This window comes from Xiphophorus hellerii, chromosome 22, assembly GCF_003331165.1.
Source record: "Xiphophorus hellerii strain 12219 chromosome 22, Xiphophorus_hellerii-4.1, whole genome shotgun sequence".
NCBI classification, from domain to species: Eukaryota; Metazoa; Chordata; class Actinopteri; order Cyprinodontiformes; family Poeciliidae; genus Xiphophorus; species Xiphophorus hellerii.
The window spans coordinates 5,998,767-6,142,945 of NC_045693.1; the positions used below are offsets into that span (position 1 = coordinate 5,998,767).

A 144,179-nucleotide genomic window follows, 5' to 3' on the forward strand; every position below is an offset into this window, starting at 1 on the left:
TGAGTAATTTCTTAGATGGCTACCTTTTACTTTTACTTGGTGAAGTATTGCTACTCTTACTGGACACCATTTAATCTTAAAGTTTTAGACATGATTTTAGGTTTAATGACCTACCTGCGGTGAGGTTGGTGTCGTTGCCTTACAGCAGTTTGTGAATGAATTAAACTTGTTTTGTTTTATGGGGCTAAAGAAGCACATGCTGACCATTTTTATCACAGCTTAAAACGGTTAACATTAGCAGATGACGAAAAGACCAAAACGTAAACTCTGCTAAAATGAGCCCTAAAAACAAACGAGTTGCTCTTTTACCAGAGAGTTTTGGAATCAGTGTTGTATAAACAGTTAAATCTATGTGTGTGTTTGGGTGTGTTTGTGTGTGTTGGTGGGTGTGTGTGCGTGTGGGAACAATGCGGTCATTTATGGAGTGATCACACAGTCCTCACCAACAGCCTTCAACACATTAACCATGTGACTGTTAACATGTAACCGAGCGGTGAATCATTGCGTGCTAAGCTCATGTTCTCGCCCTTTGACTGCATGATTTTAACTTGAAATACTGAAAATCTAAATGTGATCTGGCTGAAAACGAAGAGATGCTAAAGTTTTCACATGCATCAAACCGCTACACGTTCTGTTTGGTTTAAACCACAGACATTGAAAGTATTTTATCTGCATTTTGGGTGATAAATGAGCAGAAAAAGCACAATTGTGAGTGCAGCGGCGAGCACTGAATCTTTAAATGCTTCAAATGAACCACATTTGTTTACCACTCATAAATATTTACTTCTTTTTTTTTTTTTTAAGTTTGTGCTTTATGTTTACTTTTTATAGTCAACTTGTGCTGGCTTGAAATTTCTCCTTGGAGGAACATAGTTATTTGAAATGATACGAGTCAACTAGGACTGAATCGATTAATCATGATTAATCGATCCTTGAAATAAATGTCAACTAATATGCATGCAAAAAATACATTTTGGTCTAGTTTCTAGTGTAAATATCTTATTTTTGTCTCATTTCAAGTTTTTCTATCTTACAAGTAACTTTACAGCAAGATATAGGAGCTTGTTTTAAGTCAGTAATTTTTTAATATTGATGAAAAATTATTTGCTCCAATGGCAGATTATTTTACTTATATAAAATAATCTGTCAGTGGAACCAGAACTTTTACATGATTATGAAAGATATTTTTAATATCTTAATATACACCACAAGAACACAAAATCTTACCAAGTATTTAATCTAGTTTTAGTGCAAATGTCACATTTCAAGACAAAACTAATTTACAAGTAACCTTTCAGTAAGATATAGGAGCTTGTTTAAGGAAAGTACTAGTTCCACTGACAGATTATTTCCTATAATAGTCAATAATCTGCCAGTGGAACTAATACTTTTTCATCAATATTAAGGAATTATTTACTTAAAATAATCTACTTTATCTTGCTGTAAGGTTACTTGTAGGTTAGTTTTGTTTTATTTCAAGAGTACAAAGATATTTGCTCTAAAAACTAGAGCAAAAATACTTGGTAAGATTTTGTGTTTTTGCAGTGTACATGACATTTAAAATTAGAATCAGACCAATAAAAAAATAAACTATTTTGAGTACAGGAATGTGAACTTTATGAAAAGTATGTTTAGTAGCTGCGTAAAAGTACTTTTAATCTGACAAACAAGACTCACATTCTAATTTCTGTACATGAGTAGAGTCAGTCCTGACCTTTGACCTGATTCCAGTGACCTTTGCCCCACTGAGCCTGTGATGTCACCTCGGTTCAGAAAAGGCTGAGCTGGGAATAAAAAGTCAGCACCAGGATCCCGAGTCCAGCAGAATAATTACATGAATGAGGGAGGGAATCAGGAAATAGCTTTTTGGTTTGGGAAACTGAGGAGTTGGATGGAGCGCTGCCATGTGCTAAATGAAAACAGGATTCAGAGAAAAAAGAAAAAAAACGGGGGCCAGGGTGAAGCACAGAGTGTGAGAGAACACAGACGAGGCCAAAACGTGTGTTTCATAACGGGGAGGGGTCGGCAGGTTAGCTGGGGTCAACTGGGGGGGGCGTCTCGGTCCCCACCCAGCTTCCTCCTCCTCCTCCTCTTCTTCTTCTTCCTCGCAGGTTTCATTCGGATCTTCCCAATCACGGTTTTTATTGCAGGAAATTTCTGCCACACCGCATCGCGTGAGCTGGAGGAGCGCTCCATTCTTAGCCCGGGCGCCGCTGAGTGCCAGGGGTACGTGGAGCCTGGCAGCGCGAAGGTTACGCAGCGAGAGGAGGGGTGCACTGCAGAAACACTAAATCTGACCAAGGACTGCTGGTCCAGCTCCCACTGCTGATGTCCTAGAGGACCTGAAATAAGACTAAACTAACTTACAACTAGCACTGACACGATTAATCACCTTAATCGTGATTAATCGATTATTAAAATAATCGTAGACTAATTTAGTAATCGATTAGTCGCTAACTCAAGAAAAAACTACATATTCAGAGCAGGATTTAGGCCTGAAATATATCTAAATTTTAGCCAAAAGCTTCGCGAGTGCAATAGCTTTAGCTTCACCCAGTTCAGATCTACTAGAGGAAGGATTGAAGAGAGGCTTTTGCATCAGGGTTAGATAAAAATTAATTCCTTGGGCGAAAAACGTGTCTGTGTTGTTTGTTAGCCCTCAGATTTCTATACAGACTGAAGAGTCTGATGTCATGTCACAAAAACAGTAAAAGAGCAGAAAAGATTTTCTGAATCTGAGTCTAAAGAAATATTAAAGACTGGAGCTGAAACAATTAATCGTGATTAATCGATTAGGGAAATAATTGTAGACTAATTTAGGAATCGATTAATAATTAACTGAAGTATACAGACTCAAAAAAAGGCAATTTGCTGAGAAAGGTAACATAATTAAGCCATAATTAAGCTAAAACTGTACTATATGTATATTTTACTCTTAAATATGTAAATATGTTTAGGCAAAATTGATCAAGATGTAGTTTCAGCCTCACCTGGATCAGATTATCTAAAGGAAATTCTGTTTTATGCAATAAAATGTTTATTTTCTTATTTAAAGTGGCTATTTGCATTTAACCACTAATATAATGGTGGTTAAATGAAAAATCAGAATGTGCCTTTTTTATCCAATTAATCGATGAATCGTCAGAATAATCGATAAAATAATTGATTACTAAATGCAGCTCTACTTGCATGTAGCTTTTTAGGAAGATATAGGACCTTGTTTTAAGTAAATACTTCCTTAATATTGATGATAAAGTACTAGTTCCTCTAACAGATCATTTCATTTATAACAAGACATTTTTCCCATGTTATAAGTGAAATAATCTGCCGATGGAACTAGAACTTTTTCATGAATGTTAAGGATTTTTTTTATTCTAGTATCTTGTGCAAATATCTTACTTGAAGTAAGACAAGATTAAATTACAAGCAACTTTACAGCAAAAATACTGGAGCTTGTTTTAAGCTAATTATCACAAGTTACTCTTGCGGTTGGGAAAAAAATGTTTTCTTCTGTATTCAAGAATTGTTGACTTAAAACAAGCTTCTATATTTTACTGAAAAGTTACTTGTAATTAGTTTAGTCTTAATTCAAGCGTACTAAGATATTTGCACTAGAATCCAGACCCAAAGCTCTTGGTCAGACTGTTTTTGCAGTGCTGCCAGGCAGCTCTGATCCAAACGGCCACGCCTTTTTCTCTGCTAACGGAGTGAATTCAGAGGAAGAAGGTAGAAAAGAACCAGCAGCTCTGCTTAAACCCTCGCACCAACACCCAAACTTTACGCCCCCTCCTCCTCGCTCCAGGCTGGGCTTTCATCTGAAAAAGAGGCGGGCGGTTTTGGGGCTTGTGGTTTTTATTGAAATAATATTTACTGTACTCTGCTGCTTCTCTGGCTCTGTTCTCCCTTAACAACGGGCATTATTTTTAGCCTCTGTGTCGAGTTCGGTCATTTCCTGCTGCAAAAAAGACTCGACCACAAGCAGACTCGAACACTGAGAGGCTTTCTGCTCTGCCTACCAAACTCACCATGTCCTCCGTACGAGCCGCCCCCTGTCTCTACACAAAAATGTAAATACAGTGCTCACTTTTTTCAGAACCTACACAATCTAGATGAAGGAATCTATGTGGTTGAATAACATACCACAGTGTTTAAAAGAAACGCTGGACTTGAGACTACACAGATTCCTCAACACACACAGGAACAGAGGTGGGTAGTAACTGGTTACGGTACATTTACTCAGCTACAATTACTTTAGTAACTTTTTTTGGGGGGGGGGAAATACTTTTTGTAGGATTTGTACTTTTCATTTTGCTTGAATAACTTTAATATAAAATATTTCTACTCTTACTCTTAAATTTCCCTATTTTCTACCTACTGAATAAAAAAGAGACATGTTTTAACTAAAAATCCACCAAGTATTTTTTTTTTCTTGTTTCTACTGCAAATATCTTAGTACACTTGAAATTAGACAAACTTACTTATAAGTAACTTTCCAGAAAGATATAGGAGCTTGTTTTAAGTCAACAATTCCTTAATATTGATGAAAAAGTTCTAGTTCCACTGGCAGATTGTTTAACTTATTTCAAAATCGTTACCTAGCAACGCCAGCCAAGCTCAACCCGTCGCCTAGTAACCCAGTTCTAGTTCTACTGGCAGATTATTTCACTTATAACATGGGGGGGACGATTTAAGAGGAATAATCTGCCAATGGAGCTACTACTTCTCAGCAATATTAAGAAATTATTTACTTAAACTTAAATCACTGTAGGATTAATTCATTTTGTGGGAAATGTCTTCTTAGAAGTGAAATAATCTGGAACTGGTGCTGTTCTAATAAAAAAATAAGGAAGTATTGATTTAAAACTAGCTCCCATATTTTGCTGAAAAGTTACTTTTAAGTTAGTTTTGTCTCACTTTGGTTTCTTTAAGATATTTGCACTAGAAAATAAATCAAAAACACTTGATAAGATTTGGTGTTTTTGCAGTTGAAAAATACTCGTTTGAAAATGTCCTATTAGAAATTAAATAACCTGCTAGTGGAGCTACTTTTTAAAATTAATATTAAGGAATTACTGATTTAAAACAACCTCCTATATCTTGTTGAAAACATACTTTTCTGTTAGTTTTGTCTTATTTCAAGTGTGCTAAGATATTTGCACTAGAATCTAGACCAAAATACTCAAAACACTTTTTGATCTAGATTTGGTGTTTTAGCAGTGTATATTAATTTATTGAAAAATATTGTTGAAAAAGTACCAGTTTCACTTAAACTTGTCACTTGTCATTTAGTTTTGTCCTCTTTCAAGTGTACCGAGATGTTAAGATTTAATATTGTTTCACATATCACATGGGAAAATGGCTTGTTATAAGTTAAATAATCTGCTAGTGGACCTACTACTTTTTAAAATCAATACTCAAAAAATATTGACTTACAACTAGCCTCTATATCTCGCTGCAGTTAGTTTTGTCTTATTTCAAGTGAACTAAGTTATTCACACAAAAAGAAATAGACAGAAAAGATTTTGTGTTTGGTCATTTTCATTCCAGTTCACAATTACTAACTATTTGCATTGATCTGTTGTGTAAAACCCCAATAAAACACATTGAGTTCTGTGGAAAGATACTTTTCCCACAATGCTCAGCACTCCAACCCCGTTCGGGTTGCGTGGTCGAGTCACGCAGGGATCATGAGAGTCATAGTTAGGAAACCAAGGTGTGGAGAGAGATGTAGAAAGACGATAATTATACCTTTGCTGCGCTCCCTCCCTCCTCCAGGTCGTGCCTCTGTAACAGTGGATAATCTTCCAGCTATCATGTCTAGGAGCCCCTTGGAGGACCACAGGAAGCCGGTGGAGCCAACAAAATGCTGTCGAGGGGGAAAGTGGACACCGCCAAGGGGAGTCTGGAGGAGGACAGCTCTCAGAAATCCGCCTCGCCAGACAGTCAAATGTCACAGACTGCAGTCAGGGCAAGCTTCCACACGCCACCATGATCCCAATCACTCAACAACGCAGCTTAAATTAAAGTGGAACACGCTTTGCATTTTGCTGCTTCACTTTTATCGCCTTTGCATGTGCAGCACCAGGAGACAACCCGTCCAGCTCCAGGCTGTCTGTGTTGGCTTCGTATCTTTAGCTGGGGAAGATTAGATTCCCAGGGTGCGGGATAATATCGCCTTCTAGATGCGTTGAATTTCATCAGAAAAGAACACAGAGTACCATGCAGGGTGGAGCTGCCGAGTCATAATGGTTCCCACTTCATCCAGCAGGCCAGCCCAAAACTCTGCAGGACAGGCAGGAAGATTTGATTCAGGTAGTAATTCACCTGAGCAGCAGGTGTTTTACAACCTGTTCAAAGCAAAGTAAGCAAGCAGTACGACAAAAAACGTCCAAATAATACTTTTAATGGTTGAAAAGGATGAGAAAACAGGACAGAGGCACAATACTAACTAACTTTAGACTAAAAAATCCAGATTTTCTTTAAAAGCATTATTTTGTTGTTTTTGCTAGGTCTGCTTTGTATAACATCTATCTATCCATTGTAAAAAGTACATTTCCGCCAAAACAAACGAATAAATTTTGAGATTACAAAGAAACAAAAAAGAAAACAAGCATTTTATTGACTATATATAATATCGCAGTAAATCTGAACCAGATTGAGAAGTTCTGTTTAAAACCAGTTTACCGACAAAAGCATTTTAATGCAAAGTTTCTATATTTTTAAGGGCTGCAACAAACGATTATTTTAGTTTTCAATTATTCTGACGATTAATTGATTAATCGTATAAAAAAATTTGCACGTTTTACAGATTTATCATTTAACTATTTAAGCATTTTTATACAATGTGAGAAATACATTGAAATATGCAAATAGCAAATAATTAAATTACTTTTTAAAATAATAAAATAAACATTTTATTGCATAAAATATATTGCAGTATTCCTTTAGTAAATCTGAACTGGATGTAGCTGAAACTATAAAACTTGATGAGCTTTGGCTAAAACCTGTTTTAATTTTAAATGAAAAAGTTATACCTTTTTAAGTGTTGCAACAAACAATCACTAGTTATTATTTTATTGAATATTCATGATTAATCACATTAAAAAATTGGCACATTCTACAGGTTTATCATTTAACCACTGAAGCTTTTTATACAATTTTGGAAATACATTAAAATATGCAAACAACAAATTATTTAATTCATTTTTTAAATGAGAAAATAAGCATTTTATTGCTCAAAATGCAATGACGCAGTAAGTTTTAGTAAATTTGAACCAGATTCAGCTAGAGGAGTTCTGGCTAAAACCTATTTGTAGACAAAAGTTTTATTCATCTTAAATGCAAGATGTATATAAATATTGTACAGTATTTTGTGAATTACTTCTCTCAGTATGTTGTTCTTTCAGCAAATGGCCTTTTTCTGAGTCTGTATATTCCAGTTAATGATTAATTGATTACTAAATTAGTTGACTGTTATTTCAGTAATCAATTAATCACAATTAATCGAATTAATCATGATTAATCCCTAGTTTTTTATATTTCTCTGGGCTCAGATTCAGTGACATTTTTCTGCTCTTTTACTGTTTTTGTAATATGACAACATGGACTCTTCAGTCTGTATAAATATCTGATGGCCAACTAACAACACAGACACGATTTTAGCTAATCTACAGATTTTTTTTAATTAAGCCTTTAAGCCTTTTTTTTATAAAACAATGAAAGATGAAAATAAGCAAATAATTCAAATTATTTTTAAGTAAAAAAAATCTATTTTTTAATTGCCTTAAATGCAATAGCATAGCATTCCTTTAGTGAATTTGAACCAGGTGAAGTTAAAACTGCTGCTCAAGGAGTTTTGGTTTACAGACAAATATGTTTTTAATCTTAAATACAAAATGTTTATATTTTTTGAACAGTTTTGGCTTAACTGCTGCTCTCAATATGTTGCCATGTTGTTGCACGGCCCTTTTTGGACTCTTTATTGACCCTTTGCAACTACGTCACTTAATCATTAGAGGCGCCATGACGGAGATAGAAAGTGAGGGACGAGAGAATTGAACAGGGCAACTGAAAATGTTTCCAAAGTTATTTTTTGCCAGTTTATTTATGGCTTCTACTTGTTTGAGTCCAACTAATTGATCTGTGAACGTAACACACCTGGTTGGGTTCATAGACGGCGGTATTTACAGACGGTGGAAATAGCTAGTTTAGAAACCCGCCTGTACCTCCTGATCAAATTACCGACTTTGACTGGATTCAAAGCAAATGGCCTTTTTCTGAGTCAGTTAACGATTAATCGATTACACATAAATCATGTAGTGAATTCACACCACATGATTTATGTCACCATGTCATAAACGCCATTTCCCTTTACACCGGAGCAGAATTAAAATCGTACAAAAGAGGAGATGCTAACCACTTTTTTTCATGCATACTAGGCTACGGTGTGGCATTGTCTCCATGGTTACCAATCATTGGACACACCTTCTCCATAATGCGATATTTAATATCTTTCTAATCATACTTACTTATAAAGTATATGAATGTTCATCTTCAAACCTTGTAAAACATGTTCGCTGCAAATCCGCCATTCCACCGACGGGTCATTATGATTGACGGCTGATATCTATCACCACGGACCGTTCCTCATTAAAAGTTGTAAAATAAATTGACAAGTTTGGTTTGCATCCTTGTCAGTCTGTGCAGCCGACCGCGCAGCACCTGTGACCATTTTTAAAGTGAAATCAACTAAATAAAAGAGATATTAGGTTACAGATGTCTGTTTTTGACAGCAGCGCACTGGTTGTTTTGACGTCCATTATGGCGGAGTGGGCGGCGTTCTGAAGACCGTGACGTCACGTGCAAAGGAGTCAACGCTCCAGTTAAAAATGAATTGATTACTAAATTAGCTGACAATTATTTCAATAATCAATTAATTGTAATTTAGCAGCTTAATCGTGATTAATCTGATTAATTGTTTCAGCTCTAGTCTTTGACATTCCTTCAGTTCTTTTTTCTGTTCTTTTTCTATTTTTGTAACATGACATCTTGGGCTCTTCACATAAAGATCTGACAAAAATCCAACAAACAACAAAGACACGTTTCCTCCCGCCCCCAAAGAAATTCATTTTGATCTAATGCTGATGCCAAAAGCTTCTCTTCACCCCACATGCTGGGTGTTTCTCTCACGGCTGGGCCAGCTTACTGGCTGGACGGGGCGCGGAGGGTGAGCTGGTGGGGGGAGTTGGGTTACATTCCTTCCATTGGGGCTGTCTGTCTGCCAACCAGGTCACTCCCAGTTCAGTCCCGGGAAAATGGGAGGGAAGAATTTCCTCTGTGTCCATACTGGGCCCAGCCGGAGCCACTCAAAGGCAGAGGCCTGTGTGCACCGGGGCACGTGTGCATGCACAACCCCTGAAACTGAGCCCCCAGGATAATATGACTTGCATGTTATTTCCTTACACTAACAGGCGTTGGGTTCTGTTCAGTGTTAATGTGTGTACACATGCTCACTGAGTCACATTTTTCATATTTTACCAGTTTCTGCATCGCAGGTTAGGGTAATATGACAGGAAGTAGATCAGTGAGACACATCTGATGCTAAATTGTCATGACGTCTGAACATGTGTCACTGCATGTTTACTCCTCTTTCCTGTTTACTGTAATTTTTTTTATATAGTATCAGACGGTCTTATTAAAAATCTCAATTCCAATGAAGTTGGAACGTTGTGTAAAACATAAATAGAAACAGAAAACAATCATTTACAATACAAGCTTTTTCAACCAATATTCAATTGAATGTTTAAACAAAGAACTTAAATGTAGTTTTACAAATATTCACTCATTTAGAAACTCATGCGGCGCATCCCAGAAAAGTTGGGACACAAGCAGCAAAATCCAGATAAGTGAACATTTGCACAAAACCCCAATGAAGTTAATCATTTTGAGTATTAAATATCTTGTCATTGTAGGGAATTCAATTGAATATAAGTGGAAAAACATTAGCCAATGATCATAATCTGTTTTTATTTATGTTTTACACAATGATTCAACTTTATTGGAATTGGGGTTGTATATTCACACGCTACACGTTTTGGATTTTAATGTGTAAAGACGGAAAGCATTGATGATTTTCTTCCTTTATGTATAATTCAAACCTTCAAAAGTTTGATTTATTTGTGCTTTTTGCAGCTTTAATTCCCACAGAAGTCTAAACAGAACCATAGTTGTGCCGTTTTCTTGGGCTTTTTGTTGTCTGAGGGGTTTGGGGGATTGTGGTCGAGTCATTGTCTGGGACAGGAAACATGTGAGCAGAATATAAGACGCGTAGCGAGCTTGGCAGCAGCGTGCACACAATTACTCACAGTCCGGGCAGGACGGGGCTCTTTGACGACACACACACTGGAATTGGCCCTCACAGGCTGTCACAAGGAATCAAATTAGATGTTCTCCCGCAAAGAACCAGAAAACAAGGCAGGGACTTTCTCAAGACGTTTGTTCAGTCTCAAGGGTCATTTGTCGTTTCAACCAGAGAATTAATATGTAACAGGCGTTCCTGCGGGCTCGCTACCTCAATAGGTCATTCAGTCGCTGAGTATTGTCTGTTTCACTTCCCTGGCGAGGATTCTGGTCGGAGGGAGAGCTGCAATCTGCTGTCTGACACGTTTCCTGTCTACGTTTCGAGCCTGATTTCTGCTCAAAGTGAGTCACACGGACCTCTGGAGTTGGACAAGAAACCAAAGAGGCAGCAAGAGTTTAGATACAACTAGGACTGCAACTAACGACTATTTTAGTGATCGATTATTCGATTATTCTGACGATTAATCATATTTTTAAAATGGTACGGTCAACAGCTTTTTCATTAAACCAAATAAGCCTTTTATACAATATTAAAAATACACTAAAAGATGCAAATAAACTAGCAATTGTTTTAGTAACTGAATAATCTATCGTTATTCAGACGATTGAGCAATTATCGTATTTTAAAACTGGAACATTCAACAGATTTTTCATTTAACCATATAAACCTTTTTCAAGCCTAAGTCAACCAAGGCTGCAACTTCTTTTAGTGATCGAATAATCTATCAATTATTCTGACGATTAATTGATTAATTGTATTTTTAAAATGACACATTCAACAGATTTTTTTATGAAACCACTTAAGCTTTTTTTTATATGATATTAAAAATACACGTTAAAGATGTAAATAAACTGATTGTTTTAGTAATCAATTGATTTATCAATTATTCTTACAATTAATCGATTAATTGTTTAAAAGGCACATCCAGCATATTGCTCATTCAACCACTTAAGTCATTTCTATAAAATATAATAAATACATTAAAATATGCAGATAAACAAATAATTCCATTCCCTTTTTAAATAAATTAAAAAAAATATGCATCTTATTGACTAAAATGCAAAAATATCACATTCCTTTAGTAAATTTGAAAGATGTGAAGTTGAGTGATTTTGGTTAAACATATGTACAGACAAAGATGTTTTTATCTTAAATGCAAAATGTATATATATATATTGTACACTTTTGGCTTAATTGCTGCTCTAAATATGTTGGGGGGGTTTAGGAAGAGGCATTTTTTGAGTAGATATTGATTAATGAATTGCTACACTGTCAAAATACAAAATCTTATCAAGTAATTTTGAATTTGGTTTGTCAAACATTGTATCTTAGTGCACTTGAAATAAGGCAAAACTAACTCAAAAGTAACTTTTCAACAAGAGGTAGGAGCTTGTTTGAAGTAAGTAATGCCTTAATATTGATGAAAGAATGCTTGTTCCACTGGAAGACTGTTTCACACATATTACGACATTTGGAACACGTTTTTCATCAATATTAAGAAATTATTTTCTTAAAACAAGCCTTTACATCTTGCTGAAATGTTACTTGTAAGTTAGTTTTGTCTTTTTTAAGTGTACTAACATATTTGCTCTAGCACCTAGGCCAAAAATACTTGATAAGATTTTTTGTTAATTAGTTGACGATTATTTCAATAATTGATTAATCGCAATTAATCCGATTAATCGTTTCATCCCTAATCATAACATGAAAACTACTGCCTGTATTTACTCAAGTTATCTTTGCTATTCAGATTGTTTGATACAGAAACATTCAGGTGACTAGAAAGCAAAAGCAAAAACAATTTAAAGGGCCGCACACATGGAGAAGTTTGTGCTGCCAGTGCATTACATAGTGAAATGCTTCATGCTGAGCAGCAGCTGCCGCTCTGCAGCCCTGTCATGACTCTTCACACTCACCGCCTCACATCCTCTTCCAAAATAATGGATGGAACACATTTCCTAGATGTGCCTTTTCATTTGGTTGCCACAAGTTGACCAAACAGTGCCACCTGGTGGTCACACAGTGTGTCTTCTTCTTTCAAATGTAAGAATCAGACAGACCTTAAGCCAAATGTTTAAAATGGTTGAAGTTTCTAAAAAACTTCAAAAAGATGACCATTTACTCATTATGATGTCATTATGTTGACGTTATGAATTTAAACCCAGTGATTTAATTCATCTGCAGTAGTTTGAGTCACTGTAAAAAATAAGTCTTCATCAGGTTACAAAATAAGTCAATTTTACCCACAAGTGTAGAAAAACCTGACAGATCCAACACTATAGACATCCACACTGCAAAAACACAACATCGTATCAGGTTTTTTAAAATGTAGTTGCTAATGAACTAGTGCAGCTGAAATAAGACAAAGCTAAGTTACAAGTAACTTTTCACCAAAATGGAGCTTGATTTAAGTCAATATTATTATTTTCTTTAAAGTACAAGTTTCACTTGCAAGACATTTTTCACACATTATAAATGAAGTAATAAGTAAAACTAGAACTTTTTCATTGCTATTAAGGAATTAATTACTTAAAACAAGCCCCTATGTCTCCTGAAAAGTTACTTGTAAGTTAGTTTTGTCTTTTTTAAAGTGCACTAAGATATTTGAACTACACTATACTATAAACTATTGTAAAAATACTTGGTAAGATTTTGTGTTTTTGCAGTGCAGTGACAATTTTGACTGGTTCCTGTATATTTGGTTGCCCTCAAAATGACAGAAGGATAGAAAATACAATAAAGCTTGTTTATGCAAACAAGAAGTCTCACTCTGACATAAATAGTGTGTTTCTGTTTGGTTAAACATTCTATGATTTTTATTCCGAAGTGTTACTTCAGAGTAATGTTGCTCAAGTGGAAAAGTAAAGTAAAACTACACCCAGAATAATGTATTTTTTCACAAAAAGTAACTATTAAGTAACTGTAACTGGTTACTTTCATTCCAGTGATGCTGGTTTCCAGTTCCTATTGGCTTCCAGAGACCGAGTGAAGGAAGCGAGATGGGCGTGACGCAGGACTTTAATTTTGACTGAGCGTCTCTGCTGGGATGCAGAGCTGCAGCGATGGCCCACATAAAGGCTGCAGGTGCAACACCACGGAGCCACCAAGACTTTGCAGAACTTTACTCTGACATGGCTACAGTGAGCTCGAGCGCAGGTTGGTCAAAAAAGCAAATAAATGTGCTACTAACAACAACTGGTTTGACCCTAAGTGTAAAAGTTCTGGTTCACTGTGACCATTTTATTGAAATAACTAGTTAGTTTGAAAGTGTTCAGCTAAATTAGAGTGTAAACCGTTAGTTCCGACTGATTTATTTGTAGAAATGATCAATGTTTTCAGCTATTTTAGGTCGTAATTCTATCAGTTTTTGGTTAGGACATTGAATTGCAGTTATTTTAAGAGAAATACTGACACTTTTTTCCAGAAATGCACTCTCATTTTGGTGTTACCAGTAGTTTTCTACTGCACTCCAATTGAAAACTAAACATTAAGTCTAAGTTGTATGATATTCTAAGCTTTTATGCGTGAAAGAATATTTTATTTCCAATAAGTCGTCTGCTATTTTTGGGTGGCGGAAGCTTATTTTGGAATACAAGGCTGACATCTTTGGATGCATATGGAAACTCTTGTCCACCATCTTGTCTTCAGCATTTATTAACTCTTAGACTTTCTTCTTCTTTTGTGTTGGGTTATGTTCTTAAAAATGAAAATTTGTGAATATATTTTGAAAATGCAACCTAAATGTTAGACTAAACAACAGAAGCAGCGTTGTGAACGGACTCCTCACTCCCCCATTTCCACAGATTGGCCCCTTCATCAGTGATTGTTGACATAATCTTGGTCAAATCCTCCAGTTTCTGGTATCTTTTTCTCACGAGCTTGTCTTTAGGCGGCCAAATCTCCGCGGCTCTCAGGTTGCCGAGTCACTCTAATCCCTCCTTTTTGGTGATTTGCACTAATACAAATGAAGGTTTTTTTTTGTTCTTTATTCACCAAGGAAGTCAAGAAATAGGAGCTGGAGAATTGTCTCCAGTAAAAATGAAGGTCTTTTCCAGGCAAAGCCTCAGTCTCTTTTGCTTCTGAAAGCAGATATAGGTGAGCCCGGGAGGAAAGCAGCGACGTCAGAGACCTCCATGGCCGCCGCCATCAGCAGGGGGGGCAAAGCCTACCCGTCTCCTGCCAGGAGGCGCCACCGCACCACCTTCAGCCACAAGCAGCTGGAACAGCTGGAGCTGGCTTTTCAGCAGAACCAGTACCCGGATATCTACTGCAGGGAGGAGCTGGCGCGCGTCACCAAACTCAACGAGGCTCGCGTACAGGTGGGACAAAGGCAGAGCCTGAATTTATTTGACAAATTCATCTCTGAGTTTAGGTGCAGCATTGTTTGGTCCACAGGAATTTGCACCATTTCTTTAGCAATCGATTTTATCAATTGGAAAATGTTTCATATGTGTTTTCATTACAAATGTCTGGAAATCTTTGTCTGGTGCCTGCTAATGTCAAAAAACACAATTTCGCAATTACAATGTTTCCACTAAATAAGAAAGGAAATTAAAATCACATATTAATAAGGTTGCTCATGTGATAAGTCATTAAAAATCATGGCAGCTATGGGCATAATCAGACACATTACATATAATAATTCAGCCATCATTCAGGCGTCGGGAGCAACAAACTCCTTATACTTGGGAGCGGCTACGAATTTGGCATTTTGGGGAAATTGTAGTACACAATTTTTTTTAATCATTATTATTAACTGTTAAATGCTGTGATCTGTCTGGAAACAAAAACAAACCATCATCCTCTTACTACTTCCTGTGGTCGTTTGTCGTTTTCGCCAGTAGTAACATCCGACTGTTGAACACGTGACTTGTGTGACATGACGTGTCATTTCAAAATTGCCGTGTTTCCATTAAGCTAATTTATTTTCGTAATTTAAGTTTGCGCAAGTAGATGGTTAATGAAAGCGCAGCTACTGTTGTCTTGTCTCGGCAGGTGTGGTTCCAGAACAGAAGAGCCAAACAGCGCAAACATGAGCGGGCTTCCCAGAAAGTCTTTCCGGTGGGTGTGATGACGGGCCACAGGACGCTGATGGCCGGCATGCCTCGACAGTACTACCCACAGCCGTTGGCCCACATCCCCCACCTGTCCTCCATGCTGCCGCCCGGGCCGTACTCCCGCCACCAAACCCAAGTCAGCCGCTGTCCGTGTCCCGGCAGCCCGCCACAGCCAGCGCCTCAGCGGCAGCACGATGACTGGTACGGCTCGCTGAGAACCAACCTCCCGTCACCCATGTTCCCCCTGGGCTCCATGCAGCCTCTGGACACGGCCTCCCCCTGGAGCTAGAAAGGGAAGGGGAGATCTACGGAGCTACATTGGGGCCATAAAGATTGTTAAAAAAAAAAAAAAGAAAGATTATTTTTAAACTTAAAATAAAAAGTTCTGAAACTTTGCAGCTGAAAGTTTCAAAATTGGGGGGCAGGGAGGGATGTCATAATTAATTTTTTTTTTTTTTTTTTGGTTTAATTTTTTCCCTCAGTTCCCTCAATATTTTTTTTCAGTTTCAAAATAATTGTTAAGTTCAAAAGCAAAAAAAAATAAATAAATGAATTAACTAAAAAATTATTTTGGTACTGAAAAATTATTTGAAACTTTTTTTAAAAACAAAATTTTAACTGAAAAATCTTTTTAAAACTGAAAAAAGTATGTGAAACAAAGAATGTTCAAAAATATTTTTCAAATTCAAAGTTCTTTCCAGTTTCAGATCTTGTTATTCACTCAAAAAAGATTTTCCATTTCAAATAATTTTTGCTTAAGTTTTGAAAATAATTTCAGTTTGGAAAAATAAATTGAAAGGAAAAAATAATTGGCAACTGAAATTTTTTTTTCGAAACTGTAAAAAAAAATATTTCAAAACTGAAAAACAGTTTTAAAATTGAAACAACTGTTACTAAACAAATGTTTTCAAGTTTCAAAATAATTTTTCAATTTCAAATGGTTTTTTTTTCTTTTGGATAAAGTTTATGGCCCCAATTTTGCCCCATCGTAGCCCACCTGTTGTACATGTCAATTCTTCCTAAATAAAGCCAGTATAAAAGCAATAAATACATCCTTATTTGAAAGCAAGATTTTCTGATTCATAAGTTCTAAATGTCTGGGGAAGCCACTGCCCTCTAGTGATCATTTTGAGATCTGCGTGATCTAAATTGTGGACGTTTTTCATTTTTATTTAATTTTCTGTTATTGAGGATTTGTCGGAGTTTCAGCGTTCGCCATGTGACAGTAAATCTGACATTCCTCTGTGCAGAAGAAACATTTTTTGCAGGCAAAGAAACAGATTTTTTACTTTAAAAAAAACCTGTTTGCACAATCATTGATATCCTACTAACAAGTACATAAATAATTTAATTTCAACATTTTTTGCTTATCGTGCAGCAGACTTAAGGTAAGAAGATTGATTTTGTTACATTTATCCCAAAATAAATGTAACAAATCTTTGTTTTCACTGATCCCTGTAAGCCAATTACACATTAGAGCTAGAATTTAAAATCAAATTATAAAACGTACTCCCTTAAACATTTTTTTTATTATCCTCCTCACTAAAAGTTTTTCTTTAGTAGATAAAATTGCAATTAAATAGCAACAAGCACAGCTGAAATTATGTGCAATTTGGAGGTGTGTGCGCACTTGTTTTCCGTAGGAAGTTCAAAGAGCCCTAAAAATTCAAATAAAAATCACACAAAAAAACCAAGCAGATCAGAGAATAAATTTGATTTCATGAGTTTCCCAGAACCAAACATAATTTACCTTAATAGTAACTGAGAGAACAGTTTTGTTTTCACATTCCAGAGTTATATTTCCAAACCTTTTCCCAACCTTTACATCATTTCTCTCCACAATCAGAACCCATTGAAGAATCAACACTGGTTGGTAAAATCAAAGAAAAGAAAATAGAGTTCATCCATATGAAGCAAACGCTGATGGACTGAACAAACCTGACCTGATGCGTTTGAACAGAGCATTTTAAAAAAAGGCAGCTAACATCTGAAGGAATCGTGTTGCATTCAAGTGCTTTCCTGAAAGTCCAGCTTGCAGAAGAGTCTGCCAGTGTGCTTCCAGTCTAGCTTATTCAGTGTCGCAGAATCTGATGCAGCTCTGCTATACATTCCTATTGCGACTGATTAAGAGCCTGCGTCCTCCGGCCGACCAGAAGGGGGCGCAGCTAACTTGCTCAGCATTTGTTGGTGTGGGAACGTCATTTTTGCCCAATTATCTTCACAAGGAATCATTTGGTCCTAAATGCAGAGACTCAAACAGCTGGTGTGTTGAATTTAATTTAAAATAGTGCGTATGAGTTTGAAATGAACTGGGCCGTTGGGTCAGTTCAACCAAACTACTTCATTGGTTTGTTTACTGCAGTACAGTGGCTGGCTGGCGTACTTTGGTAGAAAACACGTAGCATAGAGGCCGCTAAAGTCAGAATAAAAAAATAATTTGGTTAAACTGACCCTTTGAAAATGGCACAATCTACAAAAACAGGGTACAAAGGCTACTGTTTTGTAATTCGGTGGAATTACATTCCATCTGGTATGAAAGAACTGTCACAAGCTTTGTAAATTACAAAGATGATTTCCGTGAAAGACGGAGCAGCTTGCCGCCTCTCCCCTCATTCAGGATTCTCCTTCAGGATTGAAAACGAAGAAACAGCGAGGCGATCTACTCCAGCGATTTGGCGAACTCTGCGTAGTCGATGTACCCGTCGTTGTTTTTGTCGTCGTCCCTCAGGACGTCGTCGATTAGCGCGATGAGCTCCTCCTCCTTCATTGGCTGGCTGTTCTCCCCTCTCTCCTGCGATTCAGAACAGGAAAAAAACAGGAAAAATGTATTTCATTTTTTAATATCAGGACAGAAAAGTTTAGTGCTCTATACAGATTTCTAAAATTGTTTAAATATTGCATAATATTGGAGAAATTTCAGGCCACTTTCCTTTAAAGAACTGATCGAGCTTCAGTCGTCGGACAGAAGGGCTCAGATCTGACGTTATGACTACGGGGTCAAACTCCTAACTGATCAATCTACTGATTATTAATCAGATTTTTAAAAATTGGCACGTTCTAAACATTTGTTATTGAACCACTTAAGCCTTTTTAATGCAATATTACAATATTATGAATAGAAGATGCCAATAAACAAATAATTTAATTCCTATTTTAAATAAGAAAATAAACATTTTATTGCCTAAAAGTATAATACCACAGCATTCCCTTAATAAATATGAACCAGAGGAAGTTAAAACGATGCCACTTGAAAAGTTTTGGTAAAAAACTTGTTAAGTATTCAGATCCAGACAAAGGTGTTTTTTTATATTAAATGTATAAATATCTTGTTCTAAGTTCAATAATCTGCCAGTGGAACTAGAACTTTTTAACAAATATAATGTTTATATCTCACAGAAATGTTGCCTGTATGGTAAGTTGGTTTTGTCTTATTTCAAGTCTACTAAGATATTTGGACTAGAAACTAGACCAAAATTTCTAGGTAAGATTTTGTGTTTTGTAAAATTGGGAATCAATAAAAAACTCAATTACAAAACAAAACAAAACATGTTTTTCTAAATATTTTAATTAAGACGTAATAATGCACACTGCAACTTTAATACAAGATGCCAATAAACAAATTGGCATCTTTTTGTATTAACTGCATAAATCATTTATCAACATCATCTACACAGTTTACTGCTAATCACACAAATGTATAAAATTGTAGTAGCTTTGTTTTGTTCAGCCCCTAATTTATTTATGCGCCTACCTCTTTGTGTACATGTGTAATAGCAGTGGCCAACTCCAGGCCGTCCAGCAGGTTGTTCCCATCGTAGTCGTGCATCTTAAAATAATGCAGCTGAAGCTCCTGGGGCGTCATGTCTTTCTCAGGTTTGTCGATGACCCCCTCCAAGTGCTCCATGATGTGGCTGAGAGCAGAGGGAAGAGAGAAATCTGAAATTGGCCCATCATCCAGTGAGCTGGGCGATGTGTCTGGACTTCAGAGGTGTTGCTCACTCTTTGTCTTGCACCATGTTTCTGTCAAGGCGAGTTATCTGAGCTGAGCCTCCCACTACAGGAGGAGGCTGCTGCTGGTGTGGAGACAACTGAGAGTGAGCACACAGAAAAGAGCAGGACAGGAAGAGGATCAGACCCCCCCACTGTGCACGACGCCTCATCCTGCAAGGGAGATAAATGCATATTCCTCTGTAAATCCATGTAACTAAAACCGCTTCTCTCCTGTTGACAAAAACACAGGCTAAGATTAGAAATAACTGTTCATCATAAGGATAAACATAAACAAAAACGGACTTCAGCTCTGTCCCGTTTACATGTGGTTACAGTAAAATGCCCAACGGAAGGGTAAACAAACATTACCGTTAGCTAACACGCACATTTGCTAGCCAAATTACTTATTTCCAGACAAAACATCCCGCTAAACAAAATTAGCATCTACTCAGCCACAGTGAATACAAACAGCCAACTCAAATCCTCACTTTCAAGTAATCGGTGTGGCTGCTGCAAACCGCTAAGGTGTTGTTTCCTCGCTTTTCTGTTAGCGAGCGCTGGGAACTATAATGGACCAAGCAGCTTCCCGTACCGCCTTATGGACACGACAGCTCATTTTTGATTGGTCAACAACGATCGACGATAACGTAACGGGCACTTTACGTCCTCCAACGGTCAACTCTTGCAACGTTTCAAACTGCAAAAAGTTAAATGTACTAGTAAATATTTAACCTAAGAGGTTTAGCAATTTAATAAATCAAGTAAAACCACAATAACTCGGGACTGCCCTGATACCAAGTGATATTATGTTTTGTTTTAACTAAAAGCATCTGAATTGCTAAATAACCGTCTGAAAGACACGTTAACGTCTCCGCCATATTGGGAGGGGAAGCTGTTACTACTGAAATTATTCAGAGTGCAGTTAAAGCTTTTTTTAAAAGCTCAGAGTTAACACTTCACAATAAAGATTTTGAAGTAGAAATGTTTTATCTTCGCGTTTGTCTTTGTTCAACAACGTTTTAGCTTCATTGTTAAGCTAACAAGCAAACAAAAAACTTAGGATATAAACTATGATGCTCTTTCTGTGTCTGATAAGAAAACTATTTTAAAAATTGTAAATAGTTTTAGCAAATAGTGAAAAAGATTAGTTTTGAAAACAGATTCTCCCTCTCATGCCCCCAAATTGCATCATCCTCTATTGTATTTTTATTGTGCAATGTTTTGCTTGGGAAACCTCTGGGGATGCTGTGGCATGAAAATTAGGGTCAATATTCTAAGACCCTGTGTTGTAATATTACAACATCTCAGTTTCAAGCTTAAAAAATTAACAAATGTTGACTTTTCTTGTTTTTTTACCCAAACTTAGACATTTAGTCCTAATATTAATCTAATAGATTAGACTTAAGGACCAGCCCAAGCACTGCTGCCAGTTACATAGATATACCCAAATGAGAGTAACTGATACCCTCAGTTAGTTAGTGAAGTTCACTCACTAACTTCACTAACTTAACTAACTTAGTGAAGTTAGTGAGTGACTTCACTAAGTTAGTGAGTGAACATGTTTAGTGCATTAATATAAAAAAAAAACTCTTGGCACATTTGACAAGCCTTAGTTGTAGTTTAGCTTCTCTTGTGACCTTTCTTGTTACATTGTGGGTTTTGCTGTTGAGTTGGAATTTTGTTGTTGTTGTTGTGATTTTTGAGGTTTCATTGTGGATTTTCCTGATACATTATGCTACACGCGGTTGAGTTGTGCTTTTTGTTGTTGCATTGTAGCATTTGTTGTTGTGTTGGGGCTTTTACATACTGTTGACCATTCTGGGTCACCGTAAAAGCTTACTTAGTTGTTTCCTCAAAGTAAAGCAGTTCATTTTGACTGGTTATATTTTCTCTCTAATTAACTAGAATAACTTACCAGAAATGACCAAAAAGCCCTATTCCTAATTAAAGTGATTAAATCTCCAGTTTGTGCAGCAGGTGCCTAAAAGACACTTCACTACATCAGTAAAGCCTACAAACCACGTGCCACGTTTAGTGAAACATCTTTGCCGGACAGAAAACTTTGAGGGCGCAGTGACGCTCTCCAGTCAGCAGGGGGCGCAAGCCCGCCGCTGAGTGCCCAGACCCAGATTAATCGTGCTGCGGTTGGACGCCCGCTGAGGAGACGGACAGGCGCTTTTCATGTCGCGCAAATGTCAACTTTCCCAAGAGAAAATGACGCTGCCAAATCTCTCTTCAAGATGCTTGAGGTTTCTCTTAATGTCACACAGTAGCTGACTTAGACTCTGTAGTGATTTACAATTCTCCCTTGTGTTTACTCCCTTTGTGTTGTGGTTCATTTTATGCAAACTAGATTCAGAAATTTCCCTTCCATTTACCCACAGAGTTCTCCCCTCTATTATTAGTTTTTAATAGTGCCGGCAGTATTAACTGGGCTGCACTTTCTAGTGCTTCATAAAGTCCATGTCATGGAGCAAAGACTAACAGATGTAGTCGCTTGTATCTGAGCTAAGGGAGGTAAGCTGGTGTCAGCCTGCCAGTGAGGCAGAACCCAGATCAGAGAGCCAGACAAACATTTAACGTTTTTTACCCTCATCCATAAGCAATATTAATGTACAAACATGGCATTATATTACAGACTACATGTTCTGCTGTTTGTGTCCAGCCACAGTTTTGCTTTGCTGTTTCTTAAGCCCTGCCTGATCCAGTTAAAGTGTTAACGGGAAAAAGATTAGAGACTTGGCTCTTATTCGCCTTCACACTGCTACAAATCAAGTTCTCCCAGGCAGGGCCGGCCCAGAGTTTAATGATTTGCTAACCCGCCCTTATTCATTTCTGCTATGTTTTGCATTAAAGATCACATGTTTTAAGAGTTAGGCAGCAATGAATCCCTTAAACAGTCATCTGAGCCAGCTTGCACTATTTATTAAAAAAGAAAAGTTACAGTTTGGGTTACTCAGCTGCTCCAGTGTATAGTGTTTCCATGCAGTAGGAAAGGAGGAGCCAATATTGTGAAAAACTGAAAAGTTCAACTACTTTTTGAGATTTATTTATGAAGAGGTACTTATTTGACCCAAATAAAAGAAATTGTGACACTATAGTAGCATTAAATTATGGCTGTAGAAAAATAAAGTTCAATTCATAGATTCAACTTTCAATAAAAAACAAAAAAAATCAGGCTTAAAAAGTAAATAATAATAATAACAACAACAACAACAACAACAATAATAATAATAATAATAATGGCTAATAAATTTGGAATAATAAAATGAGAAAATATTAAATATATAATAATCATCATAATAAAACTGTTACTATATTAATAAAACACATGCAAAGCTTATGACTCTATCAACATAATTATCAGACAAATCTACCTATATGTTTACAGGAAGCCTGTAAATTACTTTAATTTATTATTTATATTATAGATTTTATTGTCATTTAACTGCACATAAACAACATGCATATCGAGCAAAGGCTACAAAAATAATAAATAAATAAATTCATTAAAACAAATAATAAATAAATGAATAAATAATTAATACAAATAATAAATAAAAATGGGAAAAGTTAAAAATAAATGAATGCAAAATTAAGGGCTTCCTTAATTAAAATTTTAAATAATAAATAAATATAAAGAATTTTATCTGCTATTTTTAGAGGCAAATTTAAAAGTTGCCTCAAATTCATGGAACTTTACTTAAAAAAAATTAAATAAAGCTCAAAAATCTGAGTTTAAGTTGGCCTGGTTTTCAAGTAACAATCCTCAAACTTAAATCGATTTTGCTTTATTATTCCATCATATGCCTTGCTCACCTTTCTCCACTTCACGTTTTTCCTTCCACTAAACTTTCCACCAAGAAAACTACAACTTCTTTTAGCAATAATCGTGTTTTATCCTCCTTGTGGAGTGTAATAATATCTATTTTTTATTGTTTTAATGCAATTTCTCTGAAGTTTAAGACGTAAACTTTAAAATTAAAAAGATTAAAGAAAAAAGAAATCTGCAGTATTTCAATCTGAGTTTCACTTTTTAAATTGATTTGCTAAAATAAATAAAACTCCTATCAATATTTTTAACACATTGAAGTGGATTTTGTCTTTGTTTCAACAAGTTTACGTTAAAAGTTTATAAATAAACCATAATAATCTGGATTTAGTTTGTTGTTTCCCGCGCCCGGACACCTCACCCCACCCAACCCTGCGCACTCAAACATCTCCTGGTTAGTCCGCAGTTACTCCCATCGTGTCCGGGGACTACGGCCACCACCACCGGGACAGAGCGGCCATGGCGTCCCGGCACTCCTTCACCCAGGTCCGGCTGGAAGCGGAGCTGGAGCGCTACCGGGCCGAGTGCCAGTGGGGCAAAATCCTGGCGCTGGTGGAGCAGATGCGCGCTGCGCGGATCCATGAGGACGGTGAGTGACCGCGGGTCGCACCTGGAGGCTGGGAAGCCGCTGCACGCAAGTCCCGTCACTTCCTGGTTGCTCTATTAACAGAAATACGATCAGTTCACTGTTAAATATTAGAGAAAAACAACCTGGTTCTCACCCGTATTTAAATTTGAATTTATTGGAGCAGATTTTAGATAAAACAGACACTGATATCTCCTAATTGAAGCAGAAAGTTTTTTAGAAATTAACTAATTTTGAAAGAAAAATTAAGGATTTCCTTCTGTTTGAGTTGATATGTATTATTTTGCAGTGAGCATACTATCAACTGTTGGACCTTGGACTCCAAACAAGATTAGTCGAAGGTCTCCTAAACAGATCTCCTCCTCAAATAACAGCTAAAACCGGTGAAAATCGTGCATCACAACTTGCCCTTTAAAGAAAACTTCTCCCTGGAAGTTTACAGTAAACACAAGAAGAGTCTGTGTCACATATAAGCAAAAAACTCTGTCGCTCACTTTAATGTTAAACCAGATTTATCCACCAGCCTGCTAATTTTCCACCTTTACACTCGAGATCATTCCACAAAAGAAAAGCAAACACACTTTTCTTTCTGCACCTCATAAAGCAAGGCTGAGGCATTTCACTAATGCACCTGCCTATGCAGAGTAAATATGGGTTCGAGTGTCCTGACTACAGGCGTCTGTTGCTGTGCATACAACGGACTGATGGTTCACTCAGGTGTTAAATTAATGTGCTATTACTGTGCGCTTGCATGGTTTTCATTCGCTGAACCAGCAGCGAGTGTGCAAGGTGCACCAGGAGGAGTTGGCTTCAGATAGAGGAACTTCATGGTAGTTAAGGTGGTCATATATTAAACCTTCGCCCAACTCTGACAGCAATAAAAAGCAGCCATGTTGTTTCTGCTAGGTTTGGCGTCATTGTGTACTGTGGCTTTAAAAGGTTATGTTGAATTTTTATGATCTAAAGTCCAGAGAAAATATTGGAATGACTTTAAATTTGATTTTGGCAATATATTACTTTTAGGAGGAGGAAAAACTAAACATTGCTGAAGAACGATGATTAAATCCTTTAATGTCCAACCCTGCCCAAAGTAGTAATAGTAAAGTTTTAGTTTCGATTTATTAAGTGGTTTATCCAGTCTTGAAAAGGAGGTCAAGAAAACTGCAGTAATGTAAGTGTGTAGTAGTTGGTAGATCTAACAAACCAGCACCCTACAGGGGGGTTTAAAAGTTCAATCTGTTGGTAATTTTCCACTGTGGTAAATTAGAAATAAGTGTAATTCAGGTTTAACAGCAGCAACAGATATAAAGGTTCACACAATAAGTTCTTACAGCTGCAGTATGTAATTTTTATTTTTTTTAAATAAATAATTTTTTTTATATTTTTATTGAAATGTATTTATTTATCATGAGACAGATACTGTGTGAAAAAATTAAGCTCATCTGCCTTCTCCCAGTGCTAATGAGAAACAAACAAACCAGTCAAAGTCGGGAGGCGGGTCTTAGCGCTGTCAATCACCGTCCGTCTCCCAGTTTCTCCTCTACTTGCTCTTGCATACCATGTTGTGAATGCTCAGGCTAGTTAGCATGGTCACCGTTTATGGCAGATAAACGGTTTTCCTGTAACAGTAAATTTTTTTCTCTGTCATTAGCACATTTAGCAGCAAGAACATGTGAAAGATTGACAGCGATAAGCCCCGCCTCCTCACTCTGATTGGTTGTTTTTGGTCAGGAGCGATTAATAATAATAGCAGCTCAGAGAGGAGGTAGAGTTCAATCTTTTCACAGATTATCTGTCTCATAAACTGTCTTGACATGTTTTAACAAATATAAAAAACAAATTTATTTTAAAATTACATACTCCAGCTTTAAAGTGTTAATAACAATATATAAAAAATAAGATGAACAATAAGAATAATAATCATGATAATAGTATACTGTGATAAGACTGTAGCAGAAAATAATGTTCAGTTATAAGAAATAGTCATGTCAGATTTACGATCCAAAGGATGTGCAACTGAGTCGCTCACTTTTCCAAAAACATACATAATGTGAAATGAAAGGGAAGTTTAAATACGGCAACAAAATCTGCAGATAAATGTTCTTTCAACCAAATAAAAAAAATATTGTGCTTCAATAATTATTGGTGAAAGAAAAAATTTGGTTGCCTGATAAACTTTATGCTCACAAACAACAGCATTGGTCTGGCTGTTAACTTCCTGTGCAAGCTGTCAGTTGTACCCGTGACATAAACTGTGTCGTCTTCCTATGCAATTCTGCCTGATTCACATTTCCTTTCAGTGCTTGGTCTGGGCTTTCTCCCATTGATGGGGATTTCTCCAGTAGACCTTTAACTGGGCTAATCAACCAACAGAAGGAGGAGTTGTGAATATTGACATTGATTTTCTGCTCTGTTTAAGAATTAAAGTCTGCCTATGGTTGTAGTTTCAGTAATGGCCATTCCGTCTGTGTTGGCCATGTTTCCAAATATCGAGCAATTATACAAACTTCACATTTTGCTAATTTTTACATTTCCACTTGAGTCTCAACTGCTTCTAAAAACAGACCAAGCTCTTGAAGAAAACACCTAACCATTTTTTGGCAATAAGTTCATGTTTTTTGGTGTCTGGAAAAAGAATCATTTAAAAAACAAAATCTTGATTGTTAAATTTTAATGCGCTGTTACCTAGCAACCCCAGGTGTGCCCAGCTCATTGGGCAGGAATACTGGGACAAAAACACAGATTTGTGACACATTTATGCACAAACATGTTTTACTGAAGCTCAGATTGTAACAGACAAGAGGATGAAACATTTACTAGAAGATTTTTTAGTTAAAAATGACGCTATGCAGCTGGTTCTTCTCTTTGGTTTTTATAAAAATGGAAATGGTTAGCCAGTGCCATGATGTCAGCTTTTTACTACATTATATATTGAACCTAATATTTTAGGTTGTTTTGTTTTTGTCTGTAACTAATAAAACTGACTGAGAAACCTCAGAAGCACACATGCTACTCATAGGCAAAATCAGACTAAGGCCGGAAAAAAAGTTATTTTTCTATGCTTTTCTAGATCAAATGTTATTTTTTTGCAGGATTTTTATTAAAAGCTTGAACAACATCAAAATATGTGGCTTAAATATAAAGAAAACTCATATTTTATGCTAAAATTAGCCAATCAAGCCATTTGGAAATTGGAATTTGAGAAGAAAACATGATAAATACAAACAAAAGGTAGAAAACTAACATATGGTAGCCTGTAGCAACAAATTGAAGAGTAAATCACCATTTGGTTCAGTAAATGGGTGAACTCTGTGTTTCTAGCTGTGGTTTTAGAGGAAAACACGTCCTGGTGTTTATCCCCTACCTTCTCCTCAGAGATAGGTTTCTCCTTGGCTGTGCTGATAAACGAACCAGCAAAAATGTCAAGTGTATCTGAGCATAAACACGGCTCAAAGAGCTGGCATCAGAACACACCCGGGCTGAGGGAGCTAAACAGGAAATCTTTACTGGAGTGTGTGTTCGTGTGTGTTTACACAGACAGGGGTTGGATCAGAGAATGGTTGTTTTTGCCTCCTTGTAAACCTTAATATCATGAGTTAGATTAGTTTTTACTGTATGTGCAGAATTCAAATGGAAGCTGTACTGAAGAGAAAACACTAGGACTGAAACGATTAATCGGATTTAATCGGATTAATAGTGATTAATCGGTTATTGAAGTAATCGTAAACTAATTTAGAAATCGATCAATCTTATATAGAATCAAAAAACGCCATCTGCTAAAAGAACAACACACTCAGAGCAGTAATTAAGCCAAAATTGCACAAAAAACATATTTTACATTTAAGATCAAATTAAAAAAACACCTTTGAAAGTTTGTTCTACCCAAAACTCAAATGGCACATTTTTTAGCTTTTGAAGAAAATCTCTTATTAAGCAACTCTTGCAGTCCAATTATTAATTTACAAAGCTAAAAAATAATCAACAGATTATTCCTTAACTTTGGTGTCAAGTCAAGTCTGAGCTTTTGACATGTTGATGTTAGAAATTTGTTTTTGTTGTAGCTGCACCCTTTGCTATAAATTAGAAAGAAATGCTGTTATTGCACTTTAGCCAATAAATTGCTTATTTGTTTATTTAAAAAACTAATAAATTTAGTTACTTCTTTGCTGCTTTTAATCTATTTATAACATTGCTAAAAAGGCTTAAATGAAATGAAAAATCAGCAGCAATCGATTAAACAGATTAATCAATTGTTAAATAATCATTGGTTCCAGTCCTAGAAACCACGTTTCAGGAATGCTTCTTCTGCGCTTTGAGTTCTGGTTTTGATAAACTGAGAGAAGGTTTTCTTTGGCTACAGAAATGGATGACCTCTGACCCCCAGTTCATGCTTTTGACTTTCTTCAATCCCACGCTGCAGATGATTACGGCACGCTGCTGATGGCCGAGGCGCTGCTGGAGGAGTGCCTGCTGGAAAATATTCATCTTTTACGCAGCTCCACACCTTTAGCGGACAAGACTCAGGGCAGACTCTGCAAGGCCAAAGGTTACCTGAACACCATCCTGAGCCGAGGCCGCCTCACAGTGAGTCTAATCTTCAGGTCTTTTCAAATCATTTGGAAATAACTACCAGGAAATATTTTGACAGAGAATCAAAACCTTTTGTCATGCCATCGTTGGTGTGATCGTGTATTTCTGGTTTTCCTGCAGCCCAGATACTTGAATGAGGCTCTGCTGCTGATGGCCAAAGTGCACTACGTCCAAGGCCGGTTCCGGGACGCCCAGGGAATGTGTGCCAGGGTGGGTTTGGAGGAGCTGACCCAGGACGACCAACCCGTCTACCACTTTCGCCTACTGGCTGAGGCCTTCGTCATTAAAGGTACCTCACAATTAACTGGTTTGTTGCTCAGAGCTTTCATGAAACAAGCATCTCTTCAACAGGCTTTGCTTCAAAATCCCGTTGAGGTTGCAGGTTTCCCTGTTGCTTGAGCTCTTTTTTCTGCCAACATTTTTTCTTCTACTAAACCAGGTCTGCAACCTTTACAAACTAAAGAGCCATTTAGTTTGTGTTTTCACACCTGATATTCCAGTAGATTTGGTTCGATTTGGGACTAAAATTGCAACGTTTGTTACATTTTGTTACTGGTGCAGTTCTCTTTCACACTGCAATGTGTAAAACAAACCAAACTAAGTGGAAAAACCCGTTCCCCTCCTCGCCTGTGGGGGGTGCTGCACCAAGAACCACTGAAGGAAACAACATAAAAAACCTCAGAAGATACTGGGCGCAACGTTCTTCTTCACAAAATGTAAACAAAAATTGAGTAGTGTCAGATTTTAGCGGTTGTAGGATTTCTCTTTTGTATTTGGTAAAATACCACGAGTCATTTCTCCATTTGTTTTAGTTGTATTTACCCAGAATGCCCCACACTGACAAATCCTGTCTGTAAATATGCTCCATCCAGAACTCCTCAAATGGCATCGATTTAGCTTCACTGGTTCAAATCTGTAAAATACAAATATACATATTAGCCGTAAGCCATAATCATTAAATCTAATAGAACATAATGCTGGAAATATATGATTTTGTGTAATTATTCTATATGAAATTGCAGTAAGAATGAAGGACGCCTGTGAGTGTCACCTCATTTTTATACTGTAGCGTTCATCAGTCACCTTTCAAGCCAACCTATCTATAAAAGAACAAGCAAACCAAACTTCAGGCTCCTTTCCTGGTAGTTATGGGAGGAGTAAAACCAAATTGACCTTGTATGTGGATCTAAGATGCATGGCGAGTATTTTACGAGGCAGATGGGACACGGCTGGAAACCATCAGCTTGATCGGGTAGATAGTCGGGTCAAGGAACGCTCTGTGTTTTTCCAAGATCTGAGTCCTAACTTGAGCTTGTCACTGTTAAAGAAATCCTATTTTTCTTGCTTTAACGTCGCATCAGAGAGTGAAATGTGACAGTTTTGGGGTAAAGTTGTAAAGTATTTTGGCGTTTTGTCAGGGAGATTCGTCGCTACACTCCGATCGCCATAGATCAGATTCACAGAACACAACACCCGGACTCGGTGTAATCTCGTTTCACTCATCATCATTATGTCGTTACCACCCCCCTCTCCGTTTCCTGATAGTCGGACATGACCTCATGCTCATGAAACATTAAGGAATATTACACCAATAACTGTCAGATTTAGATTTCCTCTGCTTGTTTTGATTCCCCCTGAATTATATTTACCGTTGGCTCTTTCTCAGGCCTCTCTGTGGGATATGAAACTAGCTGCTGTGGGAATCAAGTCAGACATGGATGATGTCTGACAGTTGGCAGCTGTCTGCTTATTTGATTTGGCTTGGCGTCGAGCCCAAGGTTGCTCAGCGCCTCTGGCTTCTTCCCGTCTTGGAAAGTTCTTGAACTCTTTGAATATTTGTAATAATCAGTCCAGTTTGGGCATCTGGTCTTCCAGGGACGTCAGTTTCCTCTCTGTTTGTGTATCCACTGTGTGGAGGTCTGCAAACACATGCACAGAAGAAATAATGAACGTCTAAAGGTAAATTAGCATGCTAATAAAAGCCTGTTGTGTTTAAGACTGAAACGATTAATCAAATTAATCATGATTAATCGATTATTTAAGAAATCGATTACTTCAATAAAAATGCCATTTAGTGAAAGTATGACACAGTTTAAGCAGTAATTAAGCCAAAACTACAAAAAATAGATAAATTTTGCATTTAAGATAAAGCACATTTGTCAGGAGTTTACAGATATACTCTATCTTGGGCTGCCATTAAATATATCTTGTATTAATTAGTATCGTGTACTTTACAGTGATTTTGTTGTCATGTAAGCACATGTTTGTAGCTGTGGTTTTCTGTGGTTTTCCTCTTTCTGCAGCTATAGAAGCAGACTTCTTGGGTGCTAATCTTGTCTTCTCTTTATCCTTCTTTATTTTTCTTTTATTATCTCCCTCTTCCCTTATTTTAACTTTTTGACCCACCTCTTTCTCTATTACGCTGGAATAGTTTTTTTGTCCATCAAATGAAGCACCTGAAAGCCATATTACTGCACCTGTGAAAGTAAATCCTTAAGGGTTCTCCCTTGGCACTCAGACAATAATGCTGATTGCTACACTGCCAAAAAGAAATATGCTAAAAATAATAACAATAAAATAAAAAACACAGATGATTACTGATGATTAACTACTGCATTGGAAGGGACCTTCCTTCTTAAATCCTATCAGAATAGCAAGGGTGTACTTAGTTTTTCACTCTCAGCTTTTGAATTCGCCTTTGTATACCTGAGGTTACATTTAAGTACATTTTGTACTTTCTGTTTTCTATGTCCATCAGTCCTTGCTTTGACTTGTGAGTTGAGGAAATAAAAATAGAGGCAAATTTATTTTCTCGTTGATGCATCCAAACAACAGAAATAGAGGAAAACAGGAAGGAGTATGGAGTCAAAATTCAAATGTTCCAAAAGCTAAAACCCAAACAATCAGGAAAACAGAACAGAACATGCATAATGCACATGCATGTTTCCGTTAATTAGTGAGAGGATTTAACTTTTTGTCCATAAAAGTGTAAAAAGAGAACAAAACGAAGAGCATACGTTGGGTTTATGTTAGGGAAGAAGACAATTAATTGTCGATTAATACATTAGATCAAAATTAGCTCCAATCGATTAACTAATAACGTCCGTTAGGTTAGACCTTCTTTTAGTGTTGTAGTTTGGCTGCCGTCCAGCAGAGGGCGCCGCTGGTTATTCTTAAGCGGAGCTGTTGATCAAAGACGACGGCTAATATTTTAAAGAAGTTTTTTTTTTCTTTTTAAGAAGAACGGGTATTTTGTGAAGAATATAGTAAATAAAACATCTGATCCATACTCCAATCTGGAAGGTTGCGGTAATTCACCTTCAGTTGTTTGCCAATCATCATAAAAATAGAAGAAGACAAGATGGCGGCTACCCCATAACGGGAACGAGAAACTGCCCAGAGTATGGTGTGAGATGAAAAATGCTGTTTGTGTGATTCTTTTTTGAAATATAAACACTCAAGTTAATTTATAAAGTGAACAGTGCTTCATTCAGCCGAGCTGCATGACGGAGCAGCACCAACTTATTCAAATATGACTGATGTGCAAGGACGAGGTTGTAGTGATGGAGGCAGATGATCAACTTTCGAAGAGAAAAATACGTTTCCAACTTTAGATTTTCCTAAAAATGATACATTTCTTTACATTCGACTTCCTCTAACTGTTTGATCAACCATGTTTCAGGTCTTTCTCTGGACCACCAGACGCTGTCTGCCGTGTCTCGTATCCGTCTTTCGGAGAGAGAGGAGGAAAGTCTGTCCTGCTTCCTGAAGGCGTGTGACGCAGCTCTGTCCTTCCTGCAGGAGCTCGATAAGGTGAACCTTCACAAATGCACGGTTCGCATGATGTGCTGGCATGTTTACTAAAGAGTTTATGTTTTCAGATGGTAAGCACTCCACACGCCAAAATGGGCAAAGGCAGCCTCTTTTCTGCAGCTGGTGACGTTGACCTGGGCTACTTCCTGCAGGCAGCCATGCAGAGCGCTTACCTCTGTCTCCTGCAGAGGGGGTGAGTGCAGCAGAAATCAATAAAATTTTACACTATCTGAAAAAGTTTTCACAAGTATAACATTTTCTTTTTCTAGTTTTACAGATGGAAGTTTGCAGTCTCACTTTTTTAAAAATGAGGGACTTTCTGCTAGGGCTGATTCAGATTAATGGTTTCAGATTAATTGTATCAATCTTGATGAATCAATCAATTAAATAATGGTCAACTAATTAAGTAATTGATTAAGTAACTTGGGAATCAGGAACCTTCTCTTTCAGAGGCTTTACGACTTCTGGTCACTTTAATTGGAGAAATTTTCTTTTCTTCAGACTTTTCGCTTAGACACTTAACATATTATACAACATCCATCCACCCATCCATCCATTTTCTTCCACTTTATCCGGGGCCGGGTCGTGGGGGTAGCAGCTTCAGAAGGGAGGCCCAGACTTTGCTCTCCACAGCCACTTGTTCCAGCTCCTCCCGGGGGAATCCCAAGGCGTTCCCAGGCCAGCCGAGAAACATAGTCCCTCCAGCGTGGCCTCGGTCTTCCCCTTCCCTGGGTCTTCCCCGGGGCCTCCTATATTATACAGCCTCTCCTTGGGCTGCCACCTTATCGTGGTGGAGGGGTTTGAGTGTCCCAATGATCCTAGGAGCTATGCTGTCTAGGGCTTTATGCCCCTGGTAGGGTCACCCAAGGCAGACAGGTCTTAGGTGAGGGACCACACAAAGTGCAGCCTGAAGACCCCGATGAGAAACAACTTTGGACTTCGTGTTCCCTCGCCCGGACACGGGACACCGGGGCCCCACTCTGGAGCCAGCCTTGGAGGGGGGGCATGATGGCGAGCGCCTGGTGGCCGGGCTTTTTCCCATGGAGCCCGGCCGGGCTCAGCCCGAAGAGGAAACATGGGCCCCCCCTCCCATGGGCCGACCACCTATGAGAGGGGCCAAAGGGGTCGGGTTCAGTGTGTGATAGGTGGCGGCCGAGGGAGGGGCCCCTGGCGGATCCGAGGTCAGATCCTCTGACCTCAACTGAGGCAAATTGATATTATACAACATTGGAAATATATTAAAATATGCAAGTAAACTAGTAATTCAGTTCCCTTTTAAATACGTAAACAAACATTTTATTGCCTGAAATGCAATGACATAATTTCTTCAATGTATGTCAGATCAGCATGTGAAAATCTCAACCGTAATCTGGTAATAATTTCCTGGGTGTACATATTTGTAGACAAACTGTTTTTTTTTAATGCAAATTGTACATATTTTTTGTACTGTACTGGCTTAATTTTTGCTATGAATATGTTGTTTCTTCAGCAAATTGCCTTTTTTGAGTGTGTATACTCGATTACTAAATTAGTTGATGATTATTTCAATAATTGATTCATCACGGTTAATCATTTCAGCCCTACTTGTGAATTAAACCTGGCTATTGAACCTTTTTTATCATTTAATTTTAGCATTCAGAATAGTAGTTTAAAGGAGTGTATGTTGTATTGTTGCACAAACCTGAGTTTTGTTTGTTTTTGTACAGGAAATATGTTAGAAAGAAGTTGAAAAAGTATTTATCATGATATTTATTTAATTTCAAAAACATATTTAATTTAAAAAATATTAACAAGGATTTCTAAACCTTTGGAAGATACTTTTATGTGCAGTTTCATGAATTATTAATGTAAAGTTGCAGCAAATTTGTAAAAATCTGTTTGCTCTTTCAATATGTGTTGAGGTTAAACTTGTAGAAAGAAAATAATGCAACTCTAGTTTTGAACCGGTAGGTGTCAGTGTTGCATTAAATTAAAAAAAATCTATCAGCTCTCTCTAATGAAGGCCTGGTGTTTAGGATCGACTGTCAATAGTTTTAATTTGATTCTCCATGTGTTAATGGAAAATGATTTCCTGCTGTTTTATGTTACCTGAAAACCATTATGTGTTCATTTATTTTTAGTCAATCTTTAAAACCAAAGTATAAGCCCAATGTGTGTGTGTTAGTCATCTTGCGCAGGGCGCCCACCAGCTGCGTAGGGTGCTCAGGGTGGTGGAGTCGCGAGGGTCTCAGAGCTTCAGGAAGGTGAGGAACGCAACAAATGCCTCATGCTAGAATCATTACGATGAAAAAAGTTTAAAACAAGAATCTGGTGTGATTTCTGCAGGGCTGGCCGGTAAATCAATAACGACAGAAACATGATCAATAACAATAGATAATACTAACTAGTAGGATAGAATATTTACTGCACTACAGTCAAGAATTGCACAGCATTCTGGGAGATGGAGGCAGCTAATAACCAGATAAGCAAGATTCACTGCAAAAACACAAAATCTTACCAATCATTTTGGTCTAGTTTCTACTGCAAATATCTTAGTACACTTTAAGTAAGACAAAGTAACTTAAAAGTAACTTTTCAGCAAGATATAGAGTCTTGTTTTCAGTAAATAATTTCTTAATATTGATGAAAAAGTACTTTTTCTTATTAGTAGATAAATTAACTTATAAAATGAGAAAAATGTCTTGTCATAAGCAAAATAATCTGCCAGTGGAACAAGCACTTTTTTATCAATATTAAGGAATTATTTGCTTAAAACAAGACTAAAAAAGTTACTTTTATAGTTAGTTTTGTCTTATTTCAACTTTTACTTGGTAAGATTTTGTGTTTTTGCAGTGTTGGTGCCATCAACTAACTCACATTTTGGTTAGTTAAATAGCTAAAATAACCTTGCTGGGTACCAAGCAGTTTCAAGTCCTCCCCCGCACCCAACTTTGGTTACCTAGCAACAGCTTGCTAACTAACTGGCACAGCAGCAGTTTAAGGTTTTGCCACCCTGCCTCAACGGCTTAAAAATACAAAACACAATAGCGAGAATTAAAAACTGTGGATAAATTTATCTAACACATTTAAAACAAACCAAAAAACTAATCAATAACTATCAAAATCGGCTGATATGAAATGCTTATATTGTGATAAGTTTGCCAGCAGTATCGCCCAGCCCTAGATTTCTAACTGAATTTGTTGGAGCATTAAAAACGTGTTTGTTTTTTGCATGCCAGTGTGCAGCCATGAAGCTAGCGCAGGTGCTGCTGAGCTCTGTGAGCGAGGACAGCTACTGGCCCCCACTGGGCCCCCCGCCCGCAGTCTGGCTCCAGAGAGAGGGAGCCGCCGCCTCCAAAGACGCCATGTACCCCACCTTCAAACCGCCTCAACGCTACGCCACAGACTGGTACGCCTCCCCTTCATTTCCCAGGAGTCTCAGTCTGACCTCAGGACCTACAGAGGGCTCAGTATCTGGGTTTAATACTTCACTGATGCAAGGTTATTACAGTTAACTAAGATTAAAACAAAAAAAATTAAAGTGAGAAAACATTTCTGATAACTGAAAATAAAATTGTAATTAATAGGGGAAAACTAACTTACTGGAACTATGCTGTGGATTTATAAAACTAACTAAAACTTACTGAAGTTTTGGGTGTAATATTCTTAGTTTTCTTGTTTTTCAATCTATTTATTAGCAAGTTTAACTGATCTGAAATAGATTTTTTTATTTCCCTACACAAGCAGTTTACGTCAGCCAAAAATACTTGGTAAGATTTTGTGTTTTTGCAGTGCTGGATCAAAACAGACATTCTTTCCCATCTTAAAAGCACAATCTTGTTATCCGATTCGCACATCAGACTCATTGTCTGCTTCATTTCTGCGTTTCGCTCGTTGGAGGGATCCTGCAAACATTGCTCAGGCCCCCACGAGCCATACTTAGTCACCGCCACATGACTAATCCTGCCCACACTATCATAAGTGAGGATCTAAATCCATGTCTGAGATTAGCAGGCGTGGAGGAGCCGAATTCCCCCCGGAGGAACAGCCGTGTGTCAGCGTTGATGATTGCTTTTTATCTTCACGTAGTTGTTTCATAAAAGGTTGTGATGTTGTCTACGGGATTGTGTCCTTCAGTAGGACATGAGTGTGTGTGTGTGACATCTGAGATGATGCTGTGCAGGGATACATACGCGGTGGTCCGTATTGTGTTGCAGCCCCACAGGTGAAACAGAAACCAGACACTGTCGGTAATCCGCAGTCGCTCCGTCTTTGTTTGTGTTTGTGTGAGCAATAAACTTCCTGTTTTGGAGCTTTTCCTGTTTTTTTTTTTCTTGGCAGCTGCTTCTGTCCACAGGACGTGGTGGAGGAGGCTGTGTTGCTGCTGCTCATCACAGAATCAATGGTGAGACACACACACACACACACACACACACTCCTATCCTTCACTGCATGGTCCAGCTACAGCAGCAGGACAACATCCAACAGTCTCTTATAGTCTGATTTCTGTGTTTTTGTCTCAACAGACGAGCGGGGAAGCAGTAATCAGCCGACTGCCGGACCAGGTCGAGGCTCGCCAGACCAGCCTGCAGGATGCCACCTCCGTCTATGACCTGCTGTCCATCGGCATGGCCAGGAGGGGGCAGTACGCCATGCTCTCTGAGGTGTGGGAATAAAGGCATACTCTGGAGGTCAGAGGTTTCTGTTTTCAGACCCTTCTGCTTCTTCATAATCCTACCGCAGGGAAATTCTCAGATTAGGTTTTGGTTAAGTTTCTGTTAATAAAATAATGGATAATTTGCATTTTCAGTGCAGCAGTGACAAATATATGAGATCTGTTTGGCTGCAAGTTCTGATATCAAACTGGATGATACATATTCTCTTTGTTTTACACTGTAAAAACACAAAACATGACCAAGAAGTTTTGTCTAGTTTCTTGTGAAAATATCTTAGAAAATTTGAAATGAGACAATAACTTGCAAGTAACTTTTCATTAAGATACAGGAGTTTGTTTGAAGTCAATATTTCCTTAATATTTATTATTAAAAAGTGCTAGTTACACTAGCAGATTTTGTTTCACTTGTAAAATGGGTGAAAAAGTTAGCTACTGGAACTAGTATTTTTTTCATCAATAGTAAAGAATTACTGATTTAAAACAAGCTCCTGTGTTCATGATAGTTTACTTGTAAGTTAGTTTTGCCTTATTTAAAGCGTACTAACATATTTTCACTAGAAGCTAAACCAAAATATGTAGTCAGATTTTGTGTTTTTGCAGTGTAGGAAGCTCAAACCTAAAATAGCTGAAGTTTTGACACCAACTTACATTACATCCCACATAGTACCTGCAAAGTACAGCAAAGAATGTTGAACTACAGGAAATTTATTGCATGAAATTATGAGTTCTTGAAGTAAATTTTGAAAAAATGTGCATAAAATAGCCTTCATTGGTTTAAGTTTTACAGAGCAAAACAGGAAGAAATGCCATGTAACTATCAATGCCGGTTGCTGAAAGTTGCATGAAACAAAAAGACGTTTTTTCCAACCTGTTCTTTAAAAATGAGAGCAAAATCCAGGCTCTGTTGTTTCATGCGTTTGCCTCTGGCAAGGCTGATTGATGGAAGCATTGATCGTTTATTTCTGACAACATCTTTTCCAGGAGCCGCGTTTCTGCAAACACTTTTCCAGAAAAACAAAACACACTGACAGAGATACAATGGAAGCATCAAGCAACAAAAAAAGAGATCAGTTGAGTCCAAATTTCAATCCCCTGACACAAACAGTCACCTCAGACCAAACCAAATTGTTTAGGACACACGTGTCAAATTCAAGGCCCGTGGGCCAAATCCGGCCCACTGTAGCTTTTTATGTGGCCCTCTAGATTCAAGAGTAAACATTAAATGTGCTTAAATATGTTTTCAATCAAATCAATGCAGTTTTTATCTGCCAACTTATATCAATCAGTCCCTCCAGATTCTTGAGAATTATCATGGAAATTCACACAGAACCAACAAATCCTCGCATTTTTTCTGCTAATAGTTGGGAGTTTATTGCAGAATTACCTCAAAAATTGTTAAAAACTTTCTTTCTTGTGCTAAACAGCTGCCTTAGCTTTAATTGATGTCAGATTATAGTCCATGATCTATACAGCGAGTAATAAAAAGCCCCATTTACCATCGTAAATGTGCAAATATTTCCAAATTAGTACCACAAACATTTTGAGTTTTATTACAAAAAAATTACAAAAAGAATCATGAAATCCTGGAGGGACTGAAAAGATGTTCAGTAATATTTATTTTAAGAATTTATATTTTTAAAGTTTGTGAAATAATCTTATCAATACATTCTGGCACAACCGGCCCTTTAAGAGCATTCATGATCTGGATTTGACCCAAAACGAAAATGAGTTTGACGCCGTTGGCTTAGGAGGTTCAACAACAGCAGCAACTCTGGAGCCAAATAGGCAAATTATCAACCCAGGAAGAATTTCTAACTGTACATTTCACAAAATAAAAGAAATTACTTCCACATTCTTTAACTTCCCCCTCAAATCAGCAGCTGGACTTGGACACAGTTTGGTATTCCAACGCAAAAATGATCCCGAACTGACATAAAAACTGGTTTTAGAAGGGATCAAGCAGGCTAATATTGAGCTTTTAAAATGGTTTTACGCTGAACCCAACTGAAAATGAATGGACTGTAATTAAAAGTTTAAGAAAAACAAACGCTTCACAGATTCTCTGCCAATCCTGACCAGAGCAGTGGCAAAATATCCACCCAGAAGAATTGCAATTGAATTAAAAAAATACTTTCTTCATCCCAAATGGAGTTCAAATGTCAAATAATCCAAGTATTTTTGTCTCCTTTCTAGTACAAACATTTTGGTTCACTTGAAATAATACAAAACTTATGATATAGGAGCTTGTTTTATGTTTATAATACTTAGATATTAGTTCCATTGGGAGATTATTTCACTTATAATACGGGGGAAAGTCTTAAGTGAAATAATCTGCCAGGGGAACCAGAACTTTTTCATTAATATTAAGGAATTATTGACTCTAAATAAGCCTATGTTTCTTGCTGAAAAGTTACTTGTAAGTTAGTTTAGTCTTATTTAGATATTTGCACTAGAAGCTAGACCGTTTTGTGATTTTTGCAGTGTGAAAGCCTGGATCAGGACGAGCATGTACCCCACACTGTAAATGGATACCAGAGTTAGGTGGGAGAGGGGGGGAGGGCTCATGTCTTTTCCATTTAGAGCATAATATTTAATCATAACATCAGGCGGACCTCATTTCCTGCTTGACTGACAACCTCTGACTGAGCGAAACCCCACACATGTCAATCACATCATTGTGCAGTGAAGCAGCACCGAGTGGGCGCTGAGCGCTGACTGACAAGCACTTTCAAGCTAATTTACTTCAGGAAGGACATGACGTAGTCAAAACCTCTTAAAGGAATGTTCTCTGATCAGAGGTGGGATGCAGAAAAGTACAAATACTTTGTTACTGTAGTTAAATACATTTCTAATGCATTTGTTCTAAACTTATAGGTGAACTATTATACTTCCTTGAACAGGTTAGGATGAACTATGGGTGATAGAAAATATGTTCATTACATTTTTTGCACAAAATCATTCTTAGATAAAGAGATTTTAGTCTAGTCAGCTGTTTTAGGGCTCTGTCACTTTAAATCCAAATAAGCTGCTGAACTCAACATTTACACTTACAGGTGAAAATGGCTGCAAACAGACGCACAATTATACAAGCATACCATCTTTGAAAAGCAGAAGTGGAGCCCCCTGCACAACCAACAATAATGCAGCAGGTGGTTTCTAAATGATAAGTCGGCAACAAAACACTTGTCTTTTCCAGCAGCCATTGTTCAGCACATATGTACATTCTGGACACCCCTGTTGAAGGCATCAGGAAATACATTCAACAAATTTACTTTAAGAAATCATAATTTCACACAATAAATTACCTCTAGTTAAACTTTCTTCTGTATGCTTTGAAGGTACTGTGTGTGATGTAATGTAAATTGGTGTCAAAACTTCCAACTGTTTTAGGTTTGTACTTCCTACACTGCAAAAACACAAAGTCTGACAAAGTATTTTGTGTTTAGCTTTTAGTGCGAATATGTTAGTACACTTTAAATAAGACAAAAATAATTTACAAGTAACTTTTCATCAGTATATAGAGCTTGATTTAAGTCAATAATTCCTTAATATTGATTTTAAAAAGTGACAGTAAAATATTTCTTTCACTTTCATTACGTGAAGTATTTTTAAGAGTATGTACTTATTTACTTTTACTCAAGTAATAATGTTAATGTGGGACTTTTACTTTAGCTAAATCAGTTTAATTTATCTCCATAGTGCCAATTTACAACAAATTCAGCAAATTGTGTTACGATACAGTACAATATGCTCAGTCAGCTATTCAAAGTAGTTAAAAAAGTTTCTATGAAAGGAAAAGAGTAAATTTTTAACTGTTTATTTGTACTTTTAAAGTTCCTGAGCATTCTGCAGCCTGTCTGTGTGTTTGCTCGCAGTGTCTGGAGCGAGCCATGAAGTTTTCATACGACGAGTTCCACCTTTGGCACCAGCTGGGCCTGTCACTCATGGCGGCCGGAAAGGTGAGCTCATTTCTCCTTATGCATCAACATCCACGTCCCGCACGTGCAGCGAATAGCTTAGTGGACATTTTACACTGCATGCACTGCAAAAACACAAAATCTTACCAATTATTTATTTGGTCCAGTTTCTACTGAAAACATTTTAGTAAACTTGAAATAAGACAAACTAACTTAGAAGAATCAAGATATAGGAGTTTGTTTTAAGGAAATAACTCTTAATATTGATGAAAAAGTATTAGTTTTACTGGCAGATTATTTCTCTAATGACATTGGAAAATGTCTATTTATATGTGAAATAATCTCAGTGAAACTAGTACTAAAAAGTATTAGTTTTTAATAACTAATTAAAAAAGCTTAAAACAAGTTGAGCTCATATATCTTGCCCAGCAGGTTAATGCTAGGCGATTTTAACTATTTAAATAACCAAAATGTGAGTTAGTTGATGCCACAAACACTGCAAAAACACAAAATCTTATTTTTGGTAAAGTTTCTAGAGCATTTATCTTACTACACTTGAAATAAGACAAAACTAACTTTTTAGTTAGAAATAGAGGCTTTTAAGTAAATAATTCCTTAATAATGATGAAAAAGTGCAAGTTCTAATGGATTATTTGACTTATAACAAGACATTTTTCTGTCTGGCAATAGAACTAGAACTTTTAATGTACTTTTAAGTTAGTTTTGCGTTATTTCAAGTGTAGCAAGATATTTGCACTCGAAACTAGACCAGAAATACCTGGTAAGATTTTGTGTTTTTGCAGTGTGAATTCAATCTGAAACATTGCAATGCTGTTAGTAGAATAACTCCAGTTTCCTCCCCTCATGTCTCTCTCTGTGTGTGTGTGTGTTTGTGTGTTTTTGTGCAGCAGAAAAATTGATCCTTGCTGTGCGATAAAGCGACACCTCTGATCAATGGGGATCTCTAGAAATAGTCTGCCCCCTAAAAGGAGAGGGGGGCCGCCTCGGTGTTGTCAGATCCGCTTTTATCCCGGGCTTGCCCTGCTGTGTGTGTGTGTGTGTGTGTGTGTTTGGTCCATTAATGATCGACCTACATGTATTAAGTGACTGTGTGTCTAAAAGGGTCTGTTAGGGCTGTGTAAGCACAGTTGATGTGTGTTTAATGCTCACAGTTTGTCATCGTTCTGGCGTGTGTGTTTCACAGTGGGTCGCCGCTGTGTCTGTGTTGAAAGAATGTGCCAGGATGAGACCAGACGATCCCTCGCTGCCCCTGCTGGCCGCTAAGATCTGCATCGGGCAACTGCACTGGGTGAATGCATCCCAACACCTGCATGTTAACACATAAACCTGAAATGAAATGCGTTCAGAAAGCACTCAGATTCACTGCAAAACACAAAAGTGAAGCCTGGTGGCCTGCCAGGCTTATAATATACTGGGGGAAACCCCGCTTTGCTACAAATGATCAAGCTATCACTAAAGAAATGTTGTTATTGCATTTTAGGCAACAAAATGTTGATTCTTTTTTTCATTTGAAAAGGGAATTGAATTGTTTATTTGCATTTTATTTGATATATTTATAATATTACATTAAAAGGCTTAAAATGTTAAATAAAAAATCTGCAAGAATGTGACCATTTTTGTATCCCATTAATCTTTGAGAATGTGTTCTTGTTTATCGCAATAATTTCTGGGACAATTTATCGTCCGGCATAATTTATCGTATCATCATACGTCACAGTGAAGGCTCACACAAAATTCATCTGAAGTACCGAAATTGACTCTCGGGTCGAAATAATTCGGTGCAGCTTTGTGTGATGCGTTGTGTGATTGGTCAGAAGTTTTCTGCCATGTTTTATCATTCATCCAGAGCAGAAAAGTTGATATGTTGGGTTAGCGTCCTCTCTTTTCTCCCTAAAAGAACCTTATCCATAAATAAAGAGTGGAATCAATGGATGCAGAGACAAAATGAGTCGGGAAGAGAAAGTGAGGCCAGATTAGAACAGAGGAACCGACAGGCGAATGGAGACAGCGCATCTGTTAGTGGCTGGAGATCATGGCAGGCCAGAGACACTAAGGAGCTTACAGTTTTAATCACAATGGGACACTATGGCCATAGTGCAGAGCGGCATTACAGAAATGGGCCACCGCTCTCCACCGTCAGCTCCACCGGACAGTCTGGGCTGTAATCTGTCCAGCGACGTTATGCTCCTTAAGCCAGCCCACGTGAAGCTTTCTGAACATCGCTGAGGTTTCTCTACAACTCCATGAGATATCTGCAGCAGGACTGATGACTGCAGGACTGCAAGCAAAGCTGCTTTTCTAAATTCCTGAAGAGCAGCGCTGCAGATCTTCACATCAGTCAAGAGAGAATAAACAACAACGGCGTAATCCTCCTAAGATGTTCCCGGACAGGCTGTGCAGTAAAATGCGGGATTCAGAGAAACGCAGACGAAAAAGGATGAAGGGGAGCACGTCATTAGCGTTAGCGTTACCCCCTTAGACCCACCGTCCCCACCTGCCTGTCCGCCAACAGTCGCAGCTCTCAAAGCATATGGCACACTTTCTCCCTCGCCTGCAGTCTGCTCCTGCTGCTGCCTGTGTGTGGGCGAGTGTGTGTGTGTGTGTGTCCTTCAACAAACTCTGCGCTGTCCTTCATCTGAATCTGTTCAGACTGTCCCCACACTAAACTCCCAGCAGCCCCAGCCCATCAATACTTCATTCCCTGCTGCAGCACCATTTGCTGCACAGCGGAGGAACTTTATTTGTGTCGCACCTTTCGCACCCAAGGTGATTCCAAGCAATTTAAACTGTGTTGCATGAATGGAATTGCATACATCACTAGGCCTGTCATGGTAGGAAATTTACCTGGAAGCCAAATTATAACAGAAGTTATTGCGATTAGTATCCAATAAATCAACTAATCTGATGATAAATTAAAGAGAAATCAATAATTTACATTTGCATGATTGTTTTTCTCTCTTTCTACCAAAAACTGGATGACAAAAAACTTCAGCCTGGTGTTTTGTCTCAACTAGCAAGAGCAATTTTATTTACAGAGACTTCATAATTCATTTTATTTGTTGTTTCTATTGCCTTGTTTATTTATTTTGGATATAATCTTCCAGTTCCACTGTTAAATGTTCATTAGAATTAAAGTTTATTGATCTTTGAGGATGAAAATGGTCTGAAAACAATGTTATCATTTATCGACAGGCATAATTGGTAACTGAGGAAATGACAACTTGGAGCAAAGCTAATATACAAAGAAACTTTACTGTCCATCTATGTGGAAATAAAACGCTTTCATCCAATCACAAAACTTGAGAAAACCGTGATCATTTCAAAAATAAATCAACAGATCAGCCATACGATTTATTGATGTCAGACCTGAGCTTTTCACATGTTCTTAGGATATTGTAGCTGCAGGTGCATCCTTTGCTACAAATGGTCAAGCGTTAAAAAAAGAATGCTTTTGTTGCATTTTAGGCAATAAAATATTGATTTTCTTATTTAAAAAGGAATCTGAATTATTCATTTGCATTTTATGTGGCAATATTTGTATCCGACTCATTGTCAGAATAATCGATTAATCGAATGCAGAATAATTAAAAATGTATCGAAGGCTAAATGTGTCTGTGTGTTCATGTGAAGTTCAAGGAGGCGGAGAATCTGTCGAAGCGCGTGGCATCGATGGGAGAGGAGGCGAGGGAGTTCCTCCCCAGGGCGTACCTGGCTCTGGGACTCAGCTTCAGCCTTCAGGCCTCTGAAGGTAAAGTCTCACCTCGTCCTCAGTCTGTCCACATGAGTGTGAATCTGTACGGATGTATATCTGGATTTGGAGATTTTAACCTTTTGTGTGACTCGCTAACCTTGATTTGTTTTTGGTTTTCGTCTTCAGCCACTCTGTCAGCTGATCGGAATGAGCTCAACAAAAAAGCCCTTCAGGCATTAAACAAGTATGTGTTACTTGTTTCCATGTCCGTTTATTTATTTGTCACTATTCCTGTCATAATAAGCAATAAATCAATTAATCGCAATAAATTAAAACAAGCTCAATATGGTTCATTAAAACTGGATGATTTCAGGAGCTGACGTTTAGGAGTTTGTAGAACATAAAAACTATGCCTTTCCTCCACAGAGCCAATTCATTAGACCCCCAGGACGCTCAGATTTCCATGTACCTGGCTCTCCAGCTGGCCCTCGTACGCCAGGTACAAGCAAGCCTTTAAGCAACGTCACATTGCTGCGTTTTCATAACAAATGTGTGCAAAACTTTGTCAACTTTCCATTAATGTCGAAAAAAACACAATTTTGGAATTGTGAAGTTTCCATTAAATAAGAAACAGAATTAAAATGACGTGAAAAAGTTTGTTCCTCAATAAGTCATTAAAAATATTCAGCGCCATCATCCTCCTTCCACTTCCTGTTGTCTTCTTCAACGTTTCTGCCAGTAGTAACATCTGCTTGTTGATCATGTGATGCAGAAAAACTTTCTATTGCAGTTTTGCAACTTCGACGTGGCCAAAAACCAAGCGGCAAAACTTTTTATCAACAAACTAGAGTTTGTTTTTTAAATTGTCATGATTCCATTAAGCAAATTTATTTTCGAAATGTCAAATTGAGCAACTATACAGTGGAGACACAGCTAACAGCTGCGTTTCTGTTGACCACAAAACTGCGCTAAGTGAAAGTTTCAATACAAAGTTTTTGCCGCTAAGATGAGGTGGTTTTTCAACCGTATCAAAATTGGATATTTTGCAAAACTGTAAAGGAAATCCTTTTTTTGTTATCACACGTCGCATGATCAACAAGTGGATGTTACAACTGGTGCAAACCATGAAGAAGAAAGGAAGTGTCAGGAGGACGATGGTTTCTTTTCATTTCTTTTTTGCTGCCATGATTTTTAATGACTTACTGTGTGAACAAGCTTATCCACATGTAACTTTAATTAGGCCCGAGCAGCAAAGCGCTGCGAAGGCCTATTGTATCTGTACTGTTTCTTATTACGATTCTGCCCCCCCAAAGAGGCGCCTTTTTGGGGGCTTTATCATATTCAAAAACTCACCAAACTTGGCGGTCGCGACTAGAAAATTTAAAAATTTTGAATTTTAAGGTTGTCGCAAAAATCGCAAAAAAAATTGCTCAACGGCGGCAACTAGCAATTTTCTGTTGACACAATGGTATGAACGTACTTCATCGTAGAGACATGAAATTTGGTAAACTTGTAGAGCTCACCAAAAGACTCAGAACTTACATTTAATGTTATAAGCCAACTATCACAGGAAGTCGGCCATTTTGTATTGAATGTCCATTTTGGACATCGATTTTGACGTTTACAGCCTTCGTATTTGATCGAACTCCTCCTAGGGATTTTGATTGATCGGCTTGAAACTTGCTCAGTCTGATCATAAGGCATGTTTGATTTAAAGTTATCAAATTGGTGAGTTTTGGAGCATGTTGAAGGGGGGTTAGCAGGGGTCAAAGTTCACCTACTCGCCATGAAACACGAAACTCTTATATTTCCTATACAAAAACACATAGAGGGACCAAACGTTCAGTGATTGATCGTCATCAGGTGTCCTAAAATACCCTGTGCTGAAATGATGACATCACTTAAGCCACGCCCCCTGAGAACAGGAAGTGTCATGTTTTACTGTGAACGGTCGCTATCTTAGCCCTTTGATCTAATCAACATGAAACTGTGTCCAGAGACAGAAGACATGTTGGTGTGTTGAGTATTCCAACCCCGACCGGCTTTGACATAGCAGGTGGGCGTGGCGGCGTGGCGAAGTGACCTGTAATGCCGTTGCCATACGTTTGGCTCTGAATTCCACAATTTCGGGCCCAGCTGCTCCAAACTCACTAGGATGGATCCTTATCCACCCACCGACAGGAATTCATAACAAAATTTGGTGGGCGTGGCCTAATTTCTCTATAGGGCCCCCTAGAGTATTTTAAATGAACAGCCCCAAGCCATGCTTTAACCTAGAATTACGAAACTTGGTACACATGTGTATCTTGTCAGGACGCACAAAAAAGTCTCTTAGAGCCATGCTCTAAACCCAACAGGAAGTCGGCCATTTTGGATTGAAGTTCAGATTTGGACCGTGATTTTGACGTTTACAGCCTTCGTATTTGATCGAACTCCTCCTAGGGATTTCGATTGATTGGCTTCAAACTCGGTCAGTCTGATCATAAGGCATGTCTGATTTAAAGTTATCAAAACGGTGGCTGTATGAGCTTGCTGAAAGGGGATTACCAGGGGTCAAAGTTCACCTACTCGCCATGAAACACGAAACTCTTATATATCCTGCACAGAAACTCACAGAGACACCAAACTTTGAGTTATTGATCATCATTAGGTGTCCTAAAATACCCTGTGGTGAAATTATGACATCGCTTAGGCCACGCCCCCTGAGAACAGGAAGTGTCATGTTTTACTGTGAACGGTCGCTATCTTAGCCCTTTGACCTAATCAACATGAAACTGTGTCCAGAGACAGAAGACATGTTGGTGTGTTGTGGATTCAAGCCCTGACCGGCTGCGATGAAGCAGCTGGGTGTGGCGGCATGGCGAAGTGACCTGTAACGCCGATGCCATACGTTTGCTTCTAGATTCCACATGTTTCGACCGAGCTGCACCAAACTTGGCCTGACTCATCCTGGTGTGATGCCTGACAATGCTATGTCATCATATTATGACGTCATCTAAGCCCCGCCCCCTCAGAATGAATTAGAGATCTTCTGTGTAATTACATAATAAACAGTCCATGTTCGTCATTTGTAGGGCAATGCTGCCCTCTGCTGCCCACTGAAATAGTTTCATTATGTCAGTAATTCGACACCAGAGGGCAGCATTGCCCTACGGAATGACAGAGTTCAATTTTGTAATACACAGGAAAAAATGAAAAATTTGTAATTCTAACACAAAAACTCACAGAGACACCAAACGTTCAGTGATTGATCATCATCGGGTGTCCAATAATATCCAATGGTCAAATGATGACATCACTTAGGCCACGCCCCCTGACAACAGGAAGTCTCATATTTTACTGTTAACTGTCTATAGCTTCTGCACCAAACTTGGCCTGAGTGATGCTGGTGGGATGCCAGTCGATCGTACATCATCATATTATGACGTCATCTAAGCCCCGCCCCCTCACAACAGGAAGTGCTATTTTTTTCCTTGTAAACTTTCATCTATGGCTCTCTTGACCTAATCAAGGTGATTCTGTGTTGGATGACAGACAGGAAGTTGGTCTCGCTTGCTTTAAAGTGCCAAGAGTTTTCAATGGCGGCAACGCCGTTCGTATACGTTTGCCTCTACTTTCCACATATTTTGACCGAGCTGCATCAAACTTGGCCTGAGTGATCCTGGTGGGATGCCCGTCGATCCTACGTCATCATATTATGACGTCATCAAAGCCCCGCCCCCTCAGAACAGGAAGTGCTGTTTTTTTCCTTGGAATGCTCTGTTTATGGCTCTTTTGACCTAATCAAGATGATTCGGATGATGAGCTCTGTCAATGCTCGCTGCTGGCTGAACCGTGTGGGCGTGGCCAAATGGCGAATATCAGTCCCTCGCCATATGCATACGTTTGGCTCTAATTCACACATAGATCATCCGATTGGCGCCAAACTGGATATGTATGACCTTTGTTCACCTCTAAAGAGCCCAACGGGTTTGAAATGTAATTTGACTCCACTGCGCCCCCTAAGTTGATACATCGGCTTTATCTCCTCGATGCATCGACCGATCTGCACCAGATTTTGTGACAGTCGTCGGGGAGCGCTGCCGAACGCATTCACGCGTGTCGCCCGGTGGACGGGCGGGGAAAATGCGCGACAGCTTCTGCGGCGGCGAGCGGGCGGCGGTGCTGGAATCTGCGGCAGAGCTTCTGCGGTGGGGAGCGGGCTGCGGCTCTGGAAACCGCGCGAGAGCTTCTGCGGTGGCTGGAACCCCCGCGGTGGCCAATAGGCCGGAGCGGCGCTTGCTGCGAGGGCCGCCCGAGGCTGCTTGCAGCTTTAATTTAATTTCTATTTTAAGGAAAACACTGCAATTGCAAGGTTTTGCTTTTTCAACATTAGCAAAACATCGACAAAGATTTGCGTACATTTGTAACAAACGTAGCTACAGCGTGTTGAAGTTTTACCTGAAAACCGTTTTGCCTTTCCAGGTGTCTGCAGCCATGGAGCCGCTACAAACGGCTTTGTCTCTGCGCGCCGACGACCTGCTTTCCCTCCACCTGCTGACCCTGCTGCTGAGTTCCCAGAAACATCACCGCCACGCCCTGGACACCCTCAGCCTGGCCCTCAGCCAGCATCCCGACAACTTCAAGTAAAGCAAACACCTGCACCCACCCAATCACACATCAAACAGAAAGAAGTATTATTGGAAAACCGTAGAGAATAAATTTATTTTTGTTGTTTTTGCGAGTGTTTGTGATGGAAAGCAGCTCCAGAGCGCGGCGCAGGGAGGGCCTGTCCTGACAGAGCGCTCTCTGTAGGGATTGGGTGTCTTGGCTGCACTATGGTGGAAACCAGGCGCACAAACACAGGCGCCGTCTCGACGCCTTATTTAGACGTGCCAGAGTGGGAAGCCTGCATTGCAGCACCGATGCCCCTCATGCACCCTCACCCTTTCACCGCTGCAGTTCTGACAACAATCCTACTTCAGAGGGACGTGTCGCCTTGCATTGCAGGCATCGATTATTTTAGTAATACTGACGATTAATCAGATATAAAAAGGCCACATTCTGCAGATTGTTCATTTAATCACTCAAGTCTTTTTCATGCAATATTAGAAATAATACAAATAAGCAATTCAGTTCCTTTTTAATACAAGAAAATCACAAATTTTTGTTTAAAGTCCAATAACGTAGCATCCTTTAGCATATGGTTGATCATTTGTAGCAAATGATTCATCTGCAGGTGAATAAGTACTTCTGACATCAACATGTGAAAACTAAGGCCTTACTGCTCAACTTTACATCAATACAGTTTACGGCTGAGCTGCTGATTTATTTTTTTATTAATTGATTAATAGCTAGATAACAAAAGGTGACTTAATAGAGCATATTTTTACAGAATTTGAACTAGGTGAAGCTAAAACTGCAACTTGAGGAGATAAAACATTTTGATTTAATTACTGCTGAGTGTGTTATTCTTTTCAGCAAACTGCCTTTTTATGAATTTATATTCCAGTTAACAATTAATCGGTTACTAAATTAGTTGATGATTAATCGATTCCTCATGATTAGTCATTTCAGGCTAATAAGATTTTAAAAGATTTTGTGTAAAAATAAAATAAGAATGAATTCTAATCCTTATCCTAGCAAAAGGTGCCTTTAAAAATATATATTTATTGAATTTGAACCAGGTGAAGCTAAAAACTGCCACCGGAGGAGTTTTGTACAGATTTGGTTTAATTACTGTTTTAAGTATGTAAGAGCAGCAAACTGCCTTTTTATGAATCTTTATACTCCAGTTAACAATTAATCGGTTACTAAATTAGTTGATGATTAATCGATTCATCACAATTAATCATTTCATACTAATTAAAGTCTAAAAAGGTTTTGTGTAAAAGTAAAATAAGGTTGAAATCTGACGAGATCCAGTGATTATTTTACATTTACCAGTTTAAACACAGATATTCTGTGGTAAATGTTCCTCACAACAGAAACTTCAGAGAGCTAGCCATGATTTTGTTTTGCTGTGAGCTACTTTTGTCATATTCTGATGTATTTTCTGTCGCGATCATTTCTTAATTGTTTATTTGCTGTTATTTTTGTCATGTTAGTTTATTTTTTGTGTTTATTACTAAGCCACTAGAGGAGTTCTGGGTAGAACATCTTTATATTGTAGTTAACGATTAATCGATCACTAAATTAGATGATTATTTGAATAATCGATTAATCCGATTAATCGTTTCAGCCGTACATGCATCTACCCTGTGTATATGTTAGTTTATTGCAACATTTGCAACTATAACTGATTCAATAAGTAAAATAATGACAAAATTTGAAGGCGTTTCTCAGTAAATGTTGTAAATTTTGCAGCGATATTACAGTATCTGTCTCTCTGGTGTATCATGGAGCTGCAATAACACAAGGAATGTGCTCATTACCTGATGAGGATGGACGTGTGCAATAAAACCTGCCAAGGCCGATCCTTTCACACTAATATGGCAGCATGTTGCATCAGTCCTCTGATGCGCTTTCAGAGCGCTGAAAAGCATTTCGTATCACGGCCATTTGGGGTCAGTGTTGTCCTCCGCGGCCCCGGCACAAACAGATGGGTGACTGTCAAACATGCAAGTCGGAGAGAGATTGGTGGAGGGAGCAGAAAAACAAAAAAAAATTGATGAAATAACGAAGGACATCAGAGCCTGACAGGAAGCGTCGGAGAGGAAGGGAGTGGGTGGGCGCTTTTATAACCGCACAGGCCGATCCTTTTCGCTGCATGTGCAGTCGGATGATGAAGTCTGTTCCCAGTCTGCCTGGATGCACAGTCACACACTCGGAGACGCGCACACACATTTTACACCTCCTTGGTGGAGACACTTGACTGCTTTGACCCATTTAAGAACTCTTTGCCGGGCTCGGCCAATCACGTCGCTCGCTGCGCCAGGAATCCCCCATTGCCCCGGTAACCGTGAGGTCGCGCCGGTAGAGCAGGCGGTGGTTGTCGCGTCAACCCGTTGTTACGGTTCTGCAAAAAAAAAAAAAAAAAAGGATGTTGAGTCAGAGGGAAGCAGGGAGAGTGAGATAACTGAGTCTGACTTGAAATGTTTTGTTTCTTGACTTGCTTCACTTATAAGGTTATAAATTTATATAAATAAATTAAAAAACATGAAATTTAGAATAAAAATCATAAAGAAAACAAGATATGTCTTTTCTTTTCTGCTGCATCAGGGTTTGACACCGTAAACTCATCAGATCACATTCATCAAACTCAAAGCCCGGGGGCTAAACGTGGCCCATCATAGCTGATCCTCTGGCCCTAAATTAGGTCAATCAGTCCCTCCAGTTTTCTGTGGTTCTGTGGAAATTCGCATTAAAGTCGACAGATCCCAGCATTTTTTCATGCTCGTGCATAATTGTAAGTTTATTGCAAAAATTGTGAAAAACATCCGGTTTAAGTGATGCTAACTCTCTCCTGTAGGAGGCAGTATTTCTTACTTTTACGACCTTCTGCCTCAGCCTTATTTCATGTCTTATTTGTGATCAATATGGCGTCACGTCATACTTACATGCAAATATCTGAAAATCACTGAATTTGATTGCAAAACAAATCCCCAAAACAATCGTAAAATTCTGGAGGGATTTTACGATGTGAAACATGTTCAATATTATTTAATTTTAAGAAGTATTTATTAAATGCAGAGACAGCCATATTAATATTTAGTGTGTTTATTAACGAGTTTTATCAGTATAATCATGATCTTGATTTGGCCCGAGACGAATGTGAGTTTGACACCCCTACATTAGACGCACCAACTCAACTGCTTAATGCAAATCGCCAGTCAGCTCAATGCATTTATACAATTAGATGTGTGAAGGACAATTTGTTGAAGTTCAAACTCAGCATCAGTGTAGAGAAGAGAGAAAATTTACTTTAATTTCCAGAGAAGGATTGAAGTGAGAAGAGTTTATCAAAATGGCCGCTACGTTCTCACACAAGGGATATTCAATCAAATACGATTTATTTTATGTTTTTTTCATTGCAGTCTGAACAACCCATTTCCAATTTTTTTAACTTCCCCAAAAATTCAGAATTGTGTCATGAATCCAATAGTTTTCAAAGCGTCTGTAGTCTAAACATTGTCGTCGCATTTCATCCGACTTTTGCATCATCAATCTGAGGCATGGTCATAATTCTGCACCAGAAGAAGCCAGACGCTGCAAATCCTGACATAAACAATATCTGAAAGTTATAATAATGAATCAGTATGCCATAAAATGACCGTTTCTATTACTTGTGCTTTCTTTTGTTAGCTTCCTCCTTCTTATGATCTTGTGACGATACCGTTGGCTGAACAAATTTAAAATCAGTCAATAGGCGGCGGCCATTACTTCCGAAACAGTCCGTCAACGTTCTTCCTCTGGTCGTTGTAAGGTTGTATAATTGTGGTTGTATTATGCCCTAATTTAGAAAAAAAAGTCTAATTTCAGCAAAAAATCTTAATTTAGGACAAGACCTGCTGTGTGAAAACGTAGCCATAGTTGCAAAGAAGTTGGAGATTTCCAACCAAACTCCACCTCAAAGCGCAAACTAACTTCTTTTTTTAAGCATGTTTAATATTTAATTAATTTTGTCCAATAAATGATGATTGAAAATCTCATTCATTTACCAACTTGGAAGTGGAGCATGATTATATTATGTTAGAGCCAACTTTAGCAGGTTTTTATCTTGAGACCGTTCCTCCTAAAAATTGGTCAAAAGGAAAATAAATGCCTATTCATGAATAATTTTAGTAATTCTTACTAACCTAAACCAAGAGAACTTTGGTCTGATTTAACCCCAGACAGTAAGAAAAAAAAAACTTGTCTTTTTATTCAGTCTATGTAAATATTCCTGAAGATTCCCACAAATATTTAACAGAATGTTTGGTTTCTTCATGTGTACTTAGTCGAATCATGCAATGTATGTTACTGGAGGTAGACCAGCACGACGTGCACATTACTATAAAGTAGATGGAGATAAGACATTTAAATTTTTGACAATGTGGCTCTAACATGGTTGTTCCCTTGTAAATAAGTAACATCTGGTGTAGAAAACTATTTGTTTTTCTCCCGATTGTTTTTATTTTCATAAATCAGTGACACGGTTAGTGCTATAATACCTGTTCATTGCTTAATCTCAGTGTAAATGCATCTGTTATGTAAATACCAAGGATCACAGCAGACAGGTCAGGGAGAAATATATTAAGGAGAAGTAATACTCACCCTGAACACACTGAAACATGGTGGTGATACCATCATGCTGTGGGAATGGTTTTCTTCAGCACAGACAGAAAACACGATCAGAGTTGATGGGAAAAAGGAGTGGGGCCCAAATTCCAACATCTGTTACATTTTCAGCTGCTGTGCTTTCACGCCACATTGTATCAAATGATCCACAAGAACTGAAAAACCTGTTCCCCTCCTCGCCTGTGGTGGCGCTGCGCCAAGAACCACTGAACTTAGCGACACAAAAACTTCTGAAGACACCGAGGGCAACTTCCTTCTTCATAAAAAGTAAACAAAATTGGAGTGCCGTCTTTTCTCTTTTTTTGCAGTTGTAGGATTTCTCTTTTGTCTTTGGTAAAAAAAAAAACTATGAACCATTTCACTCGCTAGGGTTAGACTAGCGCGTTTGTCTTGGTTGTAATTTCCCAAAATGCCATGCATTGTAGTCCACTTCCTGCTTTTGTAGCGGTTTCCTGATAATCTGTGAAAATATATCTCCTCCTTCTTCTCCCAGTGCTAACAATAAACAACCAATCAGATGCAAGAGGCAGGTCTTAGCACTTTCAGTCACAATCTCTTGTTGCTGCTCTTCCCCTCTGTCCTCGCTCTTTACTCTCTGCTACCGCTGCAGCTTTTCCCTGTCAGCAGATCCTATTGTGAATGCTAATGATAGTTTAAAAGGTTTTCCTGTAACAGTAAGATATTTCTCCACCATTATCCCATGCTACATGGGGTTGATTGACAGCGCTAAGACCCGCCTCCTGACTCTGATTGGCTGTTGTTGGTCAGGAGCGGGGCATTTCTTCAGACGGTAATAATACCTCAGAGAGGAAGTGGAGGAGATTTGTCTCATATCTGTTATGACATGGAGTCAGTTTGATCATATATGTAAAAACAATATTTATGTTTTATAAAAATTGCATACAGCAGCTTTAAAGTCCTATAGAGAATCAATGTCAGGCCTTGAAACTGATCTTCTCAGACAGTTGTGCCTAAATAAAAAAAACAGTGCACTGTTTAAATTAGAATGATGAAACACGGAGCATCTATTCAGTAAAGCATTTTTGATTTTATACTCAAACCTCACCGCTGCGGCCCGCTGAGCCGAGGCCCGGCTGCAGAGCTCAAAGTCGGAATACAAGACTCCCGACAGAGACGGAGGGAGACGATGAAAGGAGGTGTTTTCTCAGCAGGAGGCCCATAGAATATCATCAGCTCTGGATGTGTGAGAGATCAAAGCTAGCTCTGACTGGTGTGTGTTTCATATGTGCATGCTTGCACTTGTGTGGGTGCGAGTACGCGAACATTTGTCCAATCTTGCACATGCATGTTGTGTGTGTGTGTGTGTGTTTTTGTATTGAGGGCGTGCACATGGATGTGTGTGACTCTTGTTAGCCACTGGCTCTCTGCACCACAGCGAACTGTCAGCTCGCTGTAGCATACCAAATTTCTGCTTCCTCGTTTTCTCCCACATCCTCAACCCCCGGCTTCTGCCTTCTTCTGTATCCGCTGCGTCCAATTGCTCTCCGTTTTTTTTTCTCACCCTCCTTGCACACACTTTATCTTTCTTTCTCTCTCTTAATTTCTTCCTTCTCTTTGAAATTATTATCACAAAGTAAACAAGCATTCATTTAAGTGAGTGTCACAGTTTATACTAAAGATCCAGCATTCATTTTAGGCGTTGCATGGCTTACTGTACGTCAGGTTGCAAACTGAAAGCATATCTGCACAGGCTGGTGTGTGTGTGTGTGTGTTATATATGCACGTGTGCGTTCATATGCGTGTGCATATATTTACGCTTGTCGTACATCTGCAGTTTTATGTTCACGGCTCATGTGCTTCCAGAGACTACGCTCTCTGACCTGTGGGAGTGCGGAATGAGTAATATAGTAGATGTACTACTTTTTTTTTTCCAGGAGGGAACATCATTAGCTATTTTTATGTGTGGAGTTTACGCTGGCACTCACCACTCTCAGCACTCCGACGCAGAGCGTTTACTCAGAGCTGCCTGCACTTCTCTGCACACGACCGGCTCCGTCCCAGGAGGCAGGAAAATGACAGGCTGTGTAATCCGCTGTGTAGTTTCAAGTGTTGTAATCTTGGTGAAATCTATCTTTTCTGACGCTGCCTGAGAAAACACAGATTGTACTGAGGTACAGAAGAGCAAGGTGGAATCGTTTCTACCCTATTATCAGTCATTTCATAGAAAATAGGGGATTTCCTGAATAAATCCATCTGTTGTTTATTTCAGCTTATTCTTGCAGGGTCTCAGGTTGCCAGTTCACCTCAGGGCAACAGAGAGACGCAACAAGCATGCACACACACTCACACACCTAAGGACAATATGTAGAAAGCAATTAACCCAACAGTCATGTGAAAGAGAGAGAACAAACAGACTGGGATTCAAACCCACAATCTTCTTGCTGCAAGGCAGCAGTGCTGCAAACTGTGCTGCCCATTATGTTTATTTCAAACATATTTTAGTTCAAAATGTTTGTATATCAGACCTTCCTGCTAAATATAGCAAAATATTTAGTTTGTCGCTAATTATTTAATTAGCAAGCATTTGGTTAGCTAGCTAAACATTTTATTTTTAGCTATGTATTTTGTTAGCAAGCTAGCAAATTTTGCTAGTGGCTACACATTTAATTGGCAAGCTGAATGTTTAGCTTGTAGCTAAATATTTAGCTAGCAAGCAAGCATTTGTTTGGCAAGCTAAATATTTAGTATGTAGTTATCAATTTTGTTAGCAAGTTAAATATGGCTTGTGGCTAAACATTTAATAAGAAAGCTAAATGTTTAGATTGAGCTCAAGACTGACATTTATGAATGAGTAACATGGTGAAAATAAAACTTTACCACATGCTAAACTCTTTTTATTTTTATGACAGGCTAAATAACCCAAATAATTGAGAAATCCATTGAGAAAGAACAGTTTAGTTCAGATACATCATTAAATACTCAAGCATAAGCTATACTCCTGGTAATTTCTTTGTACCTACTAATACTAATCTAAGCTTAGAAGGATTTCTCATGTCGTACACCGAGGCGACAAAGACAGAATCGGTTTTATTGGGAAATGTGGCTGCATCCGTAGCTCCTGTCACCTGGATGAGCTGCCGCCATGCTGCTAAAAGCTCCGCCACACCGAGACACCCACCATCACACAGACGCTCGCTCCGGTGAACTCCTGCTGGCAGCCGTATCCTTAACACAGCTTCCCTCTGCACCACTTGTCATCTGTGTGCCAGTAAATCCAGCCTCCTTCCTCCCACACACACACTCTGTACACCTATTCTGCACAGAAATCCCTCCATCTTTTAATCCCGTTTTTATTTTGTCTTTTCACCAGTTGGAACCAAAACCAGTTTCTCCATCATTGATCCCCATCTTTCTGTCTTATTGGTGATTGATGTCCATGACAGACTGCATCCTCTGGCAATTACCCACACACACTCAGAGAAGTTCACATCAGAGACTCCCACATCACTTAACCAATTGTCTTCAGCTAAAAGGGCAAAGCGGAAACACTCTGCTGCTTTTCAACACACACACACGCACCCACACACACACACACACACGTCAAAAACCCTTTTAGAGCTCATTGCTGACCAGCTTTCTCTTCCATTTTGGCTTCATTGATCCAGATATCGGCAATAATTCACGAGCTCTTTATGTGGCCGGAGTTTTTCTACACCGTTTCATGAGATAACAATCCTCATTTCTTGGAAACCCATCTGCGTCGCCCTCTGGTTCTTGGTTGTTTTGAAATCATTTTATTGTTTCATTTGCCAACAATAGTAAAAACAGCCACTGCTGCTGGTACAACACCTTGTAAAAGTAATCACACCCTTTAAACGTTTTCACATTTCGTCAAAATCACAAAGCTGCAGTGTGTGACTTTTATTTTCAAAAAATGTTTTGCGGATATTTGTTAAAATTGTCACTATGTCATGATGTGTTTAAAAAAAACAACATATTTTTTTAAAATAAATTTAAAATTTCCTGCTGTTTGTATTTTCCTTTGAACTTTGACCTCTTTGCAAAGAAAAATATATTTGTATAGGTCTGTTTTATTTATGTATTTTTTTTGCAACCACATTTTGAAGCAATGTTTGATTTTCATTATTACTAATTATTTAACTTATAACAAGTCAAAACTGTCTGATAAGTGAAATAATCTGCTAATGGAAAAAGTAATTATTTTCTACTTGTAATGAATTATTTACGTAAAACAAGCCTCTATATCTTTCTGAAAAGTTACTTGTAAGTTAGTTTTGTTTCATTTCAAGCATCTAGAGAAACTTGATCAAAATACTTGGTAAGATTTTGTGTTTCTGCAGTGTGAGGGGCACAATGAATCCTAAAAGCACAAGTTTGAATTCAAACAAAGCGACTAATCGAGATGTTTGTTGCGGTTTAGTTTGCTGCTGACGAAGGTGAAGCTTGAAGAGGCCATGTTGGGACCCGCTGCAGCCCTGCAGACCTGCGAGGAGATGCTGCAGCGCTGGCAGATCCAGTATGACGTCAGTCGCTCCAGGTAAACCTGCAGATCTGAGCCTCTGCTGCTTTGCTTATCACACGACACTCGGGTGTTTTAGTGCAAAGAGGAAAGCGACGCGTCGCTACCAGATCGCTGCAGAGTCTCCAGCAGCAGTTTGGACCCAGACATAATGGCTGCTGTCACTGCTGCCTTGATCCAGCTTGTTTAGTTTAATTGAATTATAACTTTAATTGTTGTTCCTGAGGATTTCCCACTCTGCGCTGATATTAGAGCATCAGTGTTACTTTACTGCCCACTCTGTGATTCACTTGCTATGATGATGAATCATTTTTCAGAGGTGTCACTTTCTATCTATTTATTATTTGAAGACATTAATAGTTCAACACGCGTGCAGTACGTAATGTTATATAATATTTAAAGCATAACTGTTAAAATTTTTGTCACTCTTTGTTGAATGTTTGGCTACAATTAGCAACTGGTTGTTTTTAAATTTTACATGATGGATCTCCTTTTAATTCAGATTTGTTCGTTACATTTGACAGTGAGACGGATGACAGCAGCAGCATACCGATGGCTGAGAGGTCAGAGGTCAGCCCTGTTGTCAGGAAGGTATCCGTCCACCTCAACCTCCCGGACTTCCAGGACGCCTCCACAGGTTTGCTTTCTTCATTCAAAACCTGATTTAAAATGCTGGATTTAACACATCCGTTTCCTTTAGTTTCCACTTTTAGCCCGTTTTAGATTAAAACTCAGTTTGTGTTTAGATAAAAGTGATTAATCCGACCTCTGACCCGCGTTTCTGTCGGGATCAAACAGGAAATCCGTCAAAATCATTTTCAATCTAACTTTATGAACGAGAACCAAAAGTTAAATCTTTAGAGGTTATTTTAGATCTGTCAACACTGTTTATTATTTCACATATTTCACTTATTATATAGAGATATTGGGAAACAAATCTTACAAAAGAAAGATGTGATCATATTTATCATCCAGTTTTTGGTAGAAAGAGAGAAACGATAAATCAAGCAAATGGAAATTATTGAATTTGTTTTCATTTATCATGTGATTAATTGATTTATTGCTTATTGTGACAGGCCTATTTGTTCTACCTTAAAACAAACCTGCATTTGAAGTTGGATGGAGAGTTGAAAAAATGTTCTTCTATAAATCAATTAAAAACCCTTTATAATAAAAAAAAAGTCTTATTAATGAGTCTGGGTTAATAATGAGGAGAATAATATATTTACAACTTATGTTGTTAATTTAATTTATTTGTTCATGAAAGATTGGAAGATTTTTTTCTTCTTCCTGTTCCCTTTTCACTCATGTAGAGAAAAAGTTGTAAAATAATGTTTGTGAATTACAGCTGCAGTTTGTAACTGTTAGAAAAAAAAAATGTTTTTACATATTTGTTGAAACTGTCAGTATGACAGTTTGAGACAGATAATCTGTGAAAAAAATGTATCTCCTCTGCCTTCTCCTAGTGCTAACTATAAACAACCAATCAGAGTCAGGAGGAGGGTATTAGTGCTGTCAATCACCCCTCTGTGTGGCGCTACTCACCCTCATTGCTCTCTGTTACGCTGCAGCTAGCATAGCTCGTTGAGAATGCTTAGGCTAGTTGGCATAGCCACTGATGACAGCAGATAAACGGTTTTCTTGTAACTATAAGTTGTTTCTTCCCCATTAGCAGATTTAGCAGCGAGTACATGCGATTGATTGACAGTGCTAAACCCCTCCTGACTCTGATTGGTTGTTTTTGGTTGGAAGCGATCCATTTCTTCAGGTGGCAATAAAAGCTCAGAGAGGAGGTGGAGGATTTTTAATTTTTTCACAAATTATCTCCCTTATAACAAACTGTCACAACATGGTGACAAATATGTAAAAAATATATTTGTAAAAGTTGAATACTGCAGTTTTAATGATTAAATTTGTGAAGTTTGAGTGGATAAAATGACATTTTGTTAAAGAACCAATCTAACTGTCCTTCAGTACTATCAGTGGATCAGTTAGTCTGTGTTATTTTCCTCATAAACGATCGTTTAAAGCTTCCTCTCCCTCCTCTTCTAGGATCCCTCAGCCCTCCATCGGTGGCGGTGTCCCGTCTGGAGGCGGCGCTGTCGGAGGTATCGGACCTGAGCTCCACCCGGCGCCAGGGCCCCACTTACATCTGGGCCACTCTGGAGCGCATCTGGCTGCAGGCTGGTAGGACTTCACAGCACATGACCTGGAGCGACGGTTTTAGGCCCCTTCGCTCTGGGATTTCCTGGAAAATTAGATTTTCAAATTTCCCTGAACGAAATGCGCCATCCCACCCAGACACCATTCAGAAAACACGTGAGCCCAACCCTGGTGATGTCCAAACTTTTTATAAGTGGGTCAAAATCCACGAGTCAACAGTATTCACATTCTGAAAAATAAGTAGAAAATTTAAATAAGTAAAAATAGAAAGATTAAAATAAAATTAAGCAATTAAAGTTGTCTGATTTGTTGTTTTTTTGTAGAAATGATTTGAAACTTTAGAGGGATTTTTATACATTTTCTCTATTAAAATAATTTTTATGTAGTTTTCAAATTCTTTTGAACAAATTTATTGTACAAGAAAAAGATTTGAGTTTTTTTTTTAAACATTTGCTATATTTATCCAAGTATAATAACTTAAATACAAGCACCAAAGTCAGCTTTTCAGTGGAGGTCTATAAATTAAAAGTTTGAAACTTTTCCCAGATTGATGTAATTTTACAATTGCTCCTCTGGATAGTGAACTTCAGACCTGGGTAGTAACTAGTTACATTTACTTGAGTAACTTGTTTTATTGTATCAAAGCAATACAAACAAAATTTGGGTCACTCTTTTTTTAAGTTTAATAAATTATTCGTGCAGCTTTAGGTTCTGTTGCTCAGTAGACGTCAGTTGATCAAATTAAATGTGTAACTGTTCAAAGATAATTCATATTTCCTATTCCATTTCTAATCTAAAAAAAAAGTCTCCATGTGCATCGACCACCTGTTCTAGTGGGCCACATGCAAATGGCCCCGTGGGCCGCTCTTTGGACACACCTGTTTTAAACAGTGGTCCATTGGAAAATGGCTTTTTTATGGAATTGCTTTCTGAATTAAGCAGATAAATGTGTGCAGAGACTTTCTGTGGTGAAAAAACCATCAGATGCAAAACTAAATGATTCTAGTACTCCTATTAAATCATAAGATCATTTATATCATTACCATGTTGCATAATGTTGAACATAAACTAAATTACGCCCAGTTCTGGGTGCAGGATTTCTCCTGCTCTAGACGTTCTCTGGCTTTTCTCAAAAAACAAACAAGTCGTCTGAGTGAATTTTTGATGCTGCAGTGAGCACAGCAACAAAAAAAAAAGTGTGCTCACGTTGCATCAAGTGCATAAACAATGTCCTACTCCCCTGAGAGGCTGAAATTAAATTGAGCATATAAACAGGTCAGTAAGTTGTGTAAGACTCTGAGGCTGCACAGCTTTCAGTGCTACGGCTGCACAGTTTGCTTTTCATCTGCCTGAAAAGAGAAACTCTGAATGGTTTCAGACAGAAAGAAGGTTTTCTAGGCCCCAACACAAAGGCATCTTCAATTTCTGGTGTAATCTGTGTTGGGAATACATGAATATATCAAAATATAATCCAATAGAGAGAATTTTATGAGTAGGAAGCATTTGGAGGTTCACCAGAATAGCCAACAAAGGTAAACATACAGTAGTTGTACTCCAACATATTTTTACTCAAATAAAAGTAAAAATAAGCCATCCAAGAAATTACTCAAAAGTCTACTCAACTACTGAGTAACTGATCAAATTATCAATCATTTAATATTTAAAAATTATATCAGACGAGCCAAAATAAAATATAAAGTGGAATTTTTTGTATTTTAAGGACCAGAATGACAATAATTTATAAAAGTAACAAAAAATGATCAAAATCAAGTAAAAAAAATGTTTCCAAATCGGTTTCTATCAATAAAAAAAAAAACTTATGAAACTTTAACAAAAACTTCAGGTGTGTGTCTGAGTCTGGAGAATTTTTAGTTAAAACATGTTTGTTTTTCATTCAGTGGGTAGAAAATCCAGAAATTTTACTCAAAAGTAGAAATACTTTATAATATTACTCAAGTAATAGTAGAAGTACTTCATAATAAAATTACTCAAAAATCAAACGTACAAATACTTCTAAAATACTTTTTTTTCCAAAAAAGTTACTCAAGTAATGTAGTTACTACCCAACTCTGGTTACACCGAAGATTCTTTTCATCACGTCGTCCGACGATTTTAAAATCAGATCAAAATGGTCTCCATACGAGACACTAGGAAGAAAAATGCTTATGCAAGCACTGATCTGGTAGCTTTTTTTAATTTGAAGAGCTCAGGTGAGGAGCAGGAAAATACCTTACGTAACCGGATCCAAATCATCCCGACATTATGCACCGGAACCCCGAGGCCAGGAGCAGACGTCCCACAGTGGTAGCATGCATTAAGTGTTTCCCATCTGTGCATCTGTGAGGCACAGGTAAACAAACAGAGCATCCTCTACCACACACACACACACACACACACACACACACACACCCACCCACACCCACACACACACCCGCACACCCACACACACACACACACACACACGGCAGACGGCGCTGTCAGTGTTTACTCCACTCAGCTTCCACGTCAGGGTTTCTCTGGGTGTGGGCCGATGTCCAGTCTCCACCGCCTGGCAGCCCATGGCCCGGCCGGTTATCTGGGGGGCCGGTTATCTGGGGGGCCGGTCGTCTGGGGGGCCACCTCGTCGGGCCGCCTCGTCGGGCCCTCATGGGCGAGGGAAGAGCATGTGGTTGGTTTCCTGAGTGTTGTGTGTCTGGGGTTTGTTTGAGGGCAGGGAGGCCCTCAATATGTGATGGCCATATTTAGGCAGCGGCTTTGCTGCGCTGCACTCGGCCTCCGGTTCCGTCCTGAACCAGGCGGTTTGGGTCGAGTTTCTGGGAGCTGCAGGTTTTATTCTCTGATCTGTTTCATCGACTCTAAAGAAACAAAAACGGACAAATTTTCTCCTGGATTTTCTTCTTCTGTTCTTTCCCTCCGTCATCAACTAACAGCAGGAACCGCCAGATCCATCCATCCATCCATCCATCCGTCCATCCATCCATCTGTCCATCCATCCATCCATCTGTCCATCCATCCATCTGTCCATCCATCCATCCATCTATCCGTCCATCTGTCCATCCATCAATCTGTCCATCCATCCATCCATCTATTCATCCATCCGTCCATGTGTCCGTCCATCCATCCATCCATCCATCCATCCATCCATCCATCCATCCATCCATCCATCTGTCCATCCATCTATCCATCCATCCATTCATCCTATTTCTTCTTTCCAGTATTTTTTAGCATCTGTCATTATGTCATGAATTTAAACTGAACTTTTGTTTGACTATTTAAAGTTTGTCTTAGAAAGAATGGAATCTCTCTTAATCCTCCTCCTCCTCCTCCTCCTCCTCCTCATCTCTCTATCCTCTCTCCGTTTTGTTCTGACTCCCGTCCCTCCTCTCTCTCTTCCTGTAGGGGAGCTGTTCATGGCGGACGGCCGCCTCAAGGAGGCCCAGTTCTGCATCGCGGAGGCCAGCTCTCTGTCCCCCAACTCCCACTCGGTTCTCCTGCAGCGGGGCCGCCTGGCCGAGCTCAGGGGCCAACTGGACGAAGCCAAGGCGCTGTACGACGAGGCCCTGGCCATCCATCCCACTGGAGAGCGCTTACTGGTGCAAATGGTGAGTGACTGGAGAGGATTTCAGAGGCTTTGAAACCGAATTAAAACTTACATAACGCTGCTCTGTTCTGTGTCTTGTGCATAAACACAGTATTGAGTGAACATGAAGAGTTACTGAAGCAATGCATAAATACTCTAATAGATTGAGTGTTTTATTCAAGCCTATTAAATTAACTCTGACATGTTGTGCTAACAGTGTAAGCAGAGGTGGGTAGAAATTATACTCAGTAGCACAACTTCAACATATTTTTACTCGAGTAAAAGTAAAAAGTAGCTATGCAAGAAATTACTCAATTGAGTTATCAAATTATCAATGATTTAATATTTAGAAATTACATAATCAGATGGGCCAAAATATAAAGTTAAGTGGAAATGTTGGTAATTTAAGGACCAAAATGACAATAATTCATACAAGTAACAAAAGATATCAGGCAAAAGAGAAATTTTCCAAATCAGTTTAAAAACTTATAAAACTTTAACAGAAACTGCAGGTTTGTGTCTGGTGGGTTTTTGGTTAAAACATGTTTGTTTTTCATTCAGTGGGTAGAAAATGCAGAAATTTAACTCAAGTAAAAGTAGAGATATTTAATAATAAAATTACTCAAGTAAAAGTAAAAAGTACAGCATAGTAAAAATATGCTGACTTAATAATCAATAATCTTGAAAATATTATTACTTGGTGCAGTTTAGTGATACAAATCACACTTCTTTGTGTGACTTTTGTCTTAAAGAAACACATTTCAACACTACAAAAACTCACAATCTTACCAGGTATTTTTCTGCAGCTTAGTGTAAATATCTTACTACACTTAAATTAAGACAAAAGTAACTTATCAGCAAGATATAGGAGCTTATTTTAAATGAATATTCCTTGATATGGATGATACAGTTCTGGTATCATTTACTTAGAACATGAAGAAAATATTTTGTTACAAATAAATTTATCTGCCAATGAAACTTTTTCATCCATATTAAGGAATTATTTACTTAAAAGGACTATATTTTCCTAAAAGGTTACTTGTAAGTTAGTTTTGCCTTATTTCAAGTGTATTAAGATGTTTGCACTAGAAACTGAACTAATATTAGTTGGTAAAATGTTGTGTTTTTGCAGCAAACTTTTTTCAAGAGCAGAATTTGTGTTTGTGGAGCCGTACCGAAAGTTACCGAAAAAGAAGTAATAAATAATTCTTATCACCACTTTTATAATAATAAAACATGAACTAAACTCCACTAATTGTAACCCACCAATGAAAGATGATGCTTGAAGTCAGTCCGTTTCCCTCCTTTATTTCATCCCAGCTCCTATTTTCTCTCGTTCTCCACTTCCTCCCACTCAGTCTGTCTTCCAGATGATCCACTGGATTACCCACAGCTACAGTGACCTCTGAACTTCCTCTGTTGTCATGGTGAAGAGGTCTTAGACAGGGATATCCCTAACAACAAAGAAAACGCCTGTCACAGACATCCACTGTTTCCGCTTTGGTTTCCATGGTTACAGTAGATGTGCTGCTGCTTGATATTTTGACTCCAGCTCTTGCCATCTTGTGACCACATAAGGCTAATGGGTTTTGCTCCTACTGTGCTCTTTTGGATGGATTTGTGTGTGTGTAGGGGTGCGCAGGCGTGGGTGTGTGGGTGTGTGTGTGTGTGTGGGTGTGTGCAGTCCCAGAGGTGGACGAAGGTTCGCGTCTCTTCCTTATTTGGCCTGTGGGAGAACCAATCCCAGCGGGTGAAAAGTTGAAGCAAAGCCAGCTGGCCGAGTCCCGCTCTGCGTCTCTTACAGGACAGATGTGCTCTCAGCGTGACGTTGCTGCATGTGTGTGTGTGTTGTGTTTGTTTGTGCGTGCCAGCATTCCTCCACGGATTTGATGAATATGTGGACTTCTTGTACCTTTTTTTTTCTTCTTTTTTTTTTGAGCAAACTAAATGTGTGCAATTGAATTTGGGCAAAAATTCAGAATGAAAACACCAAAAGTTGAGGGAAAGAGCAACATTAGAGAGAGGAACACTGCAAAAACATGAAATCTTACCAAGTATTAATTCCTCAATGTTGATGAAAAAGTTCTAGTTTCATTGGCAGAATATTTAACTTTTAATAAGACATTTTCCCATGTTATAAGTTAATTTATCTGCCAACACAACCAGAACTTTTTTTAATCAACATTTAGAAGAAACAAGCCTTTAGGTTAGTTTATCTTATTTTAAGTTTACTAAGATATCTGACCTAGAAACTTGACAAAAAATTGAGGGAAAGGAACACTGCAAAAGCACAAAATCTTACCAAGTATTTTTGTCCAGTTTTGAGTGCAAAAATATTAAATTAAGTCAATTTAAATTAAGACGAAACTAACTTATCAGCAGGATATAGGAGCTTGTTTTAAGTAAATAATTCCTTAATATTGATAAAAAAGTTCTAGTTTCATTGGCAGATTATTTCACTTATAACATGGGAAATGTCTTGTTATAAGTACATTTATCTGACAATAGATATTTTTTTTCAACAATATTAAGGAATTATTTATTTAAAAGAAGCTCCTATATGTTGCTTAAAAGATACTTTTAAGTTAGTTTTGTCTTAATTAAAGTATACTTATATATTTGCTAGAAATAGAGTAAAATTACTTGGTAAGATTTGGTGTTTTTGCGATGAAAACACAGTGTGGCTCATTTTATTTGAAGCCTGCCCTTAGAATACAACCTCCAGTCTCTGCTCCTCGACGGCAGAGCCACTTATTTTTATTCTGGTTCTGCTGTGGACACATTGTGTGCCAGTGGCCCATTTATTCTGCTCCGCCTTAAGGGGAATTCTGATGATATTCTTGGTTGGTATTTTTACTCTTGAGCTATTATTCTGCAAAAGTACATACTGTACTGGGACTGACTGCTTTCAAGCTTTTTTATTGACTTGGCAACAAATAAAAGATGCACTCCCTCAGGGAAATGACAGTAAGGTTCTCTTATTTTCATTTAGTGGTTCTGATTTTAATTGTGAAATTTGTTGTATCTGTGAAACAGGAAAATAACTGCCTTTGGCGTTTTATACTGGCCCTTTAAAAGGTTTCTTTTTTTCTTTCACCCATTTTCACTTGAACAAACCTTTACAGTTACACTGGTACTTTTCTTACCATGTACACTTTAGGTATTGGGTCTCTTGACCGTTTTTAACTCATATTGGTCAGCTTAAAAGTTTAAGGTTTCATTCACACCAGCTTTAATCAAATTCTACTTTGTTTGCCTAAAAATTCAAACTCTTGTCAGCCTAAAAACCTCGGTCTCAGTTCAGTTAAAGTGAACTCTGGAACGGTTTCGAATGCATATGTGAACGCCCAGCGGTCCATAGCAGGAAGTGCACTATAGCGCAGGGCATTCTGGGTAAATACAACCAAAACACGTTTGTTTTTTGGTTGTGGTACAACACTGACTACATGGGTAAAATGTCTTATTATAAGTGAAAAAATCTGCCTGTGGAAATTGTCTTATTTAAAGTGTACTAAGATATTTGAACTACAAAACAGATCAGATTTTGTGTTTTTGCAGTGCAACTCTGTGATTTTACTTTCATTCACGACTGAGTTGCTGCTATAATAACTTCCACTTTATTAAAATACGACAAACATCCAACTGTTCTTTGATGCAGACGCAATCTGCCAGACTAGGAACTGATTTCATCAGATCACCTGTGATGAGTGATACTTTTAGCAATTTGTACGAAGAGTTACATGAAAAAATGTGTTTACTTTTTTATCGGAAATTTGATTTTAATCTCAGAATTCAGACGTTTTTTCTTGGGTTTTTTTTCTCAGAATTCCAACTTTTTTCCTAAAATTGTTACTCATTTCTGACAATACCAACTTTTTTCTTTGAATTCTATCTTTTCCTCAAAATTCTATCTTCTGAGACCAAAAGTTGGAAATCTGACAAAAATAAATCTTTTTTTTTTTCTAATCCCCCTCTCGTAAATGTGTTACATATTATAAAAGGAGAATAAATACTAACGTTTAAAATTGATTTCAGTAATTAACTGCGATCTGCGCCTGTGGTCTCTGGTACCGAACACGTTGGACTGGATCCGATCCTGAACCCCAGCCCTGCTCCCAGTGGGGCATGAATCCAACCCGTTCCCTGCGTCTTCCACGTTTCGTCCCTTTCCCGTCTGTAGTGGAGCCGGCTGTGAGTCAGTCGGACTCTCGGCCGCGCACGCTTCCTCTTCTACTCCTCTCCGGCAGACGCATATTCGCACGCGGCCTCGCATATGCACGAACGCTCTCAGGACGAGGACTTGTGCTCATTGAATTAATCGCGTTCCAATTATCAAATGCTCACCCATCGCTCCCCGTCTCTCTCTCTCTCTGGCTGTGTGGGTGGGGGCGGTTGTCAGCTGATTAGATAATGCAAATACATTATTTATAACACTTTGGTCGTTCTCACCGCTTTATGGGATTGCCTAGCAACCAGGGAAATATATTCTACTGAGCAAAACCTCTGATAACCATGAATAGATGGAGGGAGGGAAGAAGGCAGAGGAGGACGGAAAACTGGAAGGGGGGACAAACTGGGAAACAACTGGGAGTCGACTGGTGCCTCTGTTGCTATGTTTGGCTTCTCTGCGTTAAATTATTTCTTATTTTTTTGTCAATTTTCATCTCCTGCTTCTTTTAGCTCTTCCGTCTTCCTTTCTTGCATTCATCCTTTTAACCCCCCTTCATTCTCTCTCTTCTTTCCTATCTCTGCGGGTGAGAGTCTTCCTGAGCCAGGTTGATTCTTAGAGATGGCATTAAACAGGTAACCATAGGTTTATGGGCCTTTTTTTGTTGCATTAATCAATCTTAGATAATGAGATTTTAGTCTCTTCAGTCCAGACTATGAGCTGTTTTAGGGCCTCTTGTCTCTTTAAATCCAAATAATCTGCTGCTGGCCACGCCCCTCAACTCAACGTACACTGACATGTGAAAATGGCTGCAAACAGATCTTTGAAAAGCAGAAGTGGAGGCTCCTGTGCAACTAAAAATAATGCACCAAGTGGTTTCTGGATGGTAAGTCAACAACAAAACATACAATGGTAAAACCAGCTGAACAAGCATGCTGGAGCTCAGCTTGGGTTGGTAGGTGACCGGCTGGGCTTCCCTATGGTTGCTAGGTAACGAGCCAGTGTTGCTAGGTGAGGGGTAGCGCCTGCTGGTTTGTGATTTAATAAATGGGAAGTTTTTGAAACGGCTCATTTTCCAGACAGCAATAAACATCAACTTATTTCCAAAAAAAAAAAAACGGTAGAGACCCAAATGGAAGTAAAAAAAATGTGCAAGATGTGAATTTTGCATTAAAATGTTCCCTTTAATTTCTCCTTTAATTTTATTGAACTATGAAAACCTAAGTAGGGCATTGGTGGAAAAAAATCCTAATTTTGATAAGTCAATAAAATTGAAAACAAAAGAAAAATAGTGGAGGTATGATGCTGTGGGCCTATGTGAAGTCTTTGAAATATCAGGACATCTTAAATAAAAGCTGATTAAATCTGCCAAGAAACTAAAAGTGGGACATTAATGTGCTTTTTAATTCAAAACATTTATCAAATAAACAAATTATTCACTAGACAGAAAATCAGTTCCTAAATTTTAGTTATGCTGCTGCTTTTTAAGTTGTCTTGTTGTAATCCATAAATAACATCTTTTTTTATAATCCATAAATCTGCAATGTGTAGAAGGATAATTTAAGGCTTTAATGCATCCTTACTTATTTGACAGTTAATTTATCTGAGTAAAAGTGATTAAATTAATCTGGTTGCTGTAAATAAACCCCTAACTTGGTGTTTTAGTTGTTGCACTGAATCACATAAACAGCATCAGCTGATGCCATACTTCCCTAATCTGGATGCTATAATCAGGTTTCTGCTGGGACGTTTGAAGGTTTCTTCTTTTTTAGGGAGGGGAATCTCTTTGATCCTTCTCTCGCTAAACACCCTTAATTAGATGTTTTGGACTGTTTGAAGTTCCTCTGGAGTTTATCTAATTTTGGCTTGAATGCACCACTGCCCACAACACGAGATAAAAACTGCAGACCCACACCGACGAGGGTCAGTTGAGGTAAAACACGAGGCAGATGGTGGGACTGAGCAAAAAAAGAAACTGAAGAAGCTGTTCTCTTTTCTTTTTTTTTAAGTAATGCTGACTTTAAAATTATCTTAAACTTCTGGCGTTGAAAACAGATTTACTGTAAAACAGATTTATTCTCCCTGCAAAAACACAAAATCTTACCAAGTATTTTTTGTGTAGTTTCTAGTTCAAATATCTTAGTATTGTCTTATTTCAAGTGTACTAACTTATAAATAACTGTTCAGTAAGAAATAGGAGCTTATTCAAAGCAAATAATAACTTAATATTGATTAATATTAAGTTCCATTGGCAGATTATTTCACTTGTAACATGGGAAAAATATCTTTTTATGAGTGAAATAATCTGACAGTTGAACAAATACTTTTTCATCAATATTAAGGAATTATTCACTTAAAATAAACTCCTGTTTCTTGTTGAAAAGTTACTTATTTGTGTTATTTCAAGTGTACTAAGATATTTGCACTAGAAACTAGACCCTTTATATTGGTTTTTATCAACTTGTTAGAGTTTTATGCATTGTTTTGACCTGGTGTTGACAATTTTCACTTGTAAATTTTTGTACATTCACTGGCAAAACAGGAGACAAAGAAATTAAAGAAAAATGAAAATGACTGACAAATATGCAGGGCTCCATTATAAATAGATCATTTTGTCTATTATTTATTATGCCCTTTGGTGGTGATTAATAAATTCCTAATTTGCTGTTTACATTATTTGTAAATTTTAGGTTTTTTATTGACATTTTAATATGTTTTTCCTACTGGCGTTATTAGTTTGACTGTGGATGGAAATTTTAATTTTGCTAAGTCTGGTACATTCATTAATGTGCACTGATTTAAATAAAATCAATCAAAATATTTTTAACCTGGTCCAGGACTTTGTGTTAATTTTGATGAACTAATTACAAAAACTTTAAACTTTTTTTTTTTCTTTTATACATATAAAAGTCCCAAAGTGGAACCTTTGTATTTTGTTTCTGGTACACCCATAAATCTGACACACAAGCAACATGCATAAACCACAGTAATGGATGACAAACTTACCTCTAGTGGCTCACTGGAAACTAATTTTTGTTTCAAAAATACTATCTTGTGGGAAGCTGGAAAAGACTATTGTTTAAGTTGTGCTAAAATGAGTTAACCTATTATGGCGCTATTTAAGCCTAAAATAGCATCTTAATGCTAAACATGTAACAGCTGTTTACATGACTGTGGACTGTTGGCATCCACAGTCGCTAACATTAGTGACTGTGGACGCTAATGTCCACAGTCCACATTTCTAAAAAAGGATTTTTTCAAAGATGTTGCATGAATGGTCAGAGGTGAAACACTTGAAAGTTGAATGAGTGTTCTGCTCTAATCTGATGGTTTAATATCCTAAATAACAGATTAAAAACAATAAATGTTGTTGAGCTCACCTGTATTTATTCAATTTATACAATTAACTTGAATAAAAAGTTTTAATCGAGTCCCATCATTAGCTAAAACCAACAATGAAAATTGATCTTATGCTTTTGAATGCTCATGCAGTCTGTGTTCGAAGTATCGCCACCTACTGGAGCAGTATAGCAATTACAGCACCTTTGACTGGGGTCACTCAGAGTCTAGATGCTGACAAAAAAAAAGAGGAAGAAATTGTTGTTTAAAAATATCTGGAGTAGGCAAACTAATGCCGTAAATGCTAATTATTCTGTAAACTGACACATTCTGACACATTGATGCTAAATGTGGAGAAGAGAACAATAATGATGAATGAACTCAAAGGCCTGCAGGCTCAGACAGGAACTGGTAAACGTCAGCGTACATCCTTTTTGTTCAGAAGTTTTGTTGTTCCTGTGTTTTCATCACAGAGGAAAGAGGAAGATAGTGTGTGTGGGTGTGTATGTTTGTGGTAGGTTTTTATATCTTCGTGGGGACCTATTCCTGTCTACAATGTGGGATTATGGGGACCTCTGCTTTTTGTGGGGACATTTCGTGGTCCCCATGAGGGGAACTGCTGTTTTTGGATTAGGTTTAGGTCTAAGGTGTGAATTGACTTTTGGTTAGAGTCAGGGGTTAGGTATGTGGTGGTTAGGGGTAAGAAAAGGGTTAGGCTGTAGAAAATACATGAAAGTCAATGTTGGGTCCCCACAAGTCACAAAAACATGACTGAGTCTGTGCTTTGTTATTGAAAGTTGCATCAGAGCCTGCAGACAGCTATGTGAAGTTCAGCCCAATTAATCTGGAATTTGTGAGCAGAGACTGCATAACGAGACTTGTCTGTCTGACCTGAGGCCAGCTCAGTGTGTGTGTGTGTGTGTGTGTGATATTGTGGAGGAACAGCTGCCTGTTGTCATCCTCTATGTGCATGCAACACAGCATCTATAGCTTTAATGTGAGAGAGCGTTGAACATTTTGTCTCTGAGATGCTCAAAAACACTCCTGACCTTTAGGAGGGTGGCTGCAAAAATTAGACATTTTCATTTCAAACATATTCTTTGCTGTACCCAACTATTTACAAATTAATGTGTTTTATATTCAGAGTTAGTGTTCTGCATATCTTAATCGTAACTACTTTTAACAAGCAATTGAACAGATGTGTAAAGAAAACGTCACTGGGCCTTAGGGACTCCATAGAAAAGTGGTCAGGTTGGCTTTCGGAGTTTATATTTTAACAACCTGGTTAGGTTTTAACTGAATGTTTGTAACAGGAATACAGATGTTAGAAAAGAAATGGCAGTTAGTAGCTGAATGTTAAATGGTAAAGATGATTTTGTATTAAATCAGAACCTACTTTGCAGCACTGCTGTGTTTGTGTTTAACAATGTGCATCGTCTCTGCCGAGGTTTCCTCTTAATCTCATCATTTGTGGATTTTCTCCGTTTAGTTGGTCAATCCCAGCTGAATGTGACTCTCATTTAGCTTTTGTTTTCGTTTTTTATCCTAAACAACTCAACTCCACAAAAGAGCAACATCATAATCCAAGATTTATGATTTTTTTATATATATATTTATATATATTTTAAAAAGCCACCATCTGCTGACTTGAGGTTTTTATGCAATAAAATGTTTTAACGACAGATATTTGGGATAGAAATATATTAGAGTACTAAAGGCTAGGTGGTAAAGTGATGCTCACTGAGTTTTGAGGATTAAACTCAACATTAGGCACCACTTTTGTATTTTAATATTTATTTAATAGATAAATATAGTCATGTGGAAAAAATAGGACAACCTACAGCAGCCTTTGTGTTTATTGAAATTTTAACAATTCTGGTTACAAAAGATTTAAAACTGAAGCAAAGAAAATATACCATAGTTTAAAAAAGGCATTTCTGGTGAGTAATAATATTTACTTTACTTTAAATATCATGACTTTATTCTTGCATTATTTTGACTTTATTCTCGTAATATTCCAACTTTAGTCTTGTACGACTTTATTTTTGAAATGAGAATATATTCCTCCAGCCATATATTCTCATAACATTGTTTTTTTGTATATTATGAATTTATTCTCTTATTTAAACTTTATTCTCGGGATATTTACCTTATTTTAAAAATATTATTCAGTACTATTTCAGCTGTATTCTTGTACGACTATTTTTGAAATATTAAAAATAAACAGTCTCTTATTTTTTAAATATTTTGACTTCATTCTCGTAGTGTTTAAATTTTATTGTCGTACGACTATTCTTTAAATATTATAAATTTATTTTTGTAATTTAATTTTTCTAATTTTCTTAGCATGTCCTTAATACTCCATCAGACATTTTTGTTCATGGAATTCAGTTATTCTCATTTCTAAATAAATTACACAATATATATTTTTTAGGAGTTGCTTTGTAGCGAACATGTCACATTTCCTGTGTCTCCCTCAGGGTCGCCTGCTGGTAAAAACGGGTCGTGTCCACCTGGGAGAGAAGGTGCTGCGTGACGCCGTTCAGGTCCACAGCACGTCCCACGAGGCGTGGAGCGGCCTGGGCGAAGCGCTGCAGGCTCGGGGCTCCAGCCAGGCTCCGGACTGCTTCCTGACGGCGCTGGAGCTGGAGGCGTCCAGTCCCATCCGGCCCTTCACCATCATCCCCAGAGAGCTCTGACGTCCCGGGCGACAAATCTGACCTTTTCTTAAAGGGGCAGTATCATGTAAAATCAATTGTTTTTATCTTTACATCATGTTATCATGTCATTCCTTCTTCAAAAACATACTTGCTTTGATTCTTTGCATGTTTGAGAAATCCTTTAATCTCCATGGCAACCATTCAGCTGTGCACTGCAAAGACATAAAATCTTACCAAGTATTTTTGTCTAGTTTCTAGTGCAAATATAACTTATCAGCAAGATACAGGAGCTTATTTTAAGTAAATAATTCCTTGATTTTTATTAAAAAGTTCAAGTTCCACAGGCAGATTATTTCACTTGTTACATGGAGAAAATGTCTTACAGGTAAATTTATCTGCCAATGAAACTAGAACTATTCCACCAATACTAAGAAATTATTTACTTAAAATGAGCTCTTATATCTTGCTAAAAAGATACTTGTAAGTTAGTTTTGTCTCACTTCAAGTATACTAAGATATTTGCAGCAGACACTAGCCAAAATCACTTGTTTAAGATTTTGTGTTTTTGCAGTGTGTAAAACGTGTTTGGACGTAGCCCCGCCTTAATGACCAAGCTCCTCCTCAGAACTTTCCAAGCAGCCTTAACTCCAACTTTTCCACTCAGTTCCTTCAGACTAGCCAGCAGCAATTAGCAAACACTTGTTGGAACTGCTCTTCTCATCATTATAGGAGCTACTTCTCAGAGCATTGCTGGTAAAAAAGTTAAAGAGGAGCCATGTTGTGATGACTTCCTGTAGGTGGAGTTTCAGAAAGAGGAGGAGCTTCTTAATGAGACAGAGGCCCAATTTCAAGGCATCTTAAGTTATATTTGATCTATGTAGCATTGACAACTGCAAGTAGCATAGTTACTTGATTATGCTATAAAGTGGTTCTATGCACCTGGTCTGCCCCTTTAACTTATGTGGCAATGAATACAAAATTACTGATTCAAATTTTAAGTTTGTTTGTTCCAGCAAAGCAAAATATGAAAAACTCTATTTATTTGCTGCACATATCCTGAATACAAGCCATCATTTATATGTAGTTAGCTCAGTTAGCTTGACACATAAAACCTGCAAAACTCAAAATATCTACAAATTATTTTTTTCTTGGATAGTTTAATCAGATATAAGAAGACATTTAAAAAGAAAGATTAAGTGGCTGGGGAGAGGGAAGTCTGGGCCTCCCTTCTGAAGCTGCTACCCCCGCGACCCGACCCCGGATAAAGCGGAAGAAAATGGATGGATGTCTAGCTTCTTGTTAAACTGAGCTAAGCTAGGCTAACTTTCAGCCAGGTGTAGCTTCATATGACTTTTTATGATTTGTTAGCTTAAGAATCGAAATTAAATTATATTTTTACAATCAGCAGCATCACTACAGTTTAAGTAATCATTTTCAGACATATTTATTAAATAATACTCCAGCTCACAAAACCTGACAGAGCAACATTTTAGCAAGATTTTTGAGAAAACATTGCAGATCAGATCACAACAAATATTGACCTTCTGCTATTGGATATTATTGGTTGAACTACAGGTGTATTTCAGCAGATCTACGTAAATGCTGACTTGTAAAGCATTTGCAAAGCTTTTCGTTCACACCAGACCAAAACAACAACCACATGTTAACATGAATTTATTTATGCCAGAAAAGTGTTTAAAACTTTGTCACTTTCCTATAGATTGATTTTTTTTTTCCAAATCATCACCTGAGCATTCTTTGCACTATTAATAATAAATTATCTTTTTTTCTTATCATTGATCAAGAACATTGGACATCATTGGTTATTAGTAAAACATGCGAAATGGAGGATTTATGCAAATAAACAACCTCAAGGAAATGAATGTTCTGATGTTTTGCATGCATCTGTTATGTAGTTAACTCTAAACAGATCATATTTCTGGTCATAAATAATGAGCATTATTTTTAACAGGGTTCCTGTTGGTCCTTATCTGAACATTTAATGATTGTTTTGATTCCTGTATGCAAAAACTCACTTTTTCTGATCAGTTTAATGGAAGAAGACACTTTTTCAGCTGTTTTATGTGCATTTATTGCAAATGTAAATAAAAGAAGATGCTCCAAACTGAGACCTAAAAACAGTTGTTCTGACTCATCTAAAAGGGTAAAAAGTTCAGTTTGTTTTATCTAAAGTGAGGAAAAAAATGATCACCCGCCTTGTCTCCTCTGACTAGCGGACGCCACTTCTGTGAGCGAAGCGACTCGGGCTGCTGACTTATGTAATCCTGCAAGCACAATCTTCTGCCTCCACCTCTCTGTTGGTCTGCGTCGCTCGCTGATGTGATGTGATGTGGCTTGGTTACCTAGCAACCAGCCTCTTGTTTGAGTAACTGGGGAAAGCAGGGAGATATCCGCTCTGCTCAACAACACGCATACAGGCAGAGGAGGCCAATAACGCCGCTGCCGCCGTCATGCAGCGCTGCAGACTTTGGGTCTGTTGGATGTCTGCTGTAATCAATGTCTGGTTGTATATTAATTTATTTTATGCGAAGACAAAAATAAGATTAACTGCACCCATCACTTCAGGAATAAAACTTTCCCATTCATCAATACTTTTTTCTTTTTTTGTAATTGATTGCCGTCTCTGCTGTCCAACAAGAGAGAGAGAGAAAAATCTATTTTTACTTCCTTCCCTCCTGACTCACAGGCTCTCTCTTGTTCCATCCTCTCCTCATTAGCACTATGTGAGACACCTACGCCGGGGCTTCGAGAGATGAATGGTCTAATCCCGGAGGGGAGAGAGTGAAATATTACACTGTGCTCACACGTGCACAAATATACACACAGTGGAGGAGAGAAGGGGCCGGCCTGCAAACCCCTGTTGACAAATTTGGAGACACTCGTCTTAGTTTGCGCCAAAAAAATTTGAATATCAGAAATGACTCAGCTCAATATTTTTAATTTCTAAAACATTTCTCATTGTTGTGCATAATTGTGAAGTAGAATAATTAATCTGCAAAGTTACAAATCTGAAAATGTGAATTTGGAGTTGACTTTCGTTGCCCTTTAAAAATAAACTCCAGTTGCATCCTCGAAAAACTAGAGTAAGATCTGTCATAACAAATTTTTCTGGAAGTTATCGTAATAATTTTTGTTTTGCGACCATTTTCCAGTAACACAATAGTAATTGTATAATAATAATAATGCAAGAACGCATTCTTAAAGATCAATAAACTGTACATTTTAAGGAACACTTCATGCTGGAACTCCATTTTAAATATTCAAAATAAACAAACAAAACTACAAATAAAGCTAGAAAAAATTGCATTTCCTACTAAATGCAGTGTGAATGCTGTAAGCTGAATGTTTTTAGTAAAAATTGCAGAAGCATTTAAAGTTAACTGCAGGAAATGTACGAATTAAACAAAAGCAGCAAAATAAAGCAAAAGCCTGGAAAACGCAAATAGAAAAATTGTAGAAGAGGAATGAAAACTTTCCATCAAACCAAAAATCCCATGCAAAGAGCATCAGAAATTTGTGCAAAACACTTTTTACAAAGATAAACTGTAAGGTATCAAAAGTTCATGAGCTACAATTAGCTAAAAAGCTAAGGCTAGCTGAAATGCTAACGATTAGGACTATCATCTTGATTTACAGTAACATACACCATGCCGTGTGGAAAAAAAGCTAAAATTAGCTACAATTTTTCTCACATACAGTGTGAAAAACCCCAGAAATATAAACAGAAACATTAAAAATGTAACAGTTTTCAAGAAAAACGTTTTTTTTTTAAAACATAAAAGTTACATACTGCAGCATTACTAACACAATTACACCATAAAATACTGTGCAGGTAATCAAAAGAATCGATGTCCTTCGATAATTTGGTCAAATTGCAGATTTTCTCATGTAGATATACAACAGGACAGTTTATAAATGTGCTTTTTAGTACGTATAAAGGATTAAAATGTGCTGCATTACAGGGGACAATTCAACACGTTGTGCTCATGCTTAAATGCAGTCAGGACAGATTAACTGGGGATTGACAGCCTGCAGATGAAGATTTATTTACACGCACGCTTACACGCTTCAGATTGTACTCTTTGTGTTTGCGTCATTGTGATGTCAGAGCATTCATACATTTATTTTCTTTTTTTCCTATTTCTTATACAACAGTATGTGTATAAATGTTAAAATCCTGAATTTATGAAACCCCAGTGACACAAGACTTGCTCCCTGTGTGTTTTCTAATATATTTGGCAGTATGGATATCACTCTGTACACACTGAAATTTAAGGTAATTTAGATATAAAATACAAACAGAAGGAAAAAACTTTAAAAAACATAATTTGTTGGTACTGACTGTTGGAGAGTGGACAGTAAAATAAGGCAGAAGAACCTTGTAAGGGAATTTAAAACTAACTAAATATTTAGTTTGCCTGTTAAATATTCATTTAACATGCTAGCCCAACTGGCTAACAAAATATTTAGCCAGCAAACTAAATATTTAGGTCCAAGCTAAATATTTAATTTGGAAATTAAATGTTTAGTTTAAAAATTAATATTTAATTTGGAACCTAATATCTGGTTTACAAGCTAAATATTTAGTTTAGTTAGCCTGTTAATTAACTATTTAACTTGTTAGCTATATATTTAGGTCCAAGCTCAATATTTAGTCTGAAAAATAAATTTTTAGCTTGGAAATTAAATACGTAGTTTGAAAAATAAGTACTTTATTTGGAATTAAATATTTAGTAAAACTAAATATTTAGCTTACACATTGAACACTTACGAAGATAAATATTTAGTTTGCAAACTAATCATATTTAGAACAGTAGCCTGTGAACCAAAGATTTAATTTGCTAGATAAATATATAGCAACTAAATATTTAATCAGAAAAAAATTTATTTAGTTTACAAAAGTAGTAGCTTCCAAATTAAATAGTTAGTAAGCTAAATATTTAGTTTGCATGCTAGCCTACTAACAAAATACTTAAATTGCTATCTATCTATATAGTTAGCAAATAAATATGTAAGTCCAAGCTAAATATTTAGTTTGCAGACTAAACATATATTTAGCACAGTAGCCTGTGAACTAAATATTTAACTTGCTACTTAAATATTTAGTTAGCAAACAAAGTATTTAGGTCCAATCTAGACATTTAATTGGAAAAAAAATATTTCTTTTACAAATAAAATAGCTTACAAATTATATAAATGGTTAGCTAACTAAATATTTAGTGTCCTAGCTTACTAACTAAATATTTAAATTGACATTTATGCATTTAGTTAAACTAAATATGTAGGTCCATGCTAAATATTTAGTTTGAAAATCAAATGCTTGTTATAAAAAATAAATATTTTATTTGGAACTAAATGTTTAGTGTGCAAATTAATATTTAGCTTGAAAATTAAATATTTAGTTTGGAAATGTATGAATAAAATAGTGAAAATATGACGAAAAAAGAACACTCAAATTTTTTTCTGTATGATAAACCAAAATATTTCTGTTGATTTTTGTGTAACTTTACAAACAGGAAGGGGCAGAGAGGGCACAGGCAGGTTAAAGCTGGACGCCAAGAAAGAAATACAAAACCGTGGCTGTCAAAACGCTGCCATGGTGTGAGAGAGGTTATGAGGATCAAATGTGTCCCGTAATCCCATTTAGAAATGAAATGAGAGCAGCCACATGCATAGTTTATCCCCAAGGTGAAAGAGGTTGTGATGATTGCAGCATTACTGCACTGTAATTCCTTGCTAAACATGTTCATATGTATGTTCCCATATGCATTCATAAAAGCATTCGGTACTAATGTTCCTGGTGTCTAAACATCAGAATTTTAGCCTAATTCAATCTGGAACCGTAATCCAGAGATGGCTCTTAATAATAGTTTTCACAGTGTCTGGAAACATGTTGAGGGTTGCCAGATCTGACATGTTCCAGCCCAAATTACAGACAATGTGTGACAGCGCTAGCTCTGCTAAGGCTAACCCTTAGCACTAGCAAACTAAGCACTAAATCATCACAAAATGACTGGTAAAAATGTGACTCTTAATTGCTATCAAGTAAGTCTAATGGAATACCTGGTGGGGTTTTTTTGTTTTTTTTTCTTTTCTTTAAAATTTGCAAGAAAAAAAATTCTATTTTGATATTAATCTCTAAAACCTTCTAGTAAAAACTTGGGATTTTCTGAGTTTCAAAAGTAGAAAATTTGAACATTTTTGTGATTATCATAATTGAATTTTTCTAGAAAAAAAATCAAAAGTCAAAAAATTGGTAGAAAAAAATCAAAGTTTGAGGTTTATCTAAAATATTTCATAGTAAGAATTTGGACATTTCTGATCTTCAGCCGTCAGGTTTTTTTTATTTACTTTCTCACATTTTCTAAATGTCAAAAGTCCAAAATGTTCGACTTTAGAAAATGAAATTGTCAAAAAAATTTCAAGAATTCTTTTCTCACAAACCTTTGACTTAAACTCAGAAATTTCCTATTTTTTTCTAGAAAACTTCTGAAATTAATCTCCAGTGTCAAGAGTTTTTTTCTTCTTGCATTAAAAAAATTATGTTTTTTTTCTACAAAATTTCAAAATTAATCTGAGTTTTTTGGTGGAAATGTACTCATCCTTTAATTTTTTTTATCTAAAATGTCCTTAATACACCATTATAATTTTTAGACAATCTTATCAGGATTTAACGCAGTTGCTTTGACGTCCATCATGGCAGAGTAAGCTGCTTTCTGAACCATTAACTACTTTTAGAAGAGCTTTTAGTAACATCCTTAAAATCATGAGTCCAGCTGAAGGCCCGCGGGCCAAACCTGGCCCGCCAGAAGATGTAATGTGGCCCTCAGGACTCTAGAAATAATGTTTAAAATAACAGTTGTGTTCTTCAAATATTATTTTATCAATCAGCAGTTTTATTTGTATTGTGCCAAATTAGGTAAAAACATGTTTAATACTATTTAATTTCTCACCAAATGCAGAAACAGCTGTTTATTAATATTAATAGGTAGTTTTATCAACACATTCTGCCACAAACTGCCCTTTAATTCATTCTTGGCTGTGATGTGGCCCAGAATAAAAATGAGTTTGATACCGGTGTTTTAAACAGAAGCTAGGGCTTTTTAAAATCTACATATTTTTGATTTGCAACAATATTTAAATGAAGTCTGAACCAGGTGAAATCACCTTTAGGGCTTCATAACGTAAGCTAACGCAACACAAAAGTACAGAAGTAACAAATTTCCAGGTAAACATTTGATGTATTCTGGTGTTTATCCACAAGCGACTAGCATGAACAGCAGCTTGGCCTCCATCAACCACTCCAGGCTCACCTGATAGCCTCCAGCTTTCTTGGTTTCCATCCACACACACTCTGCCGTGGTGCCAGCACCATTAGCCACCCAGACAATGACCCTGTTGTTCGCTAACAGGCGCCTCTGGAGCTGATTAAACTTTTAAATGTCATTTATTAGAAGTGGAACGTTGTCGCAGTGGGTCTGTCGTCGGCTGAAGGAGTAAAGAGATACCTGGTCACACCGCTAGCCTCTCACCAAAGCTAAACTCCTCAGTCATCACCCTCAGAGTTGGTCTGTGGAGCTGAGCGGCGACGTTTTCAAGACATCTCAGGTTTTATAGTAAAGCTTTAATTTGGATATGCTCACATCACAAACTCACCACAAGAACTGAAAACATCAAGTTTTTGGCTGAGTACCAACCAAAACTGGACCAGTTGTTCCGGGAGAATGTAGTTCCTTTAAATTGGTTGGGATGAGCTCTTCTTTTCAAAATAATTCATACATTTTCAGTTGGGTTGGGGTAGAAGCTTTAGGAAGCTCTATCCATGGTCCAAGTAGAAAAATTTCAATGCTACCAAGGTTAGCATAAATCCAATGAGAAAACAAAAACTGATTAACTGAAATCAATAAAAATAGCAATAAACAGAAAAACTATAACTAACTGGAACTATGTTGTGTGTTTATAAAACTAACTAGATCATACTGAAATTATCGGTGTAATATTCTTCATTTTTATGTTTATGATTCTATTTATTAGCCTTTTTCTTCCAAAGTGACGTCAGCTGTCGGGAAATTACGGTACACAGGTGGGAATTACTGTCAACCACAAAATGGCAACAGGAAAAGTTGGTAGAAAACACCAAAGTCAGCTGGTTGTTCAAAAACAAATGAAAACATTTAAAAAAAAATTTATTTCAATGACCCAGAATCAATTCAATACTTTGAACTTTTTTAATTCAGCAACTAAAAATTAGTTAAAGTATGAAAGTACTAAAACTACTACAACAACTAATAAACACTAAACAATATTTAACTAATAATAACTAATAAAAACTTGCAGGCACACTCTAAAAATGAACTAGAACTAGCTGAATTAGACAAACAAAAAGTCACAACAAAATAAAACTAAAATATTTGTCTGTCCTGTTCAATCATAACTATTTCCTGAAGGCATTTGATTATGGATCTTCCTCAGTGCTTTGCATTTAAAATGGTCTATTCTGTGTTTTTCAGGCTCTTTGTGCCATTTCATTGCACAGTCTAGTAACATTATCACTTTCTATTTTTAAAAGTTGCAAAAGTTTGCACTTATTTTTATTCTGCCTTACCCTTTTTTTCTTTTATTCTTCTTTTTATATCATTTTGTAGTTTAAACAGCTGGTTACTGTTTGTGAATCTGAATCTGTTATAAAAATGCTGCATGTAACAAAAATAGCTTCAAATAAATGTGACTAAAAATGTGGAGAATCTAGCTGCCAAACGTGCCAAACGTTCCGCTGGGGTTGCTAGGTGATGGGGCTGCACTTGGCTGGGGTTGCTAGGCAACGACAAAGTGCCCATGGAATGTGACGCAACAATCTGGAGGTTTTTGAAACGTCTCAATTCTAAAAACACCAGAAAATATTTATTTTCAGAAGCAGTCGAGACCCAACTTGAAGTACAAAACAGGTGAATTTTGTGTAATTAAATCAAAAACATATTTATGTGGTGTGGCTATTTAAAACCATGCGCGCCTATAAAAGGGAGCTTAATTGAGAACAAGAGAGCTGGGGTTGGCCCGAGGAGAGGCGGGCGGTGATAAGTCCTCAGTATGAGGCTTCTATCCCAGATCAGGCCTGGACTGCGGAGGGAATAAGAGCTCTGACTGGAGACTGAGACACACTTAGGTTACTGAGAGCTTTTTGCTTTCAACACACCACCACCTAACATCTAAATCTGTTTCACAGCGTCTTGTTGAACCTTTATGAGTTTCAAAGTATCAGCAGTTACAGAAATTAAGAGAATTTAAAGATTTCCTCCATTTAGGGAAAACCTCTCTTCACACAGTTAAGGTAGTTTCATGCAGTTCAAGCTCAAAAGACAACAAACGAATGAAAAATCCTCATTATGTTGGCTGCACTGCAAAAACACCAAATCTTACTTTTTAGTCTAGTTTCTAGTGCAAATATCTTAGTACACTTGAAATAAGACAAACCAAACTTGCAAGTTACTTTTCAGCAAGATATAGGAGCTTGTTTTAAGGTAATAATTCTTGAATATAGATTTTTTTTTAAGTAATTGTTCCACTGGCAAATTATTTCACATATAAGACATTTCTTCCATATTGTGAGTGAAATAATCTACCTGTTGTACCTGTACTTTTTCTTCAATATTAAGGTCTTATTTACTTAAAACAAGCTCCTACATCTTGCTGAAAAGTTACTTCTGAAGTGTTATAAGATATTTACACTATAAATTGGAAAAATACTTGGTACGATTTGGTGTTTTTGCAGTGTGCCTCTCACCAAACAACAGATTTAATCGAGTTTTGTTACTGAGCAGATAGGGGCAAATTTTTGTGGAAATCCAATGTTTTCTGATTAAAAAAGGTTTTCATTAGATATCAGAACAAACCTTTTGCTATTTGCTCACTGACCAAAATACACAATATAAATAAATATAAAAGGACATTTCAGCAAAATGTCTTTCTGACAATATTTTAGCCACACAGTTGTATGTAAACATAATATCCATCAATTATTGTGAAATTAAGTTGATGTGGTTGTATATTATTGCTTTGATTCCATATATTTGTGTAAAACTAGCATGGAAGGACATAAATATTAGCACTGAAGAGAACGGTAAGCAAATTACATTGGATCAACGCCCATTTGTATTCAAATAGTCGAAGATTTTTTATGTGAATGGAAACTCCAAATAATTCACAGAAAATTCCCCTATTCACAACTAAAATTTCCTAACGAAAATGTAGCTTGGGAAGCTAAAATACAAAGGCTCAATGATACTTGACACGCTATTGGCTGATTTTTTCAAAACAACCAATCCAGGAGCTCCATTTATTTTCCTTGGCACTGATTGGCTGTCCTCCTAAAAGGAGGGAAGACTGTAGATGTTGACTTCTAAGACAGCTTCCACTTTGCTTATGGATGCGTGTCAAGTTATATTCAGTGTTTGAACAATTAAAATAAGCAGTTTTAAGAGCTTTCAGAAGGGGTTTGAAGTTAGCGCTGTCAATCAATGCTGCTAAATGTGCTAAAACAACTAAACGTTCCAGGAAAACCAATCATCAGTGGTCATGCTAACTAGCATTAGCATTTGTGGCAGGCTATGTTGTGTTGAACTAGTTTTGTAGTGTGGCTACAGGAGGTCAGTTTTTTCTCATGACATAATGATCATTTAAACAAATGTGTAAAAAACATATTTTTTATATAAAAATGAAGCACTGTAATAGACACTCCAGGTGCAACAAATATAAATGAGGCCTAAAATTTCCTCATTCCATTTGTTTTCTGTTGCAGAACCTGTTATCTGTTAATAACGTTTATTGAAAAAATGAAAAAAAGCCATTGGTTTATTACCAGAGGCGTTATTGTTTTATCCTCTATAATCAATAAAGCACTCAAATAAAGCCTGATGGAGTGGGCTTTAATCCTTGGATACGATCTGATAGTCCGGGCGGACAGAAAAGGGATGAATATAACTCTCCACTCCCTCAACAACTGTCAAATTGGCCACGACACAAAATTCTTCTGCTCTTGGGCGTCGCTTTGCTAGCTGTGAGGATGAACCAGGCACTGAATAAACGCTCGACTCTAATGACAGGAAACGTTTCATTTGTCCCTGATTGTACGGCGATGATTCCAATCTCTTCTTTCTGGGATTGTTGTCCGCCCTGGTTTTGTTTCATCACCACAAAGTGCTAGGCATGTGAAGTAGGTAGCGATAAGAATAGCTGTTTTATTGTGTGCCACTGCCTTGGCCTCCTCATGCTGAATGTGTTATCTGAGGGTGCAGCAGCATGCCGCGTTAAGCTATGTGCATGTGACGCATGGCTGAACAGCATTCCTCCTCCTGAGTGCATAGCAGGGCCGAGATAGTAGGAAGGCAGAGCGGCCCGGCTGCCAACAAAGAGGGAAAGACGAAGAGGGAAGGGAGTATTACCAAGAACATGCAGTTAAGTGGAATGAAGTACCCTTTGTAGCAGATAAGATCCTTCTGCTTCCCTGGCTGGCGTCACCGAAGCAATTTGTGCACAACAAATGCAGCTGATAATGTTGGTGGCAAACCACAAAATCCCTCGCGAGCGTGTTGATAAACCCTGGACCAAGTAATAAAAGGCTCTTCCCTCTTTTTATGCATTTGGTTAGCAAACAGAATGCATGAAAAGAGCTGGTGATCTGGGATTACACTTGTGTGAAATCAGACTACGGGGAGGATCACTGCCTTCCAGGACAGTTTGGCTGCCAGTCGTGGTGCCAAACACACACACACACACCCACACACACTGCAAAAACACCAGGGCAAATATCTTAATACACTTTAAATAAGACAAAACTAACTTACAAGTAACTTTTCACCAAGACGTAGGAGCTTCTTTTAAGTAAATAATTCATTAAACCACTTCAGCAAATTGAAAGCACAATTACAAATTACAAAAGCACTACAACATTAACAAAACGGAAGAGGTATGTCCTAGTGGGAGACCTAAGAAATCGCTGATTGGACTACAGCTCGTTTTTACTTTTGAACCGGAAGTTATTCTGGCTTTAACGTGTTTTATAAAAACACGAATGTTCTCGGTGATCCAAAGCTTCTTGCCACAACTGCTACAAAAGTTTGGTGACAGCTCAACCAGCTCTTTCAGTTTGGGCAATACGTGGCGACGTGACCGTATTCCCGCTTGCTTTGCTTCTCATTAAAACGAAGCACACCAGAGTAACTTCCAGTTCAAACAAGCTGTAGTCCAATCAGCGATTTCTTAGGTCTCCCACTGGGACATACCTCTTCCGTTTCGTTAATGTTGCAGTGCTTTCGTTAATGTATAGTGCTTTTGTAATTTGTAATTGTGCTTCGTTAATGTTGTAGTGCCTGTTCAAGGAAGCATAACAAGTCACCTTTAAGGAATTATTGACCTAAAACAAGCTCCTATATTGTGTTGAAAGGTTATTGTAAGTTAGTTTTGTCTTATTTAAAATGTACCAAGATATTTGCCCTAGAAACTACACAAAAATAAGATTTTGTGTTTTTGCAGTGCAAGAAAAAAGCTCCAGGTGGATTGATCCTTTCTTTTATCCTTCCACCTCCATCTACTTAGTGCCTCACTCAAGTGTTCATAACCCTTGAACTCTTGCTGCAACTGCAAATTTCAATCTATTTCGTTGGGAGTTTAGATGATTGACTGACACAAAGTAGATCAAAGTGGTGAAGAGAAAATGATAGATGAGTTAAAATGTGGACCAAAAGAAGTGAAAAATGTGACATGCACGATGTCCAGCCAGCCTGTACATGAAAAAACTAAAAATGATCCAGCTTGACTAAATGGAAAGCATTTCTAACCAGTAACTTTCCAGCTTTACCAGAGATGTTTTGATCAGATTCCTGCTGACATAAAAGTAGTAGCATGACAGCGCCACCACCATGTTTCAGTTTTCCTCTCTTTCTTTTTCTAGTAATGAATGCTGCAAATCACTTTAGCATGCTGATAAGTTGATGTGAAATGCGAAAATGTCCGATCATTTGTTAATTATGTTACTGGTATCTATACTAAAAAACAAGGCCCTGACAGCATAAATGTGTTTGAAGAAACCTAGCATACGACTAATTATTGTGTATTAATGTGAATGACACACAGTATGTGTGTCACACAGTGTACATCACTGTATACTGCACATTGTGGTGCAACTTTAAAAAAGCCAGTCTTCAAAGATTGAAGGTGGCTTATAATGATGCACTGAGACTCTTGTTAAATAAACCCAGATGGACCAGAGCCAGTGAACTGTTTGCACTGTCTGCTCGCGTCAGCACTTTGCTGGCTGTTTTAAGAAAGCTTATGTATAAATTTATTTGTCGTTTAAACGAGTCTAATAATAGAATTATACTACTGTTGACTAATATTAAATATAGTGCAGTAAAATACTAATCTGTACTCTGGAGACATTGGTATGATTCCCTTCTGAATGACTAGGAGTCGTTTTTTTTATTCTTTTATTGTCTTTGTTTTCCTTTCTATGTAATCTGGACTCTGAGTCTGTAATAAAATCGATCTATCTATCTATATATAGAAGTTGTATTTTTTACATTTTAAGCTTCTGTTTCACCGTTTTGGCTAGCAAGTGTGTTGCTATAGGCCTTTCAAAAGTCTCTCTCCATCTCTGTCTTTGTCTTTCACTTCTCCTTTCCTCTCACCCACTAACACACATACTGGTCATCACCAGCGGTGGGCCAAGCAGAAATAGCACTGCCCCTCCTCCGCCCTCCTCCTCTGTCCCTGAACACAGGACCAGCTTTTCATTTCCAGTTGTTCTCTGATTTTAACCGAAAGAGACAGGACAATGATTTTGTCCTCATAGGGTCGACTGGTACCGCTATGTGCCATTTGATCCCAGCCACCAGCCCCTGCCACACCTGTCCCACCTGCTCCCACAGGTGACAATGCAGGTGGCTTCAGGGGAGTTGGTGGTAAAATCATTGAGCCTCTTTGACAGTGTGCTCAAGCCGAAGCGCCTGGCCTGATTTTCCACTGGGACAGCATGTGGAAATGTTCTCCTGAGTGGGACGGGTAGCTGGTACATACTCCTTCTGTCTGAGCTTTTGAACTTTGACCTGTATTTTGTTTGTCAGATCCTTCGTTTTTTAGTTTAGACAACAGTAACGTGTAATTAACAAAAGGTCGGGTATTTTTGCATTTCACTTTAGCTTATCAGCATGCTAAAATAGCTATTTGTCAGAATGTATATATGCTAAAGCAGCTAATTAATAGCATAGTTAAAGTAGCTACTTAGCAGCATGTAAAAGTAGCTAATTATCAACATGCAAAAGTAGACAAATATTAAATAATGCTCTATTTAAAAGACTTTTGCAGGTTGCAAAAACACAAAATCTTACCATGTAATTGTGGTTTAGTTACTTAAAAGTAACATTTTAGCAAGATAGTTCTTCAACATTGATGAAAAAATACTAATTCTATTCTCAGATCGATTATAACATAGGGAAAATGTCTGTTAAATATAAATTAAATAATCTGCCAATGGAACTAGTATTTTTTTATCAATATTAAGAAATTATTTACTTAAAACAAGCATATCTTGCTGAAAAGTTACTTTTAAGTTAGCTTTGTCTTATATCAAGTTAACTAAGATATTTGCACTAGGTATTGTTAGACCAACACTTGGTAAGTTTTTATGTTTTTGCAGTGTACAAACAATTATTATTAATTTGTATTTTAGTTACCCATTAATCAGATTTGTGCCTGTGGAAACAGCTGAAAGATTTACATTTCTGAGCAGAAGCTATTAAAACACCTTAACGTGAGCCGTTTCCATCAGGCCGAAGTGTCAATTAGCAACACTTTCACTTAACCACACTGTGGGATTTGTTTGGCTGCTTAACCTTTGACCAAAAAAAAAAAAAATTCCTCATGTCGCAACGACGCAGCTAAAGAGAAAAGTGCTCTGAGCTCTGCAGTAATAGCACCCTCGGGGTTTCTTAGCACCCTTCCTTCTCTCTCAACACTCAGCAGCTGCCAGCGCAGCTCAGATATCCATCAGCTACCAGCTTAGACACCAGGCTAAGGCTGCAACACTCTGCAACTCGAGCCAAAGCTGACTGGTCAACCAGCACAGAGCCATAATAGGCCCTCAAGTGAGGATACAATCAGGCAGCCTGTAGGATCGGTTTTCTCTGACCCCTGCGGTTGTCATAACCTGCTCGAATGCATGGCAGATCCACGTTAGGTCATAGCTTGTAATCAAAACCTATTGAAAGTAGATTGTAATGAAGGCTTTTTCTGAGCGATGGAAAGACTGAATGGTCTTAATAACCGATCTTGGTGACCAGATACTGTAAAGGGAGAAAGCTGATCTGCTGCACAGTCGAGCGAAACATCAGGTCGCTGCACAAGAAAAGGACAGAGAAAGGAAAAGCTCAACAACAGGAGTAGAGAGGAAGGTAGAAAGAGAGCAGGTTGGTGATTACTCCTCCATGTTGGAGACGAGAGGGAAGGGTTCAGCGATCAAGCCATGATTCATGAGCTGACTGAGTTAAAGAGACGCTTTACGTGTTGGAAAGCTTCACTGCTGCCACATGGCGAAGTGTTGATGTCCCGCCGCAATGAACAAAGATAAACCCTGACACACACACACAAATGTGTATATAAATATATATATATATTTATTTATAAATATAATATTTAAATATTTATAAATAAATATATATATGGGACAACATATTGTACAGTAAGAACCCAGGACACTCTAGAAAGCGAAGCCTGGTGTTGTAACGTGGCAGACAAAACAAACAGAGCAGCAGATATACAGTATATTATATATATATATAATATATATGTTGTCCCAGTAACCATTGCGATAAACAATATTGTTTGGGGGTTTTTTTAGAGCATTTTCAAATAACATATTGTTGATGGAATAATACTGCAAGTTCACCTTCTGCCACACCGATGAACTTTATTTTTTTAAAGAACACTTCGCACTGGAACTGGAAGAAATATCTAAAATAAAGCATGACAACTAAAACCAATAAATAAAACTGAAACATAAACTAATTACAACCATAAAATTGGATTATGATGTTTCTGTAAACAATATTTCCCTTTAATTGATTAATACATATTGTGTGAATGCGTAATTGACTGCCTACAAACCTTGGTTTTGGTTCGGTGTAGTGAACTGGTGCGGTTCAAATGAATACGTGAAAACCAAGAAGACCAGAGACCACTCCAAAAATGGAATAAGATGCAGGGAATTCTGGGTAAATACATAGCGAGTTTCAAATATGTAAAAAACACACACGAGTTACATTTTTTAAGACATTTTAGATACATAAGGTTGAATAAAAATAAAGCTGAAAGAAAAACCAGACAGAAGAGAGGTCTACAATAGAGCTTTATTTCATCATTCAAACAACTTCAGTATCTCTGCAAGCTACTGTAACAAACTCAGAAAAAAAGACAGGAACAGCTCTATTTACATTGTTTTCTGATGTGCACTCCTCACCCGCACCTCAAACTGGGGCAAAGGTCAAGATAGACATAAGGCAGCCATCTTTGACACAGTACCAGGAGGAGCAGAGACTCAGCTGGGGGACTGGTGACCGCACCAGTTCTCACCAAGCTTACGTAAGGTCCTGAAATTTCTAAACAAAACCAATTTGAGCTCTATACATTAAGAGGCATTGGCTGATGCTCCTAAGTGCCTTTTAGATTAACAGGGGAGGGTTTAAACATTTTATAAAAGAAAAAAAAAAAAGTAAAATCTTATAAATTGGAGTGTTCTCGTACAAAAACAGCAATTACAGGGTAAACAAACTCAAATGTTTAATTTTTAAACTGCAAAATCAAGACAGGTTTCAAATATGGGTAGATTGTAAATTTTATTGGAAAACAAAAATATACAACTTGGAATGGATTGTTTGAGGCATGACCAGCGGCCATACATAAAGAAAAAGAAAAGAAAGGAAAGTAAAAGTAGTGAGCAAAACATTAAAAGGCATGTTAAGATTAGTCATTTTCCAATATAGAACAGCAGATACAAAAGAGTTTGTACGAGTACCCAGGAGATACACCCGTGTCATTTTTTTTGCAGTAGTGCAATGCTGAGAGATTTCCTTATATACTTTGTCCATAGTCCATGCAGAGTTTAGACTCCTCTACATTGCTTCCATGCCAACAGTGTTGCCAAGCGACAACCAGGTGACAGGTTTCCAACGTCGCCAGGTATGGAGGGGCCCCAAGCACACTTGACAGAAGATCCTAAGTTCTCCAGAGGCCTCCAGGGGGCGCCATTCCGTCACTCCAAAACACCATGACAGCAAAAGAAAGGGACATGGGGACAAGAGCCTATGCAGTTTACATGCAGTTCCTTTGGACAGCAGTAGGGGGCAGGGACGAATGGGGGCTATTAAGATTTTACAGATAAATTACACAAAGAAAAAAAGGCAAATTTATATAGAAATCTGTACAAGGCCTTCACTTCGCCGTCATCATTTGTACGAACTCTGCGGAAAGAGGAAGAGGAGAGTTGTAGCTCGTCATCCTGTTTCACTGGAAGTCACTGAAAGGTTGATTGGGATTCTAACTACCAACCTTCATAGTTGACCTGACCGTCTCCATCGATGTCTGCTTCTCTGATCATCTCATCCACCTCCTCGTCGGTTAGCTTTTCTCCCAGGTTCGTCATCACGTGACGCAGCTCAGCAGCACTGATGTAGCCGTTTCCATCCTGGAAATCAAGTCAGGTAGAAAGAGCTTTGGTTTTTTTTTTGTTGTTTTTGTTATTTATTTTTTTTAATCATCAACTAGGCCTGTTGCAATAAATCAAAACAAAAATCATTCCCATTTTCATGATTTATCGCTACCCTTTATGCCAGGAACTGGATGATAAAAGGCTTCAGTCTGGTCTCAACTAGCTTTTTTTTTTTAAGGATACTTTTGTTTAGAGACTTCATAACTAATTATTTTGTTTATTTAAAATGTTTTCCAGTTCCAGTGTGAAATGAGGGTAAACTTGCATTATATTACATGAAAATGGACTCCAAACACAGACCTTATCAAAGACACGGAATGCTTCTCGGATCTCCTCCTCGCTGTCTGTGTCCTTCATCTTCCTGGCCATCATGGTGAGGAATTCTGGGAAGTCTATCGTTCCGTTTCCTGATCCACAGATAGAAAACAGAAGAGTTACGGGAACAGCTGATAACAGTTGGAAACTTTGTTTAAGAAAAACAGCGATTCTCACCATCTGCGTCGACTTCGTTGATCATGTCCTGCAGCTCGGCCTCCGTGGGGTTCTGGCCCAGAGAGCGCATGACGGTGCCCAGCTCTTTAGTGGTGATGGTGCCGTCTCCATCCTTGTCAAAGAGCGAGAAGGCCTCCTTGAACTCTGGTGACAGGAAAGGAAACACCTTGGGTGAGGGAATCCTTTCAACAGCAGAGATTGTGAACGTTATACGGTCAAGTCGTGAGTGGACCATCAGGGCAATGATGTTTATACTTCCAACTGGAGGAGTTTCTGGTTAAAACAGCAATCATGAGACCCAGCATCAGGGTACTGTCAGGATATCACTGACGTTACTGAGCCACGAGGGATGAGAAGCAACACGCGCAAAGATGAGGGCAACAGGAAATAAAAGGCTGGAGTCAGAAACCACAAGCACAACAATAAAATCGTGTTTACTGATAACAGAGAGATTCAAAGTATTGCTACTGGATACAACAACTTAACACTGCAACATTTTATGCAATCCATCCAACAGAGAATGCAGATCACTGAAATTATAACCATGACTCAATGAATAAATGCAAGCAGTTGCAGGAAGATCTCCCACTCATAATTTACAACATCCAAGTCCCAGGTCAGCATATCACACATACAATAAACCCTAAATGCTGCATTCATAAAAGCCAGCACGCCCAGGGTAAAGTACCCAGCATGTAAAGCTGAGTGACAACACCCCACAGCTCCTCCAGATTACATCATATTCAACGCAGCGGCCATGAAAATGCAAAGTTCTCAGCAAGGGAGTCCTTGAGCAATCCACTGACAACAAGCAACAGCAGTTTCTTTCATTCCAGTTTTATGACCGGCACGCTGCCTTGTGGAATGCCTTAAAAGGCAAAAGTGTAAATCCACCGCACGAGACAACGAGTCCTTAACGGAGGCCGCTGCAGGCGGTTATGAGGAAGGAAGGGAAGATCAATGAGGCCATGTCTTACCAGCAATTTGCTCTTCTGTAAGTTGGTCAGCCTAGAAAAACAGAAATGAAACCATTAACACAATCTCAACCAGCTGAACCAGAAACAATGAGAAAAGGCTTTTTTAGCTTCCAGGATCTGCAACTTCAGAGCAAAATCTAAACTGATTAATGAAGTCTTTATTATGCGTTTAGAAACTAAACTGGGACTATAACTTTAAATGCCACACAAGGTGACCCAAATTAGATAGCCAACATATCTAAATATGAAGTATAAATGCAAGATTCTTTAATTTTTTTTAAATTGAGGCGGGTTTTTCTGCCATTTGCAATGGCTTAAAACTTTTAATATGTTAAAAATGTATTTAAAACCCTTTTTGAGTACTTGGACAGCACTAGATTGGACCAATATCTGAATTATGCATTACTTACACAGGTAAAAAGAACCACACCAAATAAAAAGTTTAGTTAAGAGGAAAAAAGAGGCCGTTTCAGTGCATTTATAGGACATTAGCTCTTTCTCAACGTTGCTCACTAATCAATTCAGATTTTAACCAGGACTGATTAAATCTAGTCAATAGCTTTTAATTTAAGAGCCGAATAAGGTCAAAGCCATGCAGAGTTAAACTGCAATTCAACATTATAAAATCACAGTGATGCTAATAACATCCTATAAAGCTCTATAGATGGTGGGTGTAGCTTGCTACGCAGGCTGCTGTAACAAAAAAACAAAAAAAAAAACCCTGCTCAAAAGGGAAGCAGTTCCCCCCTTCATTCTTTTCGATAATTATATAACAGGAAGCGGCACTAATGGGAAACGTTGCCCGGCACATTACCCCAGATGTTGGAGGCGCGTTGAGCTTTCATTCACGCCAGACAATAACCGGGTAATTATTTGGCGGTAAATGCTAGCTAGGAAGAGCCATTACTGGCTCAGCCACAGATCGGTCTCAAACGACGAAATAAAATACTCAATTCATATAAAAGGGGAGGATATAAGCAGAAGTGCGGATGATTTTTTTTCTTAGTTATTAAATCGAACAATATGCGCGTTTGAGAGGTACAGTTTAGACTTAAGCAGCATTGAGAAGCAAACAACGCCCATGATGCTTAAACATTGCAATTTTGCGTTTTAACTAATGGATCGGCTTACAAAACTAGTTACATTCAACTAATTATTTGACAGCGCTGCACAAGTATGATGCGTTAAAGTAAAAAACATAAAATACAGCAATAAAGCTATGTTTCAGCTTAACAACGCTGTGTAAACGTAACATTAAGTGCTACAGCGAAAATGAAATGCGTAAAGTAATTGTTCTTACCATCTTAGCGTCGGTGCAGCAGCGTCTTCACCACAAATTCCGCTTTAAAAAAAACCCCTAAAAGAATCTCCGCAACCCGCTGTTACTAGACCCGAGCAGCCCTGCGAGCACACTGAGAGGGAGCCTACTGGACTCGCCTTTAACGGCGGTCCTAAACCCCTCCTTCTCTTTGGTATCACTCCGCCGACTTCCTCTATCTTCAGTTGCTCCATTATTAGAAAATCACGTTTTACAACAGCCTTTTATACAAAGGTAAATGAAAACACACCTTAATTATAAAAGCACTGTTTCTGGAGAAGCGTTTATGTAGATACCCGACGTCATCGCGCGTTTCGGCGGAGCACTAAATATCAGCGCATGAATACTTTCTGCTACTAAGTGGTTAGGCACAAAACGTAGCTGAAAGAAATCGCGCTTTCTGATTGGTCCGTTTGTACCTGCAATGCGTCACTCCCATGCTCTGCGCTGCCGCTGCATCTTGTCTACAGACATCCAGTCAGTGCCGTAGAGGCACACCAGACAAGCTTGTTGCATAGTTTTCCAGCCTCAGGAAGATTTTCCTGTTTTTAGCCACCAGTAGCTTTCTTTTTCCACTTTTAACTGTCATCTATTACAGCTTTGTAATTGTACTCGCTATATTTGTATTGTGTTCATGTTTATAATGCCTGTAAAGTTACTGACAGAGTTCTGAAAAAACTTTTTTAATCACTTCAAAACTTGTGCAGAGTCAGACCTGAAGAGTTTCCAGTTTTTGATTGCTTGTGTTGTGCGTTATTTTTTATGAGCAACTGCAACTTTTGCAGGTGTTGCAGCAGATTTCTGGGCCTAATTTGCTGCTCTGCGTGGATAGGATCTGATATCCAGAAGGATGCAGAAGGACATGCATTATTTTAAATCAAATACAAGGTGCAGAACATGTGGGAAGCTCATAGTTTATACACAGATATGAAAACGGACTTTCCATCCAAAGTTCTGTCAAAATCTGGAGCAAATTAGATTCCTGTTTTTCTTTTAAATTTGTTTTGGTGCTGCAGGGATTTATGTCAGTATACAAATTATGTAATTCCTGAGGTGGCGGCACAAAAGCCTAAATCTGTCACAAGGACCAGATAAGCTGTTGCATGTGCAAATGACTGTACCTGGAGGTGTGTGAATTCACCTTTAGACCCTTGAAAATACCCCAGAAACACAAAAATACAGGCAAAGTTTCATAATATACAATAGTTAATCCACATATTTCTGTCAATCACACTGTAGAGGAGGAATTTGGTCCAACGTTGACCATTTCAATCAGGTCAGGACTTTGATTAGGCTATTACAACACTTTGATTCTTTTTTTTAAAAGCCATTTAGCCTTAGAAAACCCACATTGGGCAGTGTATGGTCAATTTATAAATAACCCCAGATCTCAACCCGTCCACCACCATGTTTGACAGTTGGTATGACGCGTTTGCTCTTATTTGACAAAAGTATGTTGGTGTTTTTATGGTTTACTCAAATCCAAATTGTCCTGCTGTTTGTCTTTAGATAAAAAAAATGTCCTTCTCCATGTCCACTTTCTGCACTACAAATCTGGAACAAACTTGAGTTTCTAAGAACTAACCCACCTGTTTAAAGTTGCTGTAGACCAATAATAACTGGAATATTGGCCAACATATTTGATGTGCATTGATAATTTGGCACTCGACAAATTGTAATGTTTGTTACTGGTTTCTCAATTGGCCTGATGTTTTTATGGCTTTATTTTTGTGTTTTTATGACGTAAGGCACTTTGGACCTCCTTGTTACTGATTGACTGAGTAAACTTTTCCTACCAATTCAAACATGTTCACGTTATTTAACATTTTTCTGACTGTACCACAATCTGACTTTAGGGTGAATTTGCTTGGACATCCATGTTTCCCTCTTGGTTCTTGTCTTTCAAACAGGTGGAAATTGTCTTATATCCTTTTCCATATTGATGTTCCCAACTGGTTAATTTTGATATCGTATTAACTCAACCAATCGAGTTTATTTGATTGCCTTGCATTTTAGTAACAAAGCAGTTCAAACATCATAATAACCCAAACATACAAAATCATGGAAGACAACCAATAAACATTACATTTGTCAAGTGTCAACATCAAATATACTGGTCAATGTTTCATTAATTATGGTTCAACAGTAACTCTAAACAAGTGGGGTTTTAGTCTTTAATGAAAGGAATTCAGTGTTTCAGCTGTTTTGCAGTTTTCTGGAAGTTTGTTCCAGATTTGTGGTCCATAGAAGCTGAACTCAAATTTACCTTCTCCTGAAAACCAAACTTCAGTCATTTAATCAAGTGCAATTAAGTTCCCCCAGTCAACCAAATAAAAGCAGAAACTTTGTATTAAGGATTGAAATATTTTTAGATCCTGATTTTAAAAAAATAATAATAATTGTTACGTCTTTGAATTTGGAAGAGGGTGTTTTACCATCAAGGTAAATACAAATTGGTCCAAAGGGAAGCCTATGAGTCATTACATAATTGTCAATAAAACTCAAACCCAATATGTATGATGTAACATCCAGTACAGCATTTATTACGTTGTAGTATTTGTATTACTTAATGTTGGGTGTAATTTTTATGCCAATGTAATAATTTATTCTTGCATTGATTCGTGTTCACCTCTGCTGAATCTATTACTGCCATATTTCCTCCTTATCAGCTCTGTGAATATTAGCTGTCCCACGTCATACATGCTTATCAGGCGGCGCCCAGCCCAGACCGCATTTATAATCGCCACTTTTAATTTCTGTGCTGCAGGGTTCAAAGGTCACTTTAGTTTAACTGAGGCAAGGTTGAAGTGACTTTCTGAATTTCCACTTTTAATTTCGTTTTCTTCTATCCAGTGCCAATTCACAAAAAAATATTATCTGAAGGCAGAAATTTCTGATAAAATCAAACCAACCACATAAGCAGATTCAGATTCAGTTGTGTTCCAATTCAGTCCCAGTTATTATGAAATGCAGTCAAACTCAAAATATAAACAGTAACACAACATTTTACCAAATATGTTTGGTTTCGTTTCTAGTGCAAATATTTTAGTACAGTTGAAATAAGACTAAACTAACTTACAAGTAACTTTTCAGCAAGATATAGGAGCTTATTTACAGTCAACAATTCCTTTATATTGATGAGAAATTATTAGTTCCATTGGCAGATTATTTCACTCATAATAAGACATTTTCCCCACGTTATAAGTGAAATTATCTGCATGTTTTATCAATATTAAGGAATTATTGACTTAAAACAAGATCCTTTATCTTGATGAAAAATTATCTAATTGTAATAAACCTTTTTTTAAAGGGACAATGTACAACTCAAGCATAAATGTCACCATTTATGTTGACATTTACACCAGATTATAGCATAAGCTAATACGCCTCTGCAATCCCTAATTTATAAATTAGTTTTGTCTTATTTCAAGTGTACTGTAAAAGATTTACCAATTACTTGGTAAACTTTTGTGTTTTTGCAGTGTAAGTAAGCCGAAACGCCTGCATTGAGCAATTCCTCCTTCTTAGCAAGCACATGGCCGCAGTGGGAAGGAATAATTCCCATAACTGGCATTGTTTCCTTCACAGGAAATTAAAAGGTTTGGTAATTTTCCGCAGCCTGGAAGAGAATATGGATGTTGTGATGCTAATCCACAATTTCAGATGGAAATAAAGCAGATTACAAGCAAAAACGCAAAGGTTTGTGTTTGCCTAGGGAGATTAAGTCCTGGTGACAAATATGAGAAGATGTTTGCCTGTGTAACTGAAATACAGAGTCTGCGTTACTAATGAATGAAGGGTTTGTAATGTACCTGCCTGGTGAGGGGATTGGTTTTCACGGGAGACAATGGCTGCTGCCTGTTTCCCTGGGCATGTCAGGCTAGGAGTGAAAAGACCTTTGCATTGTTTCAAAGCGCACATGGAGCCCTGCATGTGTTTGCTTTCCAGGGCGTGTTTGATTGATCTGAAGGGGAGGAGCTGTGCTCATCCACATAAAAATAGGTATTGAACACGTCATTGCTTTTTCCAGTAAATACGTTTCTAAACAGGGTAGTGAGATGAACCAAGATAATCCCTGCTGAGCAAGAAATCAAAACAATGTGCTCTTTAAATGTAAAGTCTGGAGTAACGTGTAATGACTGTGAACAAGAAAGGAAGACAAAATATAAATATTAGCTACAACAATGATAATTAATCACAGATTTATTTTTAAACACTGATTTAGAAGGCAAAAAATAGCATTATTTCAACATAAACCAATCATTAACATGTGTTTGAAATTTTCTGAAATTCTTCCCTTCCCTGGAATAGTTTCTTCCATGAAAACATTGAGTCATCACAGTCGAACCAACACAATGGCTCTCATTGCACAAGACTCCTCTGCTGAAGGAAAAGCATGTTTGAACATGTTTAAAGCCCTGGAGGAAAAGAACATTTGGATGAACCAATTAAATACTGAGAGAATATAATTAGGTTACACAAGCATGGGATAAAAATTGCACTGCACACTAATCATAAAACAATACACCAACAGTGAAGTTTGGTGGTGGAAGCATCATGCTGCTACAACTGATGGGAGTTTGGATGGATGGAGAATCTAAAAGAAAGCCAAGGAAAAATCTCTTTTTTCTTCAGAGAAAGGCAAATCTAGTCTTTGAGTTTCACTCTCCATCAACTTTTTGGATGCATTCCTGCTCTAACACACCTGAACTAAAAGGCTGGATTACCTCCTTGGCATGTTAGCAAGTTTTGCAAAGACCTGGTCATTAACCATTCACCTGGCTCAGGTGTGTTGGGGAAGGGATGCATCCAAAGGTGCAGGACAGTGGCAGAGTCGTAGCCCAGGCAGCCACACAGCTTGAATCCAGCTACAGTGAAAGCAGCTAAGAATGAACATGGATAAAAGATTCCCAAAATCCTCAGAGATTTTGGGAATCTTGTTTCCCAAAACAGTTGTTTTCAAACTGACCGATTTGATGTAATGGGTGTCTTGAAGTTTTCTTCATATCTAAAATGTACATAGTTTTCATGTGACTTCACACTTCCGTGAACTTTCTAACTGACAGCCATCTTGGCAGGCAGTTGCCATGGAGTTGTTATGACAACAATGAATAATCGGAGGCTGTTTTTCTGACATGTTTCCTTCTCATACAGCAGCCATTTTGTTTATGTATTTTTCTAACACACTTTGGTCAAGAGTTTCTACATATTTTATTTTTGTTGGTCTTGAAGCCATGGATGCACTGCGGAGTTCTTGCCTACTTAGATTGCGGGTATCACTTCCAGTTCTGACTTGTGGACTATGACTTGAAACATGTTTGTAAACATGTTCAACAGTCATTCCCTGTGGCGTTCCAATTTATTTCACAACTGAATGTTTGTGCTTATGTGCAGATTAGGTTGTGTGTAGCAAGAAAACAGTGTTTTAGTACTTATTTCCTCACTCAACCTCTGACCAGATAATGACAGGAGTTCAAAACAAGCAGCATTACTTCCTGGCCAATGGAAAAACTTTATGACCTGCAGCAAACCGTACCCAGTCAGCAGGAAGGCTTTTTTTTACAGCCTGCAATAAGACTATTAGCCATATACAGAGTCCAACAGCAGGATCTGGCTGGCCTACCTGTCCCTGAGAAAATAACTTAAATTCCAAAATTAAGAAAAGATTAATGGCTTTAACTCAGATAAGAGGATTTTCGTCTGCTGCAGTTCCCAGCCCCTTTCAATCATGTTATGACGAAATGGATATACTGCTGAGCATTCCTGTCTAACAAATGTGTTTCTGTTTGCTGGGTCTGCCAGAAAGTCATCAAGTGTTGCTAAACCTGCACGTGTCTCTATTGTTTCTGTCTGAAAAAACAAACAAGAGTCCCTGCTGTTGCTTTGTTTTCCCTCTTTTCACCTCTCCCTCTCTCTCTCCTCTTGTCGCTCTCTCCAACTATCCAACACTGTCCTTCTTGCCTGCTCTCCCTTCCCCTCATTGGTTTCCCTCCAGCTTGTCTGCTGCAGTCAGAGTGGAGCAGGAGTTCAAACACTGCAGCCTTCAGCTGCTTCTAGGAAGCTTCCAGAAATCTGACGGTGATTTCATCCTCGCCAAACACCAAAGGACTCACAGGTGTCACCAGAAACTTTCTCGTTTACAAAACACTCCTTAAAGTCACAGTATGTAACTTTTACAAAAATGTATTTGTAGAGATTGTCATTATGTCGAATGAGACATTTAATCTGTGGAAAAAATCGAGCTCCCAGTGCTAACTAGAAACAACCAATCAGAGCGAGGAGGCGGGTCTTAACGCCGTCAATCATGTCTGTTCCTGCATGACTGACAACGCATGATCTCTCTGTTATGATACAGCTTCACTCTGTCAACAGAGCCTGTCCTGAATGCTAAGGCTAGTTAGCATGTCCACCACTGGCAGCAGATGTTTAGCTTGAAAGCATGCTGCTAAATGTGCTAATGGTGGAGAAACAACTCACCTCACTGCAAAAACACAAAATCTCGAGAATTTTTGGTCCAGTTTCTAGTGCAAATATCTTAGTACATTTGACATAAGACAAAACTAACTTACAAGTAACTTTTAGCAAGATAAAGGAGCTTGTTTTAAGTCAATCATTTCTAAATATTGATGAAAAATTATTAGTTCAATTGGCAAATTATTTCACTTATAACATGAATGAATGTGGTGTTACAAGTGAAATAAACTCCCAAATGGAACTAGTACTTTTTCATTAATATTAAGGAATTATTGACTTAAAACAAGCTTCAATATCTTGCTGAAAAGTTACTTGTAAGTTAGTTTTGTCTTTTTTCAAGTGTACTAAGATATTTGTACTAGAAACTAGATCGTAATTTCTAGATAAGATTTTGTGTTTTTGCAGTGCATTACAGAAAGAACATTTATCTGCCGTCATCGGTGGCCATGCTAACTAGCTTTAGCATTCAGGACAAGAAGCTGTATCGTAATGGATCATGCACACACAGGCATGATTGACAGCACTAAGACCCTCCTTCTGGCTCCGATAGGTTGTTTCTAGTTAGCACTGGGAGAAGGCAGAGGAGCTCGATTTTTTCCAGATTATCTGTTTGTTGTTTCTCCACCATTAGCAACATCTCACTAGGTTGATTAACAGCACTAAGACCCTCCTCCTGACTCTGATTGGTTGTTTTTAGGTTGAGAGCTGTACTTTTTTCAGATGTCAATAGTAGCACAAATTAACTGTCTATCTGTCATGACATGGTGACAATTTTAACAATTTTCTAAAGGTATTTTGTTTTTGTATAAAAGCTACATGCTGTGGCTTTAACTACAGCGACAGAAATAGAGGAAGGGTCATGCTACTTGTGTGCAAAATGCACAATTTAGTAAGCAACAGTAAAGAAAAGATAGATCCAGCTCTCCAGTCCTTGACCTCAGCCGGAGCGTCTGTCTCTGCAGAGGCAGGGACCTGCAGGGCCGCCGCGCTCCCCGCGCCCCTCTCGGATGATCTCATTCTGCAGGGGTCAGCAGGCTCGCCGCATGCTGTAGCCACTTCAGATCAAGGCTGCAGAGGGAGCAGGTGCCTCGTTAGATGTGTGCGCTTGCTCGTGGGGCCGGAGGCTGCGAGACTGCTGCGTCTCTGCTGAAACTCCACTCATAAACAAGTCTAATTGATCTTCCTCAAGAGAGCTACAGAGCGACTCAACGGTGACACCTGCTGACCAGACAAGGAACTGCAGGGAGCTGGAGCAGACCTGAAAAGAGTGGTGTTGAGGATTTTTTTAAAATCCTTTTATGGCAACTAGTAATACTTTCTCAGTCCAAACAAAATCTGTACATCGCAAGCAGTTTAACATTTGCAGCTATTGTCACAAATAAGTCCTTCCGAACATTTTAAATCGAATATTCTGATCAAGCTAGTATACTAGCTGACATAGTCCTGTAGTCAAGTAAAGTTTATTTGTAGAGCGTATTTAAGCAACAAGGCAGTTCAAAGTTGCTTTACACCATAAAAAACAATACAGCACATGAAACAAGCAACATTATGTTTCGTCAAATGCCCAATTGTTGATCGATTTTCCAGTTATTATTAAAGTCAGTTCTAAACAACTAGGATTTTAGGATTAGATTGATCTTTTTGGCCAGAAATACTCTATACCAAGGATCTTCAACTCCAGTTCTTACTTATGTTAAAGTACAGTGGAGTATCTGTGATGCTGTGGAACTGCTTATTTTCCTAAGGTATGTCATGATGAATTGTTTTTGTAATTACCAAGATGTTTTCAATATTAAAACAACCAGGAAAAGATGAAAATGGGTTTTTCATGGGCCTTTCAGCCAAAATGTCCAAGACATCAAATCCACACTGAAACAATTAATTACCTGAGACAAAATCAACATTCTTCCATGACAATCTAAAGTCTGAAACCTAGCAAAACAAAAACAAAACAAAAAAGTGGCGTCAACTGAAGAGATGTACAAACTGTTGACGCCAGATAATCGATTGGATTTTTATTACATTTTTAGATTATACTGCTGCAATAAAAGATACATTTATTTTAAGACTTTTATACATTTTTACAAGGAGGATATTAATAATTATGAAGGTCACTGTGGTGGTATGCATAATTCATGCATAAACTAAGAATACCTTCACATTTGTGTGCAAATTTTGCATAAAATAAATAAGCTAGGTTTATGTTTAATAGGCCTCAAAACATCTTGGATTTAAATAGTTTTTCAGATTTAACACTTTTATATTTAATGTGAACAAACTTATTTACGTTTGCCTTGATGATTTGAAGATTATTAATTAAGGCTGAAAGGATAAATATTTAGCGTAAGCTCTTTGCTGCTCATCAGCTTCCAGGAAGAAACTTTTCTCCAATATTAATTCAAAATTAATATTGAATTAATTTTCAGCATTAATTCAACGCTGTATCAGCAGTTTGTTCTTGAAATGATTTCCACAGTTACATTTTCTTGAATGGAAAATTTTTTATTAATATTTTACAAGATATTTACATGGTTTTTTACTTGCAGTGCAGCTTCCAGCTGACACTCTGATTTAGAAAATGAGCTAGGATGCAAATTAGCTACAAACAATAACTCAAGAGTTTGAAACTCAACGTTGTATGAATGGTTTACAGAAAACGGTAGCACCTTTTTATGGACTGGTGTATTGGAATAATGATCCCAGTAGATTAAAATCATATATCCTATGTGAATCTGACACCTGATACTCTGACAAATGCTACTGCTGTCTAGCCACTAACTGGAAGATAAAGAGCACTGCAGTGTTTTACTTTTAATCAACACTTCTTGCCAAGACATCGGCGGCTTCTGCTGGGTCAGACAAATTGAAAACCGTTGATCAGAAAATGAAAATAATTCAGCTTTGCAGATTTAACTGGATGTTCAAGTAAATATAAATAACATTCACCCCCAGCGTTATTATCTGGTACTATGTCAGAGAAAGTGCTTGTGTTGCCGTTATTAAGCCGTGGGTGCCGCTATCTTGGCCGCTGCCGGGGCATGACGTTGTCTAAGACCCGAGGGCTGCAGTGGCTCATGTACTGCAGGGCCGGGTCGGCGTAGTTGAAGGGTGGGGGGTTGTACTGCTGCTGGATGTAGTCTGGCATCAGGTGGGGGAGGCTGCAAGAGAAGAGGAACCAGGAGTAAACGTTACCGCCTGCAGTGGATCTCAAAAAAAAGATTTATAAACCTTTTCCACCTTTATTGTGGCACATATTTTGGTCAATTTAGCTAAATTACAAACGGTGAAAGACGTAAAAAACAAAACAAAAAAAAAACCACTATAATAATCTAGTTTAGTAAGTGTAAATATATGTGGAAAATAATGTTTGAAGCATTTTTTAATTCAATTTTAGCTTAAAAGCAGCAGTAACTTTTATAAAAAAATATTTTTTGTTGAAACTGTCACTATGTTATCACAGTTTGCAGCTCTTCTGTCTTCTCCCAGTGCTACCTAGAAACAAGCAGTCAAGAGGCGAATCTTAGCGCTGTCAATCACCCCTGATTGTGGCGCTGCTCATCCCCTCTCCTTCTACCCCTCCTGCTTTCTGCTAAGCTACAGCTAGTTCACCACAACATACTCTTCCACATATGCTAAAGCTAGTTAGCATGACCACAGATGACAGTGGATAAAGACAAGCCTGGATGTCAACTGGATTTACCGTATTTTCTGGACTAAAAGTCGCATAAGTTAAAAAAAAAAGCATCATAAAGAGGACAAAAACATATATAATTTGATCTGGACTGGAAGTCACAGTACAAGCCAAGCTACAGAAAAACTAACATTTTATTCAGTGCTGTGTGCATTTTCTTGTACCCTTCTTCTGACTGATACTATTGAACAGTTTCTGTGTTCAGCTGAAGGATCAAAGAGTCTAAATGACAGGAAAATCCTAAAAGTAGCGCCATCATTTATTTCTGGTGATTCAGGTTAACTACAACTGATGTTGGGTGGGAACTCAAGAAGAATGAAACCTGGAATTGAACCAAAATTATCTTTTTATAAGCATTGCCTTAAGTTTATGCATGTTTTTTTGTTTGTTTGGTTTGTTTTGTCTTAGATTTGTATCCTGAACTCATTGTGATGAGTTGGTTGAATTGTGCAGGGAAAAATAATAATTTTAAAATCATTTATCATGGTGTAATGTCCTTTAAATCACATAAACACAGAATGTTATTCACCTTTCTCTGAGCCACTGTAGCAGCGTTGCGTTCAGGAATAATTTAAGGGAATAATATCTGCAATTTGGGCTAAAAAGGTTTTGTTTGTATTGTGGTCGACTGTCTCCTCCTTTGAATAATAAGTCTTACATTTCCATGTGGTTTGAATGTCCTGGTTGTGTTTGTTGCTGTTTCTCATACAACACATAATATTATTATGATGGTTTATGGAAATGTTCGGATGAGCAACAGTGACTCATGCATATTCATGCCTCTTCTAGCCTAGATACCCAGAGAGTTGAAAGATACTGAGATCTGGGGCTAAAGCTGATTAAAAACATGGAGCTCACATCTGAATGCTTCTTATTTGCAGTTAAAACGCATTATTACCACTCCTCTCTGTGTAAATATGTGCAGAATGTCCCTCTGGATAACGAGGCGCAGTCAGACTGCTGCTTAATCATCCCACGATAAACTAAAAACAAAGACAACACAACTTGTGAAATGATTTCATACAGTGTTGCAGAGGCATCATCAGATTTTTGCTGTTTAGTCGCAGCTTTCTCAGAAAATGTGAGTGAACCCTAGTTTTTTTTAAAAGTAAAACAGAATGAATGTTTCTGTGGGTTTTATTTTTCTGCCTGCTAATCTAAGGTGATCCGACAACGCTGCCGCAGACGGCATTGTTGGACTCGGAGTGTGTTTGAGTGAAAGCGGAAAAAGGAGGCCAGTCATCAGGGGGATTAGGCGTCTCTGCGGCCCTCTAGCACCTGGTCCAGATGCCATACATCTGCACACGTACAGCAGCACACTTTGCTGCTAAGGACACGTTACAAAATACAATGTCATGTGCATCTGGAAAAAATACAAGAGGCTTTGCATTAAATGCATTAAATCCCTTCAGTTTAAAAACCTGGTTTTTAAATTGAAGAAGGTAAAATACTCATAATAATCACAACCTCTGCTCATTAACAGACAATTTGTGTTCAATTATACGTAAAAGTTTACTTATACATTAAGATTTCAATTAAAACCTACAATAACTTAAGATAGGCATGTATAAACAAAATAAGACAACAAATTATGATGAGATTAATGTAGATAAGATTAAACTAAAGCAACGTGAGATAACAAGCTATGCTGATAAGGAACACCAACAATTAGAGGTTAATGCAAACTAACATTAAGCTTTGTTTAAGTTAGTTTAGCCAATATAGACCAAAGTAAACCAAACAAACCAAATGAAAGAAAAGCTAAACTGAAATAAACTCTATAAGAAAAACATGAGAGGTTTGGGTAATTTAAGTCCAGATAAAATAATTAAGCTAAGTTTTTCTTAGGAAAAGGATAATAAAACAAGTTTACTATAAACTAAGCTACGACATGCTAGTTTAGTTAGTTAGGCAATAAAATATTCTCAAAATTGATCTAAATTATTGGCTAAGCTAAGCTAAATTAAGCTAAGATAAAATAAGTGCAGTTTAATTAAACGAACTGTGAAATAAATAACTTATAACCAAAGGAAATCAATGAAATACGCTAATAAGGTATATTTTCTCCAGGCTACTGTCACAAACTACACTTAGCTACTTAGCTAAACTTAAAATCAATAGAAATAATCAGGCTAACATGTAATAGAAAATCCAGCTAAGATAAAATAAATAACAGCTTTAACTAAAAACCAAAGTTACTAAATGAAAGAACATACTCAAATAAAATAAGATAAGAAAGTAAGAAGTCAAAATAAGCTACACCATGCTAAGCTAAAGCTAAGCTAAACATTCCAACTAAGCTAAAATAGGTACATTATTCTGCTTTTGCTATTTTTATAAGTACATATAATTGTGGTTTTATTTTATTCAGCTTGGAAGAAAACAGTTTCTGTCCATCTGTCCATCCATCCATCCATCCATCCATCCATCCATCCATCCATGATCCTTTTTATTGCTCTGTTTTACCAAGCAATGCCTCCTCAAATAACCTTGTGTGGTATAAAAGTAAAGTTTCATAACTCGCACAAAGGCTGTTAGTAGGAAGTGTTTAGTTTAATATAGTACTAGAGTGGGCAGTTTGTCCTCCGACTGAGAAATTAAACGGGAGGAGGCTGGAGCTGCAGCAGCAGACGGGATTTACAGCCTCCTAGTTTCTGGGAAGAAGAACCGTTTCTAGCCAGGCCAATTTGACTACTGTACCTTAAAATACAGTAGTGAGTTTGTGTGTCTTTACGGCAGTTTATTCTCTAACGCTCTGCATGAACCTCATCTCCCCCCGCCCCGAGGATCTGCTGACCCACCCAAAAACCGGGCTTCATATCCCAGTTGCTTGACATTCAGAGCTCCGTTACTGCCAGCTTTCTAGGCCAATCAGGCTGCAGGATGTTTGCCGGTATGCAGGTTTGGAAGCGACTCAGCTAAACACAAACTGAACCGCCTGCAGTCTGATGTGCTGCTCTTATTGTCTGCATAGTGAGAACAATTAGGGATTGTTCCAGATTGGGATTCCCATAAACTGGAGTCAAACTTACCTTTCTTTTTTTATCTGCATGATCATTAAAATTCACAAGACGATAAGGGCCACTGAGAAAAAAATGTCAGAATTCTGACTTTTATTTTGAGGATTTTTACTTCTTTCCTAATAATTGTGACTTTTTTCTCTGAATTCTCACTTATTTTCTCAGAATTCAAAATTTTTTTCAGAATTTTGACTTTTTTTTTTTCTAGAACTCTTAACTTTTAATCTCAGAATATTAAAGTCAAAATTCTGAAATTATTTTTTCCAGTGGCCCTAATCCTCTTCTATGTTAAAAGCGCCTCAGCAACCATTTTTTTCAGTCGGCTTTGAATGCTGTGTCCTAATTAAAAACTGTAACATCTGCAACCTGCCAGTGCTACTCACTCTCCAGTAACAGTCTTCTTGCAGCAGCAGAGGCAGAGCAGAACGGCCAGAAGCAGCAGCAGGAGCAGAGGAATCCCGATGCCCAGAACCAAACCCAGAATGAGGTCCATATTTGATTCAGACTTCGTTAATGGCTCGTCTGGTTGAGAGAGAAAAAGAAAAGTGTGGTTACATGGTAAAACCATACAGTTAATATGTTAATGAATGCGGAGAAATGCAGCTTAATAAATCATAACAGCACTGAAGATTCAAACTCTTATTATAATCATATTATATAGAATCCTTACTTTGATGATTTTGCAGCTGACAAAATTCAGTTTCTTGGAAAATTTGAGAAGCCAATAAAAGTAGACCAATGAACCTAACATGATTTAAAATAAATTAAAGTTGTCTGGTCTCCCTCTGAATTCTCCAATAAAAAAAGGTTTTTAATATACAAATGTTGACGTACAAAAAATGTCACCCTAATGCTTGGTCAGGGCTCCTTTTGCATGAATCATTGCATAAATTTTTATTATTTTTTTTAAGCGGATAAGCTAATGTGTATTTTCCAGGCACATAGTGCCATTTTATAGCACAATCAGGGAACTTTGTCTAATTTAGATGTTATAAAAAATGCTGCATATATCAAACATGACTTAAAAAAGACTTTTCAATTTGACGCCTTGAAATTGGGCCTCTGTCTCTTTAAGAAGCTTCTACTCTTTCCGATACGCCGCCTTCATACCGTCATCACAACAATGCTCCTCCATTATTCTGCTTACCAGGATAATGTGAGTTGAATTACTGAAATAAACAAACTTTTTAGTGATATTTTCACTGAGATGTCGTCGGGTTTTGCTTTGCTTTTTAATTCCTGTGTATGTTTTCCAGTAAACTCACGAGTTTTACAGGATTGGCTTCCATCCACAACAGTTGTGCCATTGCAGACACACATGTAGCCTCCGTAGGTGTTGGTGCACACAGCAGGTGAGACACACCCCGTCTCGTTGGCCTTGCACTCATCTAAATCTGTTTACAGAATCAAAGTGAAGCAGCAAATCAAAATCTTATCAGGTATTTTTGGCCTATTTTCTAGTGCAACTACCTCAGTACAGTTGAAATAAGACAAAACTAAGATATTTCACTATAAACTAGACCAAAAATACTTGATGATGTTTTGTGTTTTTGCAGTGAAACTTTATGGTTTGTTTTTTTGACGTGTGCAGAGGTGGGCAGAAAACCCCAAAATTATTCTCAAGTAAGAGCATCAGTACTTCACCATATTTCTACTCAAGTAAAAATAAAACGTATGAGCTAAAAAGTCTAATCAAATACTGAGTAACTGATCAAATTATCAATCATTTAATATTTAAAAAGTACTTAAGCATAAAATATAAGGTTAAGAGGAAATTTTTGTATTTTAAAGACCAAATTGACAGAAATTATTAAAAATAACAAAATCGGGCAAAAGAAATATTTTCTAAATCAATTTCTTTCAATAAAAAAACTGCTAAAACTTTAACAAAAACTGCAGGTGTGTGTCTGTCTGGTGGATGTTTGGTTAAAACATGTTTGTTTTTCATTCAGTGGGTAGAAAATCCATAAATTTTACTCAAGTAAGAGTAGAAATACTTCATAATAAAATTACTCAAGTAAAAGTAAAATGTACAGAGTAGTAAAACTACTCCTAAAAATAATAATAATAAAAAAAAGTTACTCTAACAAATGTAATTGAATAAATGTAAGTAGCTACTAACGAGCTCTGCTCTATTGTTTACTATGCTTTGAGCTACACAGAAGTATTTTACCATCAATTTCCACGGAGTTGATGCCGTAGTATCCGCTGACTCTGGTCAGGTAGTCCTGGATGTACCAGTGGGGCGTGTCGCTGGACACATTCAGCCGGTACTCTTCCATGCTAGGGTTGGATGCATCTTTCAAACTGATGTTGTAGTACTTGTTTGCGAAACCTTTGGTCAGAATGTCATCCAGCTGAGGAAAACATTAAACCATCACTTTGCCATCAAGCAGAAATTATCAATGCAATGGGGGGAAATCAGAGAGCGCTGCCTAACCACACACCTGTTCGCGTCCCGTCGTTCTCTCATTTGTCCAGTTCACGGACAGATTGAACATGTTGTACCCTGAACAGATACAAATTTAGAGAAATTTACAAACGTCTCTGTAAGACAGATAGAGCTACAGTAGTGAAACTGCTGGTAGGAGCCCAAACCTGGAGGATTCATAGAGTTACCTGCATAAAAAACAAAACAAAACAAAACAAAAATCAAAGACGGTTCCGATGGTGAGCTATTTTCTTTGAATTGTAATAAACTACTGATTAAATATTTATTTCATTCTGGAGTTTAAAATGTTCTTGTCATATACTGACAAACAAAATTTGAATGAAAATGAGTAGTTTGAAAACAAAAATCTTATATAATCTAAAAATCCAAATTTCAAAAGTTTCAAATTTTTCTCAAAAGTCAATTCCTTTTACCAGAAGCTACTAAACATCAATCAATCATCCATATAGATATATTGTTAAACACAAAACAGGCAATGTGTACATATAAATATATTATCTTTGTATGATGCAGCACTTTACTGAATCGATATGCTTCATTATTCCTTGATTTTCTTAAAAGTAAAAATTGATCTCTTTGGTTTCTTTAGACAGATTGTGTCATGAATTGTGAGTTTGTGGATGGACCAAAATGCAGAAAATACCTGGGAGCATGTTGAACGTTTTAATGGAAAAACCAACAAAAACCTCAGGGAACACAGGGAGCCAGAGCAGAACAAAAACAGGAACAAAAGCATGCCGGGAAATAACAGGATTCAACTGGATTTAGCAGGAGGAAATGAGAATGAGTTGGATATGTAATGAAAAGGTTGATTACTGAACATATTAGATTAGCTTAAGAAAGAGTTGCAGGCTGAGGAGAGAGAAAGTGGCACAAGGGGCAAGCAAATGAATCTAACACTAAAGAATAACTAGATATAAGAAATATAACTAACCTAGAGTAACAAGGAAGAGACAGGAAACAAACATGGACAGACTAAGGAGGACTGAACTGAAGTAAAACAGAAACAAGACTGATCTAATCAAAGAAAGAGACTAAATAAACAGAATAAACAAACCTGAAAAAACAACTCAAAACCAAACAGATTGTTCCATAAACAGAAATACAACGTTCAATAGGTTCAGGTCTGTTTTTGGGTTTTTTAAAAATCTCTGATCCTCTCAAAGTATCAATGCTGTCTATTCAGTAAATCCTTTTTGCTGGTAATTTACCGTTAATATCAGTGTACATACCACATCCGTCTTCATATCTGCATTTGCAGTCGAAAGATCCGTGCTTGTTCACACACTCATGCGTGGCATTGTTACAGGCCATGAGCTTCGCACATTCATCCACATCTGCAACACAAAGACCAACAATGACTCAAACAATTCACCCATTACATGGCAAGACTTTTATCATCCACTTTTTGGTACAAAGAGAGAAAAACAGAGATAAACGATAAATCATGCCAATGGAAATTATTGACTTTGTTTTAATTTATCATGCGATTAATTGATTTATTGATTATTGTGACAGGCCTAAGTACAACTGCAAATGTTTGAGTATTAGAGGGATTTTTGTGATAAATCAACTCAAATAGAAGAAAACACAATAAATGAGAGTCAGTTTCTTTCACTTTGATCAACCTAAATAAAAAACAAATCACCTTCAGAAGTTGATTAATTAATAAATAGAGTCCAGCCGTGTGTGATTTAATTTCAGAATAAATGCAGGTGTTCTGTGGAGAAGAAATTCTTTCTAAGAAGGATTTTTCATTAATCAACTCTAATTATGCTCTCCATGGGACTGTTATACAACAACAGCTTATCTTCAGTCAGAGGCTTCTTCAAATTCACTGCAATCCAGACTGCTATAGCAGAACCTCCCCACCTACACTGCAAAAACACAAAATCTTACCAAGTATATTAGTTCAGTTTCTATGAAAATGTCTTAGTTCACTGGAAATAAGACAAAACTAACTTGCAAATAACTTTTCAGCAAAGATATAAGATGGAAAAATGTTAAAAGTAAAATAATCTGCCAATAGCTTTTCATCAATATTTAGGAATTATTGACTTAAAACAAACTCCGATTTAAGTTAGCTGTAAGTTAGCTTTGTCTTTATTTCAAGTGTAATAATATATTAGCATAGAAAATAAACTAAAAACAGTTGGTAAGATTTTGTGTTTTGCAGTGTTCAGCCTGTGGAAACCGTATGAGAAATTACCAAAAAAGACTGCAACTGTTATTCCACAAAGAAAGCTTAGCAGTTGTAAAGCGATGGAGTAAACTGAGTATAAATACTTGGGTCAACATTAAGCACCTGTGCAGTTGTATCCGTCTCCACTGAAGCCAGGTTTGCATGTGCAGGAGTAGCTGAGCTTGGTGGATAGGCACTCTGCATCCTTGTGGCACGGGAAGGCGAATGGAGGGCTGCACAAGTCTGGGGAGGAACACCAGGAAACAAGGGTAAGGACAGGAATTGGGTCTCAGGTTGTGAGATTTAAAAAAGATATATCATGTACTACAGACCATATTCAAAGCATTTGTATCCCTGTTTGGCGTTAGAGACGGTGTTGCCAGGACAGTCTCCACAGCTGAACTGGTCAGGGCCGGACTTTGGGTTGCACTGCACCCCTCTGAAACACGGTTTGCCCCGACATGCGTTTGTTGTGTTTCCACAGAACATCCCGCTGTATCCCTTCGGGCACAAGCACCCAACTACCTGTAAATTAAATAAAGATGAAAAAGGAAAAGATTAAGGTAGGACAAATTTTAAAAACAGACACCTTTTTACACCACTGGATGGTTTTTCTCAAATTAAGAAACTGTGACAATTCTAAGCTTAAATTGTTTCTAGTGTCATTCTCAACAAAGACAAAATGATATAGTGTCCAATTGGAAAAGTAATGGACACACTTGATGTTATTTGATGTGTTTTGTCATTGCTACAATGTTAAATTCCTTCACAGACTAAAATATCCCAAGATTCTGCCATGATGTAGGTTATCTCATGAGGCTTGTAGATGAAGAATGTTTTAGTGAAAAAATGATTATCAGAGCTTAGAAAAACTAAAGGAGAACACAGGGAACCAGAGCAGAGCAAAAACACCAGGGGACGAGGGAAATAAATCTAAAACTAAAGAATGAGTGGACATAAGCAGCATAGTTAAACTAAAGCATAACTAGACACAAGAAATAAACAAACTAGAGACACAAACTAAGGTCTGAAATGAAGTAAAACAGAAACATGGCGGATCTAAAGAAACACAGAATAATAAACAAACCACCAAACAACAGATTGATTGCAGGCTGACCGGGTTATTTTTGCTTTCACTAAAGAAAAAAATGTTAGAAGCTTACACTGGTTGTGTTTTTGGGTTTATGTCATCTTCATAAACATTTTTTGAATATACTTTTTGCCTAATTTAATTTAAACAAATAATTGAATAAATAAGTGCTTCAGCTCCTCCATGTCACAAAAAAGGCGGGAATCACCATGGCAACAGTAGATTTTTATCATTCTGATGAGTGTTTAATATTCAGGGTTGTCACTGAACCATTTTTAGGATTACAATGACATACAAAAACAAAAAATAAGTATTTGTATTACCACATAAGTAAATTAGCTGATGGTACAATTTTGCTTACAGAGTCTTCATAATTAATTTAGTTTATTTTGGATATTTAAATGTCTTCCAGAACGATCTTTGAGAATGTGCCATTACTTTTATGTCACTTCTAAAATGTCAAAACAACAATATTATCGTTTATCGCAAAAACGTCTGGTGCAATCTATCATCCGGCAAAATTTGTGATCGTCAATGATGCAAAAACAAATCAGATTTCACAAAAAAATTGGAATTGAGCATTAAAACGTAGCCATAGCTGCAAATGGTCAGCAACTCCACTACCTCCGCTTTCAAATTTTAATTTAGACTTTTGCTTTTGTCTTTTGAAGAAAAGGAAAAATAACAGCTTAAATCCAGGAATGCAGTACCTGAAACTTTCCCTGCAGGTGATTCTCAGCCACGCTGTCATACAGGCAGGTTCCTCCGTTAAGACAGTTGCAGACGCGCAGGACAGGGGTGAACAAGGAGCTCATCTGCCCGTCACTGACCTTGACAGCCAGCTGGTAAGGCTGAGTGTTGTGCGGTGTCCATGTCAGGTAGCCGTTCACTGGAAGGGAAGAAGAAAGTCACGCACCTACCAATTACGCATCGCAGTTGTCATAGCAGGAAGAGGCTCTCCGTCTGTGTGACTCAACTGTGGCCTCGCCGTCCAGCTAACAAATGTCAACAGTGATGCCATCACTAACAGTGATGGATGGAGGCAGAGTGTGTGTGTGTGTGTGTGTGGGGCTGGGGGTGTGTGTGTGGGTGTGTGTGTGTGTGTCTCACCCCTGCCAACATGAGCCTCTGAGCTGGCGAATAGCAATGTGTAGGTGATGGGGTCACCGTTTGGGTCCTGAGCGACAATTTGAACGCTGACCTGAGAGTTGACCTTTGTGTGTATCACAGCGGGCTCTGTCACTACAGGCGGCATGTTGCCTGCCGGATCACAAACATGTCGCACAGCATTAGGCTCAGGCAGAAACAGAAGCACTTCAAGTTCTGGAAATGCTAGATAAATGTACCGAAGAGGAGAGCCAGGTTCCTGAACTGAGTCTGGGCCTCCAGAGTCTTCTGGCCCAGGTAGGCGATGCCGGACGCCACGCTGTCCTGAACGCACTCAATGCTGTTTTTGCAATTTCTCATCTGCGTTTCCAGCTCAGCAGGACTGAGGCGTTCCAGCAGCGGCGCGGTGGAGTCCAAAGCCAGGGGGACGTTTTGAGACGAAGAGACCAGCAGGTTCTCAGGTTTCGGGACCGCCCCTGGAAAACGGGTGAGATGTGAGCAGCAGGGGCGTCACTAGGGTTTAAGGACAGGGGGGGCTCAGCCCCAGCAAACGTAGCTGGTGAGCAACAAAAACCATTTTTAAAACACTGTTCGGGGTAAAACAAACATCCTCTACTACAAAATGTGACTGTAAACAGTAAATCACCACAATAAAATGGTTTCCCAGATTGCTGAACAACATTTGTGTAAACTTTCATGCTTGCATCACCTTCTAAGCAATTATGCACATATTTTACACACAAAAATCCCAAACTATGATTCTATAAAGGAAAGGGAAACAGAAAAATGTATGATCCTATTTGAGTAAATAAATTATACTTTATATGATTATTTACTTGAATTCATACTCTGGTTGCATTGAAGTTCAGGAGAATATCTCGTGCCTATTGAAGTTAACCTTTGGTTAAAAATATTAAAAAATAAGAAAAAGAAAAACACCAAGTTATTTAGAATAAAATAGAATAGAATATACTTTATTGATCCCCAAGGGGAAATTGCTTATTTGTTGAAAGCTACTCCATCTTAGATAATAAATACAAAGTTTGTAAAATATATATATACTTAAGAGTGATAAGTTCAAAATGACTAGAAATAAACAAATAAATAAATACATTTAGAGGAGTGTGATAATAATATTAAAGACACTTCAGCGCCTGGAACTAGGTGAATCGGAAAGTCCAAAGCGCCGCCAGTCGCTCAGTCAGCTCGCAGCTGTCAGCAACTGTCTTTCTTTATTTAACAGCTTTTCAAACAAAAAAATTTGACATTGGCCAAAATCAGAATCAGCAGGTCAGGTACTGCAAAAACACAAAATCTTACCAAGTAGTTTTGGTCTAGATTCTGCAAATATCCTAGTATACTTGAAATAAAACAAAACTAACTTACAAGTAACTTTTCAGAACGACATAGGGACTTGTTTTAAGTCAATAATTTCTTAATATTGATGAAAAAGTGATGGTTCTTAAAGTAAATCAGTAAACTTATGACATGGGAAAAATGTCTTGTTACAAGTTAAATAATCTGCCAGAAGAACTAGAACTTTTTCATCAGTATTAAGGAATTATTTACTTAAAACAAGCTCCAATATCTTGCTAAAAAATAACTTACAAGTAAGTTTTGTCTTATTTCAAGTTTGCCAAGTTATTTGCACCAGAAACCAAAAATACTTGGTAAGATTACATTTTTTTGCAGTGTGGCTTTTTACAGATCAGTAATCAGGGATCTGCCAGAAAACTGCAATCAGACCCTAAAATGTCTTTTCTGAAGTTCAGACTGGAAATTAACTTCAGATAAGTTTGGGTTGAGGTTGGACTGGGAAGACTTTGTCAGAAAACCGAGTCCATGTTTTACTTACAGGACATGTAAAACAGCTTCAGCTGCTCCTCCTCGGGGGGGTTGAGATCCTGGGAGGGGACGACCTTCCCGTTGGACATGAGGAAGTCATCGGAGCGGTTGGTGCTCCAGAGCCCCATCAGACCCACGGTGCGTCTGTAGAAGTTCTCCGGGACTTCCACCATGGCCGCCAGCTGACGGTAGCCTTCGCTTCGCCAGACGACCACTCTGAGACCGCTGGCATAGACCGCTGCACAGCGATTCACCGAGCGACAGTGCACCGCAAAGCTCTGCTTGTTCTCGTACACAACACCTGGAAGGACAGGTAGAGGCACGAGATGTTCTTCTTAAGATCTGTAAATTATATTTTAGTCATGCACATCGAAAGTGTGTGATGCATTTTACCGATTCTGACAGAGAATTCAGCATCATCCACAAAAATCTGCAGTCCGCTCTCTTTGTCAGAGCATCTCCACTCAATCTGATAACAGATAAAGATTAAAACTAGTTAAAGGTGCAGGTACAAGTTTGTTTTGCTTTACTAAAACTAGCATAAAGGTAAAAAATGCTGGAATACTGTATTTCCTTTTGTAGCTCTCGATACTGACCTCATAATCTACCTCACACTGCAAAAAAATCTTAAATCGTACACCGTATTTTTGTCTAGTTCCTACTGTAAACATCTTGGCACACTTGAAATAAGACAAAACTAACTTAAAAGTAACATTTCAGCAAGAAACAGGAGGTTGTTTTAAGTAAAATATTCTTTAATGCTGATGAAAACTGGCAGATTTTTTCACTTATAACATGAGAAAACATGACGAAAGTAAAAAAAATCTGCCAGTAGAACCAGCACTTTGTCAGGTTTATAGGTATAAATTCAGTGAAAGTTGGTGGCTGAACAAAACTGTCACATTTAATTAGTCCAAATTATGTGAAAATCGTGTATTGTTTTTATTTCACTTTTCAATTATGCACTACTTTGTTTTGGTCTATCACATAACATCCCAATGAAACACGTAAAACTTTGCCTGTGCTCCAATAGGTTTGAATAATCTGATTTAATCTGAGTTAAAAGGATTATTCTCAGAGGTCAACATGACTTTTCCAAACGGTGAGCGTTGCCGTCGTTGCATCCTGACCTTGCCGATGCCTTGGTGGAAGGCAGCCATGCGCACCACCACTGGGACATCAATGATCTCTCTTGTGACTGTCTGCAGCTTTTCAATCTGTCCTTGTAGGGTGAAGATATTAGAGCCGCTTGCGGATGAGAGACGTAATATCACAAACTCCCCCAGGGCCCTAAACGAGTACTCTGCCCCATCGAAGGTGATGAAATGCAGACTGCCGTACACCAACGCTGTAGGGAAATATTGTTTTTCACTTTTAAAGTAAGACTGAAATCCAGATAATTTGCTCGTTTTAAACTTTTTTCTGGGGATTCCTCACCGGTGCCCTGCGCTGCCCCACTGGAGTTGCTGCGAATGCTGGAGACATAACCTTGACAGCGATCCAAAGGTCTCTTTCTGAGGTAGAGATGGCACTGGGGAGAGTCGATGCAACACCACTGAAATGGGAGGAGATCCCCGTCTGCAAGGAAACATTTGGTGAAATTATGTCTCTTATAGATGCTTAGTTTTAGCTGGATGATCCGAAGAGATGTCTGGGTATTAAAGCATTGGGGATTTTAACCATACAACAATATATTCTGTTGTTTTTTGTTTTTTTTTACAGAGCTCTCCAAATCTAAAGTCAACTCTTGCAGTAAGAAAACACCATAAAACTCTTTGACTAAGTTTATCTCTAAACAGCAGAGACAAAATCTTTGAGGGATTGAGGGAAGCAAAAACAAATGTTTTGTATGGTCTATATGAAACATGTTCATTACAGTTTTTGCCCCAAATCATCCTTAGATAATGAGATTTCAGTCTGCTCAGTTCTGCTTTTAGCTGTTTTAGGGCGTATTGTCACTTTAAATCCAAATAAGCTGCTGCTGGCCACGCCCCCAAACTCAAACTTTGAAAAGCATCAGTGGAGCCTCCTGCACAAGCAACAAGAATGCAACAAGTGATTTCTGGATGGTATGTCAACAACAAAACACTTGTCTTTTCCAGCAGCCATTGTGCAGCATTAAAACCAGGTGACTGACTCTACTCGGGTTGCTAATTAATGGGGCTCAGCTGGGCTCTGCTCTGCTGTGCTTGCTAGGTAACGGGGCAGCGCCTGCCAATTGTGACTTAATAATCAGAAGGTTTTTGGAAGGGTTCGTTTTCCAGACACCAAAAAACATTAACTTATTCACAGAAAACTGCTGGGTGGGTTTGTTTCTAGCAGTAGAAACTCAAATGGAAGTGAAATTTGCATAAAAGATTCCAATTAACGTTGGATTTTTCCCCACTGAATGAATGCGCAAAATTATAGGTTAAATTTCTCTGTGTTTAATTATGTTCCTGCAATGAAATATTATTTTACTTTATGGAGAAATTTACCAGTGGAACAACAAACCACACATTATCTGTACTCCACTGTTTCCAGGGAAACCAACCACTTGAGTGTCTTACCGATGTGTTTCTGAGTGCTGTGTCCGTAGAAGTAGCGGTCGTTGTACCCAGCCAGCAGGGCACCTTCCCGCTCGTACACACACCTCTTCCCGGCGCCATACTGGTTGGACAGGAGCGACTTAAAGACCTGCCCAGAGGTGTCCGCCCACCACTTCTGGACTGTCTCACCCGGGTCGGAGAGGTCCAGCAGGAGCGCCTGGTCCTCCTGTGCCTGCGTCTGGGTGCAGGGACAGGAGGACAGCCCCACCGTCCACACGGCCGGGTCCGGCTCTTCCTTCGACCAGGCCTGGCATTTGATTCCAGCATCTGCATTCGACCCTAATGGTCCAGTTAAATCATACATCAGCTGGCCGAGATTCCCCAGTGTTCCTATAACTTCATTAGGTCTATATCTGCCTGCGCGCCCAAAGAGGTTCCCTGGAGGTTTGGTGGTCTCCTTGAACGTGGTTTTTCCGTCTGTGTAGCCGATCAGAGCATCGTGATGCTTCCTCAGCCCAGGTCCCCATTTCATCTGCCCGAATCGCAGGAGGGCGAAGGAACGCACTCCATCTGTTGTCAAGATACACTGGAAGGTGTTGGTCTGCAAAGGAAAACCATTTAAACTCACCAAATGCTACAAAGGTTAGCAACTCTTTAAATTGGATCAAATACAAGGAATAACTGCGATAGAACAGGTAAGACTTCACTGTACAGGAGTCACTGAAGATAGGGAAAAAAAACAGGAGTAAATTTCCACCAAAAAAACTAGAAATCTTCTACAAAACATTTCTGAGCTTCAAAAGTCAAACATTTGCTAGAAAAAAACTAAAACATTTTGAGATTAATCTCAGGATTTTTATTTTTGGAAAAAAATGGAAATTTTTGAGTTTGAAAGCTCAAAAATGTGCAACAAAAAACTTGAAATTTGTTTCAGAAATTTTCTACAAAAAAAAAATTGGAAATTTCTGAGTTTCAAAAGTCGAAAATTTGCGAGTAAAAATTCAGAAATTTATATTAGAAATTTTCTAGAAAAAAATTTGACATTTTTAAGTTTCAAAAATGTGAGAAAGTTGAAGATTTCCATCTTTTGAAACTCAGAAATGTCCATGTTTTTTTTTTTTTCTAGAATGTTTCTGAGATTAATCTCAGTCTCTGGGTTTTTTTCTAGTAATTTTGTTGCTTTTGCAGCTTGGAAATATTTGGATTTTTCTCTAAAAGATTTCTGAGATTATTCTAAAAATGTCTGTGTGTTTTCAAGCAAATCCTGGACTTTCAAAGCTCAGAAATGTTCTTTTTTTTTTTTTAGAATATTTTTTGGCAAAACTTTACTTCTTTTTTTCTATCTGCACAGACATGATGCAAAAAATAAGACGAATGGCAAAACCAAATCCCACTAAGACACCACCAGGTGGCACCAGATACCAAACTGGAAATCTGTACAGAAACCACGACTTATTCGTTGACTCACCTTAAAAATCTCACATTGCACAACAACATTTAAAGTAGGACAACCAAACAATAACACTCACTGATCCTTCACATCTTTATGAATCAAAATACAGGCAGGTCAGATAAAAAACACAGTTTAAATGCTCAATATGCTAGAATGTATTTATTCCAGTGATCAGAAATGCATGTTTAGTGAGGAACTTAATATATTTTATGTTTGTACTAATTGTTTCTGTGTCAGGGTTTTAAAGGTGGCCTGACCTCTGACAGGTTGACCTTCTGAAAGGAGACCGGCATCACGTTTTCCCAAGTGATCTTCATGATCCAGGTGGGGGAAAACGAAGGCCTCTGTTTCAAACTCTCAAACTTTGTCACTTCATCTGCTGTGCGTTTGAAAACCATCTGGGAGTAAACATCTGATGCATCCAGTTCTGAATATTCCTAAACGAATCAAACAACAACGATGCAATTATTGCAAAGATTAAGTAAGTTTGATTGGTTTAAATTAAACCCAATTAAAAAAAACATATTTTTCAGCACGTTGGTCTTTGTTTTCATCTGACCTGATAGTGCAGCTTCCCGTTGCCTTTGGTGAGGTCACCATCATCCCAAAAGACAGCCAATAATGGCACTTTCATGTCGTCAGGGAAACCGTCAGCAGAGGGAGACGGGAGCAGGTATTGTTCGTTCTCAGCCAACGACTGAAACTGGACCAGGCCGTTATCAGAAAACTGAAAAAAATTAAATAAAGACACAGTCAGAGTCTTTACTGAAAGTAAATCAGTTAGTACAATGTTCAGACATCAAAGTTTTTTTCTTTCTGTTGAGTTTAATATTCTGTGAACTGTGAATAACCAAATACTCTGATGTAAATATTACGCCTGAACATTGTTATTACTGAAAATGACTCATCTCATAACGTTTTGCTGGGAAAAGCTCCTGAACTCACCAGGATGTTACTTTGGTCATACAGCGCCCTCTATTGGCGCTTCTGGTGAAAATGTGCATAAAACGAATTCATCTATTGAAGTACAATAATCTCAAGCAGAAACATTTTAGAGGAAAACGACGTTTCAATTTAGTAAAATTATTCAGTGTAAAAAAAACACAGTAAGAATTAAAATTTATTTGAAATATAACAGAAAAATTTCAGTAATTGATATAGTAATTTATTAGTTTAGACCTCTGAAACTAATGTCTTCATTTCTTATCATCAACATGTTTCACAGTGTTGATGCTAATATGATATGATTTTCCATAAATACTGCCAGATCATTTCTAATAACAAGTTACACAGGCACTGCAGGCATAGGACGACCATTCAAACAACATAGTTTCATAATAAAATATGTTGTTTTAAGAGTTAATGAGTCTCTCTGTTATATTTTTTATGCATTATTGCATAAGTATAACACATATTATTACAAAACAAAATGGTCTGGCTAACCTATGAATACCAAATATTCAACTCTGAACGTCACAATTTATAATCTGTTTTTTTGTGTGTTTTTCTTGAGAAAATACAGCAGCTTTAAGAACCAATATGGCATCAAATTGACAAAATATGTAAAATACTGTATAGGAGCATAACAGTAATGAATAGAGCAACATCTGACTAAAAGATTGAAACTTTGAATCATTTTTTTAAATGATTTTTAGATATGCTGAATTTTACCAAGTATTTTTGTCTAGTTTTTAGTGTAAATATTTTACAGTGTATATCCCACATTTGAATTAAGACAAAACTAACTTACAAATAACTTTGTAGCAAGATATAATATGAGCTTGTTTTAAGTAAATAATTCTTTAATATCGATCAAAAGTACTAATTACATTGGCAGGTTATTTCACATATAACATGTTTTGTTACAAGTAAAATAATCTGCCAGTGAAATTAGTAATTTTTTAAAATCAATATTAAGGAGTCATTGACTTAAAAAGCTCCTACATCTTATTGGAAAGTAAATTTTGTCTGATTTGCAGTAGGAACTAGACTAACAAAATCCTCTGTAAGGTTTTGTGTTTTTGCAGTGAAGCGTTTGAAAATCTTCAACACTTTAAAACATCAGGAAATGGAAATCTGATGCACTCTCCCAGAAAACTGAAAACGGAGAATCGCTGGGTCCTTCAGAAGGATAACGATTTGAAACATATAATCAAATCCACACAGAAATCAGCCTTCATTCATGGTGATGTCAGTCCTACAAACCTATAGAAAACTTGTCAGGTGATCTGAGGAAAAGCGAACATGATGTAGAGAGACTGTGTAAGAAGGAAAAGTCAGACTCACAAATACTCTGTCGTACAGTTTTCCCATGAAAGGAAACCCTGCTTTTGGCGTGATGTATGGAGAATTTCCATCTTCTGCTTCTATTTTCACCTCTCTATCTCCAGCCTCTGCTCCGTATGGGTACAGAGAGCTCTCTGTGTGGAGAACAGGCAGTTAGTCAAGTTTGGTTTTTTGGCTGTCAACCTAAGGCTGCGTTCCCACTGCAGCCCGAAGTGACCCAATTCCGATTTTTTTTTTTTTTTTCGCCATTATGCGACCTGTGTCTAATCTTTTCATGACAGGCTGAACAATATAGGTCGGGTTTTTTCTTTTTCGAATGCGATCCAGGCCTCTTGGATGTCTGATACGTATCTGATCTTTTCAAATGTGACCTGAATCCTAACGATGAGGTAATGAACGTCACTGATACTCGACAAACGTCAATATTCTGCGTCCTGATACGCGTAAGCGGGAAGAAAAGCAACAACCATGGCGAACTATAATGAGGATTAAGTTGTTAATGTCCAGCCTCCGGCCAGACAACAACTTCAAAATCGTTAGCTATGCTCCACCGTTAGCATCCTGTGTTTACTTCCGCCAACACTGAGCATTTCTTCTGTTTTTTGGCGCTTGGCAAAACACTGAGTACTCTCTCTGTGTGACGTCATTGCGCCCTCTACTGCGCATGCGAGATACTTTGAGCTCATTCGCAGTTCACACTGCTGATCACAGAGGTCGCGCATATTTGGAAGTGTGAACGACCATGCCAAAAAAAATGTGATTTGACAAAAAAAATTGAAATTGGGTCACTTCAGGCTGCAGTGTGAACGCAGCCTATGGTTTTCTCTGCCCTCTTTGTTTAAGACATACAGCTAAGAAATAACTTAATTTTGCATTTTAATTATTTTAAACTTGTAATGTTTCACTTTTATTGCTTCTTTATTTTTCAAAGTACAAATGGTTTTAAATGGTCTTAGCAAATATTGCTTAGTTTTCTTGTAACAGCACTGTTTTATTAAAGTAAAACAAATTAATTATTTTTTGTTAAAGGCAGCACTGGTAACTGAGAGGGCATCAGTGGAATACTAATATCGATGTAATATTGATGGTTTGGACTGGTCCAGCTAGAGCCCAGATCTGAATCTAATAGAAAACATATGAAGGGAGCTAAAGATTAGGGTAGTGGTAAGGAGGCCTTCCAATCATCACCAAGATCAAAACACTAAAGAAAACATGAAAAGAAGGTTTAAATTGCTGTAATTCCACAAAATATTTATAATTTATTATTCAGAAAATTATGTTTAAATAAGAAAACATCAATTTCTTTCATTTTAAATAATATTGCTTTTACATAGCTTTATTAGCGTTTTAGAAATGTCTGTCTCAGAATTTTCTTGGTTAAATTAAAAATAATTTTAGATCTAAATCAGTCAGGTATAACAATAACTTTGCGATTAACTACATACATGACTGGAAGTTGATTAGTTCCTTATAGACTTGAGTTGTTTTTTTGTTGATCAGGTTGTTTCCAATCAACAAAATGAGCAGCATAAAGAATTGGTTATAAAAATGTAATAAAAACGAATGCATAGCTAACCCATTTTGGCTAAGGTATTGCAAACTGTGTCGTTTGCTGGGCAGGAACAGGCGTAGCTCCCTGGTAGGTTGGTACAGGATGTCTGATGAGGACACCGGTTGGGGGACACACACTCATTCAAGTCTACACAGCCTTCTTTTCCAAGACCGTTATCCTTGGTAGCTTCCCAGCCTTGGTTGCATGAGCATTTGAATCCTCCTACATAATTGATGCAGGAAGCAGCTGAGTGACACTGCCCATTTTCTTGCTGGCATTCATTAATGTCCACACATAGGGGCCCAATGCTGAGGAAGCCTGGCATGCAGACACAAATAAATGATCCTGGGGTGTTATGACATTGAGCGAGGGAGTGACAAGGGTTGGTAAAGGCAACACACTCATCCACATCTTTGCACCAGGAGCCATTCCCAGTGAAGCCTCTGTGACAGTGACAGGAGAAGGAGCCAGGTGTATTCCAACAGGATGCCATGGGATGACATGGCGAATTCTCACATTCATTGCTGTCGACACATACCTCATTCTCCTCATGGTAACCAAGAGGGCAAGAGCAGTCGTATGCTCCCGGTAGGTTTGTGCACACCTGATCAGAGCGGCAGGTGTTGCTGCTCTTACATTCATCAATATCCTCACAGCCAGTGTCAATGGGTTGGTACCCAGGGGAGCAGTGACAGAGGAAAGACCCTTCTGTATTGTTACATATAGAGTTTTGTGGACATGGGCTACCATCTGGGTGAAGACATTCGTCCACATCCAGACAGTTGATACCATTCAGAATGAAACCTACATTACAGGGACAGAGGTATGAACCTAGAGTGTTAACACATGTGGAGAAAGGCTGGCATACTGAGGAGTTGAGAAGCTCTGAGCATTCATCCACATCCACACACTCTGTACCATTACTCGAGAATCCATTAAAACAATCACAGTAATAAGAACCAAGAGCATTCTTGCATGTCCCATTTGTGCAAAGCTCTCGCCCGTTGTTTTCACTGCATTCATCAATGTCCACACATAAGTCAGTACTATTGGAAAACCCAGTATCACAAAGACACTGGTGGCCTCCTTGGGTGTTCACACATGTGCTATGATCAGGACAGGTGGAATTGTCCAGGCATTCGTCAATGTCCTCACACTCTGTGCCATTGCTTTGGTAGCCTTCCCAGCACACACAGATGGAGGATCCAATTGTGTTTAGGCAGTTGGAAAAATTAGGACACTGGATCAGGCCGAGGGAGCACTCATCAATGTCCAAACACAAGGAATTATTGCCTGAGAATCCTGGGTCACAGGTGCAGTTGTAACTCCCTTCTTTGTTATTACAGGTACTGTTGTCAGGGCAAGTGAAGTTTCCCAGCTCACATTCATCTATGTCCTGACAGTGTGTACCGTTGTCTCGAAAACCTTCCCAACACCTACAGATGGAGGATCCAATCGTGTTTAGGCAGTTGGAAAAAACAGGACAGTGAATCAGGCCAAGGGAGCACTCATCAATGTCCAAACACAAGGAATTATTGCCTGAGAATCCTGGGTCACAGGTGCAGTTGTAACTCCCTTCTGTATTATTACAAGTGCTGTTGTCAGGGCAGGTGAAGTTTCCCATCTCACATTCATCTATGTCTTGACAGTGTGTACCGTTGTCTCGAAAACCTTTCCAACACTTGCAGATGAAAGAACCATTCGTGTTTCGGCAGTGTGAGAAGGGAGGGCAGGCTTTATCTTGTAACTGATCGCATTCATTTACATCCCAGCAGTCAGTCCCACTTCCTTCATATCCATCTGTGCATCGACAGTAGTAAGAACCCTGGTGTGTGTTACACTTGGCAAGCGGGTGGCAGTAATTAGTAGCATTTAGGCAGGTATCTTCACTAATGCATATGCCCTCATTGTATATCTTTCCCAATATACAAGAGCAGCTGTAGGAGCCAGGAAAGTTGGTGCATGTCATATTCTTGCTGCAAGCTGTAGCCAACTCACATTCATCAACATCATTACAAAAAAAGCCATCCCCTTGGTATCCATGATTACACCGGCAGAGGTAGGAACCATTGGTGTTGAGGCACACAGCCTGCGAGCTGCAGTTGTTTGGCAGGGTAGAGTTCTGCTCACATTCGTCCACATCCTTGCAGTAAAAGCCATCCCCCTCCATGCCCATCGGGCAGACACAGGAGAAAGATCCGGGCATGTTAGTGCAGTTGGCAAATGGGTGGCATCCTCCATTTTGGTCTTGGCATTCATCAATGTCTATAATTTATCCAAAATGGGACAGTGTCAGGGAAACAGCCCCAAAATGTGCTAAAAAACTCACAAGAGTGTCCACTTACAGAAGCAAGATCAACAGCTTGTACATAGTAAGGAACTGATACGTACCAGAGCAGTTCTTCCCGTCTCCTGTGTAACCACTTCGACAAAAGCAGGAATAGCCGCCCACTGTGTTGTTGCACTGGGCAAACTCACTGCACTCTTCCTGCCCCGTATCACATTCATTCACATCTGGAAAAGTCATGAACAAATAGTGTAATAAGAGAGAAACAATGAAAGGTAAATAATTTAGCAATCAGAATAAGCTAAAAGCAGAGATCTAGTTCAAGTATAGTCACCAAATTAATGACTTGGCTTAAAAAAGTCAATACAAAAAAACCAGTTTGGTGCCACAATGAGGCTAACCAGGGTTTTTCACTGTTCATAATGTTATGCCTGATCAGTAGATAGACTGTTAAGGTATTTGGTGTGGGTGGAAAAACTGCAACAAAAATATATTTATGATTTAAAAAGGAGGCAATTTACATTTTTGCATAACATCATATTGGTTTGGGTCCACTGCCTTCATTAATAAATTAAATAGTAATTTGAAAACTGCATTTTCTACTTACGGCAATCTGTGTCTGATAAATTCTGCCTTTCAACTTTAATATCACATAACCTAATATAGATGCTGAACTTGGCTCTGGACATTTATTGTTTTAAATAACAAATATAAAAAAAATCATTACCAACACATTGAGTCCCGTTGAGAGTGAAGCCTTGTTTGCAGACACAAGAAAATGATCCAGGAGTATTCAAACATTCAGTTTCATTGTCAGGGCAAATATTGTCCATCTGGCATTCATCGATGTCTGTGCAGGTCACTCCATTGCCATCAAAGCCCATGTCACAAACACACTGATATCCGGAAGGTGAAAGGTGGCATAAACCTTTGCTGTGGCAGGGAGGATCACACAGAAAAACTGGTGGCACACAGGTGTCATTAGAGGCCACCGTACCATTCAAACATGAGCAAACATAAGAACCAGGAGAATTGACACATTGTGAGAAAGGAGGGCAGGTGGTATTGGAGCGAGAACACTCATTCACATCCTCGCAGGAAAATCCATCACCTATGAAACCTTGCTGACAAGAGCAGAAAAAGCCCCCTACAGTGTTGGTGCATGTGGCTCTTGTGTGGCATATTTGCGCCTGAGCACACTCATCTTTGTCCAAACAATGAGAGCCATTCCCTGTAAAGCCTCTCTTACAGGTGCAGGAGTACGAGCCAATGGTGTTGAGACATGTGGCATTGATATGGCACGGTTTGTCTTGACACTCGTCCCTATCGACGCAGGCCATGTTGCTAGGAGGGCGGTTGTAGCCAGCCTGGCAAGGGCACTCATAAGACCCATCAGTGTTTTTGCACTCTTCATTCACTCCACACGGATTGGTTTTTTCCACACACTCATTGATGTCTTGGCAAATTGTCTTATTAATCAAGATGAAACCTGACTGGCACTGGCAAGCAAAAGACCCTTGGTTATTGACACATGTTGCTTTGTTTTTACAGCCTCCATTATTCACCAGGCACTCATTGATGTCATTGCACTGAAGCCCATCACCAGAGTAGCCTGTCATACATGTACAATTGAAAGAACCAGGTACGTTTTTGCAAACGGCCTTCGAGTGGCATTTTGAATTCAAAGAGCACTCGTCTATATCGTCACAGGTAAAACCATCTCCCCTGTAGCCTGACAGGCACTGACAAGAGAAGGAACCATGTGAATTAGTGCAGTTTGCAGAAGGGCTGCATTGTCCTGCTTTGCATTCATCAATGTCATTGCACTTGGAGCCATTGAATATTAATCCACTCCCACAGTCACATTTGTAGGACCCAGGATTGTTCACACAGGTACTGAAAGACGGGCAAATGTTTGGCTTCGCACACTCATCAATATCTTCACAGCGTCGTCCATCTCCAACAAAACCTTCCACACACAAACACTGATAACTGCCCAACCTGTTGATGCAAACAGCCTTCGAGTCGCATTCATTGCCTGCAATGCATTCATTTATATCAGCACATGTCAACCCATTTCCCGCAAACCCACTTTTGCAGGTACACTGGTATGATCCAACAGAGTTTTTGCAATCTGCATTGGGGCTGCAGATGTTGTTTGCACACTCATCAATGTCAATACAGTTCTGTCCAGTGGCTTGAAAACCACTTTGGCACGTACAACGATAGGACCCAGGTGTGTTTACGCAGCCTTTGAAACCTAATAAAGTAGAACACACACGATTCTCTGAACACTCATCTATGTCCATGCACAAGTAGATTCCATTTCCTTTATAGCCAGCGTTACAAGTGCACGCAAAAGAACCGGGATTATTGGTGCAGGTGGCATTCCAATGGCAGATTCGTTCCCTTGTGCATTCATTGACGTCTGTGCACTGGACGCCATCACCTGTGAAACCTGAACTACACTGACACGTTCTCCCACCATCCAAATTGGTGCAGACTGCAGAAGGGTGGCAGCCCCCATTGTTCGTTTGACACTCATTGATGTCCTGGCAGGTTTTACCATCACCAACATATCCATCGAGACAGACGCATGAGTAGCTGCCTGGAGAGTTTGTGCAGCGGGCCTTCGAGTGACAACTTTGAATGCCACTCAGACACTCATTGATGTCGCTGCACTGCAGACCTTCACCCTGGTAGCCCACGCGGCAGGCACAGGTGAAGCTGTTGCTAATCTTCAGGCAGTCGGCCTGAGCGTGACACTTAATGCCTTCTGCCTCGCATTCACTCTTGTCAACGACAGCTAAAAAAAAAGAAGGGAAAACAAGAGGTTGAAAACCCAAATTATTCTAAATTTTAAGAAACACCAATCACTCTATTCATTATAGCACATGAACTGCACAAACCTGCTAAGCAGTAAACCAGCAGGGCGAAGACAGTTAACAGCCACAAGATAGAAAACCTAAAAGGGAAAAAAAAAATCATTTTCACATAAGACAGATTTCACTTTATTAGCTAAAGCAATCTTCAGGACAAATGATGCCGTTTTGGGTGTCTAGTTTCTCAGTCTCTGGCTTTGATGTTTTTAAAATATTAGTTGATCTTGATAATTTGACAAATAAATGCATATTGAGTTCCAATTGGTGCCAAAATGAGTTTCATTTTGGGTCATATCAAAAATCTGAACGTTCTTAAAGGGCCGGTTGTGCAAGAATGTATTAATAAATGTATTAAACTGTTGAATTTGGGATCTGTTGATTCTGTGTGAATTTTGCAGATTTGTGAAAAAACTGGAGGGAATTAATGATGTAATCTGGAATCTAGAGGGCCACATAAAAATCTACGGTGGACCAGATTTGGCCCTGGGACCTTGAGTTTGACACAAGTGCTAGATGATTTGTTCAGGTTGTTATCAAACATATTCTAGTCAAATTGTTGTAAATATTCCCAGGCCTGAATGCTTTGTCACTGTTTGAAGTACTTTTACAGGAAATGACTCAAAGAAGCAATTGCCATAAATCTGAACAGTAATGAAAATAATCTCTTGTTTGCTCTTATTAGGTTTCAGTCTAAATGTTAAAACACCCCTCAGGACATGCAGGGCTATTGTCTGCCTTAGACGGAGGCTTTGGATGGACAGCAGGAGAGACTCCAGTTACATACATGGAGGAACACTACCGCCCCTGAGGTTCTGCAACTAGGACAGAGATGTGGGTTAAAAGTGAAATTTACCGTTACAGATAACAACCAAGCAGCATTAAAGTAATTTTATTAGATTTTTTCTGTATTTTTCTTTGACTTTTTAATGCTTTTATTGTAACTAAAGGCTAAAAAGTTGTTTACACATACAATGTGTACTTTTATTCTGAAAGAAGTTGGTCGCCTCATGGTGAGAGAATGAACATCAGTATTTACATAGTTTTTACCTTAAACACAGTGATTGTCAATTAATTATGTTTAAGATTAAACAAAAGACTTTTTATGGACATAGACAAATTCAAAAGAAGTCAAATAATGTACATAAACCTTAATTTAAGAAAAAGAGACACCAAGGAGTTTGTGCATGTTGGTTTGTGGTGTAAATTTGTTAAACAGCGAGAATAGGACTTGAAAAAGTATGAATATAAAGAATTAAAAATAAATGATAAAAATATACCACAAAAGAACATGAGTGTAGCTCAGCTTTAAAAGACGTGCTCTGCCTGCTGTTGGGTAATATAATAGTTGTATATATGACTGAGCATGACTGACTGAATATAATATATAAAATACCACATAAAAAGAAACAAGACTTGATATTTATCATATTGGTTATTTATATGGAATATTTCAGGAGTTCTAAAAGTAGATGCTGAAGAAATATAGATATATATAAACTATGAAATGACTGATAAATTACAGCCATATATACTGTATTTACAGCTAGAGTAGATAATTTATAGGTAGTGTGGAGTGTGGCCTTAATCTACATCCAGAATGGGTCAAATAGGTGAAGGATTTAAAGAACATTTTCAACTAGAAACAGATTGATAGGCAGCTAATTAGCTAGCTAGCTAAATCGACCAATAAAAAGATAGAAATTTTATTGCTGTTGGACTTTTCTATGAATAGTTTAAATTCAGTTAAGAATCCTAATTGGCAATATTTTTAATTATGTTAATTCTGCAGACTTTATTATTATTATTTTTCTACTAATAATATGTCTTGTTTATAAGTTCAGAGTGAAGTTTTCAGTCATTCATTCATTTAAAGTCTAAAATTATGTTTTCCATCTGGGTGTAAAAAGTTCTTAAAAACATCCTCAAAAAATCTAACTCCACTTTTTTTCCCCCCTAATGAATATTAAAACATTAAGAAACATTTTTGCATTAAAAAGTCTGTCCCATTGAACATCAATATTTATGTTGAATGAAACATTAGTCCCAGATGCTAGATCTGAATTCAATCGGTGATAAAAACTAAAACTGACAGAAATTGAGGAAAATATATTTTTTATACTGAATTAATAACCTGCTACAAAGTGAAACCTTTTCTGAAGCGTTGCTGTGAGACAGAGTTGGGTTTAGATGTGCAGGTGTTTAAAAATTAATCTGGGCTAGAAATAGCTGAGATAATCTGTAACTTTAGTCCAAAACGACTTTACTGAGAGAGTCCAGATTTAAATCTGGATTAAGACAGATTTAAATGATTTAATGTGTAACATGTAGCCTGTAATTTCAGGTGGTGTAATCATTTATATTATATTGTATTGTACATTTTATTTATATTTTATGATTTACTTATTTTTTCTGCTTTCCACACAGGCTTCAATCAAGTAGTTCCTTTCTTTTGTCCAGTTTACCTTTTGAAATATTATTTTCTTTTTAATAGTTTATAAAAGCTTAAATAAATATCCAATTGGTCACTGCAACGCATACAAGAACATTTAGCACTACACAAAAGTTATTTATGACACAACTACTAACTATTTTCTTTCCTCAAACATACAGAAACCGAAGAATAAAAACATGAATGTATTTCTCATGAGAAACATAAAAATGCTGGATTAATCCCTATGACTAAAACCAAAGAAAGAGAAAACAGATTTTAACTCACCTCATAATTCTGATGGTCCCGTTTGTGTCTGCTATGACTGGGAGATTTCCGTCCCTCTGCTCGTCTTTTGCTGCACACCTTTGTCCTCGAGGAGCTTCTTCTGCTTTTTATTTTTGGATACCTCCACCCTACCTGGGATAATGCCCCTCTCTGCCACGGCACGCTCAGCCCTGACATCTTAAACCTCTGGGAATAGGAACACCCATGTTCCTCTGGTTATGTGTCAACTCATACACAATAAATGTTCCAGCAACCTGAGGACACCATTTGTCCTCTTTACTGGACGTCAACGATAATCAGCCAATTTACTTTTATTCATCTGTTGGTTATGGGAGAGAGGGGTTTCGATTTTTCTGGAAGAGATTTCAATGTAACCCAAGTAGACACATTCCTGGCTGCCATGAGTCGTCCAATATTTAACATAAACTGATGTAAACAAATCAGCAGCGGCATAAAAAGGCCAAACTAATCTTCAACCATTCACGATACAGGATGGTTTGGTTGTAGTCTCTGATTACATTTTTTATCTTTTCAATTGTATCATTGTTGGTTGTGCAGGAGGCTCCTCTTCTGCTTGTCAAAGACGTACAGTTGCATACAAAACATATCTAGCACATTTTTGCACAAAATCAATCTTAGATAATGAGATTCTGGTCTGAGCTCCTTTCAGGATGAGCTGTTTTAGGACGTCTTGTCACTTTAAATCCAAATAAGCTGCTGCTGGCCACGCCCCCAAAATCAACGTTTACACTTGCACATGAAAATGGCTGCAAACGGATGCAAAATTATACAGCCATACATCTTTGAAAAGCAGAAGCAGCGGCTCCCACACAACCAATAAGAATGCAGCAAGTGGATTCTGGATGGTAAGTCAACAACAAAACCCCTGTCTTTTCCAGCAGCCATTGTACAGCACATGCAGTGGTAAAACCAGCTGATCAAATGTCCTGAAACTCTGTTTTTGTTGCTAGGTAACAGGCCAGACTCCACTTGGATTGCTAGGTAATGTTCTCTGCTGTTTGTTCAGGAAACAAGTTACATGCCGTTAATGGCGTAAAGCAAGTTAATCCTGATTGCATTATTAGTCCATTTATCACCTTTTTTTTAATCTCTTCAGGTAACAAATGCAGTTTGACGCATCAAGTAGTGAATATTTGCCTTGACGTGGACAATTTATCATGCCAATGTTTATCTATCTTATCATACCTGTGTCATATCTGACACTAATAAATTCCTACAAGCTGCTACTGGATTAATAAAAGAGACATTTACTTCTGCCACAGTTTGGAAAATCAGAGCTAACTCTTTGGCACAAAGTCACAACTGTTAAGCTATGACTCAAAATTAATGGAAACAGCTAAGCTGTACCATATATCTATCAAAAAGATAAAAAAAGAGAAAAGTTCCTCTTCTACCTTAAGTGCAACTGCAGGGACATTTGCAGTTGTAACCAGAGGTTTACATTCACTTAGTCTTACGTTAATTCAGACCAAACTTCTCCTGTTTTAGCAAGAATTACCTAAATTATTTCTGTTTGCTAAACTCACAATAATGAGAGAAAGGATGTGTCAGAGAATTATTTATTAATGTCTTTAAAGCCAAAAGTTTACATACATTTCCTTGGTATTTGGTAGTTTTGCTTTCAAAATGTCTGATGACTTGGGTCAAAACTTTCTGGTTTCCTTCCACAGAGTTCTGGCCCAATCCTCTATAAATAACCAAACTTACACCAGTTTTTCTCTCTAGGACTGAGATCAGGGCTTCATGGTCAAACATTGACTTTGTTATCCTTGAGCCACTTTGTAGAAAATTTCTGAGTTAACTTCTGGTTTTAACTCAGAAATTAAAGTTCATGAAGTTGATTTCACAACAAACAAGTTGTCTAAACATTGTTTTTTAAGTTCATTGATCTTGAATTGTGAGTTTTAACTTAATATTAGAATTTAAACCAAATAATTATTTTACAATATGCGAGAAAAAACTGCCCTCGTCTAGTTAAAAAGCACATATTTGTGTATTATTTTCAGTCACATTATCAAGCTAAAATAACTACGTATTTTACATATGAACAATTTAAGTTCTTGTTTCAAACTGCATGAACAAATTTTCTGATCTGACAATGAATTTTATTAAACATCACAATAAATTCTGCTCAAATTTGGTGTGAAAAGGACATTTTCCTCATTCAGGGATTTTTGGGGGATTTTTATGGGATTATGCGACGTCTCCATGCAAGCTTGATCTGATAGTTTAAAATCCCTGACAAGGATTTAAAAGGTTTTATATTTTTATAGCTACAAACACAAGATTGAGTAATTTTGGTTGTGAAATGTGTTCTCAGAAATGGGTTCTCAGTCTCTTGTAAAATGACTGTCACTCACATACTTGCAGTGATGGAGGAACTCAGATACAACATTTTAAACAGGCCCTGACACGCCAATGAAATATTAACGTTACAGTTGAAGCAATGCATGTAGACAACCATAAACCACAGTGTGAAATGCTTTCTTTTAACATTTTTGTGAAGCTATGAGGAAGTTGCATTCCTTCCCTGAAAGGAGCATTTAGTACGCTGTTATTAAACGACAATAACGGATTTTAGCATTTGATTGAATTGTGTTCTCAGGAAGCAATGCCTGAACAAAACTTGAAATACGGATGCAGAAGAAGCTGGTGCATGTGTCAGCGCGTTTATTTTTTTATCCTTTTAAAAATCTACTCTCACTGAAAGCATGTAACACACAAACTTTGTGCAACAACTTCATCGTAAACTGGGAACAATGCTGGGTTACTGACTCGCTTCCCTGGTAAACATGAGCAAAAAGCTTCAAAATTAAAAAGTCATTAATTGCAGTCACATTATGTCACATTGGAAACTTTTTAAAACTCTTTTGTTACTATTCAATGCTTTGTGATTCCTTGGGAATTAAGGAGGGAGTGACACAAAAGCTAATTAATCTCTGACAATGTTCAGGAAAGACAAGAGAGCAAGCCATCTGAGTAAAGCAGATGTAGGTCGATCTCAAAGAGTCAGGAAACATTTTCCACTTGTCTGAACTTGCGTACCATCTGCCGTTAGACAAAGAAATGATGTCAGCAGAACTGGAATGGGCTCAAACAACGCTGGAGAGGAACTGGCGTTGGTTTTGTGAACAGGATGTTAAGAGTGGAGAAAAATCTCTCACCTGTTCACCAGTAGAGAACTCTAGTACTAGATTCACCTAAATGCCATCTGGTTGAAAGGCATGGAAAGTGATTTTTATGACCTCTCTTTTTAAAATTTTCCCTTTCTTTTTCAAAATTGTTCTTGTTTTTGTCTTGTTTCCTTTCTCCATTTTTTTCCTACTTTTTTCTTTTTCCCATCACATCATTTTTCTTTTCATTTCTCCCCCATTTATTTAAACTTTTCTCCAAAACAACATCATAATCTCTGAAATACAACGATGCATTTTTTTAAAAAATATGATGGCCTCTACCAGAAGACTAAAACTCCTTCCTTAATGGGTCAATCAACAGGATAACCATCTAATATTTAGGAAGAAATCAACACAAAAATGCTTCACAAGACACAAAATCAATACGTTTTCGTGGATGTTTCAGTCCTCAGATCTAAATGATCTAGAAACTCCTTGAAGATGAGCTAAAGCAAAAACAGAAACAGTGTCTCATTCCTTGGTGTTTTGGTTATAATATCATGAATCAAACCCTCAAGGACTAGAGATTAGAGACTGGAGATTAAACCCAACTCCACCTAACTCCTAACTCCACCTAACTCCTATGAACATTTGCCAAGAAAAACTGAACTATCTTTGGACCTAAAAGTACCGATCTAGAGTCAGCACACCACTTTAGTTATTACAGCTAGAAACTAGAGATCAGGCCTGAAATCTGGGTGTGGTGACAGACTCAGACATGAACCTTCAGAGTCACATTCAAACAGTTACAAATTCAGCCTGCTATCACCTGAGCAACTTTTCAATGATTAAAGAAATGTCTCCACAAGATATAGAGAAACTCATCAGTGCTTTTATCTTTAGTTGAACTGATTACTGCGACAGCATCTTCGCAGGATCTGCATTAAAAAAATAATCCTCCAGCTGCAGCTGATCCAGAACGCTGCTGCTGGCGTTCTGACTAAAACTAGGAAGATGGAGCTCATCACCCAGTTCTATGGCCCCTACATCGGCTCCCTGTAGCTCAGAGAATAGACTTTAAAATACTGTTGTTAGTTTATAAATCACTGACTGGCTCAGCACCACAATACATTAAAGAGCTGCTGTTGTCATAGCAACCTTCCAGACCCCTCAGGTCTTCTGGTTCTGGTCTGCTCTGAACCAGAACCAGAACCAAACACAGAGAGGCAGGATTCAGTTTACATGCACCACAAATCTGGAACAAACTGAAAGCAGCCGAAACACCGAGTTCCTTTAAATGAAGGCTAAACCTCACCTGCTTAGAGTTGCTTTTGATTAGTAACAACTCTAAACCTGATGATTTTGATTACGGTATTTGACTAAATGTAATGTTTGCTGTTTGTTTTACGGTGGGTTACTGTTATGCAAAGCACTTTGAGCTTCCTGCTGGAACCTTATTAATTTTCATCTTTATTCTAGTTTTATGATTTTAATGATATTTGAGAATATGTAAAGTTTCCTTCTTGTTTGTTGTTTCATGTCTCCATCATGTAACACACCTTGAACCGACTTGTTGATGAAATGTGCTATATAAATAAAACTTTTCCCAGCCTTGTTTCTGAGAATCGGCGACATGCTCCACATCGTCCCAGACAAACTGGATCTACTGGAGGCTGACAACGTATCAAACGCCTGTGGGAATGTGTGGGAACAATGTTTTTCACTGCTTAGACATTAAGACCATTTGGTAAAAGTAAAAATAAAAAGCTTTTTTGAAAATTTTAAACGTTCATTCCCAACCACGTGACTTTGGGAGAAAATCCATGCTGTCATCAGGTTTAATATGCATCATGATTAACGTTAATGCCTTCCGGGAGAAACAAGAACAGACCAAACCGGTTTTAGGGTTAATGGAAACTATCGACTGCTAGGCAACATTATATAAACACAATACTTTGTTCAGTCGGTCAAATAATCATCTGTAGCATTATGGCTCATGTTGTTATCTGGATTAAGTAAATAATTTTTTAATATTGATGAAGTTCTTGCTCCATTGTCATAAATTAATTCATAACAAGACATTTTTTATGTTATAAATTAATTTTTCTGCCAATAGAAGTAGCACTTTTTCACAAATATTAAGAAATTATTGACTTAAAACAAGCCTCTAGATCTTGCTGGAAAGTTACTTTTAAGTAAGTTTTATCTTATTTGCACTAGAAACCAGACCAAAAATACTTAAGACTGTGTTTTTGCAGTGTATAGATTACAGCTGAGATTATCATGTCCCAGGAAAAGCTACCATCTGACCCGATTGAGGCCTATGTGACAAAAAAATCAAGAGAATTTTACGAAGAATCGATAATTATGAACATAAATGTATGTTGCAGGACTGATTACTGTTGACATAACAGCCTTTGGGCTCATTGGGTCATGTATTTGTGACCCAAATACATGACCCAATGCATGACAATGCAATTTAAGTCAACAAGAAAACTGTTTTGGTTTTAACTCAGAAATTGAAGTTGATTTAACAAGAGAAAAGTTGCCGAAATGTTTTTTAAGTTTATTAATCTTGAATTGTGAGTTTTAACTTGATGCTGCAATTTAAACCAGATAATTATTTCACAATATGCAAGAAAAAAAACTGCCCTCACCTGGTTGAAGAGCCACATTTCTCTATTATTTTACTCACAATATTAAGTTAAAATAACTATTTGACTTTAGAATAATTAAAATTCTTGTTTCAAATCACATGAACAAAATCTCTGATTTGATAATGAATTTTATTAAACATCACAATGAATTCTGCTCAAAAACATTTAGTGTGAAGACATTATCCTCAAGCATTAAAATAAACACAAGAGTGAGATCAATGTAGCACATTTCCATCTCAGGGTTCAGAAACATGTCGCTAAGCATTCTGGGAAATAGTTGCCACTCCTGTCTTTTTCTTCTTTCAAGCTTTTTAAGTGCTAACCTAAAAACTCTTGGAAGTTTGACAAAATTAATTAAAAGTTTACACAACGTACTATTGTAAGTTTATCTTTCATAAACTCACATTTAAGCTCAAATCTAAAACTCGCTGAATTTATTTGACTTAAAGAGAAGAAGAAAAACGCAGCTCAAATGTTTTACAGTGTAGAGGTATGGGCGACTCCAGGAAATGACTATCAGTCTTTGTCCTCCTGTATTGTATTCTGCTCTCCAGGAAGCTTTTTACTTAAATTTGTGCTTTGGTTGCTTCATACCAGCAACGCTCAAAGCGTTATTTCTAATCAAATATTTTCCCTCCACTGAATTAATGACAAAAACTCCTGAGCCAGCTCAACACGCCTGAGAATGTTTCTTCACCTGGATCGAGACCGGCGGCTGTGACTCAACCGTCTCTGCTGTCAGAACGTGACTCACAACAGCTCAATGTTTTATGTTTCCCAGCCTCCAGTTTCTGCTGATAAACGCCGGCGTGGACAGATGATGATGTTATCCTGTCACAGAGAATGAAACGATAACAGATAAACAGGATGCTGGTTTTAGTTCAACCAAAAAGAAGATTTTGGGTCCACTACAAGCTGTTTATCGCATTACATCAAAAAATAAGATTAAATCGCATAAGAAAACTGAATAACAGTTGAGGAAAAAACATAATATTGTAGCCTTTCCTCTAGAACAAAAATTGATAAAAAAAACATAACTCTGTTTATTATCCAGCTGACATTCAGTTTTACTGGGTTAGCTCAATATGCCGTAACACAAATATTATAATATAATGAGCTTCAATAGTTACATCAGACCATTTCTCTCATTTTATTCCATCACAACCACATATTTAAATGTTTTTCATTAAGATTTTATGTGATGGACCATTAGAAAGTGGTACATAATTGTGAAATATAAGGAACATATATTTTTTTTTAATCCGTTATAAGTCACGTATTCCACAACTGGCATTTAAGCAGAGTTGGTAACTATGAGTAACTTTTACATAAACAACTTTCTGGGACAAAATGTACTGATAGGAGTATTTCCATTTCACTGTACCTTTTACTTGAGTAATATTTTTATAAAGTATCGCTACTCCTATTTTAGTAAAATTTCTGTATACTCTACACGCTGTGAGAAGCTTTACTGAATGAAGAACAAATTAAAAATGCCTGAGCTGCAGACACACCTTCAGTTCAAGTGAAGCTTCTTGTTTGTGCACAAGCTTTGATGTAAATTTAGGAAGACATTTTATTTTGTTAGCCAACTTATTTCCATTATCTATCAGCTTAGAAAAATTGTTAAATCAGTACACTAATCATGTAATGAACTATATTTTTAATAAGTTCAAAGTGCTTCATACCATAAAAAACATAATATTATGAAATATATAAACATTACATCTTGTCAAACGTCACAATCAAAGATCCTCAAGAAAATACACATTACATATGTTAATCATTGTTCCAGTTATTATGAATCAAAGGCAACTCTAAACAGGTGGGTTTTTTAAAAAAAAAAAATTGACTTAAATGAATTTGGTTTTGGCAGTTTTGCAGTTTTCTGAAAGTTTGATTCCAGATAACCAAGACTAAACTCATGGCATAAAATTTAATAGTACACAGTAAAAATGCCAGTGTTGAATTAACACCCACAGTGTTAATTTTAACACCCACAAAGTGTCTATATGTGTCCAAGTCAGCTGGTGTTAAAGTAACACTTTTCAAAGTGTTAAAAGGTTGACACCCATTTTTTGTTAAATTAACACCAGATGTTGTTAATATTCAACAATACCGAGTGTCACATTAACATTACAACGGTGTTAGTGTTAAAATATAATGTCAAAAAGTAACACCAGTGTAGTGTTAACCTCAAAACATAATGTCGTGTTAAAAAGGTAAATAATTGACCCCACAAGGTGTCAATATCAACTAAATCCAGTGGTAAAAAAATATTCAAAACAATACACAGAAATGGAAAGTTCAACTTTTATTAAATCCATTTCAGTATTACAGACCTTCAATGCACAGCTCATACAAAACAGCAGCGGGGCACAATATATGTTTTTTCATCATCAGCAGCTGAAAACTGCCTGTCATAAGGCTGATAATATATCAGATTAGAGACACAAATAATAGCAAACACATCATCCACAATCTCTATACTGAAAGCATTCAGATGATCATCAAAACACTATGTAATGACTTTAGCAGTCACAAAGAATGCTTCATCATCCTTGATTATGATGTTAAGTATTTTTTGAAAAACAGGGATTTCATTTTCAGTACTTGTACAGACAATCATTCCAATGTGGTATTCTGTTCCAAAGCTTTTTAGCCATGAAGTTGTGGATACACAAGGCACATTCAATCTGGGACAAGACCTTAAGACGCCACTGCAATCTAACTCAGTTGTTTGGTAATCTTTAAGAGGGCCAAACTGAAACCTTTGAAAGTAAAAATTCTCCCAATGAAATGCCAACTGCCTCTGGTGCTTCTTTACTAGTGTTTTAGTTATATTCTTAAAGCTCTTTACAGATTTCTTGAAGAAATTGTGTTTACCTTCAAATCTCATACACCACATATGGATGAGTGGTCCTATTTTTCTGATGCATCTGGGATAATGAATCATCAGATGATGTTTTGGAATCAACTTCTTATCTGTAAATAAAGACTTAAAGAGTCTATGATGGTCAGAAATTAAATGCTTTAAGAAATAAGTCATACCATCTGTGATTTTTGGTGAGAACACAATATTGACAATTTGAATCAAAAGAAGAATTACTCTCCAGTAACTGTTGTCCCTGTCAATCAGATCTCCAAAAATCAAAGGTGTATTGCGCAAGAGGCACCACGACTGAATAGCACTGAGGCCCAGGTCATTGCTACCATCCATTTTGACTGCACTAGGTCTGTTGTTTCTCTCAAGGTATCCATAGTTAAAGCTCTGTATCCTTTCTGAAAGGGTGTTTAAATCTATAGAAGTCCTAACCATGTACTGAAAAAGAAGCTGAAGTTCATACTGCACAACACCTCCCAACAGGTCATGCATAATATCAACTGCATAGTTGTTTGAACAATGAAAATACTGTAGTGCATTAAGAGGACACTCTCTTTTTACACCAAAAGAATGTACAAGAGTGGGATTTTGTGCCACAGCATTGCAATGTTCTGAATAGAGCTCTTTAGTGCGAAAAATTAGGTCTTGGTTATCCTCACTGAATACTGACTGAAACTTTGTTTTATCAGTTAAACAAAACCGACAACAGTAAGTTGCACTGAATGATTCAACAAAACCAAAAAGGCTATGCAATGCCAAATTATCACCAGTAACCTGAACAACTGAACCTCTTAATGGTACGTCAGAAAATGGTACCTTAATACCTTCCGTCTCAAGACATTTCAAGTCATTAATAAGAGGTTCCAAGATGGGACCAAAACCATACTTCTTCAAGTCCTCAGCATGAAAAAGAGAAACAAGATGAATGTTCATCAAAACTGAATTTAGTTTAGCTGGTAAGTTTCTTAAAATAAAATAAATACAGCCAAGTTTATGTGAACCCCTTTTGGGTCCCAGTGGATTTGCTGTTTCAAAATCATCGTAATACAACTGTATTTGGAGTGCATGTTCTTGCTCTGAAAATGAGTGATTTCTGAAATAGGAACCATCACTGATGTCTATATAGATCCCTTCTTTATGGCACTTTACTTGTTGAAAGCAAGTACTTAGTTCTTTGTTGGTAAACAATGACTCAAGAGTTCCTAAAATAGGTACATACATAAATTTGTCATTAACAGGAATTTGACTGTAAACACCTGTCGTTTTATTCAAACGTGTATCATAACGCACTCCAAGGACATGCTCTATTGGTTCAACAATTTTCCATTTTTTTTCAAAATACCTTTGCCTCTTTGTTTCAGTGTTAAGGTGTGTGAATGGATTTTCCATGGTCTCAAAACATTCTTTGACTTTGTTTAAGGTTTGCTCATTCACTTCAGATGAAAGATATGTAAGAACAGCATCCTGTGCTTGAATATGAACATCATTAACAACCTCTTCCATTGAACAAGTTAAAGACTGCACAATATTTTCAGAAACTCCAGCTGCTTGAACTTGGGCAATAACTGAGCTACACATGTCCATTAACTGCCTCTTTTTAGGAAGACTTTGTTGACTAACAGAAGTACTACTCAATGTGTCATCAGCACAAACATCATCGGTCTCAATACTATCTGTTCCAACTTTGTCCACATAAACAGAATCTATGGCAATAGTGTCTCCATGTGCTTTCATCAAGTGCTTTTTGAACCCAGAATACGTGTAAAAAACAGATGAACAGCTATGTTCCCCACATTTCAAACGCAACTTGTGCCCTGGATACAAAGCATGACTAAATTTCAAATGCTGAAAAAGAGTCAAAGAATTTCTGTGCTGAACCTTACAAATGTAACATGTTGGCATATTTAAGTGTTGTTAATTCTCACTCTGATTTCCTTGACTCTGGGGCTCTCCTTTGTTGTTGCCGCATCAATCCCATAAACTGTTGTTTGGATGAATGTGTAGAAGTTGAGGAGGGTTGCATCGTAGGACACAGCAAACACAAAGTGCGCCTTAAAAAGTTCATCGAAGGCAGCCACTGCAGTCTGTGCCACACAAGGAATGGGCTTCTGATCCAGGATGATGTAGAACTTCTGAATACTGCTCTTCTTCTCTCCAACGCAGAGGAGGAAGGGCTGTGCAGATCCAACTTTTCCAAGGAATGTCGCCATGCTTGTCCCCACCTAAGATTAAAAGACAGCACATTAGAAATAATGGTTTTAGTCTCTCACTAGCAACAAATTAAGAACATTTTCCACCTTCCTTTAGCTGTGAACATGCCACAAAAGGGGATGCGACTTGCAAGGAAACTCCTGTGAGCTTAAGTGAAAAGATCAGTTCTAATGGGCTCATACAATTCTTTATGCCATTATTTTCCCATAACCAACTTTTTGTTCCATTTTGTCATAAAATTAACCCTGATCTCTCCCATCCCCTCCAAAAATAACTATAAATTTATAATACAAATAACGCCAAATAATGACTTTACATTTTACAGTCTTGTAAAAATGAGATCAATTTACGGTAATTGGAGCACAATAATTCATGTCAAAAACATACCTTCATGAACTTCACAACACGATCAGCTGCCTCAGTTGCACTAATTTTTACATGTTTCTTCCCTTTGGCAGTTGGAGGCAAGAGAATAACCAGCAGGAGAATGGCCGCCAAGTCACTATCCCATTCTGATAAAATCATAACAAGCCATGTTTAGAATGCATACATAGAAAAGACTGTTGAACATATTTATCTATCAATACATACCATAATCACTTGATTCCTCCTGAGCAGACAGAAGGTCATCCAGGTGAACGCTCTGTCGAAGGCTTTTGCTGACAGTGATGACCTTCGGTTTGTAGAACGTTGGCCATCTTGCAATGAACTTCCCCGAGATGTCTTCTCCAAAGAGCATGATGAAGTCCTGCTCAACCTAACAGAAGACAAAATACCATCAAAAAACCCAATTCAAAAGTTCAGTTAATCAAATCTGAGAGTTTCTCACCAAGCCTGGTGTATCCAAGAATCTTGGGAAGTGATCCAAGATGAGTGATGACTGGTCCAGATCATGTAGCATATTCTGTCTATGCTTAAATGTTGCCTTCATTTTCCCCTTAACAACGTCCTGGTCTGATGCATGCTTCATTATGGACATTGCTTC

The 144,179-nt window shown here is 37.8% G+C and overlaps 5 protein-coding genes and 1 long non-coding RNA gene across 8 annotated transcripts; 2 read left to right on the forward strand and 4 right to left on the reverse strand.

The window, feature by feature from the left end:
• Positions 1-7,776: 7,776 nt before the first annotated feature.
• prop1 (PROP paired-like homeobox 1) lies at positions 7,777-15,769 on the forward strand. Of its 2 annotated transcripts, none has more exons than XM_032552359.1 (4): positions 7,777-10,701; positions 13,306-13,516; positions 14,447-14,679; positions 15,356-15,769. In XM_032552359.1, the coding sequence occupies exons 2-4, from the start codon at positions 13,423-13,425 to the stop codon at positions 15,704-15,706; spliced, it is 678 nt and encodes a 225-aa protein (XP_032408250.1). In that variant the 5' UTR covers positions 7,777-10,701; positions 13,306-13,422; the 3' UTR covers positions 15,707-15,769. The 2 variants fall into 2 exon arrangements, with proteins under 2 accessions (XP_032408250.1, XP_032408251.1); XM_032552360.1 differs by having other exon boundaries at positions 7,779-10,701; positions 14,450-14,679.
• A 1,347-nt stretch (positions 15,770-17,116) lies between these two features.
• Positions 17,117-20,022, reverse strand: mcfd2 (multiple coagulation factor deficiency 2, ER cargo receptor complex subunit). The gene is made up of 4 exons (XM_032553969.1): positions 19,896-20,022; positions 19,417-19,578; positions 19,169-19,328; positions 17,117-18,208 (listed from the first exon to the last, which is right to left on the reverse strand). Exons 2-4 carry the CDS (start codon positions 19,575-19,577, stop codon positions 18,077-18,079), a joined length of 453 nt encoding a protein of 150 aa, XP_032409860.1. The 5' UTR covers position 19,578; positions 19,896-20,022; the 3' UTR covers positions 17,117-18,076.
• A 2,962-nt stretch (positions 20,023-22,984) lies between these two features.
• ttc7a (tetratricopeptide repeat domain 7A) lies at positions 22,985-74,327 on the forward strand. Its single transcript, XM_032554105.1, has 20 exons — positions 22,985-23,828; positions 28,246-28,409; positions 28,536-28,704; positions 32,098-32,228; positions 32,297-32,421; positions 34,393-34,471; positions 35,447-35,616; positions 36,549-36,612; positions 36,734-36,871; positions 40,758-40,841; positions 42,004-42,108; positions 44,451-44,568; positions 44,698-44,755; positions 44,938-45,010; positions 48,976-49,136; positions 58,172-58,288; positions 58,795-58,907; positions 60,323-60,457; positions 63,833-64,035; positions 74,001-74,327. Exons 1-20 carry the CDS (start codon positions 23,699-23,701, stop codon positions 74,217-74,219), a joined length of 2,556 nt encoding a protein of 851 aa, XP_032409996.1. The 5' UTR covers positions 22,985-23,698; the 3' UTR covers positions 74,220-74,327.
• LOC116713823 (uncharacterized) lies at positions 23,796-51,688 on the reverse strand. 2 transcript variants are annotated; one of them, XR_004337923.1, is made up of 4 exons: positions 50,925-51,686; positions 41,970-42,126; positions 30,065-30,334; positions 23,796-23,899 (listed from the first exon to the last, which is right to left on the reverse strand). It is a non-coding gene; the product is annotated as an uncharacterized LOC116713823 (long non-coding RNA). The 2 variants fall into 2 exon arrangements; XR_004337922.1 differs by lacking the exon at positions 23,796-23,899 and having other exon boundaries at positions 29,162-30,334; positions 50,925-51,688.
• Positions 74,328-91,679: 17,352 nt separating the features above from the next.
• On the reverse strand, positions 91,680-94,881 carry calm2a (calmodulin 2a (phosphorylase kinase, delta)). The gene is made up of 6 exons (XM_032553136.1): positions 94,726-94,881; positions 93,426-93,456; positions 92,449-92,592; positions 92,257-92,363; positions 91,797-91,932; positions 91,680-91,708 (listed from the first exon to the last, which is right to left on the reverse strand). Exons 1-6 carry the CDS (start codon positions 94,726-94,728, stop codon positions 91,680-91,682), a joined length of 450 nt encoding a protein of 149 aa, XP_032409027.1. The 5' UTR covers positions 94,729-94,881.
• An 8,822-nt stretch (positions 94,882-103,703) lies between these two features.
• LOC116713135 (mucin-like protein) lies at positions 103,704-132,438 on the reverse strand. Its single transcript, XM_032553135.1, has 24 exons — positions 132,309-132,438; positions 129,620-129,675; positions 127,438-129,516; positions 126,815-126,937; positions 122,872-123,005; positions 121,145-121,312; positions 120,843-121,022; positions 119,154-119,733; positions 118,042-118,182; positions 117,735-117,952; positions 116,998-117,073; positions 116,615-116,905; positions 114,999-115,235; positions 114,763-114,912; positions 114,363-114,541; positions 112,895-113,087; positions 112,686-112,805; positions 111,613-111,717; positions 110,527-110,547; positions 110,376-110,437; positions 110,102-110,285; positions 109,194-109,322; positions 108,312-108,450; positions 103,704-104,375 (listed from the first exon to the last, which is right to left on the reverse strand). Exons 1-24 carry the CDS (start codon positions 132,311-132,313, stop codon positions 104,234-104,236), a joined length of 5,712 nt encoding a protein of 1,903 aa, XP_032409026.1. The 5' UTR covers positions 132,314-132,438; the 3' UTR covers positions 103,704-104,233.
• Between the last annotated feature and the right edge of the window lie 11,741 nt (positions 132,439-144,179).

Coding starts and splice junctions, on each gene's coding strand:
- LOC116713135 (XM_032553135.1), bottom strand. Junction 115,236..116,614: donor GAAGCTGTTTTACATGTCCT/GTAAGTAAAACA, acceptor CCCGTTTTCCAG/GGGCGGTCCCGAAACCTGAG. Junction 108,451..109,193: donor AAGCCAATCCTGTAAAACTC/GTGAGTTTACTG, acceptor TCTCTCAACCAG/ACGAGCCATTAACGAAGTCT.
- prop1 (XM_032552359.1), top strand. CDS start 13,423: ATGGCCCACATAAAGGCTGCAGGTGCAACACCACGGAGCCACCAAGAC. Junction 13,517..14,446: donor TACAGTGAGCTCGAGCGCAG/GTTGGTCAAAAA, acceptor TGCTTCTGAAAG/CAGATATAGGTGAGCCCGGG. Junction 14,680..15,355: donor TCAACGAGGCTCGCGTACAG/GTGGGACAAAGG, acceptor TTGTCTCGGCAG/GTGTGGTTCCAGAACAGAAG.
- mcfd2 (XM_032553969.1), bottom strand. CDS start 19,577: ATGAGGCGTCGTGCACAGTGGGGGGGTCTGATCCTCTTCCTGTCCTGC. Junction 19,329..19,416: donor AACATGGTGCAAGACAAAGA/GTGAGCAACACC, acceptor CTCTGCTCTCAG/CCACATCATGGAGCACTTGG. Junction 18,209..19,168: donor TTACACATGTACACAAAGAG/GTAGGCGCATAA, acceptor TCTGAATCGCAG/GAGAGAGGGGAGAACAGCCA.
- ttc7a (XM_032554105.1), top strand. CDS start 23,699: ATGGCGTCCCGGCACTCCTTCACCCAGGTCCGGCTGGAAGCGGAGCTG. Junction 36,613..36,733: donor TGCTCATCACAGAATCAATG/GTGAGACACACA, acceptor TTGTCTCAACAG/ACGAGCGGGGAAGCAGTAAT. Junction 44,756..44,937: donor GCCCTTCAGGCATTAAACAA/GTATGTGTTACT, acceptor TTTCCTCCACAG/AGCCAATTCATTAGACCCCC.
- calm2a (XM_032553136.1), bottom strand. Junction 92,364..92,448: donor CAACGAAGTCGACGCAGATG/GTGAGAATCGCT, acceptor TCTGTGGATCAG/GAAACGGAACGATAGACTTC. Junction 91,709..91,796: donor CGGTCAGGTCAACTATGAAG/GTTGGTAGTTAG, acceptor CTCTTTCCGCAG/AGTTCGTACAAATGATGACG.